This window comes from Lissotriton helveticus, chromosome 8 (assembly GCF_964261635.1).
Source record: "Lissotriton helveticus chromosome 8, aLisHel1.1, whole genome shotgun sequence".
Taxonomy (NCBI): domain Eukaryota; kingdom Metazoa; phylum Chordata; class Amphibia; order Caudata; family Salamandridae; genus Lissotriton; species Lissotriton helveticus.
The window spans coordinates 1,625,701,749-1,625,845,927 of NC_136069.1; the positions used below are offsets into that span (position 1 = coordinate 1,625,701,749).

The 144,179-nt window shown below is 43.4% G+C and overlaps 3 protein-coding genes across 3 annotated transcripts; all 3 read left to right on the forward strand.

The window, feature by feature from the left end:
- Positions 1 to 3,479: 3,479 nt before the first annotated feature.
- Positions 3,480 to 4,448, forward strand: LOC144774034 (olfactory receptor 52J3-like). Its single transcript, XM_078659069.1, has one exon. The coding sequence runs from the start codon at positions 3,480 to 3,482 to the stop codon at positions 4,446 to 4,448; it is 969 nt and encodes a 322-aa protein (XP_078515195.1).
- A 2,235-nt stretch (positions 4,449 to 6,683) lies between these two features.
- On the forward strand, positions 6,684 to 14,516 carry LOC144774035 (uncharacterized). The gene is made up of 3 exons (XM_078659070.1): positions 6,684 to 6,747; positions 13,183 to 13,374; positions 13,997 to 14,516. The coding sequence occupies exons 1-3, from the start codon at positions 6,684 to 6,686 to the stop codon at positions 14,446 to 14,448; spliced, it is 708 nt and encodes a 235-aa protein (XP_078515196.1). The 3' UTR covers positions 14,449 to 14,516.
- A 34,843-nt stretch (positions 14,517 to 49,359) lies between these two features.
- Positions 49,360 to 114,153, forward strand: LOC144774036 (olfactory receptor 52K1-like). Its single transcript, XM_078659071.1, has 3 exons — positions 49,360 to 49,809; positions 99,520 to 99,665; positions 113,202 to 114,153. Exons 1-3 carry the CDS (start codon positions 49,360 to 49,362, stop codon positions 114,151 to 114,153), a joined length of 1,548 nt encoding a protein of 515 aa, XP_078515197.1.
- The last annotated feature ends 30,026 nt before the right edge of the window (positions 114,154 to 144,179 follow it).

Here is a 144,179-nt window from a genome sequence, read left to right on the forward strand (position 1 = left end):
CTACTACATCGGCTCCTTAGTTTGGGAGTCTCAGGGAAAGCCATTGCTTGGATTCAATCCTTCCTGCGTAACCGGTCATTTCAAGTCTTCGAGGGTGATACTATATCCCCCAGCAAACCCCTGAGCTGTGGGGTACCGCAGGGTTCCTCTTTGAGCCCAACTTTATTTAATGTGTATATGAGCCCACTAGCTGAGATAGTCCGTCCATTCGGAATAAAGATCATAACATACGCCGACGACAGTCAGCTAGTGGTATCTCTCAACCAACTCAATCCACATAATACGCAGGTCAACCTAAAGGGCTGCCTAGAAGCAGTCAACAGTTGGATGACTTCGTCCTGCCTGAAACTGAATGGAGACAAAAAGGAGCTGATGCTCCTCGGCAGTTCTCCTATCTCCCTAATCAATTCAATCTGGCCTGCTTGCCTTGGCCCATCCCCTACACCGAAGGACACAATAAAAAGCCTCGGCATCTGGCTGGACAAATCCCTCAGCTTTAACTGTCAGGCGACCAAACTGTCAGCCACTTGCTTTGGGATTCTCAGGCTTATCCGGAAAAATCTCCCCCTGCTGCCCTTCGAGGCAAGGCAGATTGTAATTCAAGGCTTAATCCAGTCCCGCCTGGATTTTGGTAATGCCCTCTACTTAGGAGCACCTGAAAAAACCCTACAAAAGCTGCAAATAATACAAAACTGTGCAGCACGCACTCTGCTGCAGCTTCCCCGCCGTCTCTCAGTTAAACCCGGCCTCGGAAGTCTCCGTTGGCTTCCGGTTAGAGAGAGAATCAACTTTAAGACCCTTTGCATTTCCCACTAAGCATTTTGGAAAACAGGTGCTGCTATTAACCGCTCCCTGATTACCCGTTACCATCCTACCAAACAGCTCTGTTCCGCTCAGTCCTTTCTTGCTACAGTTCCTAGGATCAAAAGGTCAAGATGCAGGGGTCGATCTTTTTCCTACAACGCGGCTAAACTGTGGAATTCTCTTCCCCTTCATCTGAGATCCCAGCCCAACCTACTTCTATTCCGCAAACACCTAAAGACCTTCCTTTTTACAAAAGTATAATAAATTCCTGTTAACAGTCTGGCCAGAAGGAACAGCTCTTCTAGCGCTAGGACGTCTCAGGGCAGCTACCGCGCTCTATAAATCTCCTTTTCATTTCATTTCATTCAGGGCCGGACTGGCTACCGGGCAGTTGTGTGTTCTGCCGAGCAGGGGGATGATTTTGTTGATGGGGACCTGTGTGTGAAAACGAAATTCGTTTTGCTTTTTTTATTTCAAAGCGCACGCAGGTCCCCATCAACGAAATAAGCCCACACCACGGAGAAATCATCCCCCTACTCTACAGCACACACAACTGCCCAGTAGCCAGTCCGGCCCTGATTTCATTTTATTTCACAAAAGCCCCTCGAAGCTCGAGGGAATTAAAATCCCCTTGAGTTCCAAAAGGCCTTTAAAAAACATTGGAATGTTGCTCTGCGGGCCTTTACCGGCCCGTACAAGCATTGTAGCTGTACCTGTGTTAGTAGCTAAGACATTCCATAAGTACATGACTAGTAACTGGAATGATTACAGTGCTGCAAACTGAATGGATAAGTGTATGGTGCTGGATGGGTGATTGGAGGAGTGTATGAGTACTGACCGGGCAATGCCTACTCTGCAAGGACAGTGCTTATGGGATTTAACTAATGCATAAATCTACTACTTTTAATATTACACCTAGCCAAATACAAAGCAGTGACCATTCACAGTTCTCTGCTATAAGTCTCACCATATTACTCAAAAACATGAATAGATGTCTCTCTACCACAACACTATCTACACTTCATAAATCCACAGAACAAACTTCAATTTAAAACCAAGCAACTAAAATTATGTGGCAGTAAACTGCATCTTGTCCATCATTTTAGATACCTCTCATTCTACCAACTCTCTACTTCGACTACACACATCTTTTCAGTGCATCCAGACTTCCCTTCAAGATGCTTAGAGTGTGGGTTGTGGGACACAGCTATGTTTTCTGATGCAAAAGGTATGCTGAACACAGAGGTATTGACAAAGATCTAGCTTTGTAAAATGTGGACATTAAGTGGATTGGACAAAGAGGATTAAACTGGCACCAATTGATGCCTTTGGTGAAAACCTTCTTACATCTCCAACCCCCTGACCTCATGATTGTGCACTGTGGTGGCAATGACCTAGGCACATTGACTGGGGTAGGTCTGGAAATGCTTATGAAGAACACCTTTACAGAATTGATGTTGATTTTCCCCCAAACTGCCTTTGTATACTCTAACATATGCCAAAGACAGAAATCGAAGTGGTTCAATCAATTTTGTCCACAGATTGAGAAAGGTAGAAAAAATGTCAATAAAGCTGTTTCGGCTTTCCTCAGAGACTATAGTATGGAATCCATGTACAACAACAATCTGCATTTCGATATGGATGACATCTACAGGAGTGATGCTGTACATTTCACAGATAAGGGAAACAGAGTCCTTCTCAACAAACTCTGGCTCTGCATCGGCACTTACATGTAACTACAAAAATCTCCCAATAAACACAAGCCATGTCTTCCCTGGATCGGAAACAAGCATCCTGGGACCGGTTTCGGATTCATAATCCTCATCAGCCAGGCTATCTTGAATCCAGTGGCCAAGTGATCAAGGGACTCACGTCTGAGCATACCCTGCCACACTTATGGCGGCCAAAAGCGGTACACTTTGCCACTGAATTCAAGCAAGCCGGGCTGAGGACGGCTGGAATGCCAGAAACCGGTCCTCGGAAGCTTGTTTCCGGTCCAGGGAAGACATGGCTTGGCAGTTCGGGCTGGACTGTTCCTATGAGGCACAGGGTCAGACTGATTTGCATATAGCCATGTCTGAACTCGGGTGGCAGAGTGGGCTAAAGAACAGTGATGGATTGAACCCAGATCTTTTGACTGGGTGTGAGTGTTCGATTGATTCAGATGCTCCGTCCATCACCACCCCCTTTTGTACCGCAGATACCTCAGTTGGCACATTTTGTTTCCAAACACTGTTTTCACTCAAATATTTACAATTGCATATCTCCGATTCAACTAATTAAATTTATGTAATTTTGGACTCAAATATTTAATACATTTTACTTTATTTATTTCGAAATTGGTGTGAGATTTTTCTTGTGGTTGTGTGTTGTGTTTCCACTTAAATATTGTTTGAAGTGCTGCATAAATACTTTACACATTGTATCTAAGTTAAGCCTGACTGCCTTCGTGCCAAGCTACCAAAGGATTCAGCTCAGACTAATTTGGGATTTGTCTGAGTTTCACTCAAGAGAATTGTGGTGCGACCCCCCCTCAACCAGTAACTCATTTTCGTACACCACTCATGCAAGTGGTAGTCCACAACATATAGAATGATTGTAACTTTTTTTCATTTTTTGAAGGTTGAGAAGACATTGAACTAGTAAAAGCCACCAGAAGGCAACTCGCCAGAAGCATGCAAGTCACCAATAACACCACTAGCTTCATACCATTGACGTTCATCCTGATCGGCATTCCTGGGCTGGAGGAACATGGACTATGGCTTTCGATACCATTCGTCTCTGTCTACACATTGGCGGTGTTTGGAAACTGCATACTGTTATTAATCTTAAAAACAGACCAAAGCCTCCGTGAACCTATGTACTTTTTTCTTTCTCTTTTGGCAGCAAGTGACCTAGCTTTGCCTAGCACTACAGTGCCTAGATTGCTGGGCATATTTTGGTTTCGTTACCTAGAAATTAGCTTTGCTGGCTGCCTCACCCAGATGTTCTTTCTGTATTTATTCTTGGGGCTGGAATCAGGAATCCTGGTGGCAATGGCATTTGATCGCTATGTTGCTATCTGTTACCCCTTAAGATATTCTTCCCTCTTGACTAATGCAATACTGGCAAAAATAGCAGTTGTGGTTATATCTAGAGCTGTTATTGCAGTATTGCCTTTTGCACTATCATTGAGCCAGTTGTCTTACTGCAATTCCAACGTCATCTACCACTCCTACTGTGACCATATGGCTGTGGCCAAGCTGGCCTGTGGAGATGTTAGCTTTGACAACATTTTAGGTTTGGTTGTGTCCCTTTTCATATCAGGATTTGATCTTTTGGCCATTGGAATGTCCTATGTGATGATCCTCAATGCCGTCCTAAGGCTTCCTTCCAAGCAGGCCCGTCACAAATCATTCAGCACCTGCGGTGCCCATGTCTTTGTGATTCTCATATTTTACACACCAGCAGTTTTCAACTTTGCAACATACAGGTTTGGGCAAAAGACCATCCCCCATCATACTCATGTTCTTTCTGCAAATTTTCACATCCTTGTGCCGCCCATGTTGAATCCAGTGGTTTATGGTGTTAAGACCAAAAACATTCGAAAAAGGGCAGTACATATTTTCCACAAGGGAGGCCTTTACTCCTGGAGGCTTTACTAGGCCATCCATACACATGTTTTCTGGAAAAAACCCTTCTTGAAGGAATATGCACTATAACAAAGTCTTCACAATGGTGTAATTTGTGTTGAACTTTTCAAATTCATTGCACTTGAAAAAAAGAACAAGTTGATGAAAATATAGATGAAATTAGGTCTTACAGGAGTAGAACACATAAAAAATACTCCCAATGTATTTATTTCTGCTGAATGTTTTACCATCCAGAGTTTGTCAGTTTCACAAAATATTACTTATTTTGTGTCAAGCACTCATCTGCATTAAGACTAGGAGGGCCATTAAAAAGTGGCACTTTGGAAAACATTAAGGCCCCCATTACAAGTTCAGGGTTAATTTATGCTCCCTCTGCAGACAGAATTTTGCACAGTGATCAGAATTCTGAGATGTGTGATAATTATCATACCCTTCTTGTGGGTGTCACCTGATAGATTCTGGTAGATCAAATTTGCGGAAATTTAACTGCAGGGAAGGACCGGACAAAAAATCAAGAAACTGGAAATTCTGCATCTTAAATACCCATTTTCAATCATATAACTCATTTCCAAGAGCAACACTCAGAAAATAAGGTATTTTCCAATAGGGGATACCATTTTCTACATCTAGTAAATGCCTCACTCTGTGTTAAAGATATTTGTAGGCAGAAGTATTTAGTGCACCCCGTTTCACCCACCTATAATCAGGATCCTAGAGCTTAAAGGTAATAGAAGATCTTTCATGTTCAGAAGGAAATACAAACTCAACTTGCAAATCTGTTAGTAAAATTAATTTTCTTACACTACAGGGACAACATAGTGAAGGAAAGTGTGTCCTGCTCTGGATATTTATTTTGATTAGCACTCAGCAGTAAGTCAGGCCCATTATGACTTTGATCCAGGTTAGTTTCTGAATGTTTTAAGAGAAGATTTACAATAGTACTGAATTAAGTTGAGCGAGCCTAAAATACATTTTCAGGACAAAATCTGTTTGAATTAGTATCTAAGATCTCAAGAGTGCAGGAAAGTTTCAGTGAATAAGGGTCCCTAACTCACCTACATATACACCGTGAGGATGCCTTATTGGTCAGCATCGTCATCAATTCAATAACATTTATTGTCAATATTACAAAAACTTTACTAGATTGGTGACAAAATAACAATGGACAAAAATCAATATTCATGCACACTCACCCACACCCACAAACAGACGCCAACACAGGCACAAAATACCCTCTCTCTCTCACACTCTGTATCGAGCAGGTGAAATCATCCTCTGAAGATCTATTTAAAGGAAAGAAAAAACAGCTGCTCTGTTTTGAATTCTCTGCTGTGGACAGCTTTTGCTCATAAGACTAGTGGCTGTACCAAGAGCCATTTGGGAATTTTGGTTGTCATTTAGAAGAAAATGACTCTGGTCATGAAGCTGGCAGAGGAGGCTGTGGAATTATGGCATTGAATGGTCCTTGCATTCTAAATTCAGTATCGGGTACTGGAATAAGTGTATAGTGCTGACCTTTGTTGAGCTGTCACAAGGGTTCCATTTTCATCTGAGCATCATTCATAAGTGTGAAATCCAATGAAAAGAGTAGTGGCACAAAAGAGCCGAACCCCACCTAGACATAAATTAGCTACTAAATCAGCAGAACCTACTGGTAATCTAAAGTACTGTATATAATGGAGGGAGGGAACTGAGTTCGCTTCTTTGAACGAATTCATAAATGAACAGATACTGTATTGACCGGTTAATAAAAAAATAGCCTTTATATAAGAATACCTAACCAGCACAATGTTTACATACCACATATGTGAGCCAGCAACATTTTTTTTTTGTTAAGTATGCTTTATTAAAGGGTTGATCTGAAATTTAAGTATCACACCAAGTATAAATTTGAACAAAGTTTAAACAATAAAAATGATATGTTAAATAGTAGACATATAAAAAAGTAAAAGGCATAACAAGAAATTAGATACATAAGAATACTATGTATTCTAATCAAGGAAAACAATTCAATAAAGCATGTGAAATAAAAGTGGGGGAATTTACAAAAAAGGGCAGGGGAAAAGAAATATATATAATGATTTAGCATTTATAAAGATGAGTAACAAATAACTTCTTACCATATAATAGCAAAAATCTGAAAATATTACAAAAAGACATTGCAAGCAACACTGATAAAATAAAATAGTTTCATACAAGAAATATAGGAATAATTTGAAGCCAAATGTTTTAGCCAGTTTTGTAACTATGTCAGTGGTTAAATCAATGGGCTTAATCCTGGGACTAAAATTTGTAAGCAAAGTAGCTAAAGGTAACCACTTTTGTTCTTGTTTGACAGCTATTGACAGAGGGTTTACAAAAGCCCTGTCCAATCTATGATGAAAACAAACTGCATTCCACCAACCTTTAATAGAAATGTTAGAAATGTTAAAGGTGATTAAAATATCGATTAATGGAGCCTTTTGAGGCAAAATGTCCAAAATTGGGGAAGCACTACCTCTAGATTTTTGTCGAATGGTGGAAGGGAGTAAGCTTATCTGCTATTGCATTATATGTTTCAGAAAAAGAGTTAAGGAAACCACAATGTGACTGGGCTTCAGAAAAAGATGTGACTTTGTTATCTGATAAAACGAAGTAGTCCATCTGAGTGCTTCAGACATCGAGGATTTCCAATAAATAATTCTATGTTTGAATATAATATGTTTGTAATATGTTTAGTATACCAAATAGAGGAAAGGGAAAGGGAAAATGTAATTTCTCCCTTTAATTAGGTTAGAAAAAAGGACTTAAAAGTTTATACATGTATGAAGGAGCAAGTAAGGGAAGTGTAGGTGTTTTTGCTGTAAAGGGTAAAAACTTGGGGTTTGCTAAAGGAGTGGTCTAAAGAAAAGAAATAAAGGTTGGGGTAGATCCTTGTCAAATGTTAGCCAAAGAGAGCTTGGCCTAAGGTAGAAAGTTGTGTGGTGTTTCTGAATATGTGGGAAATGAACCCCTCCATCATTATTCTTTATTCTGAGATAAGAAGAAACTATTTTGGATCTCTTATTATGCCATTGAGAGCCTAACAGAAGAACAGTATCAGCATCATCCTAATCATACTAAGACTACCCACTCCAATAATATTCATAGACTCCATTTAGCAAATAACTTCTATGTCTTATAGGTAGCATCATCACACTTAAAGGTAATTGTAGCCTTGGTAGTATTTTTGAACCAGAGTCTTAGATATTTAGTTTTGTTAGGAGTCCGTGTAAAACCTAAAGTTTTGAAGAAATATTTATTGCAAATTTTTGAAGATGTAATATCTCAGATTTAGCAGAAGTTAATGTTTAAACAAAATGTTGGGGAGAGAGCCGGACCTTTTAGTGGAAGGTAAAGGTCAGATTAGAGCATTATAAGAGGATGTCCTCTGCATAAAGGGATCATTTCAATTGGGAATTATTAAAGGAGATTCCCATAATATATTTGTTTTATCAAATTCCAGAGAGAAAGGGTTCCAAAGTAAGGATGAATAAAAGAGGGTTTAGGGGATAACCCAGTCTCATACTGCTCCATTTACAAAGATAGATGCTAGAGGCGATAAATACAATAACGACATTAAATGTTACATTTTGGATATAAAACCAAACCATTTAAATATTTAGACATGAGTTGCCATTTTACGTGACCAAATGCTTTCTCGGCATCAAATGCAGTAGTAGCTAATTCATGCCATAATTTGAATGCTTTGCTTATAACAATCAATATACATCTTGTATTGTTTAAGGAGAAATGGCCTTTGATAAAACCTGCTTATTCTAAGTAATTTAAGTTAGAAAGTATATTATCAAGTCGAAGAGTTCAAATTGTGTGCAACATGTTAACCAATAAGATAGGGCAATGCATTTTACGGATCACTGACATAATATCGACGTCACAAATATCGAGATACACAAATATCGAGTGAAAAATATCGAGTGACAAAATATCGACTCCCTATCTACAAACAGGTAAGTACCAAAATATCGACTCCAAAATATCGACTTACAAAAATATAGACTGTCAAAATATCGATTTTTTTAAATGTCTTAAAATTAAGTTAAAACTAATATACTAATAAATATATTTAATATAAACTTAGAAATAATAATTTAAAAAATGTAATTTTATTAAATAATTTCTATAATTAAAAAAATTATATCACCAAAAATAATACATATATATATATATATATAAAAACATATTATTAAATAAACATATATAACATTTTTAGCGTAGCATAGAAAATGGTTAAAATTTATTGTAACAACTATAGTGAGTTCAACATTAGCAAAAGTGTTGGATAGCGTAGAGGTAAAATTTACTATTCCCACTCCAGTGGGTGCAACAGTAGGGAAAGCGCTGGATAGCGTAGGGGTTAAAATTACTATTCCCACTCCAGGGATGTATGACGTTACAACGCATACTTTTACAACACCTACCATTAAATCAAAACTTTTACAACACAAAAACTTTTACAACTCATAAATTTACAACGCAAAATTTTACAACGCATATACCTTTACAACGCATACCATTACAACGTAAGTATTGGTAAGTATATAATATTTTTTTTAATATAAATTAATTTAAAATATTATAATATAATTTAATTTTATTTAATTGTATTTAATTAATGTAATTTAAATGTAATTTTACTTTATTTTTACAAAGTACCCCTGTACCCCAAAAACCCTAAACTGACCCTGAACCCTAAAAGTACCCCTTTACCCAAAAACTGAAAACTGACCCTGAACCCTACAAATACCCCTTTACCCCAGAAACTGAAAACTGACCCTGAACCCTAAAAATAAAATACCCCTTAACCCAAAAACTGAAAACTGACCCTGAACCCTAAAAATACCCCTTTACCCAAAAACTGAAAACTGACCCTGAACTAAGCATGGGCGGATTTTGCGGATTCGCAATCCGCGAATTTGCGGATTTGCGTATTCGCGGATTGCGAAAATACGCGAAATCCGCGAATTCTCGCGGATTAGCGGATTTTTGGGGGGTGTGTGTGTTCGCACGGGTTTCTGCAAGTTCGCGAGGGTTTTGTACTATTTCGCAAATTGCGAACTTACTTGTCGGGTCGCCAGTTTAGCGAACTTGTTGTTTCTACGTGCCCAGCCTGTTTGCTAAGCTTTCTTCATCACTGCCACCCTCTGTCACCACTGGCACTCTCTTTGGTCACCCATGCCACCCTCTGGCTCACCCATGTCACCCTCTGTGTCATCACATCACCCTCTAGTTCACCAGTGTACATTATTGGGGCAAAGCAAAGCACTGCCATCCTCTGTCAACACTGGCACTCTGGTTCACCCATGCCACCCTCTGGCTGGCACACCCATGCCACCCTCAGTGTCATCACAACACCCTCTGATTGACCACTGAGTGAACAAACACCTGCTAAGTGCTTTAAGTTTTGCAAACCACAACACCTGCCCTGCCCCAACTGACATTAATGAAGGCTGGCACCTGCTTGTCTGCTCCCTTTCCTTTTTGTAGCAAATGCAATGTAAATAATTTTTTTTAACAGGATGCAATGGCATACTTGTAACTATTCTGTGACTGTCAGAGCAGGGTCACACAATAGTTGCAAGTAGGCAACCGGATTCTGGAGGGCCCCTTCAGGAAGCACTACAGGTAAATGGTTACAAATGATGAGCTCGAACTTTTGCACCTGCTCGTTCGTTTTGCTTTTGCAAAACTCGTTTTTCGGTAATTTCGCCCTATTCGCGGGGCGCGTCGTAGTGCGAACTGGCCCGTGGAGGCCGCGAACTCGTGCGAGTTACCTCAAGGTTGAGTATGGGCGCCGCCATTTTGTTTGCGTGACGTATTTCCGTTTCCGCCCGCTAAGTGTAATCTCGCGCGACTCGCGCCTTGCGAATACAAGTTCGCACGAGTTCGCGAGAGAAATCGCGTGCGAACTTACTTACGCGCACGTGATCGGGCCGCCATCTTGTTTTTCATTCATTCCTATGTGTCTGGGTATGGTGTTTCTATCCTCTCTATATCTCTGCCATCCTTTGCTTGTTTTAATATTTTTTTGATCTATTTAACTTATTTTCTATCCCTGTATTTTTCTAGATCTATATTTTTGTGTTTTAAGATACTTTTGTTTACTTTTGAACTACTTTTTTAAAGTTTTACTTTCCTTCTTCCCTACTCTTATTCTTTTTCATTTTGTCTCTTCTTTACTGCTCACACCTGCCCAGAACATGGTCAAGACAGCTGTGAAGCTGCCCAAGACGGGCACCGCAGCCCGTGCCCGGCTCCCGTGTGGTCGATTGAGGGCGGAAATGGTGGTGCCCCGGGAGATTTTCAGCCCTGAGGAGGTGGGCGCACTTGTTTTTTACGTGCAGCGCCGTCTCCCCAGGACCATCGCGGCAGGCGGCAGGATTGCTGCTGGTTACACCAACAGCCAGGAGCGACGGAAGCGGTGGGGGCAGGTGTGCCGGGCCCTTTTTAAGATCACGGGGGTCCAGCGCACCTACAATCAGGTCACCCACCGCTGGACCGACATCCTTGACCGAGAGCGTGACCTGCTAGACGTGCTGGGAGTGGAGGTCCCCGGTCTTGGTGAGTAGTAGTAGCAATTTTTTCATTAATATTTCAAAATCTTCTGTGCATTTCAGGTGCACTGTTCTCCTTCTCTGTGCCGGTGCCACTGCTTATTTGTTATCTATTTTGTGTTCATTTAATTGGGCTGAGTATGAGTGTATTTTACAGAACTGCGTAATGCTAGACACAAAGGGGCAGATTTACAAGCCCCTTGTTCCACGTTTACACTGCCTTACCTGACGCACAGCGACGTAAACGTGGCGCATCCCTGCGAGTCATGTACAACGTGATGCATCTAAGGAGATGCGCCACGTGAATGCCTGGGCCTGCGCCTCAATGGGTGCATTCCCACGCAGGGGGGGAGTGGGGGGTGGGGGGTGCCGGTCAGGCAGATGTGTGCCTCGCAAAAGTGCCTGCGTGAAATCTACAAGATTTAACGCAGGCACTTCCGCGATGCTGCTATGTCAATTCTTTATGCCTGCTTGCTTGAAGCAGGCGTAAGGACTGATGCGGTATGTAGAGTATTGGGCAGCCCTGAGCACTGCTATAGTTGCATTGCGCCCGCGACGCGACTCTAGAGATGCGCCCCTATTTCGTCACGAGATGCGTCACGCATCTGCCTACCCTTGCGCCAGGGTTTGCCGCATTGTAATAGCGGCGCATCTGCCGTGACGCAAGGTTAGTTTTGCGTTACGTATTTGTTCTGGTGCACATCTGGAGGTGTCCAGCTCAGAACTCGTAAGTATGCCCGTAAGTGTCAGATTAGCAATTACCTGCGCATCCCTGCAAAGTGTGTGGCACGGCAGCACCACCCATGGTGCGCCGTATTTACAATGCGGCACACCATGGTCCCAAAACGTCACCGAAGCGTTACGCATCGGTGCCGTAAAGGCGGCTCTTTGATGGAGTTGCGTTGCAACGATGGCGCAGCTCCAGCAATGCTGCGTCAAGCCGTAAGTCTGCTTCATGCAGGCGCAGGGTTTCAGTGATGCATCATTGTCCTAAATGACTGATTGAAATTTTATATATTCCCCATAGCCACTTTTAGCATGCGTTCCTGCGCAGGAATGCCCTCCCTTGCGATGGAATGCTCCCTAATGGCGCAGGGTTTTAGAATGGGATGCATCTCCCATATGCGTCACGTTGTTAATATACGCCACACCATGGCGCCTCTCTTGTGGCGCTGCGTCACAAAATTGACGCAAGAATGGAGCAAAAGAGCTGCAAGGGGCTTGTAAATCTGCCCCTAGAGTAGAGGCTCAGGTGCAGTCCTTCCTTTGTAGCCCTCTTTTTGGATGAAATAGTAGGTTCTTGTTCTTTCTAAATGTTTGATTTGGTTGACAAGGACATCGGCAAGCAGCAATCATCAATGTTTTCTGTTATTTCTTTCATGTTGTACGTCAGGTCCGCCCAGGGGCAAGCGGACCGAAAAATCTGATGCAGCAGTGGCTCCAAAGGAGGAGGATGCAGGCCAGGGCGGCGAGTGCTCCTTTGCTGGCCCCAGTAAGTTTTCATTTAAATATAGAGGACCTATTGTTGTCCAAGCATTCCTAATTTAATTGTTTCGAAATAGGGTTTAGATAGGAGCAAAATCAATAATCCAACTGTTGCAGGGACAATTCTCCACAAACCGAACTATGGACAGCAAAGACCAGAGTAATAATATTTCAGAGTGGCGTGTTTGGCACACTGTATAAATAAACCTGGTAGTGTCAGCAGCACAGACTCCTCCTTGCAAAAATTGCAAAACTTTTCGCTCAGTCACTCTAGTCTGGACTCTCTGGAGGACTAAAAACCACAGAGTCAATTCAAGTTTAAAAGCTTTATTAAAAGTTTAAGTAAACACATATATGAAAATAAAGTTAGTTGGAAATGGAAAAGTGCTTGGTGCTGAGTTGATGAGTACTGGATTGGTACACATTTCTTGTGGTCGAGCCGAGCTTTCACCTGGTTTGAAGTTGATGTTCCTCTTGTCCTTAGAAGTCCAGTTTCTGTCTGTTCAGAGAAAAATAGTGTGTGTTAAAATTAAGCAAGCATTCAACAATTGTGACAAAAAAAATGAAGCAAGACAACAGCTTTCCCTGGAAGGAGGGACATTTTTATTTTAGACTAGAGTAGACAGTCAATTAATTTTTCTGTTGTTTTCACATTTTTTCATTCATAGACCAAATACTAGTGGAGTGGTGTAATCTAACATTCTTAAATCTACTTTGTGGCGGGGCCAGCTCAGATGTGGTGGTCATCAGTGACTCGGAGTCCGAGGGTCAATCTGGGGAGGAGGCGGCGCTAGAGGAGTCGGATCAAGAGCAAGAAGTACAGACTGTGAGGAAGGAGACGGTGGCGGTGGCGAGTACAGGTAAGCTGGATCATGGAGGTACTATCTGACTCTTAGATAGGATATGATGTGTATTCAGTGGTGGCCCAGTGACAAATTACAATATGGTAATTACAGCAGGCTGGGACCGACAGACAGATGGAGGCAGAGACAGAGAGAGAGGAAGACAGAAGGAGAGAGAGAGAGAGGGAGGGAGCCAGAGGGAGGGTGAGGGAGGGAGACAGAGAGAGAGAGACAGCGAGGTAGAGGGAGACAAAGGGAGACAGAAAGAGTGAGACAGAGAGAGAGAGAGAGAGAGAGAGAGAGAGAGAGAGAGGGAGGGAAACAGACATATCGCCTGGGCCTGGTGCAGATGATACGGTTGCTGGTGTGGTTAACGGCTCAGAGGAAAAATCACTCACTTCTGCCAGATCTCTTTCATATGAAAGAGCACCAAACCAAGGATACAAGTGAGTTGTGGGAAGGGAAATGGTGATTCAAGCGCCCCTCCCTGCGGACGCCCATGATACTGGCCTGAATAGTTTTGTACTGCCCTGGCTAGTTGCTAGTTGTACTGTGACACAACTTCCTGCTGAATCATTTTGTGTTAATCATATTCTTAAAGAGCATTGGTTACAGATTATGTCTTTCTTTCTTCATGTAGTTGGCAATACTAAAACCTCCAAACCAACGAGGAGTATGCTGGCTGTACTGGCCCGGCAACGGAGGCTGGAAGCAACTGTTGCTGAATATCGGCGACTGGTGGAACTAGAGGGGGACGACACGCACTCCAGTGCATCAAACCTAACAACATCTACATCCTCCTCTGTTACCCCACGTTCTACCGGTAAGCACAGTGCTCCAGCAAACCGGAGCCGTGCCGGAAGACGCCACCGCCGAGCAGCAAAAGCTGCACCTCGCAGCACTGTTAAAGGTCGCTTGCGCCGTGCACTCCGCAGAGTGTCCGACCTAGAGGCGGAGGTCCAGAAATGGACCAAATATCAGAATGTGGTGGAGGGCCTCCGCCTAGATCAAGCCATCCTCCAAGAAAAATATGATGCCCTGGCCCTAAAGCATGATGCCCTGGAGGCCAAACTTAACAGCTTGCATCCATAGAGTGTCCCTTGCCCCTGTTTTTGAGACTTTTGGGGGGTGGGAATTGGGAGTTGGGTTTTTTGGGGACTTTTGAGGACTATTTATTTGTTGGGGTTAGGGAGGGTCTTGCGGGAGATTATTTTGTTAGGGATATAAATATACTTTTTCAAACTTTATCTGAGCATACCTGTTTTTTTACTACTTTTGAGCTGGGTGGGTGGTGGTTTTGCAGTAATTTCATTTAACTGAACACTGTCATCGTGTTGGTTCACGTGCAATAGGCCAAATGTTTTCCTAAGTAAATGCCTGTCACAGAGTTTGTTAATTCAAGAGCCCTAGGACTTTGCTGCTAGTACCACTGTCACTCTCTCGCCTCTCCAAATACTCCATTATACTACCTCCCATCCAAACGCTTATCTTACCTGTAATTTGTGTTTGAGGGCTGGCTCCACCTGGAATTCACAGAGTCCTAACGCGTTCTGCAGCAGGGCCACAACTGGAGTTTCCCGGCGTGGATTTTCTGCAAATCAAAAGCAATCAACATTAGAAATGTGGTAGCGGTGCTGACACAACCCTAAAACCTAGAAGCCCCAGAGACAGCACCCCTGAGACAGGCAAGCGAGCAATATAACGCCTACACGTTCACGTGCAATAGGCCAAATGTTTTCCTAAGTAAATGCCTGTCACAGAGTTTGTTAATTCGAGAGCCCTAGGACTTTGCTGCTAGTACCACTGTCACTCTCTCGCCTCTCCAAATACTCCATTATACTACCTCCCACCCAAACGCTTATCTTACCTGTAATTTGTGTTTGAGGGCTGGCTCCACCTGGAATTCACAGAGTCCTAACGCGTTCTGCAGCAGGGCCACAACTGGAGTTTCCCGGCGTGGATTTTCTGCAAATCAAAAGCAATCAACATTAGAAATGTGGTAGCGGTGCTGACACAACCCTAAAACCTAGAAGCCCCAGAGACAGCACCCCTGAGACAGGCAAGCGAGCAATATAACGCCTACACGTTCACGTGCAATAGGCCAAATGTTTTCCTAAGTAAATGCCTGTCACAGAGTTTGTTAATTCAAGAGCCCTAGGACTTTGCTGCTAGTACCACTGTCACTCTCTCGCCTCTCCAAATACTCCATTATACTACCTCCCATCCAAACGCTTATCTTACCTGTAATTTGTGTTTGAGGGCTGGCTCCACCTGGAATTCACAGAGTCCTAACGCGTTCTGCAGCAGGGCCACAACTGGAGTTTCCCGGCGTGGATTTTCTGCAAATCAAAAGCAATCAACATTAGAAATGTGGTAGCGGTGCTGACACAACCCTAAAACCTAGAAGCCCCAGAGACAGCACCCCTGAGACAGGCAAGCGAGCAATATAACGCCTACACGTTCACGTGCAATAGGCCAAATGTTTTCCTAAGTAAATGCCTGTCACAGAGTTTGTTAATTCAAGAGCCCTAGGACTTTGCTGCTAGTACCACTGTCACTCTCTCGCCTCTCCAAATACTCCATTATACTACCTCCCATCCAAACGCTTATCTTACCTGTCATTTGTGTTTGAGGGCTGGCTCCCCCTGGAATTCACAGTGGGGGACTCGTCAACGTTAAGTAAGTTTCTTCATTGTGCAGAATCCAGGCATCAGCATTATGGGTAATGGATAGGGTGAGTCTGGAGGAGGAGGACTCAGGATAGACGACCAGGACTGAGTTTGTGTCAACTAACTGTTGTGAACCTGAGGAATGCTGCGGCATCAAAATCAAGACAGTTCTGTTGATGGGCTTGTTGTTTTATTGGTTGATTTGATTACAGTTTTGTTGGGAATGTGATGAAGCACTTGCTAAAGAAAGACAGACACACAGGAATAAAAGTGAATAAGGAGGACTATTTACAATTAATGAATGAATGATTGAGTCATTTTCAGAACTCGCTGTCAGGGAAGCAGAACTCGTCCTCATACTCTGCTAAATCATCAGTCGGGGTTACTTCTGGTAACTGAGGAGAACTTTCCTCGGGTAGGGCGGTGTCCTCTTCTTCCTGCGTGCATTCTCGTACTCTGTAATCTGGTGGTATGAAGTGCTGGTTCATCTTTATCAAGGTGAGCCGCTCCACATTTGCGGGCAAGAGGCGGGACCTTTTGGAAGTCACAATGCCACCAGCAGAACTAAAAACACGTTCTGAAGACACGCTTGCGAGTGGGCAAGACAAGTAATTGATAGCCAGGTTGGTGAGCTCTCGCCATATTTTTCTTTTCCCATGCCAATACGCCAATGGGTCCTCTGTAATATTGACCTCTGTGGAGTCATCCAGATAGGCTTGCACCATTGAAAGAATGTCCTCCCGGATTCCTGTACTTTGCACTTCTGTGTCCTTTCTAGGACCAGGAAACCCTAGCTGAGTTAGCCAACTCGCTTCGGACATATCGCATGCGCCTGGTGCAGATGATACGGTTGCTGGTGAGCTTAACGGCTCAGAGGGAAAGTCACTCACTTCTGCCACAGGCACAGATGGTGAAGTGCTTTTTTGGGACGCCTGATCGCCTGCTGATTCACTAGTAGTACTGTCTTCTCCTACAGTTTCCTTCCGCTCTATTTCAAAACGAATGGCTGACTGAGCTAGCCAACCTTTGTACTCTGTAACATCCGATGTTTCAAAAGGAATTATTACTTTGCCAAACAATGGCTTTTTGTAACGTGGATCCAGAATAGTAGCACAAATGTAGTGCTGTTGTTTCTTGATATTTACAAGCCGTTCATTGCTAACTAGGCGTTGTAATAATCTCTGCGCCAACTCATGTGCTTCGTTCTTTCCAACGTCCTTTAATTGTGAAGACACCACCTTGACTTGGTGCTCGAGCTTCAGCAACAGTGGGATAGCTTTGCTCAAAGAACAGTCCTCCCTGCTCACGTCACGCGTGAAGACCTCAAAAGGCCGAAGCATGTCTGTCAGGCTTTTAACTAGCTGCCATTGCTCCACCGCTAGCATCATTCCTGTCGTATCACCACCCAGGTTGTAGAAATACTCATTGACTACTGGAAACAGCTCATGCAGACGCTCAAGCATGTAGAAGGTTGAGTTCCAACGTGTTGCCACCTCCTGGATAAGTGCTTTCACTGGCATTCTACGTTCATTTTGCTTGCGCCTCAGCTCCTTCCGGGCCTTAAAAGAATGGTTGAAATGTGTGCATATTCTTCTGCAGATGGTCAGTGTTTTGTCGACTGCAAGTTCTTTTTTCAAAAAATTTTGCACAACAAGGTTGATACAGTGCGCCAAACACGGCACTCTGAAATAGAAACCGTCCTCCATGGCCTTAACTACATTCCTGCCATTATCTGTAGAAACATAACCAACCTTGCAATGTCTTGGGCGCAGCCATTTCAAGACCTTTTTGTTAAAGTCAGCCAAAATGTTGACTGCAGTATGACTTTTCTCCATGCCAAACATGGCTAATGTTGCATGTTTACGAGCACCCTTAAAAATCTCGACCAAGTCACCACCTGCATTTATCTGTTTAATAACCCCTGAAAAAGAGACCCAGTGTGCAGTGATGCACATGTAATCAAGGGCTTGGCAACTGGTCCACATGTCTGTTGTCAGGTGTATAGTGTGAACAGCACTCTTCTGCAAAGCTGCCCCCACCAACTCAAGCACCTCTTTGTGTAGTGCTGGAACAGCAACCCTGGCAAAATAGTACCGGCTAGGAACCTTCCATTTAGGGGCCAATGTTGCCACGAGTTCAAGGAAACCCACACCTTCGACAAACGAAAAAGGGAGAAGGTCCACCGCTAGCATTTTTGCCAGCTTAGTGTTATAGAGGCGTACAGTTGGGTGGTTGCGTTGAAATTGCGCATCTGAGGAGAACATGGCTGAAATGGTGCGCTGGACAAATTTACGGGATGATGCTGATGCCTTCTTGGACCCACTTCTGATCAGTGTTGACATTTTCCGCATTGGTGTGTCTCCCAGACTCTCAGTGTGCCTGCTATGTGTTACGGAGGGTGTGGTGCTGCAAGGGGTACTGGGTGCAACCGGACACATGTCTGACGCTTCTTCTACCTCCCCATCATATTCAGATGAAACACCTACTATGGGTATATTTTGGCCACTTGCCCTTTGGGATCGCTTTCCCTTGACGTTTGCTAGGTGCGGAAACCATTCGACAGCGTGCTTTCTTTCAAGATGACCTATCTGGCCTCCGGTTCCATAGTTGGTACCAGTCTTACCACGGCTAACGCTAGTCTTACAAATGCAACAAACGGCTATGTTATCATATTTTTCATGGACACTAAAAAAGTTCCAAACTGGGGACTGGAAACTTCTGGTTTTGCCGCACGAGGTGATACTGCTGCCAATGCCAGATGAAGCAGTGGTGGATGAGCCTTGCAGACATCTACTGGGTTGTGCAATTATTGCAGCAACCTTACTTGAGGGAGTCGAGCTGGATGGAGTCCCCCTCTGGGGAGAAAATATGGGAGCTGTAGGTTTTGTTGAACTTGTGGTACTACTTGACTTCGTTGGTGGTGCTACCAGTGGCACGTCGCCAGGGTCACGCTCAGCATGACGTCGGGATAGGGTGTAAATGTCTGTCTGCTGCATGGCCGGTGTGGCTGGACTGACATGTGTGATGACTAGGTCATTGCTGTCATCCTCTTCAACAACATCAGAATGCACCACTTCATCAAGTCCGACGTTCGGATCCATAAGTATGAGCTTTCCGGGGCCCTTCCTTTTACCATGTGATACCTTTCGCAGCTCATGGTGTGCCTCCCTCTCAGACGTCAGAGATGGTTGCCAATCTAGATCCACATCATCATCTGATGGAGCGGGGCTTGAAGAGGAACTTCTACACACCCTCCTTGATCTTTTCCTTGCTGGGGAGCTAGGAGAAAATGAATCATCAGGAGGAGTGGCTTTGTCTTCCTGACATGATACCCCGGCTCCAAAGTCAATTTCCTCCTGTGCCCCTACTTCTGGAAGAACAACCATTGTGGGCACTTGCACCGCTCCATGGCCATCTTCACTGACCTCTACTTGCAAGTCTCCATGGACCTCTCCTTCTCGGCCTTCTCCTTCTCGGCCTTCTCCTTCTCGGCCTTCTCCTTCTCGGACAGCTCCTTCTCGGACAGCTCCTTCTCGGACAGCTCCTTCTCGGACAGCTCCTTCTCGGACAGCTCCTTCTTGGACAGCTCCTTGCGCATGTACTTCTGCTTGTACTAGTAGCCCATGCAGTTGTTGTTGCGGCTTTGGTTGTTGAATAGTACTTGTGAGATGAGTTAAAACCTGTGTTGATGGCGTGCTGCTACTTTCTTGCGATGATCCAACATCACTGGTCGTTGGTGATTCAACAACTAAACAGGCTACCTGTGCAGCACTCATGGTGGGCCTTTGTTTTTTTTGTTGTTGTTGCCCAAAAAATGTCTTGGTTGAGCAACCAGTCGCCTTGGTAAGTGGTGCCACTTGCTTCTTCTTCTCCTTAGTAGAGACATCTTTCTTGGAAGAGGACCTACGGGCACCTCTTTTTGGAGCCATCTTCTTCAGATGTCGGAACAACAGGCCGCAGCAGCACTTCTTCCTGGCACTGATGCTCAACGATGATGCGTAGTTTTGTGCACCTAAACGCAAACGAAGACAGAGGAACATCAGTAAATATAAATGTTGCATATGTAGCGCTTGAATAAACAGTTAGCAAGTAGGCATTTATGAATACACACGTGCACACCACACAATATGGAATTTTCAAAATTAGGATTTGCTAAATTTTTGGGAAACAGGAATTTAACATTGATCCAAGAGAGGACACACACAGAGGGTTGTGCTTTCATGTACCCCTGACTCCGCCTGGGCACAATGGGTGAAAGCAAGGCACAATGGGTGCAGTCCTATGTCTCAAAGCTCACTGCCTGCCTTCAAAATGGCCGCTTGACCCCCCCATCCACATGGCCAGGACCATGCCTCAAAATGGCCACCACCAACATAGCCAGCACCCAACCCCTACTCCAAAAAGTGAAAACACACAACACAAATCAAATCACCACAATCCAATGCCATCCATCCATTTTCAGAAGGCTTATGCTGCCTGCTGGTGGTTTTCCGGTGCAAAATTGCAGTTTTTACAATTTCGCGAGTGCGAGATTGTTGCTTCACGGCGCGAACGTGGCAAAAACCCGCAAATTCCGCGAACAGACCGATTCTGGGCCCCCCTGGGCATAATGGATGACATCAGAGCACAGTGGGTGCAGGCCTATGGCACAAAGCACACAACTTACAAATGGCCCCTAGACCCCCACCCACACGGGACCAGACAATAAAATGGCCCCCACCCCCATAGCAAGCCCCCAACACCACCCCAAAAAGTCCTAAAACACACAAAAATCAGCACAATCCAATGTCATCCATGCCCTGGCCAGAATCATGTTAACAAAAATAATTTCAACAAAACAGTTGTATCATCCATGCACCCATAAATAAGCCTGGTGGTTTTCAATTCATGTGCAGCAGAATTGTAATTTTCACATTTTCGCGAGTGCGAGATTGTTGCTGCGCGGGACACGAGCAGTGCGAACACAAGCAAAAACATCCTCAGCTCGCGAACTTGCAGATTTTCCCCCAAAAAAAGTCGAAAAAAAAACAACACACACAAAAATCACCACAAACAAACAACATCAACTTACTTCTTTGTGAAATCAAAATTCGAATCCAAAAGTAATCCAAAAGGCCTCAAATCCAAATATCCAGCAGCAACCACAAAAAGTAATCCTTCCCAGTCAAGAATGATCGAAAAGTGGCCAGGAAATGGAGGAGCTTGCTGGACAGGAACAGGAAGTTGGAGACTGGGGCACTTCCTTCACCCCACCCCTATGGGAGGAGCTTGCTGGACAGGAACAGGAAGTTGGAGACTGGGCCACTTCCTTTACTAAGTAATTTTTGTACTTTCGCTAGTGCGAGATTGTTCCTGCCCGCGCCGCGGACCGCGAGCAGCGCGAGCAGTGCGAACACAAACAAAAAATCCGCTTCGCGCGGATTTGCGTATTCTCGCCGCATCCGCGAGAGTTCGCGGATTGCGGATTCCCCGAAAATACGAAAAATCCGCGAGCGTAACGGATTTTACGCCCATGCTTACCCTGAACCCTAAAAATACCCCTTTACCCCAGAAACTGAAAACTGACCCTGAACCCTAAAAATACCCCTTTACCCAAAAACTGAAAACTGACCATGAACTCTAAAAATACCGCTTTATCCAAAAACTTAAAACTGATCCTGAACCCTAAAAATACCCCTTTACCCAAAAACTGAAAACTGACCCTGAACCCTAAAAATACCCCTTTACCCAAAAACTGAAAACTGACCCTGAACCCTAAAAATACCCCTTTACCCAAAAACTGAAAACTGACCCTGAACCCTAAAAATACCCCTTTACCCCAGAAACTGAAAACTGACCCTGAACCCTAAAAATACCCCTTTACCCAAAAACTGAAAACTGACCATGAACTCTAAAAATACCGCTTTATCCAAAAACTTAAAACTGATCCTGAACCCTAAAAATACCCCTTTACCCAAAAACTGAAAACTGACCCTGAACCCTAAAAATACCCCTTTACCCAAAAACTGAAAACTGACCCTGAACCCTAAAAATACCCCTTTACCCAAAAACTGAAAACTGACCCTGAACCCTAAAAATACCCCTTTACCCCAGAAACTGAAAACTGACCCTGAACCCTAAAAATACCCCTTTACCCAAAAACTGAAAACTGACCATGAACTCTAAAAATACCGCTTTACCCAAAAACTTAAAACTGACCCTGAACCCTAAAAATACCCCTTTACCCAAAAACTGAAAACTGACCCTGAACCCTAAAAATACCCCTTTACCCAAAAACCCAAACATATAACATTTTTTAAAAAATTATATGCTTAGCAATACTTACGTTCTAATGGTATGCGTTGTAAAGGTATCTGCATTGTAAAAACATGCTTTGTAAATGTATGCGTTGTAAAAGTTTTTGCGTTGTAAAAGTTTCGTAATGGTAGTGCATAGTAAAAGTTGCATTGTAAACGTTGCATACCCACTCCAGTGGGTGCAACAGTAGGGAAAGTGTTGTATAGCGTAGGGGTTAAAATTACTATTCCAACTTCAGAGAGTGCAATAATAGGGAAAGTAAATACTTCACAAATAGATATAAATAACATAAATAGTAATACCAATTACAAATAAATAAAATATTGTACTTGTGTATAAAAAATATTAAATATTTATTTATAAATACAAAATAAAATTATTTAATTATAAAAATTGCCTACTCATACTAATTAATTACCTATTAACAATAAATTAATTTACAATTTCAAAATTAATAAATACATTTTAATTACCAATTATATTTTAATTAATTACCTATTAAAAATTAATTAACAATTAATTAAAAATAAATACCAATAATTTAAATGACAAATTTAATTAATGAGAATTAAATTATTTCCCACCCTATTCCCCTATAAACCCACAACCCGCTACAGACAATAAATGAATGAAATTAACATATTTATCAATTAATCAATTAAAATTATTTACCAATCATATTTTTATTAATTACCAATTATTATTTAATTAACAATGTATTCCAAATAATTAAGAATAAATAAATTAACATATTTAAATAATTATAATTAAATTACTTCCCACCCTATTCCCCTATAAACCCACAACCCGCTACAGAAAATAATGTAATAAAATTAACATATTTATCAATTAATCAATTATAATTAATTACCAATTATATTTTAATTAATTACCAATTAATACATAATTAACAATTAATTATAAATAAATATCAATAAATAATTAAAAAAATTAAATTAATTATAATTAAATTACTTCCCACCCTATTCCCCTATAAACCCACAACCCGCTACAGAAAATAAATGACTAAAATTAAAATATTTATCAATTAATCAATTATAATTAATTACCAATTATATTTTAATTAATTACCAATTAATAAATAATTCACAATTAATTATAAATAAATATCAATAAATAATTAAAAAAATTAAATTAATTATAATTAAATTACTTCCCACCCTATTCCCCTATAAACCCACAACCCGCTACAGAAAATAAATTACTAAAATTAAAATATTTATCAATTAATCAATTATAATTAATTACCAATTATATTTTAATTAATTACCAATTAATAATTAATTAACAATTAATTCTAAATAAATATCAATAAATAAATTAACATATTTAATTAATTATAATTAAATTACTTCCCACCCTATTCCCCTATAAACCCACAACCCGCTACAGAAAATAAATTACTAACATTAAAATATTTATCAATTAATCAATTATAATTAATTACCAATTATATTTTAATTAATTACCAATTAATAATTAATTAACAGTTAATTCTAAATAAATATCAATAAATAAATTAACATATTTAATTAATTAGAATTAAATTACTTCCCACCCTATTCCCCTATAAATCCACAACCCGCTACAGACTTATATTACACAAAAAATAAAAATTATTATTAACTTACCTTAAATTCGATATTTTTGTTGGCTATATTATGTCTAGTCGATATTATGTCCATTCTATATTTTTGATTCGATATTATGTCCATTCTATTCGATATTAATTTTCTCTAGTCGATATTTTTGTTGTCTATATTATGTCTAGTCGATATTATGTCCATTGTATATTTTTTACTCGATATTCTGTCCAGTCGAAATAAAAGACTCGATATTATGACTGCCCACCACATTTTACATAATTTTACATCTCTGTTGTTTTTAAGGAATAAATAAATAATTGCATCTTGAAATGAAATATAGGTTGATTTAGATTTGTCATAACAGTGATCTGGTTTAAAGAGTTCAGGCTAGAGAAAGGTAGCAAAACAGGCACAAAATTCAATGGTAAAAAGCCATCAGGACCAGGTACCTTACCGCATTTTATATGTTTAGCAGTGAATACAGTTTCTCTAGGTGATATATCCACTTCCATTGGGAAAAGTTAAGATTATCTAAATTTGGGTAAGAAGTTGAAGACAAATAGTCACTGATTGCAGATTTGTATGTGGTCTGTTCAGAGGGGTATAAATGTTGATAAAAAGCCTCAAATTCAGCAAAAATATCTATCTTTCTGGAAACAAGATGGGCATCCAAGGTCCTAATACATTAAATCTTGCTACTTTCTTTACATGCTGTTAAATAATCAGCTGTTAATTTTATTTTGGCCACCATAATATCTAGAATTTTGGCGTAAAAGAAAGGAGGAACCCTGCTCAGTGGAAATCTAATTTTAAATGTCACTTAGCCTTAACTGAGTACTGTAATAAAGCTTGGGAGTCGTACTGGTAATATAGGCATTATATATATACATGTTTACATTTATTGTAATCAGAGAGCAACTTCTTTATTGAATTGTCGCTTTTTACATTTCACATCTTGCTGATGCTTCCATATCATTTGTAAAGAGGTGTCAGAAGACCGCCCGCCATCCTATCGGTTATTGGGACCACCCGCCATAAGGGCGGGGGTCCTGTGGGGGGTATTAGGATGCGCCCGCCACCGTGGATTTTTAGCATTGTGGCGGGCTGTGCTCTCAGCACCGCCCGCCACAATATTAAAAATGCACGTATGCATTTGCATAAACAAAGGGGCAGGCACTGCGCGGTGCCTGCCGCTTTGTTTATGTAAATGCAGGGGGGTACCACAGGTACCCCCCGTGTGCACCCCCCACCTCTCCTTCACTCTGGAGGCACACAGGGGGCCCCCAAAGTGAAGTCCGCATGCCGCCACCATGGAAAGGCATCTAGACAAGCCCATGCTAATATGACTGGCGGTGTCTATTAGACACCGTCACCATATTAGACCTTTTCCGCCCCGGTCGCAAGGCGACCGGGCGGAAAAGCGGCAGACGGTCTTTCCGTGCGCCGCGGTCCCCCGCCATACTTATATAGCGGGGGATCATTTAGGTGAGGATGGCGGGTGGATTGCCCCCGCCGGGCCGGCGGTGGCTACCGCCAGCCTGGTGGGGGTAATCCACCCGCCATCCTAATGGGCCCCTAAGTGTGGAGAAGTCAATAATACTATTCTTTGAATTTGGTCACAAATGAGATAGCTAAAAGCAGTGAGGTATTACATCTCTATTGTATAGGATGTGATTGAGCAGGAATCAAATCTATGTCAATGAGAATGGGGGCATGATCGGAAATAAACAAAAACTCCTATTTCCATATTAATCACATTTTGTGCAAGGGATTTACTCATAAAGAGATAATCAATTCTGTATTGCATGCGATGTGTCGGAGAGTAGAAAGTGTATTCCCTCAAATTAGGATTGCACAAATATCAAGTGTCAACTAGAAATGTTTGAGAAATCATAGAACCAAAAGATGTATGTATTTTGTTGGGGATATATTAAACAGTAGAATTCCTATCTAAAATACGATTGACTATCTGGTTACAGTCAATCAATCAATCAGTAGATTTGTAGAGCGCAGTTTGTCATCCGTGAGGGTATCCATCATTGGCAGGGTCCAGTTGAGTATCTGAATTGCCAAGTCTTCAGGGATTTTCAGAACTCTGGAAGAGGTGCGGAGGTCTGGAAATTAAAGGATAGCTGTGTCTTTTCTACTAGGTAAGAGAAGAAGCGACCTCCGCATCTGCTATGTCAGATGCAGAAGATGAGGGTTAGACAGAGATAAGCAAAGGTGTTTGGTGGGCTGATGGAAGTTCAGACATGGTTCCAATAGGAGGGTCCTTGTGCTGGGCCTTTTATGCATGGGTTAGTAGCTTGAAATGGCAGCATTTTTTGTACCTGGAGCCAGTGGAGTTTCCTGAGGTGGGGTGGGGGTGGTTTGGGTTTTTCTATGGGAATCCAGGTTGAGTCTGGCTGGAGCGTTCTGTATAGTCTGTAGTATCCAAGGTGGTGAGCTGCACTTCCTTTGTAGAGAGCATTGCCATAGTTAAGTTGGCTGGAAATGAGGACTTAGATGATGGTAAGTCTTAAGCTTTGGGGTAGCCATTTGAATATCTTACAAAGCATGCGGAGGATGAAGAAGCAGGAGTAGGTGATAGAGCTGACTGGGTTCTGTCTCTAAACATATCAACAATTATAATATGGAGGGCATTGTGTTTACCATTACTCTTTGCACCGCCTTTTCTACCTCTAGTCTGCTTATCTAGACTCCCACTGCTGGCGTAAATCAGCGACATCATTACAATCTCTTGTTTAGAAAAAAAAACATTACAATCTCTTTCTGAGACTCTAGGCCTACTTTACTCACTCTATGCAAATTTTAGGGTTCTAGTAGATTTTAATCTTCATATAGATGACATCAACAACAAATTGGTACAACAATTTCTGGGTACTTGGAAGGCTTTAACTTGGAACATCTTGTTAAAGAATACTTCCATTTAGCAGATCATACCCTTGATCTTATTTTGGCTCATCCTCTTCTGGTCAAAATACTTCTGTTAGTTCTTCTCATATGGTCTGATCATATTTTAATTCATTTTGAGATTTTAACACCCACCTCATGTGCCCTGCCCTGTACAATCAAAAAGGTGTCCAGACCTTGGCATAAAGTTAATGACTTGCCTCTGGCTTATGCCTTAGAATCTGTCACTATTGATCAGACTGCAGTGTTAGAGCAAGGATTGGGTTCAGAAGGCCATTGTCATTATTGTACCTAAGATAATGTACTCTGCTAAGAAACTCAAACCTTCAGCACCCTGGTTCTCCAATGCACTAAAACATCATAAATCTAGCTGTAAGAGGTTTTAGAGGCACTAGAGAACTAGTTATGATTATGAAACCAATGCAACCTATCAGGATGCCTTCAGGAAATGGCCCGTAAAGCTTTTATTGCCCTGTGAATTGCTGAGGAAGATGACTCTCCCAAAGAATTGTTTACAGTGGTTAGTGCCTTTCTTTCTCATTTGGCGACTAGAAATATGCCTCCTCCATCAATAAAACTTTGTGCAGACCTTTCTGATTTTTTTCATAATAAATGTCAGTCTATTTATGATCATTTTCGTCATTTTTTTTACAGCCTCCTTCGGCTTTCCTCCCTCTCCTTCTGCACCAATTCTATCTTTTTTCTCTCCTATATCTTTTGAAGCATCAGCCAATGACCTTGCTAAAGTAAGTCAGGATCCACACTTTACCTGTGCCCCCCATCTATTCTTAAAATGTCAGTATCAGTGAATAGTCCCTTGGTGAACATCCTGCAGCAGGAATCTCTTGCGCAGTCAAGGCCCTCCCTGGTTGGAAGCAGGCCCTTTCACCTCCCCTACTTAAGAGTCTTCTGCTGACCTTAAGATTTTAGGGTCACTTCTGCCAACTATAGCAAAGTTGGTGGAGAAAATGTCAATAAACAGCTTACTCTTTTTTTGGAGGAAAACTATTTGCTTCATGACTCGCAATCAGGATTCCCTCATGGTTATAGCACTGAGACCGCATTTTTGGAGGTCTCCAAGTCTACCAACAGCAATCTTGGCCGCAACTATCCAGTTATGTTAATGCTTTATGATCTTTCTGCAGCATTTGATATTTCCCCACATGCTATTTTACTTGAGAGACTGGAAGGCATGGGCATAACTGATCTCTCCTTGTCATGGTTTAAATCCTTTATCAGCAACCGCAAGTAGACTATCTCCCTCCCTTTACTTCTGTGGCAGAGCCTTTGGAGTGCTGTATTCCACAGCGTTCACTTCTCAGCCCTACCCTTTTTGATGTGTATATGTTACCTTTGGCCAATATTCTTGAGTAGTTTCTTATGGAAATGATGCACAACTGGCGTTAGTCTTTCATGGAAATGTTTCCCCATCATTGAGTTTCATTAGATCTTGTCTTAGATCAGTCCTAGGTTGGATTAATACCAATTTTTTTGAGTTGAACTCAGATTCTTTTTTTGGGTACCAAATCTTTCCCCGTCGCTAACCTTTGGTGGCCCTCAGATATGGGAATTCTACCCGTTCTTACCCTGTGGTAAGGAACTTGGGGGTCAAATTTGATGCTGAGCTATCCGTTGAATCTCAGATAAAAACATTGTCTTGTTCCTGTTTTCTGATCCTGAGATCCTTGAGGCGTATTCTACATTTTATTCCAATAGAAAATCAACAAATGATTGTACATGCGTTGATCAATTCCAAACTGGACAACAAGTCACTTGCTTCAGCTTCATTGGCTACTGATCAACAGAAGGATTCAGTTTAAGGTTCTTACTTTTTCTTTTAGAATTTTTAACTCTAGGGGACCCCTCTAGCATAGGCACCGGTTCAAGTTGTCCGCCCAGGTGCATCTTTGCGGTTCAATACCCCTAAATTGATTCAAACCCCTCACATTATTAAATCCAGAAGAGGGGGCTGTTCTTTTGCCTACCTTAGTGCCAAACTGTACAATGCTTTATCTCTGGCCTTGAGAAGCTGTCCATCTGAAATGGTTTTCAGGAAAAAACACTAAAAGCTTGTCCATGACTCTGTAATAAGCATCTCATAAGTTTGCTTCTGCCTTTAGACTATGTGGGAATTCTTCTAGCTAGCACTGGGACACCTTGTTCGGTAGCTGTGAGTGTTGAAAATGCATTCTATTGTACTGAAGAAGCTGGTGGAGGAAACTGAGTCAACCTGAGTTGTCAGGGTGTGGCTGAAGGTACACCAGATAGAAGGGAACATTTCTTGGAACTTCACCCACAGTTAGGCACTATTAATGCTAGATTTTGTTTAATTCTTCCCTGAAGATTTAAATGGATTAAGATGCAGCCCAAGCAATTTCCAGTCACTGAGGTTAATTCAAGCATTCCATCCAACACTTTCTTGTAACTAGGGCAAAGCCAGTCCTTGGTTGCTTGTGTTTCAGTTCAGGGAGGACCTGGCTTGGCAGTTTGGGCTGGCTATTCCAATTGGAGCAGGTTCAAGATTTATTTGTATAGCGCTGGGTCCAAACTGAGATGACATGGTGTGCAAAGTAATGATGGTTCAGGATGCGACCTTAAATACTTACCAGTGGCTGAGGTTAATTCAAGCATTCCATTCATCAGATTTTTGTATTCTTTAGTGTGTCACCCTAAGTGGGACGGGAATGCTAAGATGTGGGTCCCATGCACACTGTGTCACTGGAATCAAGCTGTACCTAGTTGATAAGCCCATAATTCAGGTAAAACCAGTCCCGGGTTACTTGTGTTCTGGTTCAGGGATGACCTGGCCTGGCAGTTCGAGCCGAACTGTTCAGATTGGAGCAGGGTCAAGACTGGTTTGCATACAGATGGGTCCAAACTGAGGTGGCTCGGTGTCCAAAATAATAACAGATAGGGATGCAGATCTGAATAATTACCACGGGCTGACATTAACTTAAGCATTTCATCCATCACATTTTTTTGGTCTGCTTACAGATAACAGTATCACAATTCCTCCAATATGCCAATGCGATATGACTGTTCTTGAAGTGCTCCTTCACTTCAGACATTTAATGTCTTAGAAACTGCATGCACATCATCCAGGCCAGGATGTCCGGTGCCTACTTGAAGCCAACCCCAAACCAATCACCACATAATTCTTGTTATTTGACAGGAGCAGCAAACAAGAAAAAGTACCTAGCTCAATGACATGCACCTTGATGGCATGGAACCTCAAATGTTGCCACATACCAAGCTTCTTGGATTTACCTAGAGCACCAACTTCATACTTAAAGTACACATTGCCAATTTAAAAAATGGCCTTGTAGCTGCTTTCTCTTCTAAAGAAAGTGAAACCGTGTCTTTCAGATAGTGTCTTTAGAAGTACTGTTCAAACCCTTGTACTCTTGCATCTGGATGGTGTTAATACCCTCCTTTATTGCCATGCATACTACACATTGGCACCTCTTAAGGGTATGCTAAAAACCCATTGCCTAACGAAATATGATCACACTACCCCATCAATTGGGAACTGCATTGGCTCCCCTGCCTACCCGCACCATCTTCAAAACCAGCTCTATCATGCACATATCTATCGCAATCAGCCCCGCAGCTTATCTTATGAGACAGTCAGCATTTCTGGTGGTTTTCAGCACACCCCCAGCCATGATACTATCAGACTGCAGACTACAAAATGTGAAAAAGAAAAAGCAAGGTTGCACGTTTTTTCATCTATGCACTCAACACCTGGAACAACATTCCTGTATCAATCAGGATTGCCCTAACAGTTTAGGAAAGAGTTGAGGACACATGTCTTTAAAGAACACTACATCATCATGCATTAACCTTCCATAAACCAGCTACCTCTTCTATTCTCTTGTTGAATCTATGGTTGTCTTGGATCTTGAACAGCACTCTGCTGCCTTACAGAAATATAAAATATAAACATACAAAAACCCTTTTCGGTCTATTCTGCCAAATGCAGTTTTAATTTTAATAAATCAGGCATATAATTGGGTTGCACTTGGTCTTGCCTGCCTTGTAGACTGCAACATTACAGTGCATAGATATTCTACTTTCTCCTCTGAAACCTACTTGGCATCATGGGGCAAGGTCCTTCTCCCTGGCACAATCTGTTAGGTTTTTCAAGATAAGGGAGGCAACATATTTACCTACCACACCTAGTAGAGCTATCATACAGTATATCAGCACACTCAGATGATACTAGAACTTACTCTTTTTGCACTAAATAACAACTTCTTCGTTCACAATGATACATGGTACCAACAACATTCAGGTGTAGCAATGGGGGCGAAATTTTCGCCCTCTTTTGCTAACATCTTTATGGGATTCTTTGAAGAGTTCCATATATGGAGACATGGCCCAACAGAACTGTCTAACCGCATCATATTGTGGTGTCGGTTTATAGATGATATTTTTCTAATATGGGCAGGTTTTACTCAATGAGTTTGTTACATACATCAATACCAACACATACAATCTTAGCTTTACTTCCAATCACAGCAGAACTAATGTTGATTTCTTGGATACCACTCTATATGTTGGCAATGAAAAACTTGAAAGCAAACTATATAGGAAAACAACTGCTTGCAACTCAATTTTGCACGCCAGTAGTGCCCATCCCATCTCCCAAATTACAGCTATTCCGTTTGGCGAAATGACCAGAGTACGCCGCAATTGTAGCGTTGAAAATGAATTCCAAAATGAGATACCTAACCTCAAGGATCGTTTTCTGGTAAGAGGATATGAAAAGCCCACACTAGAGAGAGCTCACAATCGAATAAATAAAATATCCAGATCAGAAACTCTTAAGCGGAAGAATAAGAAACCATCTGACAAGGTGGATAGAGTAGCATTTATTACCCAGTTTAATGCATATAGCAATCAGATATTTAAGACCCTCAACAAACACTGGAAAATCCTTAAATTGGATCCTGATCTTATGACACATGTGACTACTAAACCCAAAATCACCTACAAGAGAGGTAAAAGTCTCAGAAATCTTATAAGTCCGTCTGTTGTAAGCACAATTGCTCCTCCTGTTTCCACCAATATATGGATGCCGGTCAAACCCAAAGGTTTCTACAAATGTACTCAATGTTGCATCTGTCAATTCGCTGATGACAAAAAGAAAACCTTTAAATACAACACCAAGCAAATGTACCACATTAATCAATTTATTAACTGCAACACTAAGTTTACTGTCTATTGTATTGTCTGTCATTGCGGACAGATATATGTGGGAAGCTCAATTCGACCCCTGAAAGAGAGAATCCAGGAACATATACGTGCCATCCGTAACAACAATGCCAGCTATCCTCTAGCTGTCCACTATAATACGGCACATACAGGGTCGGAAATAATTGCAGTTAAATTTCATGGTATTGATGTGGCCAGGGCTAATCCGAGAGGAGGGGATAGAGTTAGCAACCTAAGAAGGTTAGAATCACAATGGTTAATCAAATTGAGGGCTGTAGACAGGGGCTTGAATGTAGACCGAGAACTCCATGTATTTCTCAAAGATTAACAAAGTGTATACTCATATTTCTGACTGTATCTGTATCATGCATTGCTGTATCTTGCTCATACATCCTATTTGCAGCTTATATCAATGATCTGTTTTCTGTTTATCATGTGTATAGGAAATGGGTAGTAAAAACATGTCCTTTCCTGAAATGCTTGAGGTAATACTGCTTGTATTCCGGCTGGTGTACAACAGTTATTACTAAATTGAATGCTTGCACTCTCCTAGTGACATTCTGCCTAATCATATGTCTGAGGCACTACTATATATAATAATTACCATTCTATTTCAGGCCTCGTAATCACGAAATCTATGTTCTCTTTTTCTCTAAGTAGGAAGGAAACTCCTAAGATTGTCAAATTATTCCCTTGCCAGGTTGGTGACAGTGATCACGTTTATTAAACTTGACCTATTCGTGTTCACTCCAATTATATTACGTCTCGGTGCTTGTGTGTATCTTCGGACATTTGTAGCCTGCTGTGCTACCGCTCATTTGCTTATTACACTCCAATATGGCCCTAACTTCCCACTCGGTAAACATTGAATTCTTTTTTTGAGCCCCTTGTTGATGTTTATTCTTAGTAGCCGGACTTCCGCGTCATGTGGTTTGTTGTGCACCCGTCGGTGCACGTTGTATATATATAATGGCTTCCGCACCGCAGCTTGGCTCCTTGTGGCGGGCCGTTACATTTGGATACAACCCCGGCGCTTTTTCTGGTAAGCGTCGTTAGGAGAATCATTGTTAATATTGTGTGAGGGAGGCAGCTTTCTGATGTTGCCCAATAATTTAACTATGCGCGGTTTCTTCATTTTTTCGTTTTTCAGACTTCAACTTATCATGGTTGCACAGAAAGTATTTACTGAAACCGCACCTATATTCTGCCATTTACTGAACGAGCCGTAACTTTAAGGACTTATTCTATACTTGTCAGGAGCTAAATACGCTGTCTCTTACCTTAGATATGACAGGAATTCCTGTAGACAGCGTAGAGGATTTTCGCAGAGACGCAAAGGACCAACTTCCCAGAAACTCTAACTAAAACTCGCTGACTAGATTTTACAGCTAAGAATTAACTAGAACTTTCGGGAGGAGGGCCGGTACTGGACGTTGACTGGAATGTAGGGCGTTTGACTGTCGACCTGTGAATTAACAAGAACATAAACTTACTATCCAATTCTAGATTTACAGTATTCCTACTTAAAAACCTGTTCCTCCCTGTTCACTTTCTAAAAGAGCTAAGAATCCACTGAGCTGAGCCCTACCTGCGAACAGTCTGGCTCTATCTCCGTCCAGTATTTCTTGTCAGGAATGGAGTCTTGGAATCGTCCTTTATTGATGACTTGGAACTTTTCCGGATAGAAGTCTGGGACGTCTGTGAATAAATAAATTACTATTAAAAGAATGAAGTCTTCTCCTTTAGTTCACTTTCTCCTAGTTCACCCTCCCCTGTTCTCTAAACTTACTTGAAAATCAACTCCTTCCAAAATTAAATGGTGGGTTCAGATGAGTTCTTGTGTACCTTCCCTAAGAAAATGAAATACACCAAGAAAAGCAACAACTCGTGCATTTACAATTCACAATGACCTTCTTGTGAATACCCTTAGACAGAAATTTGTAACTCACTATGACCTTCTAGTGAATACTCCTAAAAGAGAAATATAACTCACTATACTTAATTCAGTAAACAAGTTTGTGCTCAAAGTCACTCACAATAAACCTTTTGTAAATAACAAATTAAAAAGAATTCTCAGATATTCAAGTTGCCTCCATAAAGGCATCAAACAAAGAAATGTCTATAAAAAAAACAATCTAAAATTGCTTTCTGTCTTGCGTTGGGCGCCTTGAGAATATTTAAACTTAGCTTTCAAGTCTTCTCATGCCGATGATGAAGATTGCAGGGCACCTAATAAAGTTTTTCTTTCCTTGCGCAGACTAGCAGATCAAAAGGGCTTAGGCGATGCACAACTGAAGTCCTCCGGTGGAGCGCTGAAGCTGGAGATCCGCTGGCTGGAACTCGGGATGTTGCCTTCTAGAAATCCTAAGGCAAAGCGAGTTTCCTAAGTCTGGGTGCGGTTTAAATACCGACCGCACCCAGAGACAACGTGCGCTTGCACGTTTTTAACTGCCTACAGCCTTCAGCGTGCGAGGCGCACTGAAGGCATTCAGACGGCAAAAAGTAAACGCACAAGCGTTTATTTGCCTTCAGCTTTCCGCGTGTTGAAGGCTTTTGACAGCTGTGTCTAAACAATGCGAAATACCAAAAATAAAGCATGAAATGTCTAACCAAGGTCAGAATGTGAAGTAACATGTGAATAAAAAGACGACAACATTTATTGCTAAGTTTCTTGTAAACCTTTCTCAAATCTCACACAAAAACACAAAATACATAAAGAGGTGCTGGTGCACGGGACAGGGGTGGGTTTTTTCAGATGGGAAACAATTAAGTTATGTATTAGATGTACATGACTGAAGGGTATCTTGCGGACTTCCATGGAAAGGGGCAGGAGAATCGTGACAGTACTCCCTCCTCAAGATCCCCCCTAAAACCGGTGCAATAGGTTTGGGTTTTTCAGGATTTTGAGCATGGAACCTCCTTAATAATTTGGGAGCATTCTTTAAATGTTCCAAAGGTTCCCAAGACCTTTCCTCCGGGCCGTAACCTTTCCAGTCAATTAGATAAAGCAATCTTCCCCTAGACCTTTTGGAATCTAAGATCGATTTTACTTCGAATTCTGGATTTCCCTCAATATCTATGGAGGAAGGAGGCTGGATGAATCGAGTCTGAGAGTGAAATGGTTTGATTAAAGACACATGGAATACTGGATGGATCTGATATTTGGTAGGTAAGGTTAATCTCACACATACTGGATTTAAGATCTTCTCTATGAGAAATGGACCTATGAACCTAGGATTAAATTTGCGATTCCCTTTGAATTTTAAATTCTTTGTGCTTAACCAAACCTTATCCCCAGGTGTGTAAAGTGGAGGTTCTGTTCTATGTCTGTCAGCAAACCTTTTTTGATCTTCTTTTGCTTTGGCCAAATTGAAAACTGCTTGTTCTTGGATGGAGGATAATTTGGAAATATATTCAGAAATAGCTGGTACTTGGTTAAGTTCTTTTATCTCTTTTGGAAAAGACCTTGGGTGATAACCTAGGTTACAAAAGAAAGGTGACATTCCAAGGGAGGAATGATCAACATTGTTATAGGCAAACTCCAGTTGACTTAAGAGTGTTGACCATTCCTCACCAACATTAGTTAACATGCAGCGAATGAATTGCTCTATAGTTTGATTGGTACGTTCAGTAAGGCCATCTGTTTGAGGATGATAGCTAGAGGATAGACGAACATCCATATTCAGAAGAGACCTCAAGTTTTGCCAAACTCGTGAAATAAATTGGGACCCTCTATCCGAAATCACCACTGAAGGAATTCCATGCAAACGAACTACATTTTCCATAATCAAATGTGCCAATTCCATGCTAGTTGGTAGTTTCTTAAGCGGGACAAAATGAGCCATACGTGAGAACTGGTCTACAATAGTTAAAATGGTGGTAAAACCTTTTTTTGTGATTGGCAACTCAACAATAAAATCTAAAGAAATTGTGTGCCATGGTTGAGGTGGTAAGGGTAGAGGGTTTAACAAACCGCTTGGATTTTGATGAGAAGGTTTGTTCTGAATACAAACACCACAAGTTTCAACAAAAAGTTGCACATCTTTGAACATTGAAGGCCACCAGAAGGTTCTTTTGATTAAATCATAAGTCTTAACCTTACTTGGGTGGGCTGTTAAAGCCGTATCATGATGAAAATGTAAAATCTTTTCCTTTAAAGCATCAGTGGGTACAAAAATGAGATTCTGCATAAAGATCAAATCATCCCTTTCTTGTAAATAAGGATGTGATTCTTTCCAAACCTTGAAATCTTTCTTTGCCAATTCTTCTTTTATGTCTGAAATTACATCACAAACAGTTATACTGGCTTGAAACCGTGATACAGGTATTACCGGTCTTACCTCAGAAGGAGCATCAATAAAAACCTCTCCCATTCTTGACAATGCATCAGCTTTCAAATTCTCTTTACCTGGTCGATAAGTAATAACAAAATTGTAATCATTAAAAAACATTGACCATCTCAATTGTCTTGCAGATAGTGTCTTTACAGACCTCAAGGCTTGAAGATTTCTATGGTCCGTATATATTGTCACTGGATGTCTGGCTCCCAGCAAATAATGGCGCCATTCTTCAAATGCTGCCTTTATTGCCAGAAGTTCTTTATCGGCAATTGCATAATTCAGTTCTGCTTCAGATAGTTTTCTAGAGAAATATGCGATTGGGTGCATTTGTCCTGTGTCAACATGTCTTTGAGACAAAATGCCTCCTACTGCAAATTGGGAAGCATCTGCTTCCACAATGAAAGGCTGACTGGGATCTGGATGAGAAAGAATAGGGGCTGAAATAAATTTCTTCTTGAGATTCTGAAAAGCCTCTTCAGCCAGATCTGTCCACACAAATTTTACACCCTTTCTCAACAATTTTGTGATCGGAGTGATTGTTTTAGAAAAGTCTTGGATGAACCGACGGTAAAAATTTTCGAATCCCAAGAAACTTTGAACTTGCTTTACAGAAGATGGACTGGGCCAGGATTCAACCGCTTCTACTTTCTTAGGGTCCATTTCAATCCCCTTAGGACTGATGACATATCCCAAGAATTCTACCCTTGAAGTATGGAAAAGACTCTTTTCCAACTTAACATACAAAGAATAGAAAGCAGTTTTTTAAGAATAGCTCGGACCTGTTGCACGTGCTCTTCTTCAGAATTCGAAAAGATAAGAATGTCATCTATATAAACAACACAGCATACATCAATGAATTCGTGCAGAACCTCATTTATAAAAAATTGGAAGGCTGCAGGGGCATTGCAAAGACCAAAGGGCATGACTTGATATTCAAAAAGTCCAAATTTTGTACGAAAAGCTGTTTTCCATTCATCGCCCTTACGAACTCGTACCAAATGATAAGCTCCCCGCAAGTCCAATTTTGTATAAATGGTAGCCTTTTTGATCTGGTCTAATAAAGTGGGAATCAAAGGCAAAGGATACCGGTTCTTTACAGTCACATTGTTCAAAGCTCTATAATCTATACACGTGCGCAATTCACCTCCCTTTTTCGGAATGAAAAAGAGAGCTGACGAGACAGGAGACTTGGAATGACGAATAAAGCCATTTGCCAGATACTCATCCAAGTACTCTCTAAGATGAACATTTTCTTTTTCCGTTAAAGCATAAATTCTGCTACAAGGCAGAGTAGCCCCTGGGACAAGGTCTATTCTACAATCAAAGTCTCTGTGTGGAGGGAGAGTGTTTGCCTTTTTTTTGTCAAATACATCTTGAAGATCTGAGTAAACAGATGGAACCCCTTCGATAGCCAAAACTCTAGATGAATCAGAAGGAAAGTTAAACCCTTGAATAACCTCTCCAGATCTTTCAAGAAGGAAGCATCTATTAATGCAATGAGAAGACTGAAAGGTTAAAGTCTGGGATACCCAATCTATACTTGGATTGTGTTTTATCAACCAAGGAATCCCCAGAATCATTTTGAACTGAGGGGCGTCTATGATGTCAAATTGGATCTTTTCTTGATGAATGGGTGAACAGTCCATGTTAAGAATTTCGGATTGTCGGCTAATCGGTCCTGAAGTTAATTCCTTACCATCTACTGCTCTAACAATTTCTGGATGATCTTTTAAAATAGATTCAAAGCCTAACTGGGAGAAAAACTGAGTGTCCATAAAGTTTCCCGTGGCTCCTGAGTCTATTACAGCTTCTACCTTTCTAATCTGAGAGGAAGGCGATTGACTTCTTAACTCGACTAGAATACCAAAATGCTTACATCCCAAAGGTGGAACAGTAGAGGCCAAACTGGAAATTACACTCGATGAACCGACCTCTTCATTCATCGAGTTTTCTAGTTTTCCGACGACTCTTGGGTTAAAGCTAGATCTGAGGATTTTGACTTGAACTTATTTGGTCTAGTTGGACAGTCTCTTACAAAGTGTCCAGTCTTACCACAGTAAAGACACTGATTTAATTTTCGTCTCTTCTCTTTTTCGTCCTTAGAGAGTGGACCTCGAACAGTTCCTATTTGCATAGGTTCTACATGATCTGTCTTAGAGCCTACCTCCTTAACTGATGACACATTCCTATCTTTTACAAATAAGATTTTATGATCACTCTTCCCTTTTTCGCCTTTTCTCTCACTAAGACGATGATTAAGCTTTATCACAAGATCAATAAACTCATCGATATCATCAGGGGGTTCTAAAATTTGAGTTACCATATCTTTTAGATCTTCCCGAAGGCCTCTATAAAAAATAGAAATTCTCTTATTATATGGCCAATTAGCCTCAAGTACCAGACGATTGAATTGGGAAATATAATGGAGTAGATCAGAAGACCCTTGTTTTAAACTCAACAACTCATTGTCAGAAGACTGCACAAACATATGTTTTGCAAAAATCTTTTTTAAGGCACGTTCAAAATTCCTGAAATTATACAAAATTGGATCATCTCTTTCAACTATAGGAATGGACCAAAGAGCAGCATCTCCTCCAAAATATGATAACATAAAGGCAACTTTGGAAGAGTCATCAGGAAAGGCAGATTTTTTGGCTAAGAAATGTAGATGACATTGCTGCAAGAATATGGAGAACTTGTTACAGTCCCCATAAAAGCGTTCTGGAGAAGCTAAAGGTGTAGGTGTTGGGGTAACCACCTGAATCTGAGATCCCCCCCAAGAGTCAGAGGATGAGGCCTGTACACTAATTGGACTCTGCTGAATGGCTGCCTGTAACGCAGTCATGTCGTTTCTTAAGGAAACATTTTCGTCCCTGATGTCCTTTAGAACAGCTGCTATTTCCTGTAAGGAAACCTGGTCCATTGCGTCTGGGCGAAATATTCTTCTTGGGCTTTGCCTTCTGTCAGGAGCTAAATACGCTGTCTCTTACCTTAGATATGACAGGAATTCCTGTAGACAGCGTAGAGGATTTTCGCAGAGACGCAAAGGACCAACTTCCCAGAAACTCTAACTAAAACTCGCTGACTAGATTTTACAGCTAAGAATTAACTAGAACTTTCGGGAGGAGGGCCGGTACTGGACGTTGACTGGAATGTAGGGCGTTTGACTGTCGACCTGTGAATTAACAAGAACATAAACTTACTATCCAATTCTAGATTTACAGTATTCCTACTTAAAAACCTGTTCCTCCCTGTTCACTTTCTAAAAGAGCTAAGAATCCACTGAGCTGAGCCCTACCTGCGAACAGTCTGGCTCTATCTCCGTCCAGTATTTCTTGTCAGGAATGGAGTCTTGGAATCGTCCTTTATTGATGACTTGGAACTTTTCCGGATAGAAGTCTGGGACGTCTGTGAATAAATAAATTACTATTAAAAGAATGAAGTCTTCTCCTTTAGTTCACTTTCTCCTAGTTCACCCTCCCCTGTTCTCTAAACTTACTTGAAAATCAACTCCTTCCAAAATTAAATGGTGGGTTCAGATGAGTTCTTGTGTACCTTCCCTAAGAAAATGAAATACACCAAGAAAAGCAACAACTCGTGCATTTACAATTCACAATGACCTTCTTGTGAATACCCTTAGACAGAAATTTGTAACTCACTATGACCTTCTAGTGAATACTCCTAAAAGAGAAATATAACTCACTATACTTAATTCAGTAAACAAGTTTGTGCTCAAAGTCACTCACAATAAACCTTTTGTAAATAACAAATTAAAAAGAATTCTCAGATATTCAAGTTGCCTCCATAAAGGCATCAAACAAAGAAATGTCTATAAAAAAACAATCTAAAATTGCTTTCTGTCTTGCGTTGGGCGCCTTGAGAATATTTAAACTTAGCTTTCAAGTCTTCTCATGCCGATGATGAAGATTGCAGGGCACCTAATAAAGTTCTTCTTTCCTTGCGCAGACTAGCAGATCAAAAGGGCTTAGGCGATGCACAACTGAAGTCCTCCGGTGGAGCGCTGAAGCTGGAGATCCGCTGGCTGGAACTCGGGATGTTGCCTTCTAGAAATCCTAAGGCAAAGCGAGTTTCCGAAGTCTGGGTGCGGTTTAAATACCGACCGCACCCAGAGACAACGTGCGCTTGCACGTTTTTAACTGCCTACAGCCTTCAGCGTGCGAGGCGCGCTGAAGGCATTCAGACGGCAAAAAGTAAACGCACAAGCGTTTATTTGCCTTCAGCTTTCCGCGTGTTGAAGGCTTTTGACAGCTGTGTCTAAACAATGCGAAATACCAAAAATAAAGCATGAAATGTCTAACCAAGGTCAGAATGTGAAGTAACATGTGAATAAAAAGACGACAACATTTATTGCTAAGTTTCTTGTAAACCTTTCTCAAATCTCACACAAAAACACAAAATACATAAAGAGGTGCTGGTGCACGGGACAGGGGTGGGTTTTTTCAGATGGGAAACAATTAAGTTATGTATTAGATGTACATGACTGAAGGGTATCTTGCGGACTTCCATGGAAAGGGGTCAGGAGAATCGTGACAATACTCCCCGCCGTGAAATAATATTAGATGTGAGTATTTGCATAATAATGATTCCCTATTGGTGCGGCCCTTGGTGCATGGATGTTAGTATGGCTCTCATATATATACTTCAATAGTGACGTTTAGAATGAATAGGCACATTACGGTCCATGTTTATATAATCATGTCTTGATATTGACATGCGCAGTACTTTTTAAAATATACCCCTTGTCCGTGATACTGAAGTGGCTAATCATGTTTACACTGAGGTGATTGGCATTATCTATTACACGGTCTGTTTCCAATTATACCATAGTGCTCCATAGTTCATTGAGTTGCACCAACTATCTGTGTTTTGTTATGTCTTAACCTAGACGCTTTTAATTTTCAATTTGGAAACAGGTAGGTAATTTCATACTTGCGTTACAAGTCACCCCTGACATCAATAGTTATGTACTTATGGTTCTGTATATTCTGATCGTGTCTTTTCATGCACAGGACTTGCTCATTTAATACGCAACGTGAATGATTTATTATTGATTTTTTCTCACCCTCTCCCTTTTATTCAGAATTGGGGTTATTTCGGTTACATCTTCGAATACCATTATATGCTGTAGTCCATCCATCCTTTGTAACAATTACCATTTTGGATGCACTAGGATCTACGCTGTCTTGTATATATGGTGAGACTTATTATAATATTGCTACGTGTTGGTCTAGTTGACATTTGCCAAGTAGCTACACAACTCTTGTTCCGTCGCAAGCTTTGACCGTCTTCTGTGCATGTTTACCCACCTTGTCTTCTTATAGTATTGATTATCTATTGATCTTTCCAAACAGGGATGTTTGATCTGGTGATCACGTTATTGTTTTTGTATGTGGATTAAATTTCGAGATTTTGTTTGATTTGTAACATTTGACTACTCATGATGTTTCCACATTCACCCTGTGCATTGAGTGCCTATGACAACAATGAATATCTTTACCTCCAGGTGTTCCATTCTTGGATGTTAGCAGTGTATCTTGAAACATCCACAATTGACAACACGAGATTCCTACTTGATCTATGGTAGGGATCCCTTTTTTTGTCCTTAATGACTCATGCTCTATATAGGGTCTTTTTAACATACTCCAGCAATGTTTCTCCTTAGCACACGTACCTTGTCCAGTAGGTTATGATGTGTCTTATTGTCGTGTCATATCTTGTTTTCTTTTGATATTTTTTGTTTATAGGATGTTCTTCTTGTGATTTGTTAAAGTTCTTATGTAATTGTGGAATGCTCTAGTGTTTTATATACGTGTCATTGCAGCACTGTCTATGCTCTTTTTATACTATGTAAATATTTTTCATATGTATGTCATCTAAATGTTTGTATTTAATACTTCCAGACTTGATAAAGTCTCAGTGAGAGACGAAACACGTGTTGGCGAACAATATGCTGGGAAAGTCTTTTATGAAATTTTGAATAAAGGAATTATTGAAGAACACAGACTTGGACCTCGAATTATATTGGCCTGACAATTGTTGATCCCTTACTACATATAAAAAGAAATTGTTTTTCTGAATTTTATTTGTGGTTGTTTGTTTAACACTCTACAATCTTTTGTACAAAATTTTGAGTGTTGAGGGCTATATACTAGAGCCCATCACTGATACTTATTAATTTGGAGTGCTGTAATTAGAATTTCACCACATAGATTGACTTTGGCAAGCATTTCTGTGTTAGCCTACAGCACCTTTGGATAGTAGGTGCATAGAATTTCTTTAGCACCCAAGACATTTATACTGTTTCTATTGCTCTTCTTTTAACGTTTTGTGTACCACTTTAACATATATATTTGTGGCCTATAGAATAGTGCGGACACTTCCTTCGGGAACACTACTATCCTCTCATTTTGTATAAATAAAATAGAACTAGCCAGCAATCGCAGTAGGTCTCATCAGACTTACAGTGGCCCTCTAGAAGTATTTTTGGGTTGGGTGCTTGCTCAATCAGATGTTACTTTACCTATAATTTCATGTACCCTTTCCAAAAAATCTTATAAATCCTATCTTCCTACAGTGTAGTAGAGCTTTTCAAGTCTACAATAAGATGTTTGGAGGTAGCCTAAATCAGTCCTTCTACAGCCATCTTTTCTTGGTCATTTGCTGACTAGAGCAATATAATATATGGGATACAATATTCACTGTGTATTGACCATTTTCTAATGTATTTATTATCAGCAACTAGTAACGCAGCTGGTCGCCAATTATAAAGAAAAGACGCCAAACTCGATGATTATGAAATATTCCAGTCAGGTTTTGATGTCATATTGCCCGCTGAAAGAGCCAGCAGCTGACGTGAAAAGCAGGTCAGGTCAAAGAGCATAATTGAAGCAGCTGTTTAGCAACAAAAATGTAACATTGCTTTTCTTTCTTCTGCTGTATTTTTCTACCATCCAATGACAAGCAGAGAGAACATGTTTATTTTTGGCAGTTCTTAGATAGTTCAAGTAAGGCCAGAATGTGTGTGCATGTTTCTACACATTTAAGGCTATTGCAGCTTAATTTAATTTTTTTAGAGACTCAAATTGAACTGTTTCTAATGTAGCCTTATAGCCCTCAAGAGCGGTCAATATAGGTAATTAAAGGACCGCTCTAGCGGTAATGTTCTGAGCCCAAAGCAAAGTTCTTTAACAAGGAACTGGGGGACAGATGTAGGAGCCAAAATACCGGTCGGTAACGGCCGAATTCGGCAGTTACCGACCGGTATTTGGGTTTTCAGATGTAGGGGCATATATTTTACAGAATCGGTAAATTTACCGAATCGGTAAATTTACCGATTATGTAAAATACCGAATCGGTATTTTTACCGATTCGGTATATCCAAATGTAGGTGGCAGTCCTGAGAGTGCCACAGGCCTTACAGATTCGGTATTTTACCACCCAATCCAATTGGGTGGTAAAATACCGAATCCAGGTGTGCATGCACATGTGTGCATGCACACCTAGCCATGTGACAGACAGATAAGGGCATGTCTGTGTGCCACATGGCTCACATGCCCGTCTTTGGGGTGCTAGAGGGTGTCAAAGTGACACCCCCTGCACCCTTGCTGGAATCGGTATTTACCGAATCGGTAAATACCGATTCGGTAATGCCCATTGATTCCTATGGGCTTCAATGCCCATAGGAATCAATGGGCATTACCGAATCGGTATTTACCGATTCGGTAATTACCGATTTTTACAGATTCAGTAATTCAATTACCGAATTTTCCTACACCTTCATATTTACCGATTCATAAATACCGAATCGGTAAAATTCGGTATTTATGAATCGGTAAATACGAATTACCTACATCTGGCCCTGGGACTTTAATGCAGGTATCGCCCAGCTACTGAGGGCTAGAAGGCCAACAGAACATTCCACCACTAGACAGCAGAATGTCCTAGCAAATAAAACAAAGGCCCTTGGGATCCATGAGGCCTTTGTTCACTCCAACACCAGTGAAGTACATGCTGGAGTTCCAAGTTTCTACCGGCCATTAGAAGCTCAAAGCACTCCATTGCTGTCAATGGAGCTCTCAACATACCAATGTTCTAATATCTGTTTGCAACAAAAACCAGGTTCTTGATGTGTTTATTTTGCACTAGAGGTTTTATTTTTATTCTTCATATTTACAAACATGCTTGCTTTTTCATATGAAAGAGTTACGCACGAAGGTTTATAGTGGTTAATGGAAAAGGTGATGGTGTGACCATGTATTTCTATCTCTGCCCCATGTTCCAAATTTAGTGGCTTTCCTTCCTATTGTTGTGCTTGTCATGCCCCAGGAGCATTTTGTTTGGATGAAATGATTATTTACACTGTTGAAATCTGGATTGTGAACTGGAGTGCATGATGGGGTATTGTATCTCCTCCTCTTTCCTTCTCCTTCTGCTTCTTCCTCCCTCGTGCCCATTTCTCATCCCCATTCTCTTCCTTTACTTCCGTGGTGACTGCTAGGCAGCCACTTGGGAATGTTGGGGCATATTACCAAGCAATAGCGATAATTATCGCTATTGCTTAGTTAGAGACAAAGATTTACCGCTGAGCTGCGGCAATTTTTATCGCAAATACACCTTGGCATTACCAAGGTTTATCGCAAATGCGATAAAAATCAGCCGCAATGCATGAATATCGCTGAAATGTCAGCGATATTCAAGCATTACCGAGCTAATGCTCTTAGCCATGTTATCCACCTCCCATTGGATAACATGCCTAAGAACTGCTCAGGGCAGGTGTTAGCTTTTGGAGATATTCGCGCTTAGCGCGAATATCTCCATAAGTTTGTAATAGGAGATAGCAATGTTAGCGACTGTTTCCAGTCGCTAACATCTTGGCAGGCCCACTTTGCATGTCATTAGTGATAAATATTACTGACATGCAAAGTGGGGCCCAAGATGGTCGCTATCTCCTACTAGCTGTTGCTAACTGGTGTTAGGAACAGCTAGGTAATAGGGAGATCATTTTATCTCCGCTTTCTTCGCTTTTAAAGCCAAAAAAGCGGAGATAAACCCCCTTGATAATATGCCCCGTTGTTTCTTAAAGCTTAACCAAATGCATTCCACTATACCCACCATAGGTGTCCGTGCACAGCAAGAAATAGGATAAAACAGGCATTGAGAATGCAATAGGCCACCGATGGATGTTGAAAGCAAGATCAGTTGACTTTGCTAACAGGAAAAATCCACAGATTATTACACCAATTTCAAGATTTTGAAAAGAATGAGTCCTGATCTAGGTTAGTGTGGCCACACTAGTTGGAGACATTTTAAATAATGATTACGTTTATTTATCAGGGAGTTGCAAAAAGTGCTATGCCTCCTTTCACTTACTTCATAGTATATGATAAAAGGTTGAAAAAGTGCATATTATAGAAGGGGGTTGGAGAGAGTCTGGTAAATGATCGTGTCTGAAATTCTTCAGCCGTGCCCTTGTTCTGTGATGGGTTAGTTAAAAGCAAGCCTGACTCACTAGGTTTACAAACATTTTGTGAAACTCTTCTAGTTGGTTTTGGATCTCAACTATTGGCTAAAAGTATTCCATTGCATAGGACTAGGTCATTGTATGCACAAACTTCTCCCTCCATGTTTCATCCTCTTGACTCATAAATGGCTGATTTGATGGGTAGTCATTAGGAAATGGACATTTCTGGCACATGTTTCCTTTGGCCTCTCAAGCCTCTGCACCAGCACACTTCATTGATCATGCACAAGAACTTGATCTTCTCATCAACATGAAGAAAGTGTAGGTGTTGGCTGGGAAAACATGGCGGCCGGCTAGTAGCGGGTCGCGGGTGCTGTGTAGCAGTAGTGGTGTGGCGTGAATAATTTTGCATACTCTGGACAAGGGACGCCCGGGCTTTCAACCCAGTTAACTAGCTGTTCTGGCCCAGGGTTACCTTGATGTAAGTGTAGGTAAACGGAGGTCTTTCTCCGGTATTATCGGCTTCTCTTGTGGCTTCGGCGCTTCATGGCGTCTCAGGGGACTGAAGCTTCGCGGATTCAGAGGGAGGCGGAGGCGGAGCCGGCGGCAGGGATGGAGCTCTGCTGCTGGGGCAGAGCAGCTTTCGAGCTCGGGAGAGGTCGGCGAGCCGCGTCCAGTATTGTGTTTCGTGGCAGAGGGGTCCGTGGAAGGGGAGTGGAGGCACCATTTACTGGCAAGGATTCATTCGAGAGGCGGCCCCAGGTTTCGAGTTTTGTAGGCAGTTTACAGGTCCCTCAAACCTCTGAGGATACAGAAGGTGCTGCAGCTCTAAAACAAAAAGATAAAGCTGAGGTCAAGAACCAAGTAGTGTGTGCAAGGGTTTCTAGATACACACTGAGGAGCACTGGGAGGAAGGGGGGGTGAGTAGCTGTTAGCTAAGTATTCTGGCTCACCTAAAGCAAAAATTAAAACCTCACTAGACACTAACCACAAAAACTCAGCTAAGAAAAACAGCAGGCAGGGTAATAGTAGCAATAAATTGGGGAAACAAGGCATACTGGAGCAGAAGATAATGATAAAGACCACCCCCTCTCTAAACGCATATTTTAAAACGGTACCTAAGACTTTGATATTAAAGGGCGAATCTACACAATCCGTGCAGAAATTATACGGTACTGCGAGGGAGGTAAGGTTAGTCAGCAGTCTCCTGGGGAAACAGATTTGCAAGATTGGTCTAATCATCTAAGTCCCAACCGTTATCAGGCTCTCTCTATAGATATGGAGGAGGCGAGTCAGGGTTCGCAAGACAAGTTAGACTTAGCCGGCACTACAGAAGTAACTGCAGACTAGTTACCCCTTTCCTCTGATGCAGTAGTCCCATATTTGTGCGGTACTGTAGAGTCTCTTGAGGCTACTGGGGTCCCAGCTATTGAGAGTAAAGTCCTGGAGGAGTTGAATAATTTGAGCTGTTATAGTGAAGAGGGGTCTGGGATAGACCCCGAACTTGAAAACCCAGACCTTCCAGTTATCGCTCTCTTAAAAAAATTAAACATCGATATGCATAAGGGTTTTGAGGTGTTCAAACTGAACCAGGAAAGTATCAGAGCTTCCTGTAGTTTATTAGAGGAAAAATTCGATGAGTTGAGCTCCCGCACAGTCATGTTGGAGGCTGAAGTTAAAGAGATTTGCAAGAAGGTTATGGATAACCGTAAAGAGATTGAGGCTATTAAGTTTAAAGATATGGAACATGAAGAAAGGGTTGAAAGGTTGGAAAATATGCAAAGGAGAAATAATTTAAAGATTTTGAAGTTACCAGAGGTAAAGGAAGGTTCTGACATCAAGAAGTATGTGGTACAGCTACTTAAATCTGAATTACAGTTGGAGGAGGCTGAAGATGCCATTTCTGGTGATATTCAAAGAGTCCATCGCGATCCTTTTAGGTTGAACCCGAATCGTTCTAAGCCCAGGAGAATCTTGATTAATTTTTTGACGAATACTCTGAAAGAAAAAATTCTGGCGGCTGCTCTCAAAAAGAAAAGTATTCTGGTAGATGGGGCTAAAGTTGAGGTAAGATCGGACCTGTCACCGGTGACTGCCAATAGGCAATGGGAGTTAGGCAAGCGGATTGAGCCTCTTAGGAAACTGGGTGCTACGGTTCAATTGAAGTTTCCGGCCTTTCTAAAAGTCATGTGGCAAAACAAGATGTATTCTTTTCGATTTGTTGAAGAGGTGGACAGTTTTTTGGAACAATGTCAGGCGGATTGCTTGTAAACAGTCTAGATATGGGTCTGTTAAATTAGGTTAAGCTTAAAGAGGAGATCTCGAGTAGGTATATAATCACATTTACTTTATTTTTGTGTGTATCTGCACCATTTACTGTAGGCACCCAAAGGGCCTAGGCCATGGGCAGTTTGGTTGGGTTTTCCGGGGTAGGGGTGGGACTTTTTCGGGGAGGGGGAAAAGGGTACTGGGGTTGGGTGAGGGTAAGGGTAAGGGGAGAAAAATTGAAAAAATCCTCAGAAGCTTTTTTGTCATCAGGTTCTATGAAATAGTTGGCGCAGGGTGTTATGAGTGGGGTTAACTCAACGGAATTGAGATTTTTATCTTGGAATGTAAACGGCCTGCATGTGAAACCTAGGAGAGAGTTAATTTTGAAGTATCTGGAGGATTCTTTGGCCCAAATTATAATTTTTCAGGAGACTCATTTGTCTGGGGATGAAAGTAAGGAACTGTTTTTGGCTCAGCTGTGGCGTGCTCATTCTTTTTTTACCCCTCAGATGGCTGTTACAAAAGGGGTTGCAGTTTTAATCAGGCAGGGGGTTAATATTTTAGTGGAGTCTAAAGCGGCTGATGTGAGAGGTAGATGGCTGATTGTAAAATTGAAGATGGCAGGGGAGATGTTGATTATCATTGGTTATTATGGCCCTAACCAGGATGATGTGGGTCCTATAGATGATCTGGCTAGGGAACTATTAAGTTTTTCTGGTAAAATAATCATGGCAGGCGACTTTAATACGGTGTTGGATCACAAGTTTGATCGTTCTGAAAAAAGTAGAGCCTTGGTAAACTCTAAAATGTCGAGCAGAGTTAAGACAATGATTGCTCAGCAAGGTTTGTGTGATATTTGGAGATGGAAGGCGGGCCAACAGTTAGGTTATACATTTTATAACAAAAAATATAACCATAAATCTTGTATTGATTTTTTCTTGCTTGACTCTCGTCTCAGGGATTGTGTGACTCAGGAGGGTCATGTAGGCGTGCACCTTTCCGACCATTCAGCCATCTCACTGTTCTTGGAATTAGGGGGCGGCGTGTCGGGTTCAACCTGGAGGTTAGATTGTACGGTCCTTAATGATCAGGAAAACCTAAAAGTCCTGAGTGAAGAGACTGAAATCTTTTTTGATAAAAATATGGGTTCAGCTAGGATGGAAATTGTGTGGGATACTTGCAAGGCTTTTTTGAGAGGGAGATTAGGTGCTATGGGTGCAAAGAAAAAGAGAACATACTATAGTAAGATTTCTGAATTGGAGGAAAAAATTTGTCTCTGTGAGGCTAGCATTGTAAACCATGGCGGACCTGAGGCGGATGAACGGGCATTGCATGATTTGACGGAGTTAAAATCAGAGTTGGTGGTAGTTTTGACCCAAAGAGTTAAGGAGAAATGGGATACTAGCCAACTTGCACATTTTAACTATGGTGAAGGGTGTAGTAAACTCTTAGATTGGAAAGCGAAAAAGGATCGAGTCCGAAATCAGATCAAGGAAGTAAGAGCAATTGAGTCAGGTTTGACCATTACAGATGGCAAAGGAATAGCGGAGGCCTTTCATGATTATTTTGTGGAAGTATATAAGGAAGATCATAGCCCAGATGACCTAGCGTTAAAGGGTTGGTTAGAGTTTCTGGAGCCGCTATCAGATGACCTTCAGGAGGTATTAAACCATGAAATATCTCAATTAGAGGTGGAAAGGGTCATTAAAGGGGGAAAGAGAGGCAAGGCTCCGGGACCGGATGGCCTTCCGACCGAAGTTTACAAATCAATGATAGGTATCTTTGCACCAATTCTGTGTCAACTATTTAATCAAATCTTTTTAGGTAAGGCTTCACTACCTTCTTCATGGAATGACGCAATTATTACACTAATATCAAAGCCAGGGAAGTCACCTAAGTTTATGGATTCTCATAGGAACATATCGTTATTAAATTGTGATTATAAATTGTTCGCAAAAATTAAGGCCGATAGGTTGAGTATTGTCATTCCAAAGTTAGTCCACGAGGACCAAAAGGGCTTTATAAAGGGTAGATTTTTGAAAGATTTAACTTTCTCGCTTATTGGTACAATAGATATGGCCTCGGCTCAAAACCTTCCCTTGGCGGTTATCGCACTTGATGCCGCCAAGGCTTTTGACCGTGTAAACTGGAGATTTTTACTGGCTTTGTTAGAACATCTTAAATTAGGGCAAAACTTAACTAGCTCTCTTTTATCCTTATATCAGTCCCCTACTTCTAGAGTGTTAGTAAATGGGATACTAACTCAGCCTGTTATGATTATGCGGGGGACCAGACAAGGGTGTCCTCTGTCACCATTACTATTTGACTTATATATAGAGCCTCTAGCCTGCAAGATAAGAGCCACAGAGAAGATCTCCCCTTTTGTTTTGGAGGGTTGGTAAAAGAAAATAGGTTTGTATGCAGACGATATAATCATCTACACCCCCAAATTACAACAGTCAATGGAAGGTCTTTTAGAACTGACCAAGGACTTTGGGGCTATGTCAGGCTACGCGATAAATGAAGATAAAACTGAGATCATGGCCTGGAATTTAAATGTTGAGGGAGTTTTGTGTAAATCTGATATGAGATATTTGGGGGTGAGGATAACGCATGATATTGGAGATCTTACTAGGGTTAATTTTTTAAAAATAAAAAGGGAGATAACTGCTACTCTTCGAGGGTGGGCACACTTACCACTGTCTTTGTTTGGTCGCACGAACTTGGTAAAGATGATGATTTTACCGAAGATAATTTTTTTGTTTGAAACAATCCCGCTGGCATTTAAGAAAGACTGGTTTGCTAAATTACAGAGCGAGATTAGCTCTTTCTTATGGATTTCAAAGGGGCCTCGCCTTTCTTGGAAGAAGTTTAGAAGAAAATTGGTTAAAGGTGGATTGGCGGCCCCTGATTTTCAAATTTACTCGTGGGCCTTCTTCTTGAAGAACTATAGATGTTGTTGGGTACCCCGACTTCTTCAGTGATTGGAGAAATACTTGGTGCAATGCTTTGGAGCAGTAACTATAATGAGCATGGCTTTCTGTATAAATTGGCGGATCCAAATCGCAAAAACTTTAGCGAATTCTTAATGCATGGGAATTTGCGATATCGAAATTGCGATTCCTTAATTTTCGCAATTTAGGAATCGCAAATTCCTACAATGATGCATGTGGCTGCAAGGCCCACATGCATCAATGGTTTTGCATTCGCAAACGGTGCGAATCGCAAAATTCGGCCGTTTGCGAATGCAAATCCCGTTTTTTGGATGCATGAAGCTTTTTGCCATTTTCGCAATTTAAGAAATCGCAATTTTTTTGCGATTTCTCAAATTGCGATTGCATTTAAGAAATCGCAATTGTGCGATTTCTTAAATGCAATGCATGATTTTAAAAAAATTGCGAATTCGCAAATTAGAAGTGGTAAATTACCATGAAGTTAACCTTCATGGTAATTTTAGAAAACTTTCAAAAATGCACTAAAGTGCATTTTTGAAAGTTTCATTTTAAACACACACATGCCCTTTGGGCATGTGTGTGTGAAAAAAGCATTTTCAGGTAAATTTCAGGGGTGCAGGGCGGGGTCCTTTGGATCCCCCCCTGCACCCTTGAAATTGCATTCTCATTTTGCCATTCCTTAATTGCGAATCGAAAAATGAAAATGCCTTCCAATTAATCAATGTAAAGGGATTCCTTATTTGCGATTCGCAAAATTGGGAATTGCAAATAAGGAAAAATAAGGAATCGCAAAAAGAAATGCACATTTTTAATGCATAGGTATTTGCGATTTCTAAATTGCAATTCCTTAATTTTCGCAATTTAGGAATCGCAAATACCAACAATGATGCACGTGGCCGTAAGAGATTTGGCAAAGCTCTGGTTCAGAATCAGGAGGTTGTTAAAAATTCCATATTACAGTTATATGGCCCTGATTTGGGATGCTCCAGGGTCACCTCTCTGGTCAAAGGATGCCTTGGCTACACCGCTAAGAGAAGCGGGACTGCAGCGATGGAATGAGCTATTTCCAGATGGCAAATTGATTTCTTGGGGCACTGTGAGCAGGAATGGGGCCGGAGTTTCTCGAGGTTTAAATATCGGCAGATCCAGAGTTGGGCAACCGAAATGGGGAACTTGGTTGGAGTTAATAATAAACTTGAAGAGAAGCTATTTTTAGACTGTATGTTTAAAAAAGAAGTTGCCCTCAGGTATTTGGCTGATACTCGAGATGGAAGATGGCCCCTTTTCGCTTCCTGAGTCTTTGTGGGGCGACTGCTTGCCGGAGATCGCGACAGAGGATCAATGGCAAGTAACAATGGCTATGTTATATAAAATAGTCAAACCTGCAAATTTAAGGCAGAATCATTTTTTTATGATTAATAGGGCATACTGGTATCCACGCAGACTCTCGAAATTCAAGACTGGTGGTGTCGTGGTCTGCCCAAAGTGCAAGAGCCCCAATGAAGACGACTTACACATGTTTTTGTTTTGCCCGAAGATAAGAGAATTTTGGGTGGCCGTAAGCAGCTGTTTGTCAAAAGCCTTAGGCCAGCAGATCGAGGTTAGTCCAGAATTAGTCCTAACCGGGAGACTGGATCTGCAAGGTAAGGGCATAGATGATAATGCTAAACTTATCTTTTATGCTATACTGCCGGCTCGCGGAGAGATATGTAAACTATGGGTTTCTCCGCTATCTCCGACAGAGCTGGACTGGTTACAAGCCATGAGATTTATTGCCAAATTAGACATTTCGGATCAGACTAGGAAAAAGCATGGATTTTGGTCACCTTTTTTGTTATGTTTTGGGTGAGGAGGTGGGTGTTGTGTATGATGTTTCTATAGATGAACAATATCAATCCAATGATTAAGCCTTTGCCTATCTCGCTGGCAGAGTCTCCCTAGCTCGAGTGGAAATTGGAGGGTAAAGTGGCTGCGCTCTGGAGGAAGACTAATGGTTTTCTGCCCCATATACAAGATGGTCATGCTGGGAGTAGGGTCTACCTCTAAATAGCGCTGCACAAGCCGTTCTCCTATACTGCCAACATGAGATAAAAGCCCAGGGGTGGTTCCGTTGAGCAATGGGTGGCGAGAAGGCCAATGAGGATAAAACTTTTTTTTTTTTTAAACATTAAGAAAGTATAATGCTATAAAGGTAACTTTAATGTTGACTAGTCACTGATGGTGAGGATAAAGTATTGTTCTCTGGTGCTAAAGTCTTTGGAGCCAGACAATATATTTGTGAAAGGCCGGTGTAGATATTATACTAATCAGAATACATCAGGATGAGGGCCTTTGTCAGACCAATACTTTTGCAATGGGGCTGAAAGGAAATATACAAAGTGGTTGATGTGGGGGTGAAAGGGCATACGAGAGGTTGGTATCCAACAAAATCCTCAGATTCCTTACTTTCTGCAAAGTGGAAGGAGTGTTTCAAAGTTTTGAGAGTCTGTTAAATTTATTGAATGGTGCTTACTTCTTAGGTTACGAGGTTATCAGTCTTGAACCATTCTTGCTCATCAAGTTTGCCTTCCGGCATTGAAATACATATTCCAGGTACAAAAGTATGGTAACAGAATATTATGGGCTAAATATTGTCTCACAAAAACTTTGGGCCTAAACATTGTTTACAAAACCATCCGCACAATTGAGTTAGTAATAGAACTTTTAAACATAGTGCATACATACCTACATTTTAGAAGTGGGAGAATAAAAAAAAAACAATGGGGAGAATGTATTTCCCCAATTGACTTCAATTCAAGAAGGGGCAAATTCAGACAAGAGACCTTCAAAATAAATCCATTTTAGCTTCAAACATCGTGAGTCTACCCATGGAATCTAATCTATTGACACATATGACAGTGGAGAGCTATTTTTATCAATAACATTTAAGTAATCCCAGACAATATTTTTATTATCAAAATAACCAGGCACCAAGTGATGTTGCTTGGATGTTCTGGCCTGTTACTAAAAGTGGATTTGTTTGCTTTCTGCTGACATGTACACTGTCACATGATGCTGCTTGAGGAGGCAAGCCAAAAGGTGAACATAAATATAGAGGAGCATGCATGAAAAAGATCAAGAAATAAAGGGGCTTATTTATAAGGCCCTTGCGCTGCCTGTGCATTACTTTTGAAATGGGAAAAAGTGACAGACAAGTGGCGCGAGGGGCTTTTAAATAAACCCCAAAATATATTTGAAAATTTGAATGATCTGACTTTTGGCTATGATCAGTGAGGAATTAATGGACCCATTATAGTAGAGGCCTGGAAATGTCTGCCCACTGTTCAAGCCTCTCAAGCAGGATTGTTTATCAGAGGTAGGCACAGCTCAGTATTAGGGCAGTTTACTCTTCTCTTTAAGGAGAGAATGTGTGTGCCCCTTAAGCTGCAGAATCCTGAATTTCATGTTCATGGAGTGTCTGCTCCTCATAAACTTGGAGTTGTTTTGTCACCTCCTTCTGCAGGATTTTGCTGAGGAATAGAACATTGGAATTAGGTGTGCAGTTGGGCAGAATTTGTGCTCAGCAGATGGTTGTGATATCAGTGTGTTTCTTGAAGTCATGAATACTGTCAGAGAAAGGTGAAGCATTGATCAGGTAGCATTGTATACCATGATTGAGGTAAGGAATTGTATGAGGCATGTGTAGCAAGGAAGATAATGGATACTTTTGTTTTGTGGACAAGTTGACAAGTACAGCTGAATTGAATCGTGTGAGGGGGTGAAGGATCATTGCAGCACAGGAGGATGAATGAAGTGTAAGATCACAATTCTGAGGACTTGGTGACAGCTTCAAGGATTTTAGCATTCCTGGCCACAAAAAACTCAAGGAGATATATGAAGGTCAGTTGAGATGACCAGGAATCACACCTTAGAGTGACTACATTGAAATGTTCCTGGTATATGTTGGGAGGTGAACTTGAGGACAGACAAAACTTGGAGAAAGCCATGTGAACAAGTCATCTTTCACTAGTGACACCATCAATCAAAAACATACCTCTATGCTCATGACACTAAATTTGTTTTTCTGTTGTTCCATGGGTCAAAGGATATTGAGTGACTTTGTTTTTGAAAATAACCTACAGTATAACTGTCTTCATGCATAAGACCATTAAAGAGTTAATTGCATAATACATGTATAATTGGTGTACAGTTCATGACTGTTACATGTAACATGCATCGAAAACCATGAGCTGTCGCACCCCCCAGCTTTTATCCCCCTATTGGTACCTATTTCTGTGTGGAGCTAGTATTCCACATACCACTTAATTATACTACTTAGCATTATTTTAGGAGGTATAGATTAGCACTGATTTAATAGTTTTCATAGTTTATCTGGGTTTTTATACTTTATTCGGGGTTTCGTACTACACAAAACAATGCCATTTACTGCTACACTTGCAGAGACATTGCGTGCAAAAATTGTTTGTGTGCAAACGTTGATCAGCATTGTTGTTTGATTGAGAGCTGGGAAAAATAGAGTCAACCTGCTCCAAGAAAACTGTGTCTTCATACTGGTTTGTTTGGTGGAAACTGATAGGAAGATTTCTAGAATCTTCTCTCATTCTTTAATTGTGTAATCTTCAGAACAGTTGAACAGACCATGTCTTGTCTTTGCTCAGAGAAGACTCCTTCTTCTCTCTGCTTTCTCAAGCCTGTAGTGTTGAGCTTTATGGTTGACCACTCCTACTTTCCTCTTGAACCACAAGCTAGGCTCATCTGAAGCTGACACCTCTCTCATAGTCTTTCTCCTTTATCATTTACAAATACAGGCTGCATGAACATTTACATATGTATGCTCTTACTATATATTTTCTTAACTTTTGCTGAACAATTAGTTCTGTATTTGATTTAAATTGTTAAAGAAACATTTAAGATATGGACACCAAACTCTACGTCAATCTTGTAGAGCCTCATTAATTTCACTGTTCTTGAAATGTATTCCCGATGTAAGCTCCTTCCTTACACTTCGAGTCAACAATCAAATGTCCATACAGCCAGTGTGGATTCTCTCAGATGATGGTCCCAAGAGATTGAGATTCAAGAATCACTGCCAGAACCATATCAAATATAAAAACTGTCAGGACCTACACATTGTAGTAGGAGTCTGTCCCTTCTACTGATTACGTTTGCATTGTTCATTTTGGATGAGAATTGGTGGTGGAAGACTTGCAGGCCAAAGGGTGTGCTAGACTACTGGCTATTCATAGATCTGGAGGAACTGTTAGAAATAAAGAAGGGTACTTTCATTGGTGATAGGTGTTAAATAAAACAACAATAAAACAAATAAAAAAAGCCAGAGAGGGGCGGGGTGTTACTTCTTCATTGTTTATTGTTGGCGAAAGTTATATGAAATTGTGGGTATGCTGATCTCAAAACTTCCCTAGATATAATGCACTGTGTTTCACAAAACAAATCCAAAACCGTTATATAAGTGAAGTGAGTGGATATATGTAGTAAAAAGGTTTTGTTAAAAGGTGTCCATGTTCTAGCTTGATAATTCCACAAGAGCCTGATGTAACACCCCCCTTCACTAACCGAGATGTGCAAAGTGTCTTAAAAAACTGAATGTGAAGTGTAAATGTGAATGTCCTCCACCTAAAAACGATAGGGGACATTTACAATCTTGTGTATAGGTTTTCACAAATAAGAAATTGATTTACACAGACCATAACTGTGACACCTCTTGTGCCTACAAACCTATCTCATCGAGTCCACCCGGACATCTCTGGTCACCAAGGTCATTGCACTGCCTCTTCTCCAACCCAGCTGGATCCCGTTCTGGAATCACCATTGCGGACCATCTAATTTTTCATTTACCCGATTGCGCTTGAATAGACGTTAATTTTTGCGCCTCGTCTCCAGTGCAGCTGGTTCCCGTTAATTTTCCAATTACCCTATTTTTCTTTAATGGACGGTTAACTTCTGCATTGTACCATGCTTGGTCTACCCTCCTGGCAAACCTGCACCTTAAGGGAATTCACCTTCTATTCATTAGACCACTTGCTCATGTGCACCCAGCATGGCAAATCTTTCTCAGGCACGTAATACTATGTCCTGATGATGATCCCAGTATTGTTCTTATGGGATCGAAACATTGTCGAATCATTGTACACCGACAACACAACTCAATTTGCTATTTATGTGTGACAGTGTCGCTGTTCATTTTTGCTTGTTTTATTTCCTGTACAGCATACAAGCTCCTTGTCCTGCCTGAGCCTTTGTTTTTGTTATTGTGCTATATGTATTGCGTTGGATGCAGGATTGTGTCCCACTTTATATGTGTCTCGAATTTAAACATTATTAAAATAACCCTGTCCGGCTGGACAGCCTTAAGATAGTACTAATTCAGAGTCTATATTCAGTCCTTCTCCTATGTATTCTCCTTGTCAGGGACAATTGTGTTTGTAACTTACAAACCTATCTCTGGCCTTTGTGCTCTGTTCAGACCTAGACATCCTGCTTTGAGCAGTGTCATTTCTTACATGGTAAGGTCTACACCCAGATGCATGATGGAGAAGTAGAATACCTGTATAATATTCGATAAAGTACCACTGCTAAGCTCACTTCAGTGTTGCTAATTGATGATATTGTTTATGAATTCAACTCACGCCAACCCTGTATTTGTATACATAGATACAAGAACTGGGAAGGAAACAGATAGTCTTCCATGATCAATCGGCATATATCACTTAGCCAGGACACAGAGATGCTTCCACCTACGGGTCTACAACTGCCCCCTATACGCCCCATTCCTTCTTTCAATGACAAATTATTTGTAGGACGAAAAATGGGACATTTGAAAAATGGAGTGTGTTTGTGAAGCAAAGTGTTGACATTTAACTTTCCAATAAGTATTTTTCTTTTTTTATTGATGTTTACCAAAAATAAAATGTAATGTGGACATGAATAAGTTGTGCTCCCTCTCTTTCTCTTGCACAAGTGATGGACAGGGAAAGGTGTTAACCCTTATCGCATTTTGGTGCTCCTTGCTGGGCCTATTTGTTTGTAAAGCATCTTGTTAGAACTAGGGTAGGTACCACTGCCAAATAGGGACCCTTGCTTCTAGTCAGGGTAAGGAGGAAACACTCTTTAGATAACCTCTGCTCACCCCCTTAGTAGATTGGCACAAGCAGTCCGGCTTATCCAAAAGCAATGTGTAAAGTATTTGTTCCAACACTCACAGTAACACAGTGAAAACACCACAAACTGACTCCACAACTGTTTAGAAAAATAAAGGTATTTAATCTATACCACACAAGACCAAAACTACAAAAATCCAACATACACAGTTCAAGAATATGGTTGCAAAAGAGTTCTTAAGGTTGCGATAAAATAATCCACAGTTGCGTGAAAAGTTCACTGTCGCGTCACATTTTGCCAACAGTACCTTTTAAAAGCGACAAAGTTCCAAAGCAGAAGCTGGTGCAGTGGAAAACAAGCGATGCGTTGCTCCTGAGACCCAGGGTTGGCGATGTGACAACCCCGCTGCAGCAGCGGGCGTGTTGCGACGAATCTGGTCTGTATGGGGAGAAAGGCGGACTTGTATGGATTCCGGTGCCTAGGTTCCGTAGGAAGTTTTCTCTCGCAAAGGCACGATGCGATGATCTTTGGAGTTGCGATGATCTCCGGGGTGACTATCCGCGGACCAGCGGTGATCTCTCTCTCACAGGTCCTCGATGCGATGGCTTCTGCGACGACACTCGCAGCGACGTGGTGCGGTCCGCAAGCAAGCCGTGCGGCAATCTCACCCAGCGACGACAGGCTCTGCGACGACACTCGCAGCGATGATAATCTTCCTGCACCGGTCTGGTGCATCCCGCAAACGAAGGATGCGACGGCTTTGGCAACGGTTACAGGCGCTGTGACGACCTCTACCTTCGTAGTGGCAGGAATTTCCTGGGACTGTCTGAGATGCGCTCCGCAAGCGAGCGATGCGACAAAACTTGCAGAAAGTCTTTAAAAGCTTGGTTTCCAGCTTCCCAACACATGTACAACTTCTAGAGGCACCACACATGGGCCACGCACTCCAGGAAGGACAGAACTCTCTCAGTAGAGTTCAAGGAAGCTGGGGGTGAAGTTCTTTTGTTCTTGGGACTTCAAAAATGGGAGCCAGCTCTCTCGCAAGCCCTTGGAGAATCCTTCAAGCAAGGGGACACAGCACAATGCAAAGTCCTTCCCCTCTCCTTGGCAGCAAAGCAACAGCAGGTCAGTACAGCAGAGCAACAGCAGGACAGTCTTCCTTCTTCAGTTTCAGCTATCTCTTTGGCAGTGGATCCTTCTTAATTCCAGGATGATCTAATTTTCTGTTGTCAGCGGTCCTGTACTTATACCCCTAAAAGTCTTTGTTCTCTTTGTGCAAGTGGGCCCTGAGCCGGGTCTGAACCAGTTCTGGGTGTTCCTTGAGCACTTTGTTTTTCTGGCTTCCCCTTTCCTTTCAGAGTGAGGGGCAGGGTAATCAACCGCCCAGCAAGAGTTGGAGCCAGCATTTTGGAAGGCAGGCACAGCCCTAGTCAGGCCCAGGTGCTATCTCCTCCCACCGCTCAAGTTGCAAATGCAGTCATTCAGCCCAGGGCTGACCCAGCCAGCCTCCTGGGGGCTCCACAGCCCCTGTCACTCTTAAACCGGACAGTCAATTCACAAACAGGCCAAGGCACACAGATGGGTCAGACAAGAGAACAGCTACTTTCTAAAAGTGCTGTCTCAAACACAGGATTTAAAAATAACCTTTCCTAAAAGATGTGTTATTAAATTCTGAGTTCAGGGATACCACACTTTTATATCGTATCTTGTTCCAATGGGAAGATATGCTGGTAGCCACTGTAGCCAGCATCCCCAATGATAGCCTATGGAGCAAAATAGCCTTACAATAGTGAAAAACGAAAATGGCTGTAATTCACTACCAGAGCATGTCACCTGCACAAGTACATGCTCTACCTTTCACATATACTGCACCCTGCCCAGGGGGGTACTTTGGGCCTTCCATAGGGGTGACCAATGTGCACAGAAAGGGAAGGGTTAGGCCTGGTCAGTGGGGACACTGACCAGGAGGACATGGCATATCACAGACTGCACACAGGCACTGCGGTGGCAGGCCTGAGACACCCTTTTAGAGCTACTCCTGTGGGTGGCACATTCAGTGCTGCAGGCCCACTAGTAGCATTTTACATCACCAGCCCTGGCACACTCAGTGCACTTTACTAGGGACTTCTTGGTGTTACAAATATGCCAATCAGGGATAACCAATTACAATAACAATTTACACAGAGAGCATATGCACTTTAGCACTGATCAGCAGTGGTAAAGTGCGCAGAGTCCTATTTCCAACAGCCATGGGTCAGGAAAAATAAGGGAGGAAGAAGCTAAAAGTTTGGGGATAACCCTGCAAAAAGGGCCAGTTCCAACACATCTAAATGACAATTTCAATTCAGACATGTAGAAACCATATGTTCCTACAAGAATTACAGCCAGGCAATGTTTAAAACTTAAAGTTTTATTTCCAGATGGTACGATATACAGAAATCAAATGATATACTAAAAATCACTTAATTAATTAAGCAGAGTACAACGCTCAGTTGGAGTACTCAATTAAAGAACGCACTAAAGTCCAGGTCAGCAAAATGGAGTCTATAATGGGAGAGCAATCCGGCATTGTGTCCTGTCATAAGGTCACTGAGAAAGGGCTCTATCACATCCAAAAAGAGCATAGTCCTACAGGGCTCGGAACAAAGGATTCCATGCATTCAATACAATTGTACACGGTTCTCACAGTATAATCTAATCCAAATTAAATAGAGTGAAACACTTACAAGAAAATACATTTTAAAAGTCTCTCATAATTCTACAACATGGACATTGTCACGAACACCATCTAAACTAGAAAAAATATTGCTATATTTAATTTGATTCTGCTAAGATGGCAAGACCACTAGGTAAAACCGTGAACATGTACAAATCTACTAAAATAAAAGTTTAATATTTTTGGGAAGGTCTCTGTTTGCATGTAAAAATATTTTCAAACATTATTTTATGGTGACATGAAAATGCAAGTTTGTCCTTGTGATACAAAACATTATTAGCAAACGTCACAAACAAAATCAATTAGGAGGTCCACAATTCATATGTAAGCTAGAGTTTGATTTTTCATTAGTGCAATGTATTTTTGGGGGAATAGTTAACAGTATATTCCTAAAATTGTAGTAAAAGAGAGATGTCGGCTTGTGATCCTCCCGGTAAAAAGAACAACACTGCTTCTTACTGATGTGAGCCTAGGTGGGTCCCTGGTGGCTCTGGGTAACTGTTTAGCTGCCAGATGATTCAGGGGCATGCTGCTGGGACTTACTAATGAGTACGGGTCCCTCACTGTGTTATAAATACAGCCACATTTCTAGTCTTTATGTGCAGGGGAAGGATACTTTGAGATACACTAACTCCAGCAGCCAGCATTTGCCAGTCTGCATTTCAGCACTTACTTCCGGTGGGTGTCACTATTTAGGTAAAGAAAGTGTTGCCTCTTATGTTAGTTGCTGCTGCTGGGGGGTGGGCGGGTGCGAGTGGTGGTTGCATGGTCTATCAATCACATGAGTCTGGTGAATACAGAGCAATATGGATAGACAGCAGAAGACTATGGGCCTCATTTATGAGAAATGACGCACCGCTGCGTGAAAGCAGCGATGCATCACTTCTCAGTGCGCACTCCTTGCGACATGATGCGTCATATTTAATGTATGACGCATCATGTCGCAAGGAGTTACAGATACGTCAGTATTTCTGACGTATCTGTAAGCGCAAAAGTGACGCATTGCTGGAGTGTGTCTCAAAAGTGACGCAACTTCAGCAATGCGTCCTTTCACATGGGGCAAGCCCCATGTGAAAGGGCCTGCGTCAGTCTTATGCCTGCTGTGAGGCAGGCGCAAGATTTTGATGCAACGGCATCCTAAAAGTGACGCAGTGAAATCTCATAGATTTCACTGCGTCACTTCTACGACCCTTCCTTGCGTCAATACGCCCCCCTTGCATACATTATACCTGGCGAGGTATAATGTGGCGCAGGGGTTTACAAAGTGACGCATCTACCTAGATGCGTCGCTTTTTAAATATGGCGCAACAAGGCGCATTTTTTGCGCCACTGGTGCGTCAAAAAAAGTGACGCACTGGCGGCGTAAAAGTGACGCCCAGCCTCATAAATGAGGCCCTTGATGTCCAGAGGGTTGCTCTGAAGGGGCACACTCACAGTCCGTCACCTTCTAGGTGGCGCACTGTGAGTGCGCCTCGTTGCTATCTTCTTTGCCTCTGTGCCTGTAATACGGTGCGGGTGCAGAGGGAAAAGTATTCCCTCATTTGCATGGGGCCACACCCATGCAAATGAGGGATCACCCCCTGCAGATAGAGCGAGCTCTCTCTGAGCGGCAGTGCTTTCGGTATTACAGAAGGGGCCGCACAAGCATCTGTGGCCCCTTTTGTAATACCAAAGTGCCCTTTGGGCATGCAAAGCGCCCACAAACACCCAATGTGCCCCCTGGGCAATTTCTGTAATTCGACCCCTGATGCTGAATGTAATAAATTTACAATTCTTTGGTTTGGCTCAAGATTGATTTTCGTGCCACAAATGGAAATACTTTCCCTCAATAAAATTGCATGAGGAAGAGATTTTGTAAATGCAAAAACAATGAATCTGTGGGTTTTGTTAGGCTACGTGTTTTTTAGTAAATCGATAAAAAGCAATATTTTTAACCTCCAAGTGTTCATATACTCTCCGCTGAATGTGCTGGAGAAGCACACCATATCTATAAGAAACTTAGGGCCAGATATACAACCCTATCTATTTCCTAGTCGCGAATTGCGTTGTTTTGCGACTCACAATTTGTTTCTTGCCAATAGGAATGTACAAAAGTGTCTCAGACACTGTTTGCGATTCCTAATGGGGTCACAAATTGCCTGCCTCATTATTATTCATGAGGCAGGTGCAATTTGCGACCCCATTAGACATTTTCTACCACTTCCAGGGATGGTGTCCTGCTGGGGTCAGCAGACCACCAAGTCTGTGACTGCTTTTTAAATAAAGCATTTTCTTTTTTTAAATGTGACCTATTTTCCTTAAAGGAAAACCAGATGCTTATAAAAAAGGAAAATGAAACGTTACTGTTTCATTTTTTAAGAGTTATGATCCGTGGAACCACTGAGTGCTCTTAAAAAATATTTTCAATGCCAGTCACAAACGGGAAGGAGCCCACTGGCGCCCCTTCCCATTTTTGAGTCGGTTACCACCCGTTTTAAATGGGTGGTAAACTGCGAGTGTTTTGCAGCCGCAATTGCAGATTATAAATCTGGCCCACAGTGTGTTTGTAGAGAGAGCACTTAGAGGCATGCATTATTTGTGATAGGTATGTGATCCATGTCAGTGAGGCCCAGGATGATGTTAAGGTCCTTGTTAGGACTCAAAGTTATGTGTGTGACACCCCTGCTGGCATTACCATGACCAACTGCATGGAAGTAACTGTAGGTAATGAACATAAACAGATAGCGGACCTACGTGAAGGAATTGTACATGTTTAGGGGTTGCTATTCTTATTGCCACATGACAACGATACTATTTTATTTGAGAGTGACTTACTGACATTAAGACATCATAAACACTAAATGCATGACAAGTACAGTAACATACCTGAAAGGAATGCATGTATTCTTTTAATTTGTGACCTACCAAGATTACTGCAATTTGTTTGAAAGCGTTTGAACATGTGCAACTATTAGTGTAAGCTGTAGCTGTGGTTCATATCTTGGGCTTTCATTTTACATATCGGTGCATTCTGGGAATTGGAGTTTTTATTTGCTACAATTTAAATAATCTATATTCTACCAATGATTTATAAAGGTAAAGTTCAGGACTGGGTGTTCAATGCAAGCTGGAGATGGAACAATCTGACAATCCTAAGAAGTATTAAAGAAATTAAGTATGTAGTTGCAGAAAAGAGGCAAAGGATGCAACAAGTATGTGTAGAGTACAGCATTGTTGTGAAAGATGATCATTTGAAAGGGTTGTATGTTGGAACCATGCTTGCTTTTACGACGCATGCCTTTATAACGTGGTCCAAACCACAAATGTTTTTTTATGATGCATTAATTTACCAAGCAAGTAATAGTAATAAGGAATAGTGGGGCATATTATCAAGGGGGTTTATCTCCGCTTTTTTGGCTTTAAAAGCCAAGAAAGCAGAGATAAAAGTATCTCCCTATTACCTAGCTGTCGCTAACACCAGTTAGCGACAGCTAGTAGGAGATAGCGACCATCTTGGGCCCCACTTTGCATGTCAGTGATATTTATCACTAATGACATGCAAAGTGGGCGTGCCAAGATGTTAGCGACTGGAAACAGTCGCTAACATCACTATCTCCTATTACCAACTTTTGGAGATATTCGCGCTAAGCGCGAAAATCTCCAAAAGCTATCACCTGCCCTGAGCAGTTCTTAGCCATGTTATCCAATGGGAGGTGACTAACATGGCTAAGAGCATTGGCTCAGTAATGCATGAATATCGCGGACTTTTCAGCGATATTCATGCATTGCGGCCGTTTTTTATCGCATTTGCGATAAACCTTGGTAATACCAAGGTTTATCTGCGGTAAAAATCGCCGCAGCTCAGCGGTAAAATTTTGTCTCTAACCAAGCAATAGCGATAATTATCGCTATTGCTTGGTAATATGCCCCAGTGTCCTTTACTTTTCCACCTCAGTCTGCGCAAAAGTAGGGAAAGGGTTGGACTTAAAGTTGAATATCAGTCCAACAACGCTTTCCCTAAGGCAAGTCGTTGTAACGACTTGTTGGTAAAGGAAGTGTTGTAAAGATGCATTTGCGGTTTGACCCCATTGTAAATGCATAGAGTGATTTAAGCCGAGTTGTAAAGGCTAATTCCCATTTCACAGAGATTTGATGGACAAGAATTTGTAATGAACTGACACTTGTCTTTCCACTAACTAAAATGTATTTTAATTAATGAGCGGACTAAATATTAAGTGATCATGAAACCAGTATGAATACATGTATGTCTGTATGCATGTATTTATACAGTAATCTTGTAGCACCCTAGCCAAAAGGCAACAGAGCATTATATAGGGTCAAAGACACGTATAAAATTTGTGAATGGCGCAGTAGTTGGTTTGTGGACTGGTAATGCATTGCGATGTAGGCTTCTATAAAGAGGTGAGGCTTCAAATGTTTCCAAAATTGGGGCCATATTGTGTCGGTACTGATAGATATGGGGATGTTGTTACAGATCATGGGTGCATAGATGGAGAAGGCATGCTGGCTTTATTTTTTTTTTACACTTTTTACTCTGCAGTCTGATTGTGTCCTGGCTCTGGGTGTGCAGAGATCCACCAGAGTTTGTGAGTTTGTCTTCAATGTTAGTGGAGGAGCTGGTCATGATGGCTCTCCAAATGATACAATTCTATGATGATCACTTGAGCTCTTTTATTTTTTTATTTTTTTATTTAATGCGATTTTATATAGCGTGAACATTACCTGAAGGTGTCAGAGCGCTTTACATAAGAACCAGTTGCGATACATAAGGACTCAGGATTACGTGCGTTGCATAAAAGATACAAACAGAAAAAAATTGCAAATGTACAAGTCATAGTCACACAAGGAGGAACATTCAAGGAAGGGATACGAATAAACTCTGAGAGTCACATAGGAATGGTAGATAGTACAAAGGTCTACTGCATACACTAGTGATTAGAGTTATCTCTATATACATAAGGAAGGGATACGAATGGATATACTCTAAGAGTCACATAGGAATGGTAGATAGGACAAAGGTCTACTGCATACACTAGTGATTAGAGTTATCTCTATATACATAAGGAAGGGATACGAATGGATATACTCTAAGAGTCACATAGGAATGGTAGATAGGACAAAGGTTTACTGCATACACTAGTGATTAGAGTTATCTCTATATTTATAAGGAAGGGATACGAATGGATATACTCTAAGAGTCACATAGGAATGTAAGATAGTACAAAGGTCTTCTGCATATACTAGTTAGTGATTAGAGTTATCTCTATATACATAGGAAAGGGATACAAATGGATATACTCTAAGAGTCACATAGTCCATACTTTCCCTCTCCCTCTATGCATGTCTGCTTGTATGCCATCTGATTGTATGTGTTTTGGAGCCTTTATATGTGCCATTATCTTTGCCATTTGTATATCAGCCTTTGTGTATTGTTTTGTGGACACGGGTACCTGGCTCTGCAGGCTTACACGGGCATATCCTAACCATTTCCAAACTCTTCCATGGCCTGATTGCACACGCTGTCTGAACTCAGTAAGTTCTACCATTTGTCCTCTCCTGCTCCCTTCGTGCCTTTCATGACACCTATTACCCTCTCCAACGGCCTCCTAGCCATGTATGTCTGTGTATGGGTAGTTGTATGTCAGTGTGCATGGGTGCCAGTTTATCTGCTAGACTATGTCTTTAGATTACATTAGGTGTGTTTGTATGCATGTCTATAGGCATTTTTAGAGTGTGTTGTTCTGTGTGCACATTTGCAAGAATGTGTCATGTATACCAATGTGTATTTTGATACTGTACATATGTGTTTATGTGTTCATTCACCACAAAAAAGTAAAATCTATTGGCTTTGTCAATGCTAGCAAAAAATACCTTAGGGCCCTGTTTTTAAAATATATGTCCTTTTTTCATTAATTTGTGCACTTTGGGGCAATACAATGTGCACACCTTATATTTGTTTGTGAAAGGCAGAATGTTTCATTCATTCTTCAGCTTTGATGACTTTGCATTGTTGTGGGTGGAGGGAGAACAAGATGTGCAGCAAAGGTTGTGTTTCTGGGCCATGAAGCGGTGGACACAACGTGACTTTGAGCTTGATAGGTTTTATGAGTTGTGTGTAAGATTTGCACAAACTCATTGTTTTTTTAACCTGGATGCATTTTAACAACTAAAACCAACTGAAGTGTGTGCCAGGAAAGAATGCAATATTCCCAGTTTTGGAGTGAGAAATGGGAAAACATGTCTGCTACTCATGCACTATCCCCCAGTCTCCCCAGTGAGACTCATAATTTTCTCACACCCCGGAAAAAAGTAACCCCACAGAATGAGTAATTTAGCAATCAGAATTACCACATCCTTTTTACCTGGGCACTCGAAATTAGACCCTATATGATCTGTTGCTACCAAGCTTCTATTGCATTTGCAAGTCTGCTCAAGTCCTTTTTTCTGATCTAATAAATTAATCTAGTAAGTAAGAAACAAAAGAATACAAGAAACATAAGAGGATATGTAAAAAAAATGTCAGTGCGCTGTGTAGCGCCAATTTTGCCAACACGCAGGGATAAGCGGTAAATATGTCACACCTCTGTGTTTACCCTAGTGCTGGCACTAAAATAGCTGCCTAGCGCTTACACAGGCACCCTTGCGCCATGTTACAAGGGTGCCTGTGCTGCAGGGGGGATTGTTTATGTGCAGAACACCTTCCTGCACATTAACAATCTTTAAAGGAGATTTGCTTTTTCTATGTGTGCTGCAGAATGCAGAAGACATCGAAAGAGCAAAATACGAGGAGAAATTAATAATTTTTCCTCATATCACCAGGTTAAGACCAGGTTCTAGCCGACCTTTCTTTTTGGCGCTGCCCCAGGCTTGTAAATATGGGGCAGCACCAAAAAGCATTGGGTGTTGTGGTGGAAAGCCCACTGCAACACCCCTTGCAAGCCTCTTAAACCACAGCGGACTGCTGCAGTAAGCAGAGTATTTACAAGGTGGCATTAAGCAGCATTAAGTGGCTTAATGCCACCTCGTAAATATGGGGTGGAGAGCAACGCCACGGTGCATCAGAAAAAATGATGCTCCAGTGGCGTTAGAGGCTTGTAAATATGCCCCATAGTCTATTAAAAGTAGACTCATTTTCTTCAGGCAAGTCCTTCACTACAAAAACCACCACCAGATGAGCTGACAATGGGTCAAACATAGCACCTGACCATTTGTATGCTCTTTAACCCCTCCGCTGCGCCGAACATTTCGCGCTGGTGCGGAACGTTCTATTGCACGGGCGGGGCTGGAACGATCAGCGGACGTGCGCAGCACTACCGAGGTAGTGCACACAACGTCCGCTGAACGTGCCCCACACAGAAGGGGTTAAAACTAAAAATAAGGTATGCATTAGAGGCTTAAGACATAATTCAGACCCGTAAGCCGGGGTGATAAGGGGACATTTCCCGCTGGGGTGGCTCCACTGAGGGCCTTGTTGCTTTTGGTGGATGGGTACCATGTTTGATGTACTGGCTCAGCAAAGTTTTTTGTTGCATGAAAACAAACCTGTGAAACAGTAGTTTATCTCAAAGCAAACAAAATGTAATTGTGTGATGGGCAAGGTGCCTGGCACTGTGGCCTGTGGCAGTTGAGCCATCAAGTCAGGAGTTTCCAACAGTGGAGCCAGCTGTGACTCCTCAGTTGGAAACCCAACACTTCTAATAAAACCTCCTTAGTCCCTTGTTCAGTGTAAAAAAATTAAGGGCCTTTTTTAGAGTTTGGCGGGCGGGGCATTCCATCAAATATGACAGATATCCGGATGGCTGTATTGCAAGTGCCATAGGCTATAATGCATGTGTAATACTGTGGACAGGACATCAGTCACATTTGTGATGGAGTATCCTCTCCGCAAGTCCAGAATAAGGCCCACATTCTTGTTGCAAGATGCACAGAGTTGGAAGTCAAGCCCCATAGGCAAACAAATTGATCTATAGAGATGTACGACATATTTCCACCTATGCCCCTATGTGCTTTATTTAGCACATTTTGTCAACTACTATTCTTGTAATTCGTTGAAAATCCAATAATGAGGCTACCAAAATACGCCCTTAACCTGATCTAAACAATTGAATCCTCTGTGTAGTACATTTCTTTTAGATATCTACCAAAATGGAAGACATTCACTTAATCATTAGTAATGTACTATTTGTATATGTTTTTGGTAAGGCAATGACTAACAGCCCTTTCTAAGCTTTTGTACCGTAGGATGGCCATTATTGTGATTGTAAAGCTCATATATATTTTTGGTTTGTTGTTACTAAGGATTTCAATAATGAATTTTTTTTTTTACATACATACCTTCTTGGTCTTGCCCAACCAACTCTTCGGCTAAACCTCTTCATTCAGAAAACTTTCCTGAGGTCACACAAAGAAAAGCTGATTACCCAATCCAGGTTCAACTAGAAGAGCTATGGGCTGATAAAGATCTGATAGTTGGGTGAAGAGTCCTGAAGCTAAAAGAGTTCAGACCAGAAGGGATGGCCAAACCTGGAGGTATTCTAAAGACAGTGACACCAAGCAGTGATTACCCCACACTGCACAGGCTGGCAGGACCGCCCCACTTTCAAGTAAGCACCAGACATTTTTAGCAGAGCACTGACCCTTCCAAACTTCTTGGTCAATCATCGACACAGTTGGAAGCAGATTTACTAAAAGTTCATGGCACTCAACGCAGCAATGCAAGTGGCTGCACTGCATTGAGTGAATGAGAGAAAGCTGAACAGAGCCATATTTGCAAAGATATGGCACTGTTCAGCTCTGTCCCTGGGCTGGTGCCCTTGTGGCTTCTTTACACCAACAAAGACACCCTGGTGTCATATGTCAAGTTGCCTGCATAGAGGTTAGGATTGTTTTTGTGCAGGAAGGAACAACGTTCTGAACAAAAACCATACCCAGAGGAATATTCCTCTTTCTATACGAACCACTTAATGCTGCTGAAAGAGGAAGAAATGAGTATCAGGTAGGCGCATCATTTTAGCGCAAACCTGGAAACGTCAAAGCTCTACGCATGTAACTCCTATCCAATCCAATGTAGCACAACACAGCACAAGGCACTGTGCTGGCACACAAGGTGACAAATCAGATCGTGCGTGGCTTTGTAAATCTCAACTAGCATTTTGCGTTCTGGCTGTGCCAAAAAAATGGTGAAATCGCAAAGCAAAAGGTTAGTAAATCTGGGCCAGTTGATAGCTGCATTAATTGTAGTTTTCTCAAGAGGATGCCGATTCCAATGCACTGGGTGTCAATGCAAAGTGACTGATCAGGTCAAGCCCAACTAACAAATGGATGAATGAATGAATATGACTTTTCCTTCTTAGCATTTTCCAATTGTATCTTGTTAAACCTATTACACTCACGGCAGACCATGCTGTTTTATAATTCTAAGGCGGTAAAGATGGTGTAATTTCATTGCACCAAAATCCCCTTAAGCCCTCCAGGAGAAGAACAAACCAGTAGAGGAAAAAGTGGGTAAAACAGGTGTTTTTCACATTTAATTAACATTCTTTTCTATTTATTGAAGAGATAACAGCTTCTTTTTCTTAAGATTGCATTTGAATCAAACCCAGTGACAGCGGTACAGCATGATGGAGGCACTCCAGGCTTGTGCTTCGAGCCCAAGCTCAGGGGTAATAGGTCTGCTTCAGAGACAATGATTTTCATCCAAACCTTTCCAGCATTACATGTAGTGGGCCGAAGTTGTGTTCTCTTTTTGAATAATTACTGAAGTAGAGAAGCCATGGCTTTTGAAAATGTTCATCTTCAGGAAGCTGCTAAAGACCATGGGCCCAATGTAGGCAATCCCAGATTACCGATTATTAAATACCGAATCATACCGATTCGGTATTTAAGAACAGGCAAATGGGATGTAGGTAATTTTACCGAATAAATTACTGAATCGGTAAGTTTCAGTAATTACCGAATCGGTAAATACCGATTCGGTAATTGCCATTGTTAGACCTGGCACCTTGGCGTGAGTTTCCCTTCCACTTTTTGCTGTTGTGCCTCAGATGTTTTTGCTGGTGTCCGCGACTCAGGGCACTGCGCCACGGCCAACCCGTGCCGCAGTGCAAGTGCTCCCTACTGTAAAGTGTACATGTGATTGATATACCTGATTGGTTCATTGGATTTACTGTCAGTCCCCAGTAAAGTGCACCAGGAGTGCCAGGGCTTGTGAATGCCAATACTGCTAGTGGGCCTGCAGCGCTGGTTGCGCCACCCACAGAAGCAGCCTTAAAATGTGTCTAGGGTCTGCCATTGCAGAACCTGCGTGCAGTCTGGTACTGTCACCCTGGCTGGGCAAGTGCACACACTTGCCAGCCCCTAAACCTTCCCTTAACTTCATATTAGTCACCCCTATGGTAGGCCTGAGGGCAGGGTGCATTGTAAGTGTAAGGTAGAACATGCCCTGATGTGTGTGGCATGGTCTAATAGTGAATTACTGCCAAATTCGTTTTTCACTATTGTAAGGCTACCAGTTCCCTTCTAGGCCAGATGGGCTGCTGGAATTATTACACTCTATAATCCCAGCAGGCTCAGGGAACATGGTAGAAATTCATGTTTAGTATGCCTGAACTCAGAATAATAAAATACTTCTTTTAGTAAAGTTTATTTTAATATCCTGTGTTTGCAAATGCTACTTTTAGAAAGTTAGCATTTGCTTGCCTAACCATTTCAGCCCGCCTCTGCTTGGATGTGGATCTGACTGTCTGGTGTGTGTGAGTGACAGGGCTGGGAGTTGACAGGTAGTGATTAGCAGGAGGACCCCTTAATGGGTGGTGGGAGTTTCCCCTGAATGATGCATCAGGCTGTGCTCTGCCTCCACAATGCTGGCTCCGCCCTCCTGGGGAGCGACTGATGACTCAGCCTGCACCTGGCCCAGGAAGGACCGAAGCTTGTCAACAAAGTACTCAGGCCACTCCTGCCCTCTCAATGCCGGCTCCGCCCCCCTGGGGAGCGGCTGATGTGCCTGCCCTCACACTGAATACAGAAGTCATAAGTACCCACAACAAGTACTCAGAGACTGAAGCAGTTATGCAGAGGCCCCCCTGGCCAGTGAGAACAAAAGAAACTGTGTATAAAAGTAGGAGCCCTGCTCCTTGTGATTTAGAATCCTGTTTCACCACGAAGGACCTCTGCCCGACTAGAAGGAGAAGAGACGCTGGGAGAACTGGCCTGCTGCTTGCCTTGCTGAGAAAGGAGAGGAAAAGACTTGATGAGAAAAGACTTTGCTGCTTTGTGCTTAAACATTCTCCAAGGGCTTGACTGAGCTTGCCCCCTGACCTGAGCCACAGGACCATCTGGCTCAACCTGCCTCTGCTCGTCTGCCGGTAATTAACCGGGATATCTACTACTGCCGGAGCTGTGACTTTGGTGCCCCTCAGCCCCTCTCTGAGGCCGTGACCGACTGTGTCTCCTCGTCCCCGCCGAGGAAGAGCTCCGCTCCGTTGAGCCGCTCTTCCCCCGCTGAGGAGATCGCTGTGTTGACCGCCTGGAAGGCTCGCTGCTGTGGTGCCCCCCAGCCCCTCCCTGAGGCCGTGACCGACTGTGTCTCCTCGTCCCCGCCGAGGAAGAGCTCCGCTCCGTTGAGCCGCTCTTCCCCCGCTGAGGGGATCGCTGTGTCGACCGCCTAAAGAGGGCCCGCTGCTGTACCTCACCCTCCCGCCAGAAATCCCTACCGGACGCAAAACAGACCCAGGGGACAGACCTCCGACTTGGACGGACGCCTCGGGTGCCAGCCTCGCTCTGACCGAGCCGCTGGGCACCTCGCCTTTGTCCCCGGAGGAAAGCCGCCACCGAGACCGTCAACGGGCTCGGGGCCCGCAACGTTTGTTTTCCCCCTTTTTGTTGTGCCAGCCGCCCTGCCTACGAGTGCCCCCGGCCTCCAGATCAGCTGTGGTGCGAGCCGCCTTTCGCAGCTGACTCGCACCGCTCTCTGTCCCTGCTCGCGGCGCCGCTCCGCTCTGTGCGAGCGCCTCAGCCCCTCCCGCTGGAATCCGATCCAGGCGGGCGAGGGAAATCACAGGCTGCATCCAGCGCCCCGGCCACAGTGACAGGAGCGGCCCCAGGTCCTTTGGCCCTTGCCTTCCGTGGGCCGCTCTGAGGCCAGCACTCACCCCTGCCTGAGCCCCCCAGACCTGTGGGGGCCGCCCGCATCGACAGCCCCGGCAGGGCCGAACGCGTCCCACGCGGGAAGCGTGAGCTTTGGGCGGTCGGGCCCCGATCTCGGCCCGGAACGGGCAGAAAGCATCCCGGAGCCCCTGGACTGGCTGCAACAAGTTGGGAAGGAGCAGTGTGACCCTCAATACCCCCCAGGAACTAAGAGAGCCATCCTGAAAGGTCCACTGCAGGAAAACATCCATCTTAAAGACTGAAAGTACATTTTTGAACTACAACAAAGAAAGCTTGCCTATTTACAACCTGTGGGCACCCCAGAAACGTTATTTGATCTTGTGATAAGTCTGACCTAAGAGATATATATATTTTATATAAAGAAGCGTATTTTTATATACTCACAGCCTGGTGTCCATTTGTGGGGGGATTGGTATATTTTACTGTGTGTGGGTCTACAAATGCTTAACTGACTAACGCCTGGAGAATCGCCTTGGCTGCTCACGCCACGCACCTAGAGGGTGAGCAAGGGTAATTCTGAAGGGTCATCCTTTGCCCTGACTTAGAGGAGAGGGTCCCTGCTTGTCACAAGTACCTACTTGCGCCAACCAGAGACCCCCAATTCTAACATTGGTCGCAGCGGTGAGGATTTGCGAATTTGCATTTGTAGTTTACATACAGTGAATTACTGATCACCACATAGGGAGAGCAGATCTATAACGCAGCCACAGGTTTCCAGTTCCTTTTTGCTAATTTTGTTGAGACCTCTGCCATTACTGAAGCCATGCCTGGCTCACTTCCTGCCGGAAGAGCGCTCTCTACCTTCTCTGGAGCAGATGACATAGATTGGAGAGAGGGAGCCTTGAGGAGCTTAACCAATGACCAGCTGAAAGATCTCTGCGCAAAATGCAGGATTGCCAAAAGTGGATTGAGCAACAAGACCCAACTCGTGACGGCGCTGAGAGCCTGGAGGGAGTCAAGAGATCCACAGACCCCGGTGGATATCATTCCACCAGATGGCGCTGTAGAGCCCCCCAGAGGCCTGTCACCAGAGGAGCTGGCAGACAGAGCCGCAGACAGGGCACATGCAATGGAGATGGCAAGATTAGCTGGGCAAATGGAAATGGAAAAACAAAAACTGGAAATGGACAAGCAAAGATTGGCCATGGAGGCACAGCAACGCCAGCTCGACCATGACCTGAGAATGAAGGAGTTGGATCAAAGAGGTTTGGGAACAGCTCCTTCTGGTGGCAGCACAACGCCGGTGCAGGTAGAGTCCAAGGTGTACATCCCCAAAGATATAGTTAAAGAATTCTTTAGGGGGGATGACATAGGACAGTGGTTTAGGGCATATGAGGTAGCCATGTCCTCCCACCGGGTCCCTGAGAAAGATTGGGGAGCGGGGTTGTGGGGAAGGTTCCTTAGCGAAGGGCGGGACACCCTGCTAGATTTGCCCACTGCAGAACAAATTTCTTATCCCCACATGAAAGAGGCCTTAATGACCAGGTATGGGCTTACCCCTGAATTATATAGACAGAGGTTCAGGGGGTGTGCAAAGCGTCCTGGGACTACGTATGTGGAGTATGTGAATTTTTTTTGCAGAGCCCTGGATGGTTGGGTGAAGGGTAACAAGGTGAATGATTTTCAAAGTCTCTTTGATTTAATTGCATGGGAGCACTTGTCTGATAACTGTTTTCCTGAGTTACGCCAGCACCTGATTGATAGCAAGCTGTCCAACCCGAGGAAGCTGGCTGAGGAGGCGGACCGCTGGCTCAGCACCAGGGTCCACAAGGGTCCAGTGGGAGACTCCGCCAAGGGTGGGCAGGGTCCCCAGCAGAAGAGTGGGGGGGACAGGGGTAAACAGAAAGGGTTCCCTAAAGGCCCCCAAAGTAATCCCCAAGGGAACCAGCAGAAGGGTTCTCAGCCTCCCCCACCCCCAAAGCAGAATGGGGCCCCGACAGGTAGACCTGTTCCAAAGGGGCCCTTCAATTGTTACAAATGTGGTGACCCGGGGCACATAGCCAGTGACCCCAAGTGTCGCCTGTTTGGAAAACCAGCACCCACTGGTGCTCCGCCCCGACAAGTGACCAGTGTTCACTTAGGAGAAGAAGTGATGGTCCCGGGGGGTGGAGATCCTGTTCAGATGACCCTAGTCTCACTAGGAGACAGTGAGATGGTCCCTACAAACTACCTGCCCTCTAACACTAAAAAATATGGGCAGGTGGTTACCATCAATGGTAAGAAAGCTGAGGCTCTTAGAGATACAGGAGCCAGTGTGACTGCAGTGAGGCAGCACCTGGTGTCTCAAGAGCAGGTTGTACCCCATGCCTACTGTAGGGTTGTCAACGCTGACAATTCAGAGAGTCAGTGTCCGATGGCTCAAGTTCCCTTCGAGTGGGGGGGGGTCTCTGGTACTCTGCAGGTCTGTGTGAGGAAAACCATGCCTGTTGACTGTTTGCTAGGGAATGACTTGGAGGACTCCCCTTGGGAAAAGGTGGAGAAAACGACTCACCTGAAGATGGTGGGTCTACCTGACTGGGCGTGCGTGACCACCCGGTCAATGGCAGCCAGTAGGGGTGATCAAGAAGTCCTGGGACCTGAAGGAGAGGCCCAGGAACCGGCCTTAGGGAGAAGGCGCAGGGGGCGCGGGAAACCGGCCCCTGCTGTTCCCACGGTCCAGGAGGAAGCAGACCTTGAGGGGGATGCCCTGGAGCCTACAGGGGAACAGATTGCTGAACTGGGGGACCTGCCTGAGCTGACCCATTGGCAGCAAGAAGGAGGCCCCTCCAGGGAGGAATTCTGCAGGGAGCAGAAAGAATGCCCTTCTCTCGTGGGTATGCGGCAGCAGGCTGCAGACCAGGCCAATGGTGTTCAGGCCAAAACACATTATGTGTACTGGGAGAATGACCTCCTGTATTCCGAGCCTAAGACTGCTGAACCTGGGTCAGCCCGTGTGCTGGTGGTACCCCAGAAGTTCAGAGCCTTCCTACTGGGACTGGCTCATGATGTGCCGCTAGCAGGACATTTGGGGATGGACAAGACCTATGACAGGCTTGTCACCCACTTTTACTGGCCCCAAATGCACAAGAGCTCAGATGCTCATTGTAGGACCTGTCCAACTTGCCAGGCAAGTGGGAAGAGTGGAGGGAAGAACAAGGCTCCACTCCAACCATTCCCTGTGGTCAGTACTCCATTCCAACGAGTGGGTATTGACATTGTTGGGCCTCTGGACCCCAAGACAGCCATGGGCAACAGGTTCATCCTGGTCTTGGTGGATCATGCCACCCGGTACCCTGAAGCCATCCCTCTGAGGACAGTGACGGCCCCCGTGGTGGGGCGTGCACTAATGGGAATTTTCTCCAGAGTGGGGTTCCCTCTAGAGGTGGTGAGCGACAGGGGGACCAACTTCATATCCAAGTATATGAAGTCCCTTTGGCAAGAGTGTGGTGTGACCTACAAGTTCACCACACCTTACCATCCCCAAGGAAATGGGTTGGTTGAAAGATTCAACCGAACCCTAAAGGGCATGATCATGGGCCTGGAAGGTCCAATGAGGCGTAAGTGGGACGTCCTCTTACCATGCCTGCTCTTTGCATACCGCGAGGTGCCACAGAAGTCTCTAGGGTTCAGCCCCTTTGAGCTGCTGTATGGTCACCCCGTGAGAGGACCACTGAGTTTGGTAAAGGAAGGCTGGGAGCAATCTCCCAGGAAACCTCCCCAGAATGTATATAGCTACATGCTGGCCTTCAGAAACCAAACCAGGCGCTTCAGACAACTTGCTGAGGCAAATCTGGAAGCTAGCCAGGAGGAGATGAAGCGGTGGTACGACCAGAATGCCACTCTGGTAGAGCTTCAGCCTGGACAAGAGGTGTATGTCTTGGCCCCAGTGGAACCCTGTGCACTTCAGGATAAGTGGACAGGCCCATTTGAGGTTGTGGAGCGCAAGAGCTCAGTGACATACTTGGTGGACATGAAGACGCCCAGGAATCCTTTAAGGGTCTTACATGTCAACCGCCTCAAGCCCCACTTGAGAAGGTCCGAAGTGGGCATGCTGTTGGCCACTGATGATGGAATGGAAGAGGAGTCTGAGCCTCTTCCTGACCTCTTAGTGGCCTGTGAGAAGGATGGGTCAGTGGATGGAGTTAACCTCTCACCCACCCTGACCCCTGAGCAACAGGAAGACTGCCGCCAGTTGCTGGGGCAGTTTCCAGACCTGTTCTCCCTGGTTCCTAGTGTCACAGATTGGTGCGTCCATGATGTGGACACAGGAGACAGCTTACCTGTGAAGCATAAGGCTTACCGGGTAACTGACAGGGTCCGGGCCTGCATCAAGGAGGAGGTCTCCAAGATGCTTGCTCTTAGGGTGGTTGAGTCTTCCAGCAGTCCTTGGTCCAGCCCCGTGGTCTTGGTCCCAAAGGCTGCTGCGCCGGGAGCCACACCTGAACTCCGGTTCTGTGTGGACTACAGAGGACTCAATTCAGTCACCAAGACTGACGCGCACCCTATCCCCAGAGCTGATGAGCTCATTGATCGGCTAGGGGCTGCCCGGTTCCTCAGCACGTTTGATTTAACGTCTGGGTACTGGCAGATCGCCTTGACCGATGGGGCAAAGGAGAGGTCAGCATTCTCCACACCAGATGGGCATTTCCAGTTCCGGGTTATGCCATTTGGGATGAAGAATGCCCCTGCCACCTTTCAGAGGTTGGTCAACCAGGTGTTGGTTGGACTGGATGAGTTCAGTGCCGCCTACCTGGATGACATCGCGGTGTTCAGTGGCACCTGGCCAGAACACCTGCGGCACCTCTGGGAAGTGTTGATGGCCCTGCGCAGGGCAGGCCTCACAATCAAGGCGAGCAAGTGCCAGATTGGGCAGGGTTCCGTGGTGTACTTGGGACACCAAGTGGGGAGTGGCAAGGTGGCACCCTTGCAACCCAAAATTGAGACCATCCTGGCTTGGGAACCCCCCAAGACCCAGACTGCAGTGAGAGCCTTCCTGGGGCTCACTGGGTATTACAGGAGGTTTGTCAAGGGCTATGGCACTATTGTGACCCCCTTGACAGAGCTGACTTCTAAGAAGCAGCCCAGGAATGTGATTTGGACCGACACCTGTCAGAAGGCTTTTGACACCCTGAAGACTGCCATGTGCACGGCACCCGTGCTCCTGGCTCCTGATTTCTCCAAGGAATTCATAGTGCAAACAGACGCTTCAGAGCATGGTGTAGGGGCTGTTCTCTCACAGATGACTGAGGAGGGCTGGGACCACCCTGTAGCCTTCATCAGTAGGAGGTTACTGCCACGGGAAAGTAGGTGGAGTGCAATAGAGCGTGAAGCATTTGCTGTGGTCTGGGCACTGAAGAAGCTAAGACCCTACTTGTTTGGGTCTCACTTCCGGGTTCAGACAGACCACAGGCCCCTCAGATGGTTGATGCAAATGAGGGGTGAGAACCCAAAACTGTTGAGGTGGTCCATCTCCCTACAGGGTATGGACTTTACGGTGGAACACCGCCCTGGCACAGATCACGCCAACGCTGACGGTCTGTCCAGGTTTTTCCGCCTTAGTGATGTGGAACTCCCTGGGGAAGGGTAGTTCCCCCCACATTTCAGCTGGAGGGGACACGTGTTAGACCTGGCACCTTGGCGTGAGTTTCCCTTCCACTTTTTGCTGTTGTGCCTCAGATGTTTTTGCTGGTGTCCGCGACTCAGGGCACTGCGCCACGGCCAACCCGTGCCGCAGTGCAAGTGCTCCCTACTGTAAAGTGTACATGTGATTGATATACCTGATTGGTTCATTGGATTTACTGTCAGTCCCCAGTAAAGTGCACCAGGAGTGCCAGGGCTTGTGAATGCCAATACTGCTAGTGGGCCTGCAGCGCTGGTTGCGCCACCCACAGAAGCAGCCTTAAAATGTGTCTAGGGTCTGCCATTGCAGAACCTGCGTGCAGTCTGGTACTGTCACCCTGGCTGGGCAAGTGCACACACTTGCCAGCCCCTAAACCTTCCCTTAACTTCATATTAGTCACCCCTATGGTAGGCCTGAGGGCAGGGTGCATTGTAAGTGTAAGGTAGAACATGCCCTGATGTGTGTGGCATGGTCTAATAGTGAATTACTGCCAAATTCGTTTTTCACTATTGTAAGGCTACCAGTTCCCTTCTAGGCCAGATGGGCTGCTGGAATTATTACACTCTATAATCCCAGCAGGCTCAGGGAACATGGTAGAAATTCATGTTTAGTATGCCTGAACTCAGAATAATAAAATACTTCTTTTAGTAAAGTTTATTTTAATATCCTGTGTTTGCAAATGCTACTTTTAGAAAGTTAGCATTTGCTTGCCTAACCATTTCAGCCCGCCTCTGCTTGGATGTGGATCTGACTGTCTGGTGTGTGTGAGTGACAGGGCTGGGAGTTGACAGGTAGTGATTAGCAGGAGGACCCCTTAATGGGTGGTGGGAGTTTCCCCTGAATGATGCATCAGGCTGTGCTCTGCCTCCACAATGCTGGCTCCGCCCTCCTGGGGAGCGACTGATGACTCAGCCTGCACCTGGCCCAGGAAGGACCGAAGCTTGTCAACAAAGTACTCAGGCCACTCCTGCCCTCTCAATGCCGGCTCCGCCCCCCTGGGGAGCGGCTGATGTGCCTGCCCTCACACTGAATACAGAAGTCATAAGTACCCACAACAAGTACTCAGAGACTGAAGCAGTTATGCAGAGGCCCCCCTGGCCAGTGAGAACAAAAGAAACTGTGTATAAAAGTAGGAGCCCTGCTCCTTGTGATTTAGAATCCTGTTTCACCACGAAGGACCTCTGCCCGACTAGAAGGAGAAGAGACGCTGGGAGAACTGGCCTGCTGCTTGCCTTGCTGAGAAAGGAGAGGAAAAGACTTGATGAGAAAAGACTTTGCTGCTTTGTGCTTAAACATTCTCCAAGGGCTTGACTGAGCTTGCCCCCTGACCTGAGCCACAGGACCATCTGGCTCAACCTGCCTCTGCTCGTCTGCCGGTAATTAACCGGGATATCTACTACTGCCGGAGCTGTGACTTTGGTGCCCCTCAGCCCCTCTCTGAGGCCGTGACCGACTGTGTCTCCTCGTCCCCGCCGAGGAAGAGCTCCGCTCCGTTGAGCCGCTCTTCCCCCGCTGAGGAGATCGCTGTGTTGACCGCCTGGAAGGCTCGCTGCTGTGGTGCCCCCCAGCCCCTCCCTGAGGCCGTGACCGACTGTGTCTCCTCGTCCCCGCCGAGGAAGAGCTCCGCTCCGTTGAGCCGCTCTTCCCCCGCTGAGGGGATCGCTGTGTCGACCGCCTAAAGAGGGCCCGCTGCTGTACCTCACCCTCCCGCCAGAAATCCCTACCGGACGCAAAACAGACCCAGGGGACAGACCTCCGACTTGGACGGACGCCTCGGGTGCCAGCCTCGCTCTGACCGAGCCGCTGGGCACCTCGCCTTTGTCCCCGGAGGAAAGCCGCCACCGAGACCGTCAACGGGCTCGGGGCCCGCAACGTTTGTTTTCCCCCTTTTTGTTGTGCCAGCCGCCCTGCCTACGAGTGCCCCCGGCCTCCAGATCAGCTGTGGTGCGAGCCGCCTTTCGCAGCTGACTCGCACCGCTCTCTGTCCCTGCTCGCGGCGCCGCTCCGCTCTGTGCGAGCGCCTCAGCCCCTCCCGCTGGAATCCGATCCAGGCGGGCGAGGGAAATCACAGGCTGCATCCAGCGCCCCGGCCACAGTGACAGGAGCGGCCCCAGGTCCTTTGGCCCTTGCCTTCCGTGGGCCGCTCTGAGGCCAGCACTCACCCCTGCCTGAGCCCCCCAGACCTGTGGGGGCCGCCCGCATCGACAGCCCCGGCAGGGCCGAACGCGTCCCACGCGGGAAGCGTGAGCTTTGGGCGGTCGGGCCCCGATCTCGGCCCGGAACGGGCAGAAAGCATCCCGGAGCCCCTGGACTGGCTGCAACAAGTTGGGAAGGAGCAGTGTGACCCTCAATACCCCCCAGGAACTAAGAGAGCCATCCTGAAAGGTCCACTGCAGGAAAACATCCATCTTAAAGACTGAAAGTACATTTTTGAACTACAACAAAGAAAGCTTGCCTATTTACAACCTGTGGGCACCCCAGAAACGTTATTTGATCTTGTGATAAGTCTGACCTAAGAGATATATATATTTTATATAAAGAAGCGTATTTTTATATACTCACAGCCTGGTGTCCATTTGTGGGGGGATTGGTATATTTTACTGTGTGTGGGTCTACAAATGCTTAACTGACTAACGCCTGGAGAATCGCCTTGGCTGCTCACGCCACGCACCTAGAGGGTGAGCAAGGGTAATTCTGAAGGGTCATCCTTTGCCCTGACTTAGAGGAGAGGGTCCCTGCTTGTCACAAGTACCTACTTGCGCCAACCAGAGACCCCCAATTCTAACAGCCATTCATTCCTATGGGCCTGAAGGCCCATAGGAATGAATGCCGATTCGGTAAAAGGGGGAAACATTGAAGGGTGGCAGGGTGTCACTTTGACACCCTGTTGCACCCCTCAATTGTGTATGGGGGCACATGTTGCAGACATGCATGCCCTAAGGGCATGGTTGTCTGCAACATGGCACTGTTGGAAAAGCAAAAAAAATGCTTTTTCGAAGGTTTTCATTATTTACCACCAACTTGTAGTTGGTGGTAAATAACGAATCCTAGAAGGGGAAAAGCACTCATTTGAGTGCTCCCTACATAGCAAAATCGGTAATTTACCGATTCGGTTTTTTAAGGAATCGGTAATTTACCGATTCCTTAAAATACTGATTCGGTAAATTACCGAATCAGTAAAATGCCCACCTACATCTCATTTTCCAAATACCGGTCGGTAGTGGCCGAAATTACCGAATTTCAGCCGTTACCGACCGGTATTTGCCTACCTACATCTGGCCCCATAGGTTTTATTTCATGTGGATGAGTTTTAGGAGTGCTTTGGTTTTTACATTAGACATCGGTAGGGAGTAATCGGATTTGTCATTGTGGTGTTCACACTCGTTTGTAAGAATGCACGAGTGGGCAAGTGTTACTTCAGAGGTCATCTGGAATTATTTCAGGTCGAGAGTGGTTAGGCTCCCGATCATATTTGCTATGACAAGTCTGGAAATGACTGTTTCAACTACTTGGAGCCACGAGATTAGGTGATTGGATAGAAATAACTTGTTTAAAAAAACAAAAATCATTGAATTGTTCACTTAACATTGAGATTGATCATGGTTCTCCAAAATAGGTCACGGAGGGCCTGATCCTTGCCAGATGTTTAAGATAACTACATTTATCTAAATAGGGGTTATGTTGCTAAAAATCTGGCATGATTCCAGCCTTCCAGGTCTGACTTTGGAGAACCCTGAAACAGATTTTAAGGCAAAATCACAAATGTGATAGCAGAGTGTGCTGATTTATGCTACTAGTAAAGTTTATAGGCACAAGCACATCGTTGTGTCTGATTCTTTTTTTGAGGAAACATCTAACATCATAATGTCTTCCCTTAGCCATGACACTTCTCTTCCCCCTTCTGGCTTAGTCTAGCTGTATACCCTTACCAAGATCACCTGATTCAATATTCACTTCTAGCTTAGTCTAGACTTATACCATTACCAAGTACACCTAGTTTATTCTCCAGCTCTAGTTTAGTGTAGACGTATACCTTTACCAAGTCCACCTAATTCTGTCTCTACTTCTTGCTTAGTCTACACTTCTATCCCTTACCAAGCTCACTGATTTGATCTCCACTTCTATCTTAGTCTAGCCGCACACCCCTACCAACTCCTCTGATTCAATATCCAACTCTGATTTGTTCTCCAAATTCATTTCCATCGCAGCTCAGTTGGCTGCTGGTGGGTGCTACCTTCATTTTACATATACGATGGTCTGCCCTGGGGCACCTAACACTATGCTGGTTGCTCATCTTTGCATTGATTCAAGGCACTTGTGCTAAAAAGGCTATCACCAAAGTAGTGCCTCTTGCTACCTTTTGCAAGTTGCCTTGACATGTTAAAATTTCCAATTCTTTACCAAGGTTCCATAGTACTTTTGTACCATTTCTGCTGTACCTTTTTTTAAATCTTACTAGTTCACTAGTTGGTTTATTTGAGATCGCCTTTTATGTGATTTCAGTCACCAACCCCCTTTCAAGATCACCGAAAGAAATTAAGGGTTATATTTACCATTAGCCACCTTGATGCGCTGCGTGAAAGGGCTTATTAAAATGATAGAGCACATTCCTGCGCTTTTCTTGCACTGAGGCACAATGTGCTGCCTTGCACCAACACAGGCACTCTTGCATCATGGTTCAAGGGTGTCTGCGCTTGAGACAAGAATGAGTTTGTGCAGAAAGGGTCCCTTTACTGCACATAAACAATCCTCTGCGACATTTTCCTCTTCCAATGTGTGCTGCAGAATGCAAAAATGAGGAGAAATAAAGATATTTCTCCTTGTTACACCTTCCCATAGGAGGCGTGGCATTTAAATGTGTTTTCAGGTCTACCGGTAATTGCAAATCTGAGAATGCACCAAAATCCATGGGTTGATGCGTGGGAACACCCACTCTCCATTCATGAAATGCCTCCCTGAAATGTCAAAACAGCAATATTGCTGACTGTTTCTGACCATCAATACATTTGGGCCTGAAGTACCATTCCTGTCAAAATGGCTGCCCTGTCGTGGAAAATTCTAGGAAGCATAGAGATGTGAGATTGACCAGGGGACTCTGTTCCTTTTAGAGGTGATGAAGGGCTGTTCTGTTGAAGTGCCATTATTTTTTAAGCAGGTTGGAAGGGATTTCTGCTTGCACAGTGGTGAAGGCAGTGTTTAGAACATTTATATTGGCTGTTTTCATTGGAAAAGCATTGGTAATGATATGATATTGATCATTGTTTTTTTATAAAGGTTTTAGTGGTGTCAACATCAGATTTAAATATAACTCAGCTGAATCATATTCAGTTTATCAAGCTCTGAATGATAGAAGGTTGAATAGATCTTGTCATAGCCCAAACTTGTGATTTTGAGATCACAACTTTCTATAGCACTGACCATTCTGTGCATTAAGTCATCCTGCTGGCTGAAGCAGAGATGCATGTTGTCAGTATAACAGAGGTGTAGGATTGTGCAGATGTTGATGACTGTGAGAGTAGCTTGGAGCACCAGAGGCTTCAAGATAAAGATGTGGCTTGTCAAGAATAGCCCCAGTATCATTTGCTGCAAGTGGTTGTGTAGAGAGGAAGAAACCCCGAAGAGAGAGGAGTCTAAAACTCTTGGCACTTCATGGAGATACATTTGCTGGATTTTGTGATCAGACGTTTTGCTCACTACCATGAGACAGTTGTCATTTGTTTGGTGTGTATTATATACATGAATAGGATCGTAGTGCAGTTTTAGTGGAAGAAGTGGAGGTTATGATATGCTGGGGCCAGGATTTGTAGGTGACGAGGTGTGTTCAGTATATTGATTACAGATTATCAATGGTACTTAATATTGAAGTCATTATGTCAACTGTTCTGTTATATTGACGTTTTGAATATTGATGGCAAGGAAATTCTTTTTCTTTTTTTTTCAACCATCATTTTTTTTAGAGGATGTCCCTCCCTCCGTATGGAGAACATTCTGAATCACAAAATTATCACCACTAGCGGCGACATTATGCATGTGACACATTTTCCTTTATTGCACTCAGTGCACCTTCTAAAAGCTACGCCTAGGGAAATGATGGAAAATGCACCATGTTATGATGAATGCGCTGCCCTTAGGGCAATTGCGAACTCACACTGGGGCAGCACATTCATGTTTAAAATGGAGCAGCCACTTTGAAGCCGCTCCGTGTTTTAACAGTGCAGGCGGCAACCTGCCTGCACTTTGAAGGGGGATTAGAGATTTGCTTCCAGGCGTGTGCAGTCAGTGGCTGTGAGAGAGCACAAGTTTGAAAAAATGTACAAGTACGCCATATTTACAAGCACGTAGTTAGTTAACATGTACTTTGCACCAGAGTGTTTATATTTAGAAGTGAAATACACAGAGTGTCTTATATTCAGTAGTGAAATGCATAGAATGTTTAAGTAGAGTAACAATAATCATAACTGTGTGTGACTAATGTAGAAATGTTTGGGATGAATATGAAAACCTCACGTTCTCATGTTAAAGGAATAATGTAAGAGTTGAATGTAACTCTAAAAACCAGTATATTGTGTAGGCCTCATGGCAATTCACAAGCAAATCTAAACGTGCTGCTAAAATAATGTGAGACAAGGTTGACATGGTTCTTTCAAAATGTACTATTGAACTTAGGGTTAAAAGTATATGTTTTATAGATGTGTTATTTTAGAAACGTATGCTAGTTAAGAATGTTTGCTGTTTAAATCAAGTTAACGTTTTAAGAGTGCAGGAACCTGCTGCATGTAAATCAAGTAGGCCAGAACAGATAATGTCATGTAGTTTAAATCGTCATGTGCTCGTTAGAGGAGAGGTCGTGAGGTGTCCAGTATGGAGCTCTGAGAGTGTTTTATGGCCTAAGATATGGTGAAGTCTGGAATTTGAGGCCCACTGCAGGACGAGTTGTATGCAGGTGCAAGGGTCCTAATCAGCTCGAATGAAAGGGACTTTGTTCAGTGGCGCCTTGCGCAGGCCTGTAGGAGTTTCCAGGAATTTCAGGGGGTATCAGCGCACGGAAGAAGCCGCCTGGGAACCAAGGCCAACTTTAACGAGGGTCTTCAAGAGTACCATCATGGAGTTTGCCGCGGAAAGATGTACCACGTGAGGGGCGTCCCAAGGGGCGTTTCTATTGGAAATGTGATTTGGTATTAGGGAAAGTGACCCGGGAGGAGAGCAGAGCAGATGATTTTGGGAGCCTAAGGAAGCGGATGGGTAGGCAGATAGGCTGATCAGGAGAGACCCATTATCAGAGAAGAGACAAAGAGAAGTGCGTGATCTTCTTAGGAAATCACCACGGCTGACACCTAGAGGGTTAAGATCTTGTTAAGTAGGGATGTCATTTAGTGTAGTGTAGGGACAGACTAACCTTAATTTTTCTTTCTGTAATGACTTTGAGGTTGCAACTTGTATTCATTTTGGCAACACTCATGTTATTAGAGCTTGTACTTATTATTTTGTTTTTCAGACTCAGACTATTCAAAAAGTTCATGTTCATAGTGATACCGATATACCTTTTGAATCTCATTTTGAGAAGTTTGTATCTTCAGTTATCTTTGACTTTATATTAAATCTTTAAAACTTAATTTTGGTCAGTGGTCATTTAGAGTGGTGTAAGTTCTTAAATTGATTGTTTACTTCGAGATTACCTTTTACTCAAGACAGGTACCAACGATTCAGTCGACAGGAAATGGGATTTGGTAAGATAATTAGTAACCAGTAATCCCGCGTTAGCAGTTGGTAGCAGAGTGAGGATGGTTATCTTCTTGAGGAAGGTAATCTAGAGAGGTTAGTTTACCCCAAGGCCCGAGACGTCGAGAGACGAGCAGCGGAAGAATCGTGTGCCGAAAGGTGCAGACGGTGCGAGAAAAGCAGCAGTATCGGAGAGTGAGTATAAAAAGGGTCATGCGTGAACAGATTGCGGTGTTTTGTGTTGTATTTGTATTGTAATGTCTTGCGGAGTTGAATGCCTGTAGTGTGAAAGAGAGAAGGTTGTGAGCGCGCGCAACCTGGTAAACTGGTAACCTGGTAAACGGGTGAACTGGTGAAATCTTAAGTTCAGGCCAGAGCTTAAGTGGTTTTGGGTGTATCGAACATCCAGGGTAGTTGTCGACCATAGTATGGAGGTCACGAGGTACCATTGACCGCCGTGGATCCAAGATAGGGGGAGTGTAAGAGTGAGTGTATGAGTAACGGACGCTGGTCGAAAGTTACTGCGTGTGAGTAACCTATCGGAGAAGGCGATTGTCTGGAAGTAAACGGAAAGACATTTCGCCAAGTTAGGGTGACAACTACAGAAAGACTGTGGGCGTACAGTCAGAGAAAGGTGATCGCTTGGACGGAAGTAATCATTTTTCAGAGTATGAATGGGATGCGTGCATGACCGAGGAGACGAGCTGAGAAAGGAGGGGAACTGCTGCGAAGGGGGACGGGTGACGTCGGCTAGAGCCGCGCTGTGATTGAGCGGTTGGTGTGACGTTAGCTAGAGCCGCGCTCTGGTTGGGCGGCTAGAGTGACGTCGGAGGAAAAGCCGCGTACGGATAGGCCAGTTAGTGAGAACGGCGCTGAGATTGGTGGAATATCATCAGGAAGTAAACAAACGCGGAGAAAAGAGAAATCATGAAGTGTTTTAAGTGTTTGAAAGGGATTTTTAAACGTAAACGAAGTGAACATTATTACGGGGAAGAGGCTCCCCCAGAGGGTACGCCAGCTCATTATATGGCAACGAATGTGGGGCTGCATACGATATTGTGGATCGGGGCTTGGAATAAGCTTACGGAAGGAAATGAGGAAATGCAGTTCCCGAAGTATGGAACATTTAAGTTAGAGGTGTTACATCGGCTGAAAGCAACCATGTCCTCATTGAAACCCTCGCCCAGACCAACACAGTTTGAGGCTCTTAATGCATGGATTAAGGCTGCACACGACCGAAATTTGAACAGGCGTCAACAAAGGCTGACGCGATCGGTAAGGGCAGTGCGAGATTCCAAATGGGATGAGGAGGAAAAGCGTTGGAGGGTACAGACTATTGAGGTGGAGAAAATGTATCCGATGAGAGAGGTGTCAGGAGGAGGAAACCTCATGGAAGAAGACGAGGAAAGCGAGTCGGAGGACAATCTGATAAACAGATTGTTAATGGATAGACCACCTCCGAGAGTGGGATTGATAGAAGATAGAGGGCTCGCAAGGGAAGATGGGAATGAGATAGAGGGATATACACCACTCCCTATATCGGAATGGACACCTAGCAAAGGCGGAGAAACACCTCCAAACAACACTGTGCAGAGTGTAGTGGGAAGGTTTGTGGTGCAGAAAACGCCAACCACAGAAAGGGTTGAGTCTGTGGGATTGCCAGACGCTCTTCAAGTGCCTGTTACCATAGGACCCATAGTTTCGATCTATAATTCTGAGAGAGATAGAGGGGAACAACAAAGGCAATTGGATAGGGAAAGGATTGAGATGGAAAGGAGGAATAATGTGACGAATGCATGGAAACAATTACCAGGTTCGGTAACGTGGAACACCCCATTAGACACAACTGTCGGTCCCAATTCAGAACAGGGAGGTCCGAGAGGACCAATGGATCTAAGGGGACCGCGGCCAAGATCTTTTTCAGAGTTAAGAGCTGATTTGAGGGAATGGGACGGGTCCATAGTATCTCCGAGTAACAGGACAAGAACAGAACCAGAGTGGGAAAGCAGGGGCAATGGGACAGTATCTCATTGTGGGGCCAGCGAGAGTAGTCAGAGCCGGGAAGGCCAAAGTCAAGAGAATAGAGGGGATGCATGTCCTACAAATCAGAGAGAACAACCGGAACAAAATACTAAGATTGTAGAATGTGAGGAAATGTCCCGTCTCTGGGGGAACGGAGGAGATGAGGCGGTACGGGCTTTTCAGAATAGGTTTAGGTGCCTTCATCATACACTTGGGGAAGACGTTCAACATTGGAGAAAGGAGAACAGCGATAGGTCCCGCCACGCCTCGAATACTCAGGAAGCACAGGGAAGTAGGGAAGAAAGAGGGAGTAATAGAACCTCTTACCCTCTATCCCGTGAAACTAGCCAGGATGGAGAGAGAGAGGCTGGGAGGCATGAAGGAGTGTTTCACCACCCACCCCGAGAAGATGGAAAGGCATGGGACTTAGAGAGATGGGAACAGGGGAGGACTCCCTATAATTCACCAATACCTAAACGTAGATCTCGGAGCTGGGATGGGAGAGATGCGGATGGAGGAGCTAAATTGAGTGTCTTGAAAGCTGAAATTAAGGCAAAAAGGCTTGATGTTACCAGTTTAAAATCAGATGTTGATGAGATAATAGATGGAACATTGCCTTTGGAAAGGATAGAATTGTACGAACAGGATGAGTTATTGTTCATGGCAAAGGATATTACTAGGAAAGCTAGAGCGTTTCATGAAAAACTGACTGATTTGGCAGACAAGTATGCCGTGGATTTGTCTAGGACAAGGGCATTGCAGAGCAACCACAGATTACAGTACGCAGACCAAGATCTAGATGAGAAGAGAACTACTGGATTAAAAACACACATAAGAGAGTTGGTAACAGGGATAAGAGTGTGGAGAGAACTGGATAAATGGGAAGAAAGGTGGTCGAAAAAGGGCACAGTTAGACGAAGTACAAATGTGATGACCCCTGAGGGAAGGGTAATGCAGATGGAGGCATTCCCTTTGCGAGAAATATCAAATGGAAATTATGTACATGTGCCCTGGAGTAGAGGAGACTTAGCCGCATTTACCAACTCATTTCCGAAGTTGCGGGACAATCCAGTCGAGTGGTATAAGCAGGTAGAGAGGTTCGTTAAAATCTCGAAAGTACTGTGGATAGATTTGAACACGTTGTTTGACATCGTGGTCCCATCTGATTTGTGGACCCCTTGTAAGACTAGTGTCGAATGGCCAAATGCTGAACCATTGAGGGATGCTCGAACAAATGGACCATCTGAGATTGTCATGCGAAAGTATGAGAGGGTAATAGCATGGCTGAAAGATAAGGTACCACCACAGGATATAGATTGGGTAAAAATAGACCGAACAAGGCAGGAACCCAAGGAGACAGTTCACGAGTTTTATGAAAGATTGCTGAAAACATTCAAGCAATACAGTGGACTAGATGTAATGGATCCCAAAGACATAGGGCAGTTCGTGTCAAAGTTTGTCTTGGGGTTGAGACCTGATATTTGTTTGATGATACAGCAACATTTAATCTGTTGGCAGAACAAACCACTAGATGAGATTTTACGCTATGCGAGGTACTGCAGTGACGAGATAGATTCTAAAGCCAAGAATCTAAAGGAGAAATTGATGGTGGTGCAAATGCAGTCCGCTGGGAAGGGTGGCCAGCAGAAGCAGGGGATGGGACGAAAACCAAATGGTCAGAATAAAGATAATGAAGAAGGGCAGAGACCTAGGATAGACTTTGCCACTTTAAAGAAAACGACAAAGTGTCATCTGTGTCATCAGGTGGGGCATTGGCGACGCGAGTGTCCCTTTAACCCTGAAAACGGAGAGCTAGAAGTAGAAGAGCAGGTCCAAGAAGACCCAGTGCAAAAAGTGACAGTCCCAAGCAGTAAGGTGGCCAAAGGGGGGACTTCGGCTCCACGGGCCCAATTCCCACAGCCACCAAAGATAACAGCTGGAGGAAAGGTCTTTAAACAAATGCCTCTGTTTATTGAGGAAGAAAAATGTTATTACATTGATCCGTTGACAGGACAACGGGTGAGCAGTGAAGAGGACTGTACCCTCGGGGCAGTTCTAGAAGTGGATCAGAGAGGGCCATTTGTTGAGGCAGAAGTGGCAGGGTGTCCCACTACGTTCTTAGTGGACACTGGGGCTACTCGTTCGACTCTGAGATCAGCGGTAGTTCCAGACTTGCCAATGTCAGGGGAAACAATTCAAGTGGTAGGAGTCGCAAATAAAAGAATGACTAGTCCCTTGACAGAACCAGTGTCTGTGAAAATTGGAAACCACATGAACGAACATCAGTTTGTGGTTTGTGACTCGAGTCCGGTATGTCTGTTAGGTAGGGATTTGTTATGCAAATTGAACTGCACCATATACTGCACCCCACAAGGAGTGGAGGTACAGACTACCGACGATGATGCTACCTTTAAGGTGGCCAATTCAAAATTCTGTGTAGAACTATATCCTACTCTGACGGTAGAAGATCTTCCACAAGACCTAAGAGATGCAGTGGCGTCAGAGGTGTGGGATTTCACAGGAGAAGATATAGGATTGATTAAAGGGGTAGAACCGGTAAAAATTCTGGTAAAACCAAATGTTGAGTTTCCAAGAACGCCTCAATACAAATTGTCCCAGGAAACGATTGCAGGAATAAAGCCTGTGATCGAGTCAATGATACAGCAGGGAATACTGAAGGAAATCGTGGGCAGTCCTTGTAACTCCCCGATTATGGGTTTGCAGAAACCTAGCGGGAAGTTTAGGATAGTTCAGGATTTACGAAAAATTAACAACATAGTCGTTTCATGTTGTCCCGTGGTACCGAATCCATCAGTAATATTGTTTCAAATACCATGTCAAGCAGAATGGTTCACAGTGATAGATCTTTGTCAGGCTTTCTTTTCAATCCCATTGGATGAAGAGAGCAGGTACCTTTTTGCGTTTAAAATGGAAGATCGCGTTTTAACATGGTGTCGAATTCCACAAGGATTCACAGACAGTCCATCCATCTTTAATCAGTTGTTGAAAAAGAATCTTGAGAATCTAGTACTGCCGCAGAACTCGGTTCTGGTACAGTACATAGATGACCTACTTGTTGCGTCAGAAACAGAGGAAGCTTGTAAAGTAGATTCAATTGCCTTACTGAATCATTTAGCTGAAAATGGACATAAGGTATCTCCGAGCAAGTTACAGTATTGTCTGACAGAAGTACAGTATCTAGGGCACAGGTTAGAAAAAGGGAAACGTAAGGTGTCCCCAGAGAGGATTGAGGCGATAATGAAAATGAATGCGCCTACAACACAGAGAGAAGTTAGAATGTTCTTAGGAATGGTGGGTTACTGCCGACAGTGGATAGTTAACTTTTCACTGAAAGCAAAGCCCTTACAGAAACTGACGCACAAGGAGGTGAGTGATCCGGTACCATGGGATGAAGAATGTCTGGTGGCGTTTTTACAGCTGAGAGACGATTTATGTCGTGCTCCGGCTCTGGGAATGCCCGATTACGAAAAGTCATTTTCACTCTATTGCTGTGAGAGAGAGGGATGTGCTTTGTCAGTCTTGGCACAGACCCACGGTAATGCCCGTAGACCAGTTGCATATTTTTCGGCTACATTAGATCCAGTAGCCGCAGCGTTGCCCGGATGTCTCAAATCCGTTGCTGCAACGGGTGTCAGCATTGAAAGGAGCGAAAGTATTGTAATGGGACATCCAGTAGTGGTGTATGTACCACATTCAGTTGAATTGTTAATGACCAGGACGAAGACGCAGCATCTGACCAATAGTAGGCTCACGCGCTACGAGCAAGTTATACTTGCCGCAGAGAATGTGACTCTCAGGAGATGCTCTGTCTTGAATCCTGCTACTTTGATGCCTTTACCTACTGTAATAGAAGGCGAAGGATGTGAAGACCACGATTGCCTTGATGTGACTGAACTATGCACGAAACCCAGACCAGATATTGTGGATGAGCCATTGTCTGACCCCGATGAAATTTATTTTGTTGATGGCTCATGTTTAAGAGACGATACTGGTCGGTTGAGAGCAGCTTATGCTGTTTGTACCATTACTGGAGTTGTGGAAGCCGCTTGCCTGGAAGGAGTACATTCCGCACAGGTAGCAGAGATTATTGCCCTAACTCGTGCCTGCATAGCAGGAAATGGAAAGAGAGTCACCATCTACACGGACAGCCAATATGGTTTCGGTGTGGTTCATGATTTCGGGCAGTTGTGGTCTCAGAGGGGTTACATGACTTCCTCTGGTTCGCCCATTCGAAATGGAGAATTTGTGCGATTGCTGATAGAAGCATTACAAGGTCCTGTTGACATTGCAGTGGTGAAGTGTGTAGCTCATACTAAGAATACAGATTTTGTGTCACAAGGTAATAGATATGCTGATGAAGTCGCACGCTATTGTGCGGAACAAAGTTATTCTTTCTCAAAGGTGGAAATAGAAGGTGCAGAAGAAAAGACTGAATTAAGTATGATGCTAGAAACGGTAGACACTTGGGAGGATTTAAGGATAATGCAGGAGAACGCACCTGAAACAGAGAAAAAGGCATGGGAAATAGCAGGCTGTGTGCGAAGTGAAATGGATTTTTGGGTTTCAGCAGATGGGAGAGCTGTGTTACCTGAAGAATTAGCTAATCCCATGGCGAGAGAAATACATGGTCCAGTACATCTAGGAAGGGATGCTATGATGAGAGTTTTTAGGCAGACTTGGTATTGCCCGAAATTCAGAATAGCGGCAGAATCAGTATGTAAGCGATGTGTTACCTGCCAACAACTGAACGTAGGCAAACGAACACCAGTCACACTGAGTCACATTGGGAGGTCGGGGGGGCCTTTCAATAGAATGCAACTAGATTTCATCGAAATGCCAAGAGTCAATCGCCTTCGGTATGTGTTGGTGATTGTATGCGTATTTTCCAGATGGGTTGAAGCGTACCCTACACGTAGGTGCGATACACTCACAGTGGCTAAATTGTTGCTCAGGGAGTTGATACCGCGCTTCGGGGTGCCTGCCTCTTTGGAATCGGACAGAGGAAAACATTTTAACAGCGAAATAGTGAAGATGTTGTGCTCCACACTGAATATCGATCAAAAGCTGCATTGTAGTTATCGACCAGAAGCTTCAGGAATTGTGGAACAAGTGAATGGCACTTTGAAGAATAGATTGGCTAAAGTAGTGGCATCCACATCCTTGAGTTGGCCAGATGCTCTTCCATTGGTGCTCATGAGCATGCGCAGCACACCTGATAGGAGGACAGGTCTCTCTCCCCACGAGATCCTGATGGGGAGGGCCATGAGACTTCCTACAGTTCCAACTACTGCTCTATTGAATATTACAGATGATCTGATCTTGGATTATTGTAAAGGACTGTCTGACGCCATCCATTCTGTGTCCCTTCAGGTGCATGCGGCTGAAGTTCCAGCAGCGAGGAACCTGTGTCATGACCTGAACCCAGGGGACTGGGTCCTGGTTAAAAAGCACGTCCGGAAGAACTGCCTAGATGTTCGCTGGCGAGGGCCCTTTCAGGTAATCCTGATCACGAACACCGCGGTGAAGTGCGGGGGGCTGCCAAATTGGATCCATGCATCCCATACTAGAAGAGTTCCAGCACCTCTAGAAGGAACAGCTCCCATCCCAGACGAAAGCCCGGAAGTGGAAGAAGAGTCGCAAGAAGGGATTGAGGCAACTGAGGAGGTGTCGGAAGAAGTTGGGAACGCATCGGATTCAGAAGAAGAGCGAAGGCAGGACGGCAGTGAAACAGAAGACGCAACTGAAGGAGAGAGCAGAAGTGAATACGACTCAGACTCAGATCCGTATCGGAGCGATCAAGAACCAAGTGGGAGGACAAGGAATAGGAGAATAAGGCTTGGAGCTGCCACTTGGCCAACAAGGAGAAGAAGGCTAAGTTTGAGGTCGGCCCAGGAAGAAACGCTTACTCCTATATCCGAAGACTCAGATCCAGAAGAAGATATCCAGGATCAAGCCGAGGAGGGTCTTAGAAGATCAAGTAGGGTGCGAGTGCCTAGCAGAAGATACTCTACTCCCGACTGGACCTACCTTGTTGCAGATGTCTGGGAGACACAGAACAGGGAGGATCAGGGAAGTGGAACTGATCAGAACTGACCCGATCATCACAGTGCAAATAAAGTTTCTACTGCCAGGAGCGGAGACCGAAAGGTTGCTGACACTCAACATCGTTCATCCTGCTCTCCTGAGTGGAATAAGAAAATTGCTTTTAGAGACAGTTGAGTTTCCAGTTTGCTGTTCACGATATCCAATATTGGAGGGAACTCTTCTTCGTTTGGAAATGCTTGAACGAGTAGTAGAATTGCTAGGAGTGCTTATTGTTGTGGACTAATACCATATTGTGAATGTCTTCAAAGGGGTGCAGATCTGGAAAGGTGAAGAAAGTGATCTTGATTAGAACGGACCCCTTTGTAACTGTGGATGTAGAACTGATAGTACCAGGATTGGAAATTGAAAAAACGCTAACTCTCAATTTCGTCCGTCCACTTGTCTTGAGCGAAATAAGGAGAATAATCCTAGAAAGGGTTGACTTTCCATGTTGTGGTACGAACTGTCCAGAACCTGAGGGAATGATACTTCGGATGGACGTTTATGAAGAAGTAGTGTCACTCCTTGAGTCATACATAACTTCAGACGAAAATAAGACTGTTGCAAAGAAATTGTAAAAACTTGTTGCAAGATAACCTAGCGCCGAGTGGAAGAAGAAAAGTGATAGGGGTTTCATTTTAGTGGATGGAGAAGGGCTAGGGTTGTCTATTTTACTGGACTTTGAACTGTTTTGCGGAAACAAATTGTCAAGCTTCCAAGTGTTTCAAGAAAGACATTGCAAGAGAGAAAGACTTTGTTTGAAAAGAAGAGGAAGTGAATGCTGGAAGAAAGTCGAAAACTACACTGTTTGAGAACATGGAGGCTGGCAACCCGAACCGCAGGGCAAAATGTATAGCTGTTACATTTTTAGGAGTAGTGGTTTCTCTTATAATTTTAGTGGTAACTGTTTCATTCCTAGCGGGACACGAAGGGGATGGAACCACAGTTAAGGAGGATAAGGGAGTGTCAACACCGAGAACTACCATTATTAAGGAGAAGGGAAACATCAATGAGAAAGACAAAGCGTTGTTAGATGCAGAAGTAAAAAGGTTACACATGGATGAGTCACAGGGGAATTACAAGTCAAATGCTTATGCTAAGTTGCTTTATGAATATGTTGATGCCATGGAGGTAAAGGACTGCTATGTCTGTATGCAATTACCAATTTCGGTGGAGGAGGGTATCAAATACCATCATCTCCCGTTGACATATGGGATAACGTGCAGTTTATTGTTAAGTATGTTTTATGGACGAGACGGATTTGAGTATTACTTCTCGAATTTCGACTCGACATTGCCAGAGGTTCCGAATTTCAAGCATTTGAACAAATGGGACTACTACAAAAGCGAAGACAGATTACACAAATGGTTTATTCCATGGAGAACGTTAGATACTTCACATGCTCGAATAAACAATCTGACTTGTCAAATATCAGAAGTTGAGAAAAAGTTTATAGCACAGGTAGATACTAGATACAGGAAGCAGAAGGTATTGAAGGCATCAGGACAAGGAGAAACAGATTGGACCAAGGAGGAAAGGGCACAACAACGAAAAGGTAGTATTGGTCCAATTGCTTTGGATAAGGAGAAACGGGGGAAACTGTGCATTCACAGGAGTTACTCCTATTATGAAAACGTTTATGTAGGACAAGTAAATTGTGAACATGCCTTTCAATTGGAGTACTACTCTAAGAACTTCATGAAAGGGATGCAAGCAATACCAAATGTATATTTTGTATGTGGAAGATATGCCTATGTGAAGTTACCAGATAATTGGTACGGATCATGCTATCTGGCTGTTGTCTTCCCTAAAATATATCATGTTGAGAATTTAGACACGCCTAAGAAAGAAATATCAACTAGATGGAAGCGAGGGCTGGGTGCAGCAGAAGTAGTCGGAGATGTAATAGGTGCTGCATTCCCTTTCCTAGGATTGATAATGAATGACATTAAGATCAGGAGGTTAGCTACAGTCGTAGATAGGCTATCTGCCAGTACTGCAAGATCCTTGATGCTGATAGAGGGGGAGATGCAATCGATTAGGGCAATGGTTCTTCAGAACCGACTTGCTTTAGATGTTCTGTTAGCAAAAGAGGGAGGAGTCTGTAGGGCCTTGAAGGTACAGGAATGCTGTACTTACATTCCAGACAATTCAAAGCCTCTAGAGAAGTATATACAAAACATCACTGCCATACACTACGAAATTGAGGACCTGGCAAAGGTAAATGTGTGGGAAAAAGTGGGTCATGGAATGGGTAAAGTTGGAAGTTGGTTTGCCAACTTAGGAAAGGGTATCGTTTGGTACATATTGAAACCCATCATCATAGTAGTGATTTGTGTAATCACTTTGTGGGGATTGGTGCGTTTGTATCAATGGTATAGAGCAAATAGGTTACAGAGAGCTATGAAGAAACAGGAAGAAGAGTTGACAGCGATGCAGGACACTCAATATAAGAGTCTGAAAGCATTAGAGAGTATGAAAAGAAGTGGTACTGTCCTGACTTCACTTTAAAAAGGTTCTACATTTTAGTGTCATGGTGATGATGACCCCTGAAGGTCATCAAAGGGGGGACTGAGAGAGCACAAGTTTGAAAAAATGTACAAGTACGCCATATTTACAAGCACGTAGTTAGTTAACATGTACTTTGCACCAGAGTGTTTATATTTAGAAGTGAAATACACAGAGTGTCTTATATTCAGTAGTGAAATGCATAGAATGTTTAAGTAGAGTAACAATAATCATAACTGTGTGTGACTAATGTAGAAATGTTTGGGATGAATATGAAAACCTCACGTTCTCATGTTAAAGGAATAATGTAAGAGTTGAATGTAACTCTAAAAACCAGTATATTGTGTAGGCCTCATGGCAATTCACAAGCAAATCTAAACGTGCTGCTAAAATAATGTGAGACAAGGTTGACATGGTTCTTTCAAAATGTACTATTGAACTTAGGGTTAAAAGTATATGCTTTATAGATGTGTTATTTTAGAAACGTATGCTAGTTAAGAATGTTTGCTGTTTAAATCAAGTTAACGTTTTAAGAGTGCAGGAACCTGCTGCATGTAAATCAAGTAGGCCAGAACAGATAATGTCATGTAGTTTAAATCGTCATGTGCTCGTTAGAGGAGAGGTCGTGAGGTGTCCAGTATGGAGCTCTGAGAGTGTTTTATGGCCTAAGATATGGTGAAGTCTGGAATTTGAGGCCCACTGCAGGACGAGTTGTATGCAGGTGCAAGGGTCCTAATCAGCTCGAATGAAAGGGACTTTGTTCAGTGGCGCCTTGCGCAGGCCTGTAGGAGTTTCCAGGAATTTCAGGGGGTATCAGCGCACGGAAGAAGCCGCCTGGGAACCAAGGCCAACTTTAACGAGGGTCTTCAAGAGTACCATCATGGAGTTTGCCGCGGAAAGATGTACCACGTGAGGGGCGTCCCAAGGGGCGTTTCTATTGGAAATGTGATTTGGTATTAGGGAAAGTGACCCGGGAGGAGAGCAGAGCAGATGATTTTGGGAGCCTAAGGAAGCGGATGGGTAGGCAGATAGGCTGATCAGGAGAGACCCATTATCAGAGAAGAGACAAAGAGAAGTGCGTGATCTTCTTAGGAAATCACCACGGCTGACACCTAGAGGGTTAAGATCTTGTTAAGTAGGGATGTCATTTAGTGTAGTGTAGGGACAGACTAACCTTAATTTTTCTTTCTGTAATGACTTTGAGGTTGCAACTTGTATTCATTTTGGCAACACTCATGTTATTAGAGCTTGTACTTATTATTTTGTTTTTCAGACTCAGACTATTCAAAAAGTTCATGTTCATAGTGATACCGATATACCTTTTGAATCTCATTTTGAGAAGTTTGTATCTTCAGTTATCTTTGACTTTATATTAAATCTTTAAAACTTAATTTTGGTCAGTGGTCATTTAGAGTGGTGTAAGTTCTTAAATTGATTGTTTACTTCGAGATTACCTTTTACTCAAGACAGGTACCAACGATTCAGTCGACAGGAAATGGGATTTGGTAAGATAATTAGTAACCAGTAATCCCGCGTTAGCAGCTGCACCTGTCTGCAAGGGGATGTCTGGAGGTTTCATAGGACCCCCGTTTCACCCCTCCAGAGGGCTGCTCTCAGAGGGCAAAATGACTTTCAGTGCGCCACCTTAAAGCATCTTTGCCTCTGCGCCCATGTCTGTAATACGGTGCAAGCGCAGAGGCAAAGGGATTACCTCTTTTGCATGGTGCACGCCCCCTGAAGACAGAGCTAGCGCTTTATGTGCGCCAGTGGTATCCATATTACTGAAGGGGCCACAGATGCTTGTGCAGCCCCCTCTGTAAAACAAGTGCACCAGGTGCTCGCAAAGCGGGTGCAATGCCCATTGTGCCCCGAGGAACTTTATGTAATATGGCCCCCGGGGGCTCTAGTGGGATAAATCTGACCCTGGAGCTAAATCACAAAAGTTTATCTACCTTTGCAGAGGGTCAAGTTCCCAACTACCCCCGACTTTGTGGGCAGAGTTGTAGCTTTGCTCTCTATAAATGTAAAGACAACTTTTCAGAAGGCTTCTAGCATGTCCCTGAAGAGCATTTAGACGAACCTAATGCCAGACACCATATGTTAAGCGCTTTAATGCAGCAGCATGTGTGATATATAAATAACATTTAAATGAAGTTCAAGTGGGGGTGGAAAAAACGACGACACCTGATCTATATTTTGAACATTGCTTATCAAAAACATCAGTTAAAACAGAATGGACTTCAAAGCAGTTTGGAAAAAACAGCAAAGAAGACAGGACCTTGATGTAGCTGGATCTTTACATCTCGTTCTTTTAGTCTTATCATCAATTAATATCCTCCACTGGTCGTATGGACATTTGATTGTTGACTTGAAGCATTGTAAAGGAGCTAACACCAGCAATGGAGCTTCACAATGATGAGTGACCACTTTTATTAACCTTTAAGGTATTTTTTTTTTAATTCAGTCAGCATATAAGCAAAGTATAAGCAAATTCAAGAAGTACATTTACATGGTTTCTACAGTGAAGTACTCCAAGATTCAAAGTCTTAATGAAATGTACTACAAAATAGTAACAGCCACCATGCAAAAGAAACAAATAGGTCCAAACAGGTATTCAATAAAGAAACCTTCCCTGTCTATTGTACTCATATAAATTATGAGGGGATTTCTAAAGAGGATCTCTAATAGGGAAGTATAGAAGGCGTCAGCATAGTTTTTATCTTGAGTAGAAGTTTGGAAAAAAAGTGAGTGTTCAGCATGAAGTCAGGATGAAGTCTGCCTCTATTAAATAATACACCAATCAAAACCACAACTGAAACTTCCAGAACATCCATATCTCCTTTCCACCATCAGGAACCAATCCCATAACAGCATTCGAGGGGAGTCATCCTGCGCCCTAACTTCCCATCATTGTGCAGTTAAACTTGCATCTGCTTGTCCTTGAAAGTTGCACCTCCTTGGTGTTGAAGGCTTCTCTCACCATCATTTGTCCATTTGTATTTCCCAACTTTGATGCTGAGGCTTCACTATCAGAAGTCCAATATATAACAATAAGCCTTTCTCTAGCTAACAGAGGAGAGGAGAGAGAAAAAACATTCATGGCAATATTTAAACACACGTTTGCAGCATTTTAATCAAATAAGACCTAATGTCAAGCTAAGCAACTTCAAAAATCAAAATGGATACTCACTACAGTATTGTCACGCATTACAACTCAGAAAATCATTACTAAAACCTATATGGGCAATACGTGTAAAATCATTTGTTCGGTAATCAATGTGGTAGAACTACATATAAATATGTATATATTAAAATGGTTACATGCTAAAAATGTATTAAGGCAAGGGGCTTAATTCCATCCTTATGCAACCAAGTTTGCACCTGGATTAGACTGAAGAGTTATATGATAATCATCATATCCTCACAGTTTTCCATGAATAGATTCTGGCAGGTCAAACCTACCTAAAATTACTGGAGGAAAATGCCAGTGAAAATGCACAAAATGTAGAATTTGATGTGTTAAAGACTGTTTCTGTAAGTTGCATCTAATTTTGAAGTTGAAAACTCGAAATAGGAAGCATTTATCACATATGGTACATAACTTACCCTGGGGTAATAGTAGTTATTAAGTGTGATAAATGTCACACCCTATTACATAATGAATGCCACAGTCAGGTCTTCCCCCGAGATTAGAGGCAGGCATGGGTTGGAAGCATGTGATTGGAAGGTTCTGTGTCCTTAGTGGGACCTCTACTTCCATTTCCAACCACAGGAGCCTTTGTTGGTTAGGCAGCAGCCAGTGGGTTGTGATTTCATGTTTTGTATCATCTCATGCTTTATGTTGACCCACCTCTCTCATTGCTGCTTGCATTGCAGTTCTTATGTGGATATTGCAAACGTCTTAACTATCCATGCAGGGTATCAGGGTAATCAGGTAGTGACCGATTCGCTGGTCTGACAGGTACACCAGTTTTTTGGCTGTTTATGGGCCTGTTTTATGGTCTGGGGATGGTTTTTACTGTTGATTTCCCTGATACTAAAGCAAACATTGCCAGAAACAAGCTCAAATCCATGCAGTCTCCCAAACTATGCAAAACATTTATGCAGTGTGTCTTTAGAAGTATGAAATTGCCCTAATTTGGAAACATGGGCAATTTTTATGCAATCTAATTCAGTTTGTTGGCACTTATATATCGGTACCCAGGCCTATTTTCTGCCCTGTATCCATGAATAAGAAATATCCCTCTCTTTTACATGGACCAGGAACCCTGGCATAGACTTCTCCTGGTAGTACACAGTAGCTAATGTTGGTTGGGCAGGCATGCATTTTTCTGAATATCACATTTAAAGAACATAATTGTCTGCCTTCTGTAATGAAAATGTAATATTTGCAGAGCGATTGTAATGCTAAGGGGTGTGGTCAAAAATCACAGCTTCGCAGTATGAGACAGCTGAAACGCTGTCAAGCTGAAATGTACACTAGAACACCATCATATGACCTCTTCGTTAAACCCACAAGTTAACTTGTATGTTGTACTTTTCAATAACAGTACTAACACTTCTCTACAGGAATGAAAGCATTGACATAAATTCAGCAAAATGCCAGGGGTAGCGAAGGTGACATTGCACGCTAGTTAACCTTTACTTTCACTCACACACAAATGCTTACACATACGCACACCTTTACATATACACACACTCGCTCTCACTTAAACACACTCTCACCCGCAAGCACACACACAACCTACATTTGAGATATTTTTTTACTTACCTTAGCTGCCACAGCTGCCAAGGAGGGCATATTTCAACAAATTGTAATTCATTCTTTATTACACTAATAGTAAATATTAAAATGATATTTACTCTTATTGTAATACAAAATTGACAGAAAACAAGTAAAGTGGAGCTGCCTCTGTGTTCCTGTCACTGATTTTGCAACCTCTGAGGCCACAGGTCGCACAGGCATTGCCAGCGGTCGCAAGAATCAAGGAACCCCTAAATAACGTCGATGACCGAAAGGCATTTAAAGAGAAAGTAACAGGACTTCTTACCAAAGTAATTAAATAACCAGGAGGGAAAGTTGCAGAATGTCACTGTTATTAAATTTACCAAAAAGCAGCATGGGGGAAGTAACGCTGGCCATACCTTAGCAAAAGTGTAACAGTAACTTTTTAGAAAATAGGTGCAATATTGCACATTATAGGGAAATTGGGTGCGTAGCATAGATCAAAACACCATGAACTGTCACTTATGCTTCGAGACCCCGGTCACCATTTCTCCACTTGGTTTTACCTCTCAATTTGCGCCTTCAGTGCTCGTTCAGTCTTCTTCTCTTGCACATCATAATTGCTGTCCCTTCTACTTCTCTTCTCATTTTCCTTTTTACTTCCTTTACTTTTTTCTCTATCATCTCCTTTTTAGGTCACGCCTACACAGTGCTTGCGCTGTTAGGCGATCAGTTGTCTGATTGTTGTGGGGTGTGACTCCTCCCACGTCTTGGATTGCCTTTTCTGGTTGTACTTTAAAAATCGTAGCCTGCAAATGGCTAATGGTGGGTGCATGCCCCATATTTTCTCAGAAGAGGCTGCTCCCATGCCTTTCTCTTCTTGTTTTTTGTAAGTGGGACACTGAGAAACACAGGTTTAATTTACTGCTAAAAATGCAGGCATCAGGAAGACTGTGCCACAAACAATCGTTTTTGGGAACCGCAGCTATGTGCTGCAAAAACATGGAAATTGCATAAAACACAGTTGATGGACAGAATGTAGAACAATGTCATACATTCACCCCAGTACAAGGATTTGGGCCTTAATCCATCATTTTTTTGCACTCCACACCACCCTGGGTTAGACACTGGCTATATGCAAATCAGCTCTGACCCTGTGCCTCATGGGAACAGTCCAGTCCGAACTACCAAGCCATGTCTTTCCCAGACCGGAATCAAGCATCCAAGGACCGGTTTCTGGCTATCAGCCTTCATCAGCCTGGATAGCTTGACTCCAGTGGTGTGGTGAGCCTGGGACTCACGACTGAGCATACCCAGCCCACTCGTGGTGAAAATTGCAAACAACACAGTTGATGGACAGAATGTAGAACAATGTCATACATTCACCCCAGTACAAGGATCTGGGCCTAAATCCATCGTTGTTTGCACTCCACACCACCCTGGGTTAGACACTGGCTATATGCAAATCAGCTCTGACGCTGTGCCTCATGGGAACAGTCCAGTCCGAACTACCAAGTCATGTCTTTCCCAGACCGGAATCAAGCATCCAAGGACCGGTTTCTGGCTATCAGCCTTCATCAGCCTGGATAGCTTGACTCCAGTGGTGTGGAGAGCCTGGGACTCACGTCTGAGCATACCCAGCCCACTCGTGGTGAAAATTGCAAAAAACACAGTTGATGGACAGAATGTAGAACAATGTCATACATTCACCCCAGTACAAGGATCTGGGCCTAAATCCATCGTTGTTTGCACTCCACACCACCCTGGGTTAGACACTGGCTATATGCAAATCAGCTCTGACGCTGTGCCTCATGGGAACAGTCCAGTCCGAACTACCAAGCCATGTCTTTCCCAGACCGGAATCAAGCATCCAAGGACCGGTTTCTGGCTATCAGCCTTCATCAGCCTGGATAGCTTGACTCCAGTGGTGTGGAGAGCCTGGGACTCACGTCTGAGCATACCCAGCCCACTCGTGGTGAAAATTGCAAAAAACACAGTTGATGGACAGAATGTAGAACAATGTCATACATTCACCCAGTACAAGGATCTGGGCCTAAATCCATCGTTTTTTTTGCACTCCACACCACCCTGGGTTAGACACTGGCTATATGCAAATCAGCTCTGACCCTGTGCCTCATGGGAACAGTCCAGTCCGAACTACCAAGCCATGTCTTTCCCAGACCGGAATCAAGCATCCAAGGACCGGTTTCTGGCTATCAGCCTTCATCAGCCTGGATAGCTTGACTCCAGTGGTGTGGAGAGCCTGGGACTCACGTCTGAGCATACCCAGCCCACTCGTGGTGAAAATTGCAAAAAACACAGTTGATGGACAGAATGTAGAACAATGTCATACATTCACCCCAGTACAAGGATCTGGGCCTAAATCCATCGGTTTTTTGCACTCCACACCACCCTGGGTTAGACACTGGCAATATGCAAATCAGCTCTGACCCTGTGCCTCATGGGAACAGTCCAGTCCGAACTACCAAGCCATGTCTTTCCCAGACCGGAATCAAGCATCCAAGTACCGGTTTCTGGCTATCAGCCTTGATCAGCCTGGATAGCTTGACTCCAGTGGTGTGGAGAGCCTGGGACTCACGTCTGAGCATACCCAGCCCACTGGTGGTGAAAATTGCTAAAAAAACAGTTGAAGGACAGAATGTAGAACAATGTCATACATTCACTCCAGTACAAGGATCTGGGCCTAAATCCATCGTTTTTTTGCACTCCACACCACCCTGGGTTAGACACTGGCTATATGCAAATCAGCTCTGACCCTGTGCCTCATGGGAACACTCCAGTCCGAACTACCAAGCCATGTCTTTCCCAGACCGGAATCAAGCATCCAAGGACCGGTTTCTGGCTATCAGCCTTCATCAGCCTGGATAGCTTGACTCCAGTGGTGTGGAGAGCCTGGGACTCACGTCTGAGCATACCCAGCCCACTCGTGGTGAAAATTGCAAAAAACACAGTTGATGGACAGAATGTAGAACAATGTCATACATTAACCCCAGTACAAGGATCTGGGCCTAAATCCATCGTTTTTTGCACTCCACACCACCCTGGGTTAGACACTGGCTATATGCAAATCAGCTCTGACCCTGTGCCTCATGGGAACAGTCCAGTCCGAACTACCAAGCCATGTCTTTCCCAGACCGGAATCAAGCATCCAAGGACCGGTTTCTGGCTATCAGCCTTCATCAGCCTGGATAGCTTGACTCCAGTGGTGTGGAGAGCGTGGGACTCACGTCTGAGCATACCCAGCCCACTCGTGGTGAAAATTGCAAAAAACACAGTTGATGGACAGAATGTAGAACAATGTCATACATTCACCCCAGTACAAGGATCTGGGCCTAAATCCATCGTTTTTTTGCACTCCACACCACCCTGGGTTAGACACTGGCTATATGCAAATCAGCTCTGACACAGTGCCTCATGGGAACAGTCCAGTCCGAACTACCAAGCCATGTCTTTCCCAGACCGGAATCAAGCATCCAAGGACCGGTTTCTGGCTATCAGCCTTCATCAGCCTGGATAGCTTGACTCCAGTGGTGTTGAGAGCCTGGGACTCACGTCTGAGCATACCCAGCCCACTCGTGGTGAAAATTGCAAAAAACACAGTTGATGGACAGAATGTAGAACAATGTCATACATTCACCCCAGTACCAGGATCTCGGCCTAAATCCATCGTTTTTTTGCACTCCACACCACCCTGGGTTAGACACTGCCTATATGCAAATCAGCTCTGACCCTGTGCCTCATGGGAACAGTCCAGTCCGAACTACCAAGCCATGTCTTTCCCAGACCGGAATCAAGCATCCAAGGACCGGTTTCTGGCTATCAGCCTTCATCAGCCTGGATAGCTTGACTCCAGTGGTGTGGAGAGCCTGGGACTCACGTCTGAGCATACCCAGCCCACTCGTGGTGAAAATTGCAAAAAACACAGTTGATGGACAGAATGTAGAACAATGTCATACATTCACCCCAGTACAAGGATCTGGGCCTAAATCCATCGTTTTTTTGCACTCCACACCACCCTGGGTTAGACACTGGCTATATGCAAATCAGCTCTGACCCTGTGCCTCATGGGAACAGTCCAGTCCGAACTACCAAGCCATGTCTTTCTCAGACCGGAATCAAGCATCCAAGGACCGGTTTCTGGCTATCAGCCTTCATCAGCCTGGATAGCTTGACTCCAGTGGTGTGGAGAGCCTGGGACTCACGTCTGAGCATACCCAGCCCACTCGTGGTGAAAATTGCAAAAAACACAGTTGATGGACAGAATGTAGAACAATGTCATACATTCACCCCAGTACAAGGATCTGGGCCTAAATCCATCGTTTTTTTGCACTCCACACAACCCTGGGTTAGACACTGGCTATATGCAAACAGCTCTGACCCTGTGCCTCATGGGAACAGTCCAGTCCGAACTACCAAGCCATGTCTTTCCCAGACCGGAATCAAGCATCCAAGGACCGGTTTCTGGCTATCAGCCTTCATCAGCCTGGATAGCTTGACTCCAGTGGTGTGGAGAGCCTGGGACTCACGTCTGAGCATACCCAGCCCAATCGTTGTGAAAATTGCGAAAAACACAGTTGATGGACAGAATGTAGAACAATGTCATACATTCACCCCAGTACAAGGATCTGGGCCTAAATCCATCGTTTTTTTGCACTCCACACCACCCTGGGTTAGACACTGGCTATATGCAAATCAGCTCTGACCCTGTGCCTCACGGGAACAGTCCAGTCCGAACTACCAAGCCATGTCTTTCCCAGACCGGAATCAACCATCCAAGGACCGGTTTCTGGCTATCAGCCTTCATCAGCCTGGATAGCTTGACTCCAGTGGTGTGGAGAGCCTGGGCCTCACGTCTGGGCATACCCAGCCCACTCGTGGTGAAAATTGCAAAAAACACAGTTGATGGACAGAATGTAGAACAATGTCATACATTCACCCCAGTACAAGGATCTGGGCCCAAATCCATCGTTTTTTTGCACTCCACACCACCCTGGGTTAGACACTGGCTATATGCAAATCAGCTCTGACCCTGTGCCTCATGGGAACAGTCCACTCCGAACTACCAAGCCATGTCTTTCCCAGACCGGAATCAAGCATCCAAGGACCGGTTTCTGGCTATCAGCCTTCATCAGCCTGGATAGCTTGACTCCAGTGGTGTGGAGAGCCTGGGACTCACGTCTGAGCATACCCAGCCCACTCGTGGTGAAAATTGCAAAAAACACAGTTGATGGACAGAATGTAGAACAATGTCATACATTCACCCCAGTACAAGGATCTGGGCCTAAATCCATCGTTTTTTTGCACTCCACACCACCCTGGGTTAGACACTGGCTATATGCAAATCAGCTCTGACCCTGTGCCTCATGGGAACAGTCCAGTCCGAACTACCAAGCCATGTCTTTTCCAGACCGGAATCAAGCATCCAAGGACCGGTTTCTGGCTATCAGCCTTCATCAGCCTGGATAGCTTGACTCCAGTGGTGTGGAGAGCCTGGGACTCACGTCTGAGCATACCCAGCCCACTCGTGGTGAAAATTGCGAAAAACACAGTTGATGGACAGAATGTAGAACAATGTCATACATTCACCCCAGTACAAGGATCTGGGCCTAAATCCATCGTTTTTTTGCACTCCACACCACCCTGGGTTAGACACTGGCTATATGCAAATCAGCTCTGACCCTGTGCCTCACGGGAACAGTCCAGTCCGAACTACCAAGCCATGTCTTTCCCAGACCGGAATCAACCATCCAAGGACCGGTTTCTGGCTATCAGCCTTCATCAGCCTGGATAGCTTGACTCCAGTGGTGTGGAGAGCCTGGGACTCACGTCTGAGCATACCCAGCCCACTCGTGGTGAAAATTGCAAAAAACACAGTTGATGGACAGAATGTAGAACAATGTCATACATTCACCCCAGTACAAGGATCTGGGCCCAAATCCATCGTTTTTTTGCACTCCACACCACCCTGGGTTAGACACTGGCTATATGCAAATCAGCTCTGACCCTGTGCCTCATGGGAACAGTCCACTCCGAACTACCAAGCCATGTCTTTCCCAGACCGGAATCAAGCATCCAAGGACCGGTTTCTGGCTATCAGCCTTCATCAGCCTGGATAGCTTGACTCCAGTGGTGTGGAGAGCCTGGGACTCACGTCTGAGCATACCCAGCCCACTCGTGGTGAAAATTGCAAAAAACACAGTTGATGGACAGAATGTAGAACAATGTCATACATTCACCCCAGTACAAGGATCTGGGCCTAAATCCATCGTTTTTTTGCACTCCACACCACCCTGGGTTAGACACTGGCTATATGCAAATCAGCTCTGACCCTGTGCCTCATGGGAACAGTCCAGTCCGAACTACCAAGCCATGTCTTTTCCAGACCGGAATCAAGCATCCAAGGACCGGTTTCTGGCTATCAGCCTTCATCAGCCTGGATAGCTTGACTCCAGTGGTGTGGAGAGCCTGGGACTCACGTCTGAGCATACCCAGCCCACTCGTGGTGAAAATTGCAAAAAACACAGTTGATGGACAGAATGTAGAACAATGTCATACATTCACCCCAGTACAAGGATCTGGGCCTAAATCCATCGTTTTTTTGCACTCCACACCACCCTGGGTTAGACACTGGCTATATACAAATCAGCTCTGACCCTGTGCCTCATGGGAACAGTCCAGTCCGAACTACCAAGCCATGTCTTTCCCAGACCGGAATCAAGCATCCAAGGACCGGTTTCTGGCTATCAGCCTTTATCAGCCTGGATAGCTTGACTCCAGTGTTGTGGAGAGCCTGGGACTCACGTCTTGCAAAAAGATGGAAGGCTTCTAGGTTCTTCATAACCCTTAGTCAGTTCAGGAAAAAGTTAGAACGTGCTCCTGTTGACTAGTAGTGCTTTTAGCAAATAAAATGACCACTGTAGGCAGCTGCCTTTTAGTGAAACCAAAAATGACCACAAGAAGGTATAAGACAACCCCCGGTAGAACAATGATACTCATAAGAGGTGAGCGCCCATACTGCAAATAATTATTTTGCCCTAAACATGGAACATTCTTGCACCGAAGCTAAGGCTGCTGCTCATGAGGAAGTAAAACGAGTGAACTTTAATTATTCCACTTGTTTAATTAAGTGTCCTCTGGACATTACATAGAAATAACATCCTATTTCTGGAAATACAGGGGCTTATTTACAAGCCCCTTGCGCCACTTTTGCGTTACTTTAAACATGGGAAAAGTGATGTAAATATGATGCAAGGGGCTCGTAAATCTGCCCCACAGCATTTTGTGATACTTTATAGCAGGTGGGGTTGGGGCTTCTAATACACAATCCAGAAGCGCCTGTCCTAGCATCCAGAATCCTAAGAGTGTCCAATTCTGCTCCCGGAGCTGATATTGGACTCTGATGTGCTTCAGCCCTCCCTTCTCCCTTCACGCCCTTCACTGCCACCACAAGCCCCCGCCAATGTCTCTGGATGTTCAGCTCAGACACCAAGGGCCAGAAGGAGTGAAGGGACTTTCATAAGATGGATCATCATGGATTTATTACAAGGGGTATGCAGCACAAAACTCCCTGTCTTGTAACACACAGTGTGACTGACACCATTGAATGCAGTGGAGCAATCTGTGAAGCAAGTGAAGAGACATGGACTGAATGCTTGGGAAGTGAGGTGGACAAGATAAGATAGAGCGACCTGTGGTCTGTGGTGGATGATTTTTGCAAAATTCCGGTTTGCTACAGAGGAATGACATCTTCATCGGTTGTCCATGCCTCAAGACCCTGCGGGAGGAGTTTAGTGTAGGCTTCTGCCTCAATGTCTAGCAGCACTATCAGATGATAGTCTGCTGGATCATGGTTTGGACCCTTTATATCAATGGGGTGCAGTATTGATCCTCTCCAGGAGTACGGAACTTGAGCAGACAGGAAGCTTTGGGTCTAGACTGGAAGGAGGCCAGAATTCAATGTTCACCCTGAATGTGGAGTCTGGCAGGTCGTCAGGCACAGTACCCACATTCTCTTTGCTGGAATTTCGGGCTTTGGTGACCATAGTGTTGCCTTATGCAGTCAATTCAATTCATTGGTGACGCAGTTTTTTGGTGGTGTTTTGGTGGGCTTATTGGTAGCTGGTTCTGGCTGACTCTGAGCGTGGAAACAGGAGGCCCCTGTCAAAGCATTGACAGTAGATCTGGAATCAGACTTCTTGGCTAATGAGGGCAACTTTGCCAGGTTTTCCTTGCCAGTCTGTTAATTATAAAGGGCGGAGACGTGCATAATCCATTGCTGCATTGGTACTCCATTCTCCCTTAACCCCTTGCGTGCGAACGTCGGCCGTCGCAAGCACTACCTCGGTAGTGCTGCGCACGTCCATTGGCTGACGCGGTCCCGCCCACTCAATAGACCTCCCGCTCCGGGGCGGAATTTGTGAGGATTCATCAGAGTATGTACGTAGATCCATTCACTTTAGGATATTCGGCCTTACCTTTCCGCAACATCCTGCGGTTTCCTAAGACTCTTAAGGTTCGTAGTCATTTCTTGTTGTTTCTATTTTTATTGCATTCACTGGTGGCAGACCTTAGCTTCCTCTTGCTGTTTCTCTTAGTAGGGGAGCACAATGGATGCTTGGCAAGTCCAGAGCAAGTGTAGTGTGTTGGCAGGGTCTTCTTACTACCACCGATTTGATGATTGTCAGTTGTTGAACCTTGCTTTGTGGGTTATATCAATTTTATTCCCCTTAATCCATTTTATTAACACCAGATTGTATGGATCCTTTAGAAGAGCTCAATGTACTCGTATGATTGGTTACCTGAGCCATTAGTCGGATGCAGATGTTGTGAGGCAGGTGGTCACTTTACAATAGATTCATGTGTCATAGTCAAAGTGTAGTCGAACATTAAAATATTCAGGTTTAGCACCCTTGAAGGTTTGTCATTGCTGGTCATTGAATGTTCTACAAAGGTATCACAGGAACACTCACACACTATAAGACAATGGAAGAAGAATATGAATGAAGACATGAATTTATGAATGAATAAATGAAATATTTTGTTCAGCAGTTGTGTGCTAAAATTATTTCATTCATTCATGCATTCATTCATGCATGCATGTTCTTCTTCCATTGCCTGATTGTGTGTGAGTATTCCTGTGACATAAGGAAAATATCTTGGATAGTAACCCTGACTGGAAAATACATGGAGGAAAAAACATTGAAGACTATTATCCGTTAGTTAATCAGAATTCTGCCGTCATAGCTATTCCACCTAATTTTCTTGTAAAAATAAAAACGTGAGAAAACTGAGATTTTTTTGTACCTCTTATTTGTTCAGTTTGTCCAGGCATTTGCGGGTGAAAATAACATGGCTATTAAAAATGCAAATACAGAGGGGGGCAAAAAACTGACCAACATTTGAAATAAATTGGGGTCCCTGGTCAGAAAACATAAGAGAAACCTTGAACGTTAAAAATGATTTAAGAGAATTCAACAAGTTATTTGTGATTAATATACCCATCGGCTGCTAGCATGGTGTAATGTCTCCCCTCGCAGGGCAAACCAAGCCCAAGGTCCATGGAGACTGAATATGAAGGCTGAGGTGGGTCAGGAAAAAATGCTCGTGGCATTGCCTTAAGTTGTATAAAAGTGTCACATGTTGAAAGTCGTGCGTCTTCAGCAGGGATCTCTAGAGGTTTTTCTTAGTTGTTTTGCCTTGAGTATAACCAGGGCCTTTAGAAAATGTATGGGAAACCAAGAACACTGACAAGCTCTCAGGCTGGTATGGTACCGGAATATTGTAGCCTTAATACTGTTTGACAAAAATATTAACTGCAACTCAGAGGCAGGTTTACACTAACAGGCGCATCCCTGCATGTTAGCAGGGATGCGCCAGGTATTTTGCGTGACTCAAAAAAAACCTTGCGCCACCATGGATGCACCGCAGAATAGACAGATGCGTGACGCAACTGTCGGCGTAAGGGTGACGCAGTGCTGGAGTTGTGTCGCAAGCGCGATGCAACTCCAGCACTGTTCAGAGGTGCCCCCTTACATAATATGCTGCGTCACTCCTTACGCCTGCTTGAAGCAGGCGTAAGGATTTGACGAAGCAGGGATGTAAAAGTGACTCAGTGAAATCTTGTAGGTTTCATTGTGTCACTTTTACAGGGCTTCCTTGCCATGGAACGCCTACCCTGCATACATTATACCTGACGCAGGTATAACGTAGCGCAGGGCTTTACAATGTGACGCATCTAACTAGATGCGTCACATTGTTAATATGTCGCATAGTGGCGCATTGTTTATGCCGCCGCTGCATCACAAAAGTGACGCAACGGCGGCTTAAAAGTGTCGCAAGGGGCTTGTAAATCTGCCCCATAATCTTTATGAAAATATCCCCTGGTTGGTGTCAATAATAGAAAATATACACCCAATAGAGCAATATTTTGGTGAACAATGTTTATGCCAGGCTATTTTTGTCAGATGATATTTTTGTTATTTATGTTTTGAAATATAACCCACAGAAGGGCCAGCCAGGATGGAGAGTTTCCAATATGGACAAAGGGAGTGCAGATCAGAATGTTTTATTGGATGGCTAGAAACTAAGTAACAATGAAATCCCGGCTAGGGGGCCCTCGTTGATGTTTTCATGCTTATTACCCTGACACTTGTGTATGATAGAGTGACCCACAGTATTTTCACAGGAAACATGTTCTATTTGAAGAGTATTTATAAAGAAAAGAGAACCCTTTGTAACATCATCAGAAAAGCAACATTGATGAAAGCAGTGAACTACCTTATTCTATGTATTGTGCAACTTGAAATGATGAAAATGATCCCTTCAAGGTATCAGAAATCATACAATCAAAGTGTTTTGCTGCTTAGCCCTGTTGAATGCCAACAAGAGATAAACAGGAACCAGAAACGTTTGCTTTCGCAGGTATTTCATTCCAAATTAACCTGTATTTGGCTTGAATGTCTCATAGCTCTTGGATACCAACGTGGAATTTGCAATGGGATATTATTTACAGTTATTTCCATTTCAAATGGATGTTTTGCAACAACGTCCAAAAGCAAAGGTTCATTTAGGGATTCATATAAAATTGTCCGAGAAAGAATATGTTACAAAGCACGAATTGTGTCAAGCCCTGGTTCTTCTTATTGGATTTTGAAGTTGTGTGGAGGAGTCTTTTTGTGATCCTCTGATAGTATAGCCACTCAGTTCAGGAACCATCTATTGCAGGAATGATTTTGCTACTCATTCAATTGTACAGCATACATTGTCATCTAACTGTTCAATGGTTTTTATGAAAATGTAAGATTAACAGTTAAGTCTATCCTTTTAGTTTCACTTTCACAGGAAGGTTCTCCTTTGAATCACCAAAAGGCACGATAAACCTAATCTGAGTGGTATGCAAGTCATCCGCAATATATCACCAGCGGTACACCAGTGACATTCATTCTTGTTGGCATCCCTGGGCTGGAGGACGTGGCGCTATGGGTCTCACTTCCCTTCTTTTCAGTGTACACAATGGCACTCTTCAGCAATTTCCTTCTTTTGTTCATCTTAAAGACAGACCAAGGCTTTCAGGAACCAATGTACTTTCTGCTGTCCCTGCTTGCAGCCAATGACTTGGCATTTCCTAGTTCTATTATGCCCAGAATGCTGGCACTCTTTTGGTTGGATTTCAGAGAAATTGACTTTGCTGGATGCCTTGTTCAAATGTTCTTCGTTCATTCCCTCTCGGTGGTGGAATCTGGGATCCTGGTGGCGATGGCCTTCGATCGCTATGTTGCTATCTGTTATCCTCTAAGGTACACTTCAATCTTGACAAATGCAATACTGGAGAAAATTGGACTGGTCATTATAAGTCGAGCCATTATTACCATCCTGCCTATTCCAGTTCTAGTGAGGCACTTGCAGTATTGCAATTCCAATGTCATCTTCCATTCTTACTGCGAGCACATGGCCGTGGTGAAGGTACTCTGCGGCAATGTGAGCATCAACAGTATGTATGGTTTGGTTCTGTCCCTTTCCATAACTGGATTTGATCTGCTGGCCATCGGCCTCTCCTACGCGATGATCCTCCTTGCGGTCTTTAGGCTTCCCTCTAAGCAGGCGCGTCGCAAGGCGTTCAGCACCTGTGGAGCCCATGTATGTGTCATTCTGATTACATACACACCAGGAATTTTCTCATTTGTAACATATAGGTTTGGACAAGAAAACATCCCCCATCACGTTCACATTCTCTTGGCAAATGTCTATATTGTTTTTCCAGCTATGCTTAATCCTATAGTATATGGTGTTAAGACCAAACAGATTCGCAGCAGAGCTCTGTATTATTTCCATATGAGAGATCTTCGGTTTTAGAGGGTGCAAACACCTATTAGCAGGGGGGAACCAGGACATGTCTAATGTCTCCTAATCTCCATTAATTGAGTCAGACAACCAGAACATTTGAAAATGCCACATAGACACAATAATTGAGGTCAATATTGTGGATGATGTGAAGAAAGTCATGTGCCTTGTGTGTTTGCTCTCTTTCATTCCTTTTGTCCTCTAGGTATTGGTCTCAACTGTTGCTTGAGGCCTGTCAAACAGGCATCACATTGATTTACTCCATTAACACATTGTACCATACTAGTGGTATAACACTTTATTTTGTTTAAATGAAGATAGACCTGAACTACCAAGTCTGGCCCTATTACCACAAGCATGAGAGAGGTTTGTAAAACTAAGGTACTTCAGCTTAGATGTAAGGTTTAAAACAGGCACCAAAAGCCTACAAAGCCGTATAAATCAGGTAAGGAGCCTCCAAGGCCAACAACCTTAACAATGGGTAGTGAAGGCAATGATTACAGTGGACTACAGAGGACTATGCCTTTCCATGAACCATTCAGTGCCAGAAACCTAATGAATAACTGCCAGGAGTCATTTAAAGTTAAGTTGAGCTGGAGCTCTGTCAGAAATGGGTGCGTCACTTGGTTTGGCAACTTGTTCTTCCCTTGCCACCATTTAAAGGTGGGGAAACTGCTCAGCTGGCTGTCAATCATTGTGTTAGAACTAGGGGTCTCTAGTTGGCAGTGGCTTGCACCCTCTCCAAGTAGTATAACCTCTGCTCACCCCCGTGGTAGCTTGGCATGAGCAGTCAGGCTTATTTTAGAGGCAATGTGTAAAGCATTTGTACATAACACACACAGTATCACAGTGGAAACACTACAAATGGACACCACACCAGTTTAGAAAAATATGGTATCTTTATCGAAACCAAACAAGACCAAAATGACAACATTCCAGCGTACGCAAATCAAAATATGACTTTTAAAAGGCTTTGAGCAATTCTGTCAATAGAACTCTATGGATGCGGTTATTTTACACAAAGTACCTTACAAGAGTAAAAATCCAGAAGGCAAAACAGCTGCAGAGGAGGCAAGCATCGGAAACCACAGTGATGCGTCAGTTCCTGTGTCCTTGGGAGGCAATGCATCAGTTCTGCTGCATGCAGGAGAAGTGTTTCATCAAATCCGGACTATTGAGGAAGCAATGCATCGAAATTCAAGATGGTTCTGGTCTGCGGGTAATGCGTCGGAAAAACTTGGTGCACAGGAGCGATCTGTTTGCAAATCGGACATGCTGGAGGTCAATGCAGCGGTGGCAAATAGGCGTGGTTCCAGGATGCGTTGATTCTGTCAGCCGCAAAGCAGGGCTTGCGTCAAAGTCAGTGGGGGGTCTCGGACTTCAGAGACACAGTGCACTGACACGGGCTATGACACTTTCTTTGGTCGCTGATAGGCGCTACGTTAATTTCCCCAGGTGCATTGAGGCAATGTGTGGAAATTTCTCCCGCACGACGGTCCTGCGTCAGAAAAACAGGTGCTGGAATGTTGATGTGTCAATTTTGATGTTTTCAAGCATGTCTTTGCAGCACAAAAAACCTCCAAGGTCCCAGGACTGGAACTGATAGCACTTGGCAGGTCAGAATGCCCAGCTGTGGAGTTCAAGGAGGCTGCAGGTGAAGTCTTTGCTTACCATGAGACTTATTAACTGGAGGCAAACACACACAAGCCCATAGAGAAACTTCACAAGCAGGAAACAAGGCAAAATCCAGTCATTTTCCTCTCCAAAGTAGAAGCAGCAACTGCAGGCCACTCCAGCAAAGTAACGCACAGCATTGGGGCAGTACTCCTCCTCACAGCTCTTCTCCTTGGCAGAGGTTCCTCTTCATCTAGAAGTGTTCTAAAAGTCTTCGGTTTTAGGTCCAATACTTTTACCACTTTTGACCTTCAAAGTAGGCATTCTTCAAAGAATTGCCTTAGTAGAGTACAGGTTGTTGTCCTGCCTGGTCGTGAATCTAGACACAGGTTTGGAGAGAGCATTGTGAGAAGCCAGGCACAGCCCTATTCAGGTGCAGCGGACAGCTCCCTGCACCACTCTAGCTCAGGAAGGTACATAAGTAAACCTGGGCGGAGTTGCACTATGCGGAGCTCCGCGAAGTGCAACAAAAACTCTGCCGCACTACGCGGAGCTCCGCAAGTAGCAGAATACTATAGAAAAATGCTGTTCACGGTGATTGCAAAGTGCCAGATGCTTGTCCACACTGTGCAATCATCACGAATGGTACCATGCACAGCGCAAGCGGTCCCTGCTTGCCTTCTCTGCCGCTCGAGTCGATTTTTACTCTAGCGGTAGGTTTCTCAACGCGAACGGGCTGTTTCTCAATGTGAGCCGTCGCGAGCATACGCGACCAATCGCATTGAGAAACCTGAACGCCCCCGTTGAAAAATCTCTCCGGGAGGTTGATTTTCCACACTCACACTTGCCAACTTGATGTTGGCGATTGCAAAACAAGGAAAAATCTCGCCGGGAGACTGATTTACCTCGCTCGTGGTTGCCAACTTGACGCTGACGAACGCGAGCAAGGTAAAAAACCTGTGAGCTCTGTGTAATGCAGAGTGCAGAAAACTCGGCAAACTCTGCGAGCGGAGCAGAGTTCATCACCCAGGGTTACACATAAGCCTGCGATGGGCCATCAGGGTAGACAGTGCACACCTCAGCTCCCTTTGTGTGACTGTCTAGAGTGAATATACAAACAGGCCCTTGTCAGTCTAAACCAGACATTAATTCCACAGACAAGAAAATGACCACTTTCTAAAAGTGGCATTTTCAAACACACAATTTAAAAACCACCTTTATTAAAATATCTGTTTTTAAATTCTGAGCTCAGAGAGCACAAACTCCAAATCTCTAGCTGTTCCCAAATGAAAGTTACACTTGTAAGCGGATACAAGCCAGCTCAAATGATAGCCTATGGGAGAGCTAGTCCTTGCAATAGTGAAAAACGAAATTGCCAGTATTTCACTATCAAGACATCTTAAACACACCAGTACATGTCCTACCTTTCACATACCCTGCACCCTCCCCATGGGGCTACCTTGGGCCTAAATTAGGGGTACCCTACATGTTGTAAAAGGGAAGGTTGGGCCTGGCAAGTGGGTTGGCATAGCAAATTAAACCTGCATGCACAGACACTGCAATGCAGGCCTGAGACAAGATTACAGGGCTTCTCATGTGGGTGGTACAATCAATGTTGCAGGCCCATTAGTAGAATTTGATTTACAGCCCTGGGCACACACAGTGCACTTTACTGGGGATTTCCAGTAGATCAACAATGCCAATCATGGAGAACCAATCAGAATTACAATTTAAACAGAGAGCATATGCACTTTAGCACAGGTTAGCAGTGGTAACGTGCCCAGAGTCCTAAAGCAAGCACAAGCAGGTCAGTAAAAATAGGAGGCAAAAGTAAAAAAGTCAGGGGATAAAACTGCAAAATGGGCGAGGTCCTACCCATTGGGAGATAATCCATGACATGGCTCCTTCCTTTACAGGGCCAGGGATATTTTACCAGTTAGGGTACGTCTCCCAACACAGATTTATCATGCCTTGGTCCACCATGTGAGGTATGGCGGACCCAGTTAGGAAACATTACCAATGGCCCCACACGCATGGGAAAAATTGAGGACCATTTATTTGGTTGTCATTCGTTTAGTAATTATAGTCTCACATCTTTCACGCAGTAGCACTTTTTCTGTAGGTCCCGAAGAAGACTGTGACACCTTCCCGGGTCAATTTGGCCAAAACATGTAGACCTGTTTCATATGTCCCATGCAGTAACCATTCTTTCATACTGCAAGTGCGCTGTAATTCTAACACTAGGAGTGAGCCAATAAAGTTTTATTCATTCTTAGTAGTTAGTTTTAGTGTCACATAACTCACACTTTAAGATCCCTTTCTTTGCACTGCGCCTGTTACCCAACCTTCTTGTTTCACATCTCGAGGATTTTAGGATATCCTTCATAGAGTAGGTATCTAAAAACATCCCTGAGCTCCTCCCTCACAGTGAGGGGGCTGTAGCCCTTGGTGGGCTAGGAGTCTCCGTCAAGAGAAGAATCCCAGATGATGAAGCATGCCACCTCGGTGGGTGATGGGATATCGTCCTAATTAAAGGACTCCCCCACTAGCAACAAGATATCTCTTTTGTAGTCTCTTCTCATTCTTTCTCCAATATTTTAGATCCGAGGATTGCTTATGTTTTGCATGATTGTTTGGGGAACTAATCCTTGCTGGTCTTTATATTTCCCTTGGACCCCACCTCCATTATTTCTCTGTTTCTTAGAGTCTCCATTCTCCAGGGGGAACGGAGTCCTCTGAGGAATCCTAGGCTTTCAATGCTCTCATCTTGGGTGCACAGTAAGGGTGCTCCCTAGCAATAAGGTACTCTTGGTTCTAATTTCAAAATCCTTACCACACCACAGCCTCCCTGGATGAGACTTAAAATGAACTGCAAATACTTCGTGACATAGAGTCTGCTGCTTCCATTGGAGCTTTTATACCAGTGTTCTCATTGGGAATGGGATCATGTGCCAGGGCAACAAGGATTAACTGGATTGAATGGTGAATGTAGTTATGCAACTGAGGAAACACCTCCCCGGAAGGAGATCATCAGAAGATCCGGGCCACCACATCTGTTTACAGTTCTGAAATTCTTCTATGTAATTTTCCTTGCCATGGTGAAGTCAAAAGCAAACCTCAAATTATCCTTTGCTTAACCCTCTGGTGGCTTGGTGCAAACACAGCCACACTTAACTTAGAGGCAATGTACAAAGTATTTTTCAAATAGTAATTATGTGAAACGCAACACAGGAAACCCCCATACCAATTTAAAAAAACCTTTAATAAATAATTTAAGACCAAAACAACAAAAATTCAATCAGTAGACCTGGAGATATGCAGTTTTAAAGATTTAAGTGAAATGAGTGACAAAAAGCACAAATCAACAACTGTGGTTGTCTGGTGGCGCTAGACCAGGACAAGGTCACAAGTTCAGACCCACAGCAATGGAGCGATGGAGTGTGGGCCAGCAATAAGGATCCAGTTAGGCCCACTGAATAAAAGTGCAATTTACTAGGAACTCATAAGTAAATTAGATATGCCAAATGGGTATGAGCCAATATTACCATGTGTTAGGGAAAGAGCACATGCACTTTAGCACTGGTTAGCAGTGCTCATAGTTTTAAGGCCAGCAAAAACAAAGACAGAAAAAGTGGAGAAGGAAGGCAAAAACTTTGGGGGTGACCCTGCAGAAAGGGCCATTTTCAACACAACCCACCGCCATCCTAAACCAGGGCAGACTAACCCCCAAGAGATAGCACCAATGTTTTGGAAACCAGACAGCCCAAAAGAACATTCATAAAACAGCTCATCAGGGAAAGACGTATGATTTACCTAGGACCTAGGTATCATTGGCATGCTAATGCAAGTGGACTTCATGATTGGCAGCTTTGCTATTTTAGTTGGTGAGAAATGATCAGACATGTGCTAGGATTTCTGCAAAGGAAAACAATTATATAAAAGCACAAATGTCTAGGGAAACTCGGAAGAAAAGAAAGGATAAAAGCAAAAAGCGTCCAGAATAAACATGAAAAACTGAGGTCAAGCAGATGATAGCTGGAGACTCTAGGATATCAACTGTCAAATGCGGTGGCTTCCGCCGGCCCGGAGGATACGGATTCACCACCATCCTAATCGATTGTTGGAGGTGTTTTATTGAAATGGTGCAAATGGCCAACAATCACCCAACTCTTTCCAGTGGCATTATACTTCAATAGGTGTTTCCAGAGGCCCTTCCAAAGTTCAAAGAATGCATGTTTATAGTTTTGATACAAACAAAAGAAAGGATATATCACATAACACACACTTTTGGTGTAGCACAAAAATATTTTCAGTAAGTGCCTGATTTTTTTGTTTGATCTGTTTATTAAAGATTTTGTTGTTGTATACATGAATACAAAACGATATAACATCATAAAAAAGTAATACAGAGTCAGTAGATAAGTAACAAGTAACATGTCCAGGTCGTACATCAACATCTCAACTTCATGGTTATATCAACAAGTTTATACATGACTGGTAACAACAAGCAGCATATTCTGTCAATCATAGAATCAACTCAATCCGTCTATAAAGCTGTCCAATCGCATTAAGGTACATTATGTCTTCAAATAAGCTTATTTCGTATGGCTTCACTCCACCATAGCACTGCAATTTGTTTATGAATTCAAACAATTTTTATGAAAAACACCCAACGTGGGACAAGCAAACAGAAATGGGGAAGTGAAGGGAAGCTAGAGCCACACAATGTTAGGGGAAGAAACGCAGTTCCAAGTTGTCATAAGACAGGAGCCTATCTATTATCACATGGGTGCTCAGCCCTACTGCCAGAAAAAATGACCATTTAGTGTGGGGTACAGGGAACCCTATCTACACATCAATACAAAGCTCGGGCCATAAGTCTACTGCTATATAACCCACTATTCATCCAGAGTGGGAACATCCAGCAGGTCATCTGGCACCAGTACCCCCTGCAGCTCAGATAACATACTGTTCCATGAAGCGGAGATGGGAAATTTTCGCAAACCTAATGTGTCCTCCCTTACCAGAGAAACCGCTTCAGCCTTCACCCAGTTCAGCATGGAGAGAAAAGAAAGCTTTCGAAGACGGGCTCTTCCGCTTCCACCTGCGAGTGATCAACAGTTTGGCCACAATGAAACCCAGATCCAGAAACAGAGTGGATGCTTTATCCTCTTTATTCCTTGGAAATACACCAGTGATGCACATCTCCCATGTCTGTGGAACCTCTCTATCTGTGCAAGTGGCTAGCGCCCGACACCTCCTCCCAGTAAGCATGCAAAGCGGGGCAGGGCCAGAGCATGTGTAAAAGTTCAGCATTCACCAGCTTGCAGCATGGCCAACTTCCATCCTGACTATGAAAGTAATGATTGATTTTTTTCAGGGGAGAGATAAGCCCTGTGTACAATGTAAAATTGGATTAACCTGTAACAAGCGTATCTGGGGACCTGCTTGGGACTCTCCAGGACCATGGACCACTCCTTCTCTGAATAAAGTATCCCCCGAACTGCCTCCCAAATAATTCGCAAAGGTGTTACGTCTACTAGGGTATGCTCCCTAATCGACTCAACAAACCACTTCTCCAGATGTCGTCCTGTATCCATCATATGTACACACTGCATTAGAAGATGCATCGGAGGTTTCCGCGTGATGTCTACCCACCAATGGCTCATCGCAGCCGTCCAGGAAGAGATTCCATCTTTGTTTGTGATAGTGCTGGGTTTGTTATAAGCAGAACTGCTGTGCCAGGCTACGTGAGAGCTTTATCTGGGGCACATTGTAGTGTAGTGAACATTGCCTTGCTCTATTCTAACTTTAAATAAAAAAGATTTGGCACTAATCATCTTTTCTGTAGTATTTCACCTCTTCTTTGAGTTGGCTTTACACTGTATATAATGCATAAAATAAAAATTAGAGCTTGCTATTCAAGATACTCAAATCAATGCAGCGTGTGCATTAACCCACCAAATGTCATTGCTGTTATTGTAACCTATGACCTGAATGTTAGTCACAGATTACAGCAGCAGACACTCCACCTCCTAAACTTCCTCTTTGAGACAGGTGTTTGTATAGTTAATGTGAAGGTTTCCATGACATTTGTTAAAGAAATTGATTTATAGGATGCATTTTTTTTTGCAACACAATGACTTCTTTAGACAGATACAACGGGCTTCCACAATATTTGTTTTTTTTTACTTTTCATAATTTCTTCCTGCCACTGATGGCACCCCACCGCTCACCCTCCAAAACATTCCTTTCACACTAAAACTAGCGCCTCATTCAACACACCGTCTATTTGTTGCATTATATGACAATAGTAGTTGAGAATTATTCATGTATTTGCATTTTCCCTCACATGTTACTGACTCACATTTTCACACAGTTCTGTGAGTGTTCTGGACAGAGATCACCATTAGGAGAGGCTGCAGCCCCAAATTTACTCCGACTTCCATAAAATACAGCTTCAATGGTAAAGAGAAACAAGATAATAAGGCCAACCAACTGTGGGGCCCACCGGTGCAGGAGTTCTCCCTTCGTTGTCCTCAAGTCCTTTGACTAACAAAATAGAGGTTGGCACGAAAGCTGTAATATCAAACAAATATTTTATTATTATCACGCATGAGTGGGGCCTACATCGATACAGAACCCTCAGGCAATGTATGAGGCAGTACAAGGAGTACGGAATCCATGGTGCTTATATATGCTTTGGTTGCATTGTCAGCATGAGACCAAGGGGAGGTACTGGCACATACAAGAATAGTTATTGACTAACATGGGCATACAAATATGTCTTGGTCAGCAAAGTGGGAGGGCAGACATTTCTCCTTACATCAGTAAAAACAGCCTGACATTTACAAACTAAGACAGGTGCATTCTGGCAGCTACAGGCCTTTCTGAGCATGCGCAAGGCTCTGGCTCAGTACTGAAGAAGTTAATTATAGTTGATGACTCAGGCAAAATACAAGGGCAGCCAACAGTGAAGACGGAGGAATCATATGGCTAACACATGGCTAACTAAAGTGGCTGCCACAACAAAATGGCTTCAGCTCATGCTAACAACGATTTCTGCTAGTTTCCACACAACTAGCACTAACACAACACTCCACAACTGTGCATCTGCCTTCTCCGTGCACTTTTGAGGGAGGCAGAGACTGTGAGCAGATAGATACTAGCACAGAGCCCAGCTTAACAGAGCGCCTCAGCCTTATTGCCTAAAAGAAAGCATGGTGCCAAAGTCTGGCGGTCACTGCAACACTAGAGAAATGCACACCACATGCAGGAATCACTCTTTAGAAGGAAATGTAAACAGCAAACAGACACCTACTTAAATCCCATAAAGACTTAACAACATTCTGGCCTCAGATTTAGAGGGGCCAGGCAGAAATATAGGGGTGCCGGGCCCCGCGGCCAAGCCCCCCCACCCCTCCCCCTGTGGCTACGGCCCTGCGTCAATGGCAGTGACGAGTCAGTGGCCATCTTAGGTGAGTGAAATATCCTCCCATGATTGATGTTTGGGGAAAAACTTTATTATCAACAGTGTTTGGATACGGTAGTCTTGTTCTCTGACGAGGATCAATTTTACTCCATTCAGATGGCCTATTCAACCATATTCTAAGTAAAACAAACAGGCAAATCGTATAGGATACCTACATTTATTAGATAATAGTGAAAGAATTTTCGGGAAAGAAACATATGAATAATATAATGGCATCAGCGAGAAAGTGTTTGGTGCAGCAAGTGCTCAAAAGTGTAGACATTAGGTCGCAAATGTATTTTATGCACATTTTAATTCATGGATTTAAAACTATATGGAAAATAATGGTAATGAATTATAGTAAGCAGTAGAATTTTTCTCACAATGGCCACGGTTCTCAACTGCACTTCAAACCGTTCAATGGTAGGTCATCATCAGGATAAAGAACTGCAAGCCTGAGCACAGGTTATGCAAGATGGCCAAAAAAGAATTGACTGAAGCAGACCTGGGACAAAGGATCCCTCTCCACCGAGATGGTGGAGGATTAATAAGAAATTTGAAAAAGGAACAAGTTGTTCAGTATTACTTTGGGGCTAAAATCTAATGGTATACATTTAGCAGATGCCCATATTGAATGTCCCGATATATGTCACTGAGGGAGAGAACAGCACATTCTGCAAAGTTACACAACAGATTATTCATGAGGAACTCTGAGTCAGCACAATTTGCTGCACTGAAGAAAGGGTGGCAGAGGATGCTCCATACATAGCTAGAGGATACCTCATTGATGTCTAAGTATTAGAGGTGCAGTGGCTCTTTCTTCGCTCTGAATGCTGAGAGTCTGTAGTGCTTGTGTGTGCTGTAGGCTGCCTCAATGTGCAAAGTACTTTCCACTCACCACTGTAATGAATCCACATCTGCTTTACCTCTAATGCACACAATACCCTTTTTCCAAGCAATGAGTGTGATTGAGCTTAGATGACATCATGCATCCATCTTCACCAATTCCTATCTGTGAAGTCAATTTACGACACTTTTTAAATGAAGGAAACAAACAATGTTCTGCTTACCTACTGAGTGAAATTTCATCTGCAGTCATGTTTTAGATACTACATCGTAAAAGCTTGCAGAATGATAGAATACATTTTATGTATAGCAATGAGCAACTATGCTAAGAATCAACAAAGTTATGTAAAAGCATTTACGTTTTCTGTGAGAAAAGATGAAAAGCAAAACAGTAATCTAAAGAGTTTATACTGACCAATATATTACTGTGACTAGAACAATGTATTTGATTTAACTGCACTAGAAATTGTGTATTGCCATTAACCAACTGAAAGAATGCATTTAATAGAGAACTGGCACAGAATTTAGAGGGTTTCCTGTAACGAAAATAAAGAATATGCATTTTTAATGTAACCTGTTGACATTAGCTCATATGGCAACATACTGAAATAATACTGATATACTACTTGAAAGTTGATTTTTTTTGTAGTGCTTATTACTGACTTGAATTTCATAAACTTGCATTTGATTAACTCGACAAACTGAAGAAATTAGAAATGTGTGATATTTAATAATAATAATATTTTCTTGATTTAGCTGTTTTCTACTTAGACCCCAAAGGCTTTCTTTCTTTAGTTAATGTTGAGTCATGTGAAAGCTGTCACCCAAGCTGTATGAGCACTTTCTGAGAAGTTTCCATCTGTGTTCAAGTGTTCCATGGATTCGCTTCTCACTAGTAGCACATTCGATTGAATTTGTAACAACTTTGTTGCATCCAAGCAGAAAAGCGCCTGGAAATGGACTGACAACAGATGACTAAAAGTACCACCTACTTCCAAGTATGTTACTAGACACAAACCAAATGGAATATAATCATCCTAAAAAAATCATGAGAAAAGCATTATTTAATTAATTTTGTTTATTTAACTGATCCCCACATAACAGCCCATCGTGAATGACCAATCAAACTCCATGGACTGATGTAATCGATACTTTGAGTAGTGTAAACTTGAAAGCATTGGAGTATAAATTCCCTAATTAAGGAGGAGTCTAGGGCTGGCTGTCTGACTTCTTGCATTCCGTGACTGGCATGCACCTGTTCTGAGAGGTAAAGACTCTAACGAACTGACCCTTAGCAAACTGAGACCTTATCCGGTGCGGTTGCCCGCTGGAAAATGTGTGCATGAAAATAACCTTTCAGCTGAGAGGTTATGGCAATCGGTGCTGCATAATAGACACAAACTGACTTGCTTGAGGATAGAACCTGAGAACAACATTGATTGGTTTGTATGAGTAAATACTTTATCGACTAAACTACAACAGAGAGGCTACCCTTGTCGTTTGGTCAAAAATGCAATGAAAAGGGCCTGGTATTGCCCTCGGAAAACACTGCTAGAACCAAAGCCGAAAAAGTCTACTGAAAAGTTGGTATGTGTTACCACATTCTCAACAATTTCTAATAAAATACGGACATCCATTAAAAAGAATTGGCACATCCTAAACTCTGGGACACTTGATTTAGAAGCACCCATGTTTGCTTTAAAAAAAAACAAAAGTCTAAAGGATCAACTTGTTAGGGCAGCTCTGCCCTTAAACGCAACCGTAAACACCACCCTGAATGATCACTGGTCTTTACCACCGGTTAGGGGTCACTATAAATGTGGTTCTTGTGTTGTCTGTGAATTTTGTATTGATGGGAAATAATTTATTTTTGAAAATGCAAAAAATGAGCGTAAAACCTTCACGAACTGTAACAGCTGTAATCTCATCTATGCCATCTTGTGTCCCTGTAATAATATCTATGTGGGACAGACAACACAAAAGATAAAACTTCAGATTTCTCAGCACCGGAGTAGGATCCGTTGCAGAACAGCAAATGCTCCCCTTGTTGAACATTTCACTGACAAGGGACACAACGAAAATGATGTCAGCTGGACTGTGATTAACCAAGTAATCCTCCCCCCGAGAGGCGGTGACCTCACTAAACTATTGAATCGTGAAGAATTGAAATGGATCCTGAAAACGGATAGTCTTAACTCCGGATTGAATCTTCAGGAAGACTGGACAAATCTGGTCTAAGTGATGTCCTCAACCAGACTTGTCATATCTAATTGAGACTTCAGAGTGTCTCTGGTTACCTGAATGGTTTGATTATTCTTTTGATTAAGTTACTGTGTTCTTAATGTTCACTTTCTCTCCTTTTTATTCTTCTCACATCCCATCGACCTTGTCACTATTCACATCCCCTTCTCACTCCGTGGCTTTTTCACCCACCTCAACACAAACTAACCAGTTCCAATATGGCCTCCGTAAATCCTAACCTTTTCCAGTCCGTTTTGAGGCATCTTCTATTTCTATGCCCTCTTCCTGGACCAATCAGAGTGCCCCTATCAGTTTAAGTATGCTACAGTGGTTTCAGCTAGCGATCGCACTGACGAGTGGGACATGATACTGACTAAACCGGTAAGCTATGCTCCTTTTAACCCCCCCACCCCGATTTTTGCATTGGCCAGACCCTAGGCATTAGCCCCTAACCTGCATTCCTCCCTTCCCTCGTAGGTACTCCCAGCCACTTAAGTGATCGGACTCCCGACGCCACGCGTGATTTCCAATTTTGGTAAGTCCACCACTCTGTTGCTCGCTCTACAACCTTCAGAATCTCTCTCCATACTCTGATCACATTCCCCGTTTTTCTCTACAGATGACCACCCACAAGCCTTATGCCCAACCCCTAGCCATGCAATTGAAATGGTAAGCCCGCTTCCTCACTGCGCCGCTATTTATCATTTCACGTTTCTCTCCCCCGTTCTCCTTTCACTCGTCGCATGTATAGCTTCATTCAGTCTCCATGCCCACACCCGGCATGTTTTATCACGCCCTTCTGTGCCATAACTCCGTCAAATCACATTACCACGAGAGTATTGTTTACGCAATTATAGTCTTGTTCACTGCAGCTCCTCGCACAAGTGGTACTGCATTTACCCACTGGATCCCATACAATCCTTCATCTCTCCACCGTGGCAGATTCCCACCCACGGGAGCTACTAGTAGTCACTAAGTCTACCCGCACACCCTTGTATCTACTCCACGAGTACAAGTCGCTAGATCTGTTGCCCGACTCACACTTTTTCGCTAAAACCTCTAGTAACCTTAAGTTACTTTGAAATACTCAGCCCGGCCGAGCAATTTTTTGAAGTCTTACTTCATTTCACTTCTGGTTTTTAGTCCAACCGATAGAAATTTACTTGCCTGGTTGTTTTTAATCAACACCACCTCTCCACCTATCACCACGTTGTGAGTCAATTTCTTTAAATGTTGATTTTATATATCTCCTTATATCTCTTTCCTCCCCCCATTTTCTTTTAGGTTTTAGAGGCTTGAAATTAATTAGGCACTTACCAAATGTCCTGATGATGATCCCTTTGATTTAAAAGTGGGATCGAAACGCCGTCGACCAATTTATGTGCCTTATACAATGTTTATACCATGCACTATGTTGATGTAAAGGTGCCTCTTGAAATTCTTGTTCCAACTGCAATTTTGAGAACACTTAAGCTTTTTGCCTAAAAGCCCTTTCCTGTTCACTTTTAGTGTACTAAGGTGTTTGTGCTTAATTGGGGTACAGGCTTGTGCCCCACAACGAGAAATTGTTGAAGGAAATTTTCTGTGTATTCCTGCTTAAAGTAAAAAATTCAGACCTCTGTCCGGCTGGACAAGTCACTTAATACAGAATCGACTCTGTCTGTGTTTATCTTGACGCTTGATTCCTTGATGGATGGGACCATTGTTGTTTCAAAAAAGTTGCTCCCTGAGGTGCTGTGCTGATTCGCTCGGGGTTCCCTTGTTGTTTGAGACATACTCTGCGCAATCGCACCATTGCAAGGGCAATTGTTCTACCTTTCACTCTCACAAGTGGGTTACTTCCTTTCCCTTTTTTTTCCACTTCCACCTTTTATGCATTTTTTCACCCCCCTTATTGCTATTCTATTTCCCTACACGAACACAGTTTAACTGATATGTCAGACCAAGCCCCATTACACTCAGTGGAGTATATTAAAAAGATTTGTGAAGGTCCCTCACTATTCACGGACCTAGATGTTAATACCCCTACAGCATGCTCTAATCTCTCGGAGGATTTAGAGAAACAAAGAAAGAAATTTGTCCGATTGGAGCTAATGATATTGATGCTCACTGAATACGTGAGATCTAATACCATACCCCTGGGATTACAAGTGAGAAATATTCCAGGAGTGTTTACAGATAACCCAAGTACATCACTGGGTTTAGCCACATAGGAACTACATGCTCCTGTCATTGGTTAGTCCTTGGTATTGAAACAGCAAATGAGGAATTAAAAAAACTAGGCTAAATTATCAAGGACATTGAGAAACAAATTAATGAGAACAATACCGTTCCTGACGCAAAAAAACTTTTAGAGAAAGTTGAGAAAACGGTACTTGAATTCCACCGCATTGAACAGAACAAGAAATCTAATAAAGTAAAATAAGATATCACATCCTTCACACCTGAGCGTGCATATCCATATCTCCAAAAAGACTTTTATATGAATTGCAATTTTAATCAAAACTCACAAAATCCTAGACACTGGGGGTGCTTTAACAAGAGAATCACAGTTGTTGGCTTTACAGACTCGTCTGCAGACTCATCTGATAGCTCGGATCCTGGAGAGGGGGCCAGCTCCTCAACACATAATCAGAACCCCCATTTTTTAGGGAGAGGCGGTTCAGAACCTGCCAGAAGGGGCAGGGTAAAACGGCAACAAAGGTGGTACAATCCTCCAGGAGAGAGGCAAACCCGACAGAAGTTCTACCAATGGAGATTGATCCAAATAGTACGGACATGACTATTCCCCTATTTAATCTATCTGATCATATCCTCTCAAGCTCAGAGATCTCTATTCTCAGTAAAGGGTTATCATTCGTCCCCTCCACCTACCCTAACTTTCTAGACCTTCAATCTGAACTGTTGGGTTTCTTCAGAAAGATCAGACTCCGTGCTTTCTTTGACCTTAAACCTCCTCAACCCAGAGTAGCTGCGACATCCTTCAGACCCCCATCTACTTTCTCTCCATCTTCCAATATGATCCCCAAAGAGATAATCACATTAGAAAAAGTGATTCTCAAAGAAACTACCGATCTAGCTAAATCCCACCTATTCATCCCTTATAATATCTCACTGGATGAAAAAATGGCCATCTCAACCCTTCGTGACAATAACCACCTTGTCATTAAACCAGCAGACAAGGGGGGTGGTATTGTCTTGCAAGGCATTGATGACTATAAAACAGAGGTCCTGCGCCAGCTTTCCAATATGGATCATTATTGTAGACTATCTACCAATCCCACCAAAAAACTGCAAAGATTGATTAGACAAATCACCCAGGAGGCACATGACACCGGTTTTCTCAGTAAACATGAACTCAACTTCCTCAATGTAACCAACCCCAGAACACCGGTAATCTATACCCTGCCCAATATTCATAAAAGACTGGATTCCCCACCTGGTAGACCTATTGTGTCTGGTTGTGGGTCAGTATTGGATCCATTAGGTCATTACGTAAACTTCTTCCTTAAAGACTTTCAGCCAGATTCATCAATATCCCAATCTGCGATTCCTAAATTGAGAGAAAAAGCGAATCACAATTAAGAAATCGCAGATTGGCATTCATGATTATTTGCGTGAAAAAAAAGCAAATCTCAATCGGCCGCAATCGCCGATTGCAAGTCCCAGAAAATCGGTAAATAATCGCATATTTGACCGATACCCGTGCTGAGATTGCGAAATCGCAATTAGCGATATCGCAAATTGCGATCTCGCTAACTGCGAGATCGCAAAAACGGGAAGTCGCATCCTGAGCACAGTGATGACATTACAACCAGGAAGTAGGCAGGTTCCACCCTCATTCAGCAGTGAGAGCCTGAACTGGAAGCATCATCATCAGAGGTCCTCTCCAGTGTGCCTACAGGAGTTATTCAGGAGACACCCCAGTGGCAAGCATGTCTGTGGAAGCTGCAGCTGGATCTGCCAGTGGGAGAAAAAGGAAAATCTAATTTTCTGAGCAAGAGCTCGAATTTTTAATTGAAGGAGTGTAGTATGGCTTGTAGGATAAATAAGTGATGAAAATCTGAGGTGTTGTATTCAATATAGGTTTATTCCAAGATAAGTAAAACCCACGACCAGCAAGGATGAATAACCGCCTTGTAATGGTAATGACATCTGAGGTAACGCATTCTGAGAACATTCAATTGGAATACACATTTAACATTCCTCAAAGAGAACAAGTGTAATAAATACCATACATACTACACATCCTTCCCCTAATAAATAAACTTTAAAAAAATATAAATTGTACACACCTAAGTAAAAAGAAACTAATTCAAAACATAATCATGAAGTCTCACAGGGACAGATCTGATTCTGCGACCTACCCCCCTTCCATCCCCCGCACCAATGGTATTAGAAACAGGTTGTAAAGTGGGGAGAACAGTAAGATTATTTGAATCACCGTGAGCTAATAATGAAGAATCAGGAACAATATTTGCAGAACGATTGACAGGATGAGATGCACTCATTGAAGATTCACCAACACCAAACCAATCAGCAGTAGAATTATCAGATAAATCCGAAGTCTGGTTGTTAGAAGAAATAATCCTTGCTTGCTGATCAGAAATCTTAATGAGAGCATTCTTGTTCCACCAACCTCTTTCAAATAAAAGAGCTGCAGTTCTAGATACTTTTAGTACTTTCACAGGAGCAGAAAATTTGGATTGACCCTTAGTGATTTTTACAGGTTTCTTAATAATAACCCAATCACCCGTAACAAGAGGTTTTTCTGTAACATTCATGCGTTTGTCATAATTACCTTTGTAACTCTCCTGTTTCATTTTAACACGTTCACGAATCTTAGCTAAATCAACATTTACAAGAGAACTTTTCATTAACCAAGAAGGATTCAATTTAGATGTAGGAATCCTACCACGAAGTAAAACAAAAGGAGAGACTCCTGTGGTACTGTGCGGGGTACAATTATAGTTCCATATTTTCTCACAAAGAAATTCCGAAATATCAAGATTATTAGAACAAGCTGTTTGAACAGCTTCCTTCAACAAACGGTTTGCTCTCTCCACAAGACCATTTGATGCAGGACTGTAAAGAGGAACTAAAGTATGCTTGACATCTAAATTGTTTAAAAACGTATTCACCTCCTGTGAAACAAAGTGTGAACCATTATCGGAAACAATTTCATGTGGAGTACCATCAATGACAAATAATCGCTTTAGAAATGAAATTACAGCTCCAGAATTCGGATTCTTAACAAAAGAAAAATAAATCCATTTTGAAAAGTAATCAATGGCCACAATCAAGAATTTAAATTCTTCATTGAAAACAGAAAATGGACCCGAAAAATCCAGGGCAATTTTCTGCCAAGGAGCCTCAGGCCATTGTACAGGAACAAGTGGTGAATTGGACAACTTCCAATGTTTATCTGAGCATAAACATTGTGGACATTGGTTGACAAATAATCTTACCTGATTGTCAATACCAGGCCACCAATAAGTGGTTTTAATTTTATTTGTGGTACCAGTAATCCCGGGATGAGTCTCATGTGCCACAGAAATAATAGATTGTCTAATGCCAACCGGTGGGACAAATTTATCTTGCCTAAACAAAATGTCACCTGACACAGACAATTCAGATGCAACTTGTGCATAATGTTTCTCCTCCATGGACATGCTTCTATCCCTAGGCCAACCTTTTATCAAAAATGTCTTAACATTCAGTAGGCAAGAATCATTATCCATGCTACTTAACCAATCTTGTTTGGTGATCTTACTACCTTGAAGGGCATCATCAACTGCAAAAACACACTCTAGATCAGAATTAACTGACTCATGTGTGGATAAAGGAATGCGTGATAAACAATCCGCACGGATGTTTTTACCTCCCGGTAAGTATTTTATCTCAAAATTGAACTCTTGGAGTCGAGCCAATAATCTAACTAAACGAGAAGAAGCTCTATTGGAGGAACTTTCACCTAGCATGTAAATCAAAGGCTTATGGTCTGTGTACAAAAGAAACCTAGTTCCCCAAATATACATTCTAAATTTTTCCACCGACCATGAACACGCTAATGCTTCTCGCTCTATAGTACTATAATTGACTTCAGCCGAAGTCAAAGAACGTGAAGCAAATGCAATGGTGCATTCTTCACCATTAATCATTTGACTAAGGACAGCACCCAGACCACGGGAACTAGCATCCACCGTAATGATGCTCTGAACACCATGGGAATAAGGCTTGATAGCAGGAGCAGAGAGAATCATATTCTTGATGGAGTCAAAAGCAGTTTGAGATTCCGTAGACCATATATATTTGGCATGTTTTTTCAAAAGATCTCTAAGGGGTTGGACCACTAATGCGTAGTTCCTGACGAAACGAGCGTAATATTCACTTAATCCCAAGAATGCTCTCAATGAGTCTTTATCTAAAGGAGAGGGCGCATTTTTAATAGCTTCTAACAAAGATGATTTGGGTTTAATACCTTCTTTTGAGAGGTTGTGGCCCAAATAATCAACTTCATCTGTTAAGAATTTGCATTTCTTCTTGTTGATAGTAAGACCATGACTTTGTAATGACTTTAAAACATATTCCATCAGTATATAATGTTGATCTAAAGATTCAGAATGTACCAAAATGTCATCTTGGAAAGCTTGAATTCCAGGACAATTATTAAAAATGGTATCCATTAACCTTTGAAATATACTTGCCGCTGAAGCAAGCCCAAAAGGTAATCTTTTATACATATACACTCCAAAAGGTGTTACAAATGTTGTAAGAGGCTGAGATTCTTTAGATAATGGAATTTGATGAAACGCTGAGCGCAAATCAATAGTAGAAAAATATTTGTTACTACCAATATTGGCCAGCATATCATGGATTTTTGGCAAAGGATGCACATCAATAACAATGTTGCGATTAAGTACCCGAAGGTCTGCACATAAACGAATTTCCCCAGAAGGTTTTCGTGCTACGACGGCAGCAGAAACCCATTCCGAAGATTCGACCGGACAAATAATGTCCTGAGCAACAAGAGATTCAATGTGCTTCCTTAAATCTTGTCTAACAGATAGAGGCACTGGACGTACCTTCTGGACAACAGGACAAGCCTTGTCTTTTAATTTAATATTGTGCTCGAAATTTTTAACTAAACCAATTCTGTCTTCAAATACAATTTTGTATTTTTCTAAAACATTGCAGAGAATAGGATCATTACAATAATCAAAAACGGATAGAATAGGTAAATCTCCCAAGGCAACGGGTTCAGGATGACCAGGCCTTAAAATAATACCTAGCTTGGCCTGATCTTGCCAACCCAAAATATCCCTGCCATTCAGTGCAACATAAATTTTGGTATATATTACTCGCCCTTTAAAATCTATGTTATCAGGGAAATAACCACGCATGGTTATATCAAAACCCCCAAAGGCTTTGGGATTAACATCTGTGGCAAGTAATTTTTTGTCATTCCAAGAACACTGAAAAGTACTTTCATCTAAAATGGTAATGGGAGATCCTGAATCCGCCATAACTTGTATAGTTTGTATACCAATAGAAATTTTACAAATAGGACCCTTGATGCTGAAGTCACATAGAGCATTAATCTGAACGAAGGATATAGAAGAAAGATTTAGCGCATCACAAATTTCTTCTTCAGAATAAACCATATTAACTTTAGTCTTGTCTCTAGGTAAACGACATGACGCAGCAAAATGACCTATATGTTTACAATTTGAACATCTTTTACCTTGTGCTGGACATTTAGGGTTGTTTCCCACATGAAATTTTGAACCGCACCTGTAACAAAATACATTAGATTTTTGTTCATAAACTTTTTTGCCAGTATTGCGATTAGAAACAACATTAACACTACTATCATCACTAGATGTCTGTGAAACATTACAAACATTTGAAGAGGATGCATGTTCAGCTAAAATCTTTGAGGAGACCACAGAACATTCGATGCTTTTCGCAATTACAATAACTTCATCCAATGTTGGGTTTTTACATGTCAAAATTCGCTCCTGGATCTTTTTGTTGAAACAATGAATGTATAGTATGTATGGTATTTATTACACTTGTTCTCTTTAAGGAATGTTAAATGTGTATTCCAATTGAATGTTCTCAGAATGCGTTACCTCAGATGTCATTACCATTACAAGGCGGTTATTCATCCTTGCTGGTCGTGGGTTTTACTTATCTTGGAATAAACCTATATTGAATACAACACCTCGGATTTTCATCACTTATTTATCCTACAAGCCATACTACATTTATTGGCGACGATTTAAAGCTTGTGGATGTCAAACCCACCGACGTGAGCAGATCGAAAAATTTTATTTCAAAATCAACGCCGGAGCCGATTGACAGCGTCGGACCCCATTGAAGCGAGTCAAATTGAACATTTCCCGTTACCGCTTTAACTCGTGGGACTGATACTACAAAAACTGTAAGTTTTTTTTTAAAGTTTTTGTGTTTTACCTCGTCAAAGGAGTAGCTCTGCCTCAACGTTATTTCAAACGCGAGCTGTGTTCCATGCTCGCGAACCAAGCCGACTTGCAGCCTGCACACGCGCCGCCTGGACTAGCGCAGCACGTCACACGCGCTGCCTGTACTCGCGCAGCACGTCGATTATAAAGACGTCACAGCTGAACGCGCTCCATGGCAACGCGTATTGCTTTATAACAAAGCACTCGCTGTGTCACAACGTGATTCACCCATTAGCTCAAGGAAACGTGTGATTTAATCGGTTTTACACGAAGCTTGTCAAATAATTTTTACAGAACAACATACAACACGGAAATTGGTATTTGTGAACACCATTTTCAGACAAGTAAGATTTTTTTTTTTTTTTTTTTAAATTGTTGTTTTAATTTACATTCATAATGGCAACTTCTAGTAATAACAACAATGGGATTGTGGCACCTCCTTCATTTTTAATAGTGCCTGGAAAACCTCCAACACCATGGCACAAATGGTTAAGAGTATTCACAAATTATTTGGAAGCTATAGACGCTTTGGATTATTCTGCCTCAAGTAAAAGAGCTATTCTCTTTAATCATCTTGGAGATGCAGGTCAACAATTATTTGATAATTTATCAGTTGTTCAAGCTCCGCCTGATGATGACACTTGGAATGTCTATACTGAGGCATTAACGCGCCTTGGCAAGCAGTTTTGAAGATGATCCATCAGTCATGGTAGAGAGACATGTGTTCTTCAAAAGGAAACAATTACAAGAAGAGTCCATTGAAGACTATTTGGCAACTTTACGTGTTCTTGCATCAAAATGCGAGTTCGGTACTTATTTAGAAACTGCTCTGTGTGATCAGTTAGTCTTTAATTGTTTCAACAAAAAGATCCAGGAGCGAATTTTGACATGTAAAAACCCAACATTGGATGAAGTTATTGTAATTGCGAAAAGCATCGAATGTTCTGTGGTCTCCTCAAAGATTTTAGCTGAACATGCATCCTCTTCAAATGTTTGTAATGTTTCACAGACATCTAGTGATGATAGTAGTGTTAATGTTGTTTCTAATCGCAATACTGGCAAAAAAGTTTATGAACAAAAATCTAATGTATTTTGTTACAGGTGCGGTTCAAAATTTCATGTGGGAAACAACCCTAAATGTCCAACACAAGGTAAAAGATGTTCAAATTGTAAACGTATAGGTCATTTTGCTGCGTCATGTCGTTTACCTAGAGATAAGACTAAAGTTAATATGGTTTATTCTGAAGAAGAAATTTGTGATGCGCTAAATCTTTCTTCTATATCCTTCGTTCAGATTAATGCTCTATGTGACTTCAGCATCAAGGGTCCTATTTGTAAAATTTCTATTGGTATACAAACTATACAAGTTATGGCGGATTCAGGATCTCCCATTACCATTTTAGATGAAAGTACTTTTCAGTGTTCTTGGAATGACAAAAAATTACTTGCCACAGATGTTAATCACAAAGCCTTTGGGGGTTTTGATATAACCATGCGTGGTTATTTCCCTGATAACATAGATTTTAAAGGGCGAGTAATATATACCAAAATTTATGTTGCACTGAATGGCAGGGATATTTTGGGTTGGCAAGATCAGGCCAAGCTAGGTATTATTTTAAGGCCTGGTCATCCTGAACCCGTTGCCTTGGGAGATTTACCTATTCTATCCGTTTTTGATTATTGTAATGATCCTATTCTCTGCAATGTTTTAGAAAAATACAAAATTGTATTTGAAGACAGAATTGGTTTAGTTAAAAATTTCGAGCACAATATTAAATTAAAAGACAAGGCTTGTCCTGTTGTCCAGAAGGTACGTCCAGTGCCTCTATCTGTTAGACAAGATTTAAGGAAGCACATTGAATCTCTTGTTGCTCAGGACATTATTTGTCCGGTCGAATCTTCGGAATGGGTTTCTGCTGCCGTCGTAGCACGAAAACCTTCTGGGGAAATTCGTTTATGTGCAGACCTTCGGGTACTTAATCGCAACATTGTTATTGATGTGCATCCTTTGCCAAAAATCCATGATATGCTGGCCAATATTGGTAGTAGCAAATATTTTTCTACTATTGATTTGCGCTCAGCGTATCATCAAATTCCATTATCTAAAGAATCTCAGCCTTTTACAACATTTGTAACACCTTTTGGAGTGTATATGTATAAAAGATTACCTTTCGGGCTTGCTTCAGCGGCAAGTATATTTCAAAGGTTAATGGATACCATTTTTAATAATTGTCCTGGAATTCAAGCTTTCCAAGATGACATTTTGGTACATTCTGAATCTTTAGATCAACATTATATACTGATGGAATATGTTTTAAAGTCATTACAAAGTCATGGTCTTACTATCAACAAGAAGAAATGCAAATTCTTAACAGATGAAGTTGATTATTTGGGCCACAACCTCTCAAAAGAAGGTATTAAACCCAAATCATCTTTGTTAGAAGCTATTAAAAATGCGCCCTCTCCTTTAGATAAAGACTCATTGAGGGCATTCTTGGGATTAAGTGAATATTACGCTCGTTTCGTCAGGAACTACGCATTAGTGGTCCAACCCCTTGGAGATCTTTTGAAAAAACATGCCAAATATATATGGTCTACGGAATCTCAAACTGCTTTTGACTCCATCAAGAAAATGATTCTCTCTGCTCCTGCTATCAAGCCTTATTCCCATGGTGTTCAGAGCATCATTACGGTGGATGCTAGTTCCCGTGGTCTGGGTGTTGTCCTTAGTCAAATGATTAATGGTGAAGAATGCACCATTGCATTTGCTTCACGTTCTTTGACTTCGGCTGAAGTCAATTATAGTACTATAGAGCGAGAAGCATTAGCGTGTTCATGGTCGGTGGAAAAATTTAGAATGTATATTTGGGGAACTAGGTTTCTTTTGTACACAGACCATAAGCCTTTGATTTACATGCTAGGTGAAAGTTCCTCCAATAGAGCTTCTTCTCGTTTAGTTAGGTTATTGGCTCGACTCCAAGAGTTCAATTTTGAGATAAAATACTTACCGGGAGGTAAAAACATCCATGCGGATTGTTTATCACGCATTCCTTTATCCACACATGAGTCAGTTAATTCTGATCTAGAGTGTGTTTTTGCAGTTGATGATGCCCTTCAAGGTAGTAAGATCACCAAACAAGATTGGTTAAGTAGCATGGATAATGAATCTTGCCTACTGAATGTTAAGACATTTTTGATAAAAGGTTGGCCTAGGGATAGAAGCATGTCCATGGAGGAGAAACATTATGCACAAGTTGCATCTGAATTGTCTGTGTCAGGTGACATTTTGTTTAGGCAAGATAAATTTGTCCCACCGGTTGGCATTAGACAATCTATTATTTCTGTGGCACATGAGACTCATCCCGGGATTACTGGTACCACAAATAAAATTAAAACCACTTATTGGTGGCCTGGTATTGACAATCAGGTAAGATTATTTGTCAACCAATGTCCACAATGTTTATGCTCAGATAAACATTGGAAGTTGTCCAATTCACCACTTGTTCCTGTACAATGGCCTGAGGCTCCTTGGCAGAAAATTGCCCTGGATTTTTCGGGTCCATTTTCTGTTTTCAATGATGAATTTAAATTCTTGATTGTGGCCATTGATTACTTTTCAAAATGGATTTATTTTTCTTTTGTTAAGAATCCGAATTCTGGAGCTGTAATTTCATTTCTAAAGCGATTATTTGTCATTGATGGTACTCCACATGAAATTGTTTCCGATAATAGTTCAGTCTGCAAGGACTACAATCGGCTCTTCGGGAAAGACTCCAAACGGGTGCCCGAGGCCGATAAAAGGCGGCTATGGTTCCGCATCCGCGCTAAAGTTAACTCTGTGGGGGTGACCCAGGGCTCCGTGGACGAGCTAAAAAAAACGCTAGTATGACCTCAGAGGGCGGTCAAAGGAGAAGATTGCAGAGAGGCTGGGGGAGCGTGTGGTGACAGGTGGAGGGGAGCCCACTGTCCCACCGAATACACCACTGGAGGACCGAGTGGAAGACACCATAAATCCGCAGGCATGAGTGGGTGTGACACGGCTTGACTCCTCCTGACCCACCCAAGACACACCAGGTAAGTGTCATGCAACTGCGACCCCCTGTCCCCTAACAATGTCCATGACTCCAGAGCATCCCATATCAAACCCCAGTCATGCAGCCAAAGCACACCACTAAAGCGCTATTGCATTGTGGGACATGTGGTCTGACCACAATTACCATCTTGCCCCATAAGCCAGACATGTTTAGTGAGATTCAATCCTGCAGCGACTCAGGGAATGGTAGTCTGCATGCATGTAGGAAGCCTAAATGTGTAAGAAACATGTCACTAATCAACGTCCACTTTACATCACAGGTGGCGTAGAAGTTCCCAGCAAAGACAGTGATGGCCTGGTCATTGAGGACATCACGGAGGACACAGAGGGAGATACAAATCTATCCCCATAGCCCGGACCATCAGGGCAAGCTGCCGCACCAGCGGTCATTACACCACCTGCCCCTGTGGCCAGTGCCACCCCTGTGCCACCATGCGCTGCAGTAGCACTGCCCGTCACACAACCACCAGTGGGGCATGCAACACTAGCAGCAGTTCGTCAACCAACCCGCCGCCCTGCGGCAGTGAGACCAGCGGACTGGTGAGGGGTCAGCGCACTAACAATTCCCGTGCTGGCAGGGGACAAAATGTGCGAGCAGGTGGGCCCTCCATCGAGCGCCGTATGCTACATGTGCATCAGACGCAGGCCCGTCATCTCGGGGCTATCCACCTCCAACTGGACAAGACCGCCGGTAATGTTGCAGTAATGTCAGACCGCATGGAGAGGACGACAGCTGCTATGGAGGCCAACACACAGGCCATAAACAGGCAGCGGGATCTCAACCGCCGCAGACACCGCCAACTGCTGACCCGCCTGTCAGCATACACGCGGTCCAACTACATAATAGGGAACGCGACCTCCCAGCTCTCGCGACGCTCCTTGGCCATGCAGGTCCAAATGGTCCAGTGCTGCCAGGACGTCGCGAGAGCTCGGGAGCATGTGTCAACAGCAGTGCAGGGCATGCAGGCTGCCGGCCATGGCCAGGAGGGGGGGGGCTGACGACACAAGTGAGGCTACATCCAGCCATAGCAGCCAGTCCATTCCACCGGCGGTAGCACCCCCCCGCAGCAGCAGGCCCTCTGCTGCCTCACGGCCTAATCAGGAGGAGGATGGAGAAAGGAGGCTGGGAGCCTCTGCCCAGAGGCGGCATTGAACGTTATAACATGAACATGAGGGGCCATGCTGCTGCTACAAGCATGCCCTCCTGAAGAACAGACATATGACGCAATATGTCAATCATGTACCAGTTAGCAGAATGCCCAGTTTATTGTGCTGTAACAATTACAAATATTCTGACTAAGTTAATCTGACTCATGTCATTATTAATGTTGTCATGCATGAGTTAGGTAATGGGTGTGGGGAGTGGGTGCACTAGAAATAGTTCATGCAGATTTGGTTGCGCCGCATGTGTCCTTCTGCAGGATTCTCGCCACGTGCGCGACGCACATGTGCAGGTGGTCGGTTGTCCCCTTCCGACTCACTGCCAGAGATGTCAACAGGTATCCTGCACTTGGTAGCAATGGTGTGGAGGATTGCACACACGGCCACGATGCGGCAGCAGACCTCTGGCTCGTATTTGATGGCCCCACCAGTCTGTTGCAGTATGCGGAATCTGCTCTTCAAAAGGCCAAATGTCCTCTCAATGCAATTTCTTGTGCGTATGTGTGCTGCATTGTAACGCCGTTGCTGTGGTGTTGCAGGGTTGAGATATGGTGTGAGGAGGTACACACGGAGAGCGTAGCCGCTGTCACCTGAATGATAGGAGCAGAGGGTGAGTGCCTGTGCGGCGCAGCTACATTATAACAGTGTAATATTGTGGGGCATGTGTACTTACCCAGTAGGTGTCCTTCACCAAAGTCTCCACTGGCCAGTCGTGTGTGAATTCGACTGTGCCGGAATATGAAGGAGTCATATGTGCTCCCCGGGTACTGTGCCACTATGTCCGTGATGATTGTCTTTGCATTGCACACCATCTGGATATTGAGGGAGAGGTAGGACTTGCGCTTGCGATACATGTATTCCGTTTGTGCTGGTGGGCAGATGTGGATGTGGGTACAGTTAATGCATCCTAACATATTTGGAAATTGGGCTACATTGTAAAATTGCAGCTTGGTGTCATTCAAATCCTGTTGGCTGGTGGGGAATGAGATGTAGTGGTGTAGCCGGGTCAGCATGGCCTCCAGGAAACTCCTTAGGCAGCGTGACATGGTGGGCTGGGATATCCCCCCTGCGACAGCGACTATCTCCTGGAAGCTTCCGGAGGCCAGTAGGTGCAGGCTGCACAATACCTGCACATGGGTGGGAACGGCATTGGTCCTCCTTGTTGGGTGCTGCATCACGGGGTCTAGGTCCTGGATCAGCTTGATGATCATTGCCCCATTTAGGCGGTACTTTGCGTAAATTTGCTCCCTGGTTTGGCCCAGAAGGGTGACCCGCACACGGAATATCCGCTTCTGGATCCTAAGTCTGTTCCGTGCTGCTCGCTGTAGCCTTCGCCGCCTGACCACCATGTAGAGTCCAGGCATTGTGAGAGTCCTCCGGCTCCAGCTGCATGTCCTTAAGTGTGTTTGGTCAGGCCAGCACCTGTTTGTAGTTTGCTAACGTTGTTTTGTAATTTTATTTTTTATTCTTACTGGTTACCACCTGCTTTGGGTTCTTCTTAATTTGAGCGTCGCAAATAGCGATTTTCGGGCTTTTCGCAATATGCGATTTTTCATGAATGGCGATTGCGAATATTTTGCGAGTTCGCAAATGAATTTGCAGAATCCATGGTTTCTCGCTATTTCAGATTCGCAAATAGGTTTGTTCCTGTATTCTGCGAATTTATTTGCGGACTCGCAAATTTTATGTTGCGAATTCGCAATTTGGGGATTTTCACTATCATGAATCCCTTTCTTTGAAATTGCGATCGCAATTGCTATTTCGCAGCAATTGCGATCGCAATTTTGCTTCATGAATCTAGCTGTTTGTGGCCGGTATATGTTGCTTCATTCAAGACAGTATGTTTATGATTCACTTTTTTTTTTTTTTTTTTTTTAAATGTTATGTTTATTGCGGAAACCAGGAATATAAGAAAGAAACATATACCAGTCCCCTCCATAACACAGGCAGTTCGATTCAGAATCGACCAAAATCAACAATCAGGAGAAGACACAGCCTTTTGGCCCACATCCCGGAGGTCGGGCGGCGTTACATGGAGGGATGTCACAAACAAAGAAGGAAAAACACAATCAATTATATGGGCACACCAGGAGTTCTAACAACTATGGAGTCAGTTTTTGGTTTTCCTGTATCATCCCTCCTCATTCGCATCATTCATTCCCTTGTCTATGTCTTCCACATAGCCCAGCTACCACCCATCCGCACAGGTGGTTGCGATACGGACCTTACCAAACACTCAATAACAAAGCACTCCCCCCCAAAACGCGGCATCATCAGAAGAGTACAAGTAACAGTCAGGTCATGTACGTATGTCCCTATAGGGTGCAGTCCCTTCACTCCCTGTCATGTCTCTGGGACATAGGACCACTTGTATGGTCACAAGATATGGAACGTACGTGCGCGTCAATCAGGGCACTACCCCAATGCTGGTCCCCCCGTCGTGCCTCTCACAACATCTCCCTCAGAATCAGAGCCCTCAGGGGTGAATAGTTTGGCACTAGTGGCATCCGAATCATTATCCAGCAGCCCTTCAGTACACATCCCTCTCCAGGCCAGGAGGTCGTCTTGAAGTTTCACATCTTGTCTCGTGCGCATCATGCGCGTTTCTTCGGCCAGGGACCACTCGCGGACATCTTTAAGCCATAGGGACAGTGTAGGGGCCCTCTGCTCCATCCAGGTGATAATTTACAACAAGGGGTGGTGATGGACAGAGTCTCTGAATTAAGCAGAATACTCTCACCCAGTCAAGAGATCAGGGCTAGATCCAACACCGTTTTTTAGCTCATTGCACCATCCCAGTTTCAGAACCTGGCTGTATGCAAATTAGTCTGTCCCTGGCCCAGTGCATCATGGGAACAGGGCAGACCAGACTACAAAAGCCAATTCTTACACTGGGAAGGAAACAAGCTTCCGGGGACCGGTTTCTGGCATTCCAGCCGTCTTCGGCCCGGCTTGCTTGAATCCTGATGGTGCAATGAGCAAGGGACTCACATCTGAGTATACCCTTCCACGCTTAGGGTGGACCAAATAATTTACAACAAGGGGTGGTGATGGACAGAGTCTCTGAATTAAGCAGAATACTCTCACCCAGTCAAGAGATCAGGGCTAGATCCAACACCGTTTTTTAGCTCATTGCACCATCCCAGTTTCAGAACCTGGCTGTATGCAAATTAGTCTGTCCCTGGCCCAGTGCATCATGGGAACAGGGCAGACCAGACTACAAAAGCCAATTCTTACACTGGGAAGGAAACAAGCTTCCGGGGACCGGTTTCTGGCATTTCAGCCGTCTTCGGCCCGGCTTGCTTGAATCCTGATGGTGCAATGAGCAAGGGACTCACATCTGAGTATACCCTTCCACGCTTAGGGTGGACAAAATAATTTACAACAAGGGGTGGTGATGGACAGAGTCTCTGAATTAAGCAGAATACTCTCACCCAGTCAAGAGATCAGGGCTAGATCCAACACCGTTTTTTAGCTCATTGCACCATCCCAGTTTCAGAACCTGGCTGTATGCAAATTAGTCTGTCCCTGGCCCAGTGCATCCAGGTGATAGCCACGCATCGTCGAGCCAGCACCAGCAGCAGCTGCAGGAACTTGTAGGACAAGTTTCTTTTTTTGGGCTTGGGGACCATCGCCAGAAGACAATGAAGCGGTTCGAGGCTAATCCGGAGGCCCGTGACACGGCCTATGTGTTCCACTACCTCCGTCTTAAAGCGCCTTATTTGCGGGCATTCCCATGCCAGGTGAAAGAACCCAGCCCTCAGCGTCCCACATCTAGGGCAGTCATCTCGCCTGTCTGCAGAAATACGCTGCAAGGATGTTGGGGTCATGTAGGTGCGATGCATAAAGTTGAAGTGGATCAACTTGAACCGCGCATTACACGAGACCTTCCGGGTCAAAAGCCCGATACGCCTGCGCTGCCCGGGTCCAAAGCCCTCCCCAGATCCACCTCCCAAGCCGCCCAGGAAGGCGCGGTTGGTGGAGCTGAGTCTCTCTGCATGGCAGAATACAGTAGGGATATCAATCTCTTGCCCCTACCACAGGAGAGGAGAATATTAAGGGTGTGCGTCAGCGGGGGCGCCTCCCGGAACTGGGGCCAGGTTGTCCTCGCTACCTCCTGGAGTCC

Bases quoted from the DNA above. Each gene is read 5' to 3' on its own strand.
- LOC144774034 (XM_078659069.1), top strand. From the start codon at position 3,480: ATGCAAGTCACCAATAACACCACTAGCTTCATACCATTGACGTTCATC.
- LOC144774035 (XM_078659070.1), top strand. From the start codon at position 6,684: ATGTCAGTGGTTAAATCAATGGGCTTAATCCTGGGACTAAAATTTGTA. The intron at 6,748-13,182 runs GTAACCACTTTT...TTTCATTCATAG, and splicing joins TGTAAGCAAAGTAGCTAAAG to ACCAAATACTAGTGGAGTGG. The intron at 13,375-13,996 runs GTAAGCTGGATC...TTCTTCATGTAG, and splicing joins GGTGGCGGTGGCGAGTACAG to TTGGCAATACTAAAACCTCC.
- LOC144774036 (XM_078659071.1), top strand. From the start codon at position 49,360: ATGGGTGCAAAGAAAAAGAGAACATACTATAGTAAGATTTCTGAATTG. The intron at 49,810-99,519 runs GTATTAAACCAT...TTTTTAATTCAG, and splicing joins TATCAGATGACCTTCAGGAG to TCAGCATATAAGCAAAGTAT. The intron at 99,666-113,201 runs GTATTCAATAAA...GTGGTATGCAAG, and splicing joins AAACAAATAGGTCCAAACAG to TCATCCGCAATATATCACCA.